Source organism: Amblyomma maculatum, chromosome 1 (assembly GCF_055883805.1).
Source record: "Amblyomma maculatum isolate TAMU_Amacu chromosome 1, ASM5588380v1, whole genome shotgun sequence".
Taxonomy (NCBI): Eukaryota; Metazoa; Arthropoda; class Arachnida; order Ixodida; family Ixodidae; genus Amblyomma; species Amblyomma maculatum.
Window position 1 is genome coordinate 222,757,149 of NC_139344.1, and position 123,867 is coordinate 222,881,015.

The 123,867-nt window shown below is 46.2% G+C and overlaps 2 protein-coding genes, 2 long non-coding RNA genes and 1 pseudogene across 4 annotated transcripts; 4 read left to right on the forward strand and 1 right to left on the reverse strand.

Annotated features, from left to right (window-relative positions):
- The first annotated feature begins 4,180 nt into the window (after nt 1-4,180).
- On the forward strand, nt 4,181-7,305 carry LOC146205705 (uncharacterized). Its single transcript, XR_014704245.1, has 2 exons — nt 4,181-4,359; nt 4,455-7,305. It is a non-coding gene; the product is annotated as an uncharacterized LOC146205705 (long non-coding RNA).
- Nucleotides 7,306-10,420: 3,115 nt separating this feature from the next.
- On the forward strand, nt 10,421-46,595 carry LOC146205706 (putative RNA polymerase II nuclear localization protein SLC7A6OS). Its single transcript, XM_084590365.1, has 7 exons — nt 10,421-10,868; nt 10,956-11,228; nt 36,290-36,471; nt 40,692-40,760; nt 43,778-43,926; nt 45,530-45,628; nt 46,216-46,595. Exons 1-7 carry the CDS (start codon nt 10,701-10,703, stop codon nt 46,239-46,241), a joined length of 966 nt encoding a protein of 321 aa, XP_084446491.1. The 5' UTR covers nt 10,421-10,700; the 3' UTR covers nt 46,242-46,595.
- Nucleotides 43,330-43,459, forward strand: LOC146205707 (U2 spliceosomal RNA; annotated as a pseudogene).
- On the reverse strand, nt 46,344-116,514 carry LOC146205708 (uncharacterized; the record flags this gene model as incomplete). Its single annotated transcript, XM_084590367.1, has 5 exons — nt 46,344-46,977; nt 49,367-49,484; nt 53,978-54,034; nt 55,944-56,084; nt 116,381-116,514. Coding segments are annotated over 5 exons (600 nt in total), but the record flags the coding sequence as incomplete, so codon positions are not given.
- LOC146205709 (uncharacterized) lies at nt 88,447-88,914 on the forward strand. Its single transcript, XR_014703215.1, has 2 exons — nt 88,447-88,574; nt 88,829-88,914. It is a non-coding gene; the product is annotated as an uncharacterized LOC146205709 (long non-coding RNA).
- Nucleotides 116,515-123,867: the final 7,353 nt, after the last annotated feature.

Consider the following 123,867-nt stretch of genomic DNA (forward strand, 5'->3'; position numbering starts at 1 on the left):
TGAGCAGGTCGCGCCCCTTGCGGTGGCGGAGAGCGTAACTCAAGGAGAAAAGTTCCCATGGTTCCCGCGGTGATTCAGAAGGCCGTAAGAAAGAGCGCGCGCCCTCTCCCTCGAGACCGGCCGTGGGCTAGCATAGGCTATTACTCTCTCAATCCCGTCTTGATACTCAACGAGGACCGCGCCAAGACCAATGCTACGGGCGTCAGTGTACACCTCGGTGTTAGCCTCTTCATCAAAGTGCGCCAGAATAGAAATTTGAAGCTCTCGCGAAGCAAAGAGAAGGCCGTCTCCTGCTCAGTGTTCCACACAAAGGGGGTCCTTTCTTGTGAGGCAAAACAGGGGTTCCGCAATGAACCGCCGATAATACGCGCACAGACCCATGAAAGCGCTAAACAGCTTTCTTGTTAGCTGGAACGGGAAACCGTGCGACGGCAACAGCCTTATCGGGATCCGGGGCGCATCCCGTCAGCGCTCACAACATGACCAAGAAGCTTGCATTCTGTATTCCCGAAGTGGCATTTCCGAGGCTTCAGCGTGAGTTCAGCAGAACGGAGGGCTTTCAAGACAGCTAGAAGGCGTTGGAGGTGTTGTTCAAATGTTTGCGAAAAAATGGCGACGTCGTCCAAGTACACAGGTCTGCCACTTGAGGCCAGTGAGCATGGTGTCCATCATCCGTTGTAATGTAGCTGGGGTAGAGCAAAATCCAAATGGGAGTACTTTGAATTTTTTCATATAGGCCATCTGGAGTGACAAATGCGGTTTTCTCAGTCTCTTTCGTCCACTTAGATTTGCCAATAGCTGCTTTTCAAATCAATAGATAAAAAATACTTAGCACGCCGCATTCTGTCCAGCTAGTCATCGATGCGCGACAACGGATATACGCGTCTTTTTTGTCATAATATGAAGGGTCCCGCATAACTCGTCCCTTGAAAATGTATTGCTGTTCCTTGTTTGTGACGAAATTTGTAGTGTTTTGTGAAAAGTGGTCGCGTTTATCACGGTTCACGCTGCATTCTGACATGATCCAAGTATACCAGGGACTATCAGACCGGAGTTCAGGCGCCGGCGTCACTGAAGATCCTCAAAAAATCGTGATCAGCTGACGAACGTGTTTATGAAATCTGCCGTGGAGAAAAGCGACGTTTGTCGCCGATGCTGCTGAGAGACGGAAGCACGTTGGCACTGCAGTGTGTGTACATATTGCTACAGGTAAGGACTTCAACGATTTCGCCATTATTCAGCGTGAATGGAAAGGCGCCGCGCTCATCGTGCGAGCCTCCGGTCGTCGCGCTTGTTGCCGCTGTTTGATAGCGCTCAGCTGTAAAACTTTTTTTTTTTCTTCGGTTTACAGTTCTTTTTTTCGTTTCCGAGGATAATATGAAGCTATTCATGGCGAGAAGGGTCATCACGATTATTTAAAAAAAAAAAAATGTTTTTTGATTAGATTTGCCTTGTGCGCGATAGTGCGTTTAAATTAACAGCGCATTTCACAGAACTAGTAAAACAATTCTTTCATGATTGATGGTGCCGCTTGCATTGCTCGGTGTCAATTTCAGTACGCAGATGTCTTGTGTTTACGTGTTATGTCGCTACGCCGACTGTCTGCGTCGTGCAAGTATGCATTTGCTTTCCTCGAGGGTGTGAGCGTGATTAGTGATGCCTTCGAAAAGCCTGCGCTCTGCGTCGCCTCTTTCGCGTGTGTATCTATGTCTAAGCTATCGGATACCATAAACTCGTTCTCTAGCGAGGTCCTCGGGAATTTTCGCTCCCGCAGGCAGTCTGTAACCGAGAAGCTTGTTAGTATAAATAACGTATTGTGTCGTATTCACACGCTGCTCGCCCGTCTGGCTTATGTCTACCTTTCGACGAAGTACTTCCAACCCAGTTACAGGGTTAAAAAAAAAAAAAAAAGCGCTAAGAAAATTGATAAAAAGGCAGACAGGAAAGTAAATGGTATCTCACCCATTACTTTTTAACTGGCCAGGTTTCAAGGGAGCATGGCACCCCTGTTGTAGGATGGGTAGCAAGAGAGTTTTTTATTTATCATTTTTTGGCACCAGCTTCTGAGTTTGAAACTTTTCTGGTTACATGATATTCGCCACGAGATCGACCTAGAGGTGGCGCCACCGTCACTCCGGTTTGATGTATGCAGACGATATTGTGCTGCTAGCTGAGAGTCTGGAAGAATTGCAAACTCTAGTTAAGTATTGCGGAGACGAAGGGGACGCTCTAGGCTTCAGTTTCAGCGCCGTTAAGTCGGGTCTGATGATTTTCAACGGCTCAACTGACCAGGGTCTTAAAATACAAGGCCTTGAAATACCTAGAGCAGCAGAATATAAATATCTGGGGGTATGGGTAAACGAAGGATTGGCATACATTGGAAAGCATGAGCAATCACTTAAGGCCAAAGGGCGAAGGAATGCCGGGATAATGAAGCAAAAGGCATTGTGGGGATACAATAGGTATGAAGTTTTGAGGGGTATTTGGAAAGGAATTATGGTGCCCGGACTTACTTTCGGAAATGCGGTTTTGTGCCTAAAATCAGAGGTACAGTCGACATTAGAAATAAATCAGAGATCCGTTGGACGATTAGCACTAGGTGCCAAGGGCAAAACTACAAATGAGGCGGTACAGGGAGATATGGGCTGGGCATCTTTCGAAGTACGGGAAGCTCAGAGTAAAATATTATGTGAGGGACGCCTGAGGAAATTGGACAGTAACAGATGGGCAGCTAAAGTATTTAAATACCTGTACCTAAAAAGCGTTGACTCACAATGGAGGAAAAGAACTAGGAAACTAACTAGTAAGTATGCTAGTAACAAGGACGGAGAAATAAAGAGCATTAAGCAACAGGTGAAAAACACAGAAGGTAAAAATTGGATAAATTCGATGGAAAAAAAACAGTGGAATTATACCGAAAGTGGAAAATGCAGATCAGGAAGGAAGATTTCTTTGATAACTCAAGAGGCAGTGCCCTACTTTTTGAAGCTAGATCAGGGTGCCTTAGAACACGCAGCTACAAAAAGAAATTTAACAATGGAGATGACGCATGTGCTGTATGTGGAAATTTCAGTGAAACAATTGACTATATTATACTCGAATGTAATGGTATCCATCCGGAAGTTGGTGCAGGCGCAATCACTGTTCCTGAAGCTCTGGGGTTTAGAGATAACAGTGGCCGGGTGAATAAATCGGCGGTGGAAACTAGCAAAAAACGACTGGAAGACTGGTGGCTTAAAAGCAGAGAAGTGACATATAATGTTAGTAATGTAGGAACAAAATTTAATAAATAGAATGGTGGTTTAATTAACCATTCTAAATCAATAATTAAGATATAGGGAGAAAAATGAGCATGATAGCTACTGCTACCACCCCATTTCAAAGGGGACGCTCCTATATTCCATCCATTCCATCCATCCATCCATAGTGTGGATCGGCAGCAGGCGGCGCTCGCAGAAACGCACGATGCGTAGGTCTGCTTCCGAGTTTACGGCGGGTTTGTTGGCGATGAAAACGTGTCTTCTACAGTATTTCTGCAATATTGCAGAAAAAATTCCAAGGATTTCGCCAATACAGCAGAAGAAGAGCGGATTTTAGGAAAACAAAGCGCGCAACCACCAGTCTTCTAGATTTACTTTGCACGTTTCTTGCGCTGTACCGCGCTCACGCGCCTAATGCTTGGGCCTGCCTAATGACAACTTTGTTTTTCTTATCGACTTTTAAACAGTTTGCGCGTGTCTCATGCGAGTGAGACCGGCGAATTCAGTGTCAAGCCCACGCAGATAGAAGGTTCGTGCTCTGACCTGCAGTACTTTAGATTGAATCGAGAAAGCCTGTTTATATATCGTACTTGACTCTATGATTAAGCAGGTTAAATGTATCGAAGTGTCTAAAGGTACGTCCGACGTATCCATTCGATTCTCGTAAAGATACGGCGGACGTCGATATACAGGCTCATGGCTATATGCACGTCGAACGCGGCCACATTCCGCTTGCTACGCGTGAATGAATCTTATCCGCTATGATATCAGCTAGCCGCGACTCTCGATGAGGTGCTACGAAGAGTGCATCCGTTCTAACATAGATCACGGTCTTCACTTAGGGTTGTGTACGGCAAGCATCGTTGTCACGCACATAGCTGCAGGCGATGCTACGTACTGCACCAGCTCCACCAGCATCGAGATACGCACATTCACGAGCAGCTTTCGCTTTGCACTAAACTATCACCTCGATCTGCCCGTAATGCGAGCGAGCTATTCCTAGCATTTACGCTGTCTTAGGTCCTGCATCGACCTCCGAAGATCTAGCGCCGGCACAACACACACACACCTCGCCGTGCAGAACATTCGGCAGTCCAAAGTATGTATGTGAAATGGCATTATGCTCGTTCCTCACATGCAGACCGAGGAAACAGGATGTTTCTAGCTAAATTCTTCGTTTAAATTCTACCTCAGAGCCATGACACAAGACATGCCGAATCTACTAGAGGCCTGCGCTGCTACTGCGGCAAGCTGCACATCGACTCGTCGAGGCGAAGACCTACTGCACCGCACCGCAAGAGTGCACAACCGGAAAGATCCGAATTCTCTGTGAACAGCAATGTTATTTGGTATTTAGGGGAAGACTAGACTAAAGTGCTTAGCCTGCATCTTTTTCTTGTCGTTGAATTTTGCGTACATGTAGTTTAAACCCCCGCATGCTCGAGGTTAGCGTGACCCGACTGAACGGCCGCGCAGCTTTGAAACGATCGGGATCGATATGCATGCGTCGCCGGACTTAGGTACGCGGTAGAAAATGTGCGCTGCAGATTTCGTTGTAGAAGCTGAATCTTGGAATTTTGCAGAGTGTGTCATGCAAGTGATCGTTGCTACAACCACGCATCCATGTTCCAACGGCTGGCCTACACCGAGGCGCATAAATGTTCAACCGTGGACGTATCAATGATCGAAGAGAGGACAAATTTTCACAATATTGGGCGCGAAATCGATAGCTACCAGTGCTTAGTGTTAGAGAAATTCTGCCTTGATAATGCGCAATTCAGTGTTTCAGCTGTGGTCAGTAGCTATAAGTTTGAACAGTTCGCCTGTCAAGTTAGCGGCGCCAGCGATGGACCGGCGGAGCGATTTTCCACGCTACACCCCTGTCTTGCTAGAAAGCCTACCTAGGCGGCGTTTGACATTCAGCTGCTTTTTGTGGGTCCCGTAATTGAAAGCAACGCCTTCAGAAACACGTTAAATGTACAAAATGTATTCTCTTCAACAGTTTCACTCCAGGCTGTCAAGGCAGGCGGAAGTTGATAAAACATTTGAGCACTCCAGTCTTTAGAAACCTGTAGAATCGCCTTCAGTTTGTAAAATTATTGGAATAGGTAACTTTCCGATCGCTGGGACATAGACCCTCATGACAGCGCTGTCACGAGAATAAGGACCACACCAGACCGAAAGCTTGTCTCATATAACATAGCTAACCAAGGTATACCTTACAGCATTGTGTTGATTTTTATGGTGCATAAGCGACTAATGCTGCCATGCACCAAGAACAAGGTTTAATGTATTTATTTTGTGTGTAATGACTAAAATGTTCTTTAGGATGTAGCTTGTTTAGGAATATTTTAGGAAACCAAAAATGCAGGAAATTTGCACGTCTCTCCTAGGATCATGCTAGGATGGAAAGAGATCTGTTGCAAAATTGTACAAAGTGTTTCCTCTTATTTTGTCGACTCTGGCGCACGTGTAAGATATGGTTTATTGTTAGTTCATCTCCATACTCCTTGCATATTGGTTTGTCCTCTTTCATAAGTATGAAGCTGTGTGTGAGGTGTGGGTATGTGTTTTGTGAAGATGAACCAAAATGGCCTCCATGTTGTGTTTTTGATTGCTGCATGATTTCCATTCCTTAATAACAGGTTTGACAAGTATAGTTTGTAGTTTATTTCAATGTTTCAAAAATCCTGCCATTTCTCTCTCACTTTTCTTTGTACAAGCTTCTTGGTATCTTCATGCAGCATATTCACCCTCTGTAATTTAGCATTGCATCAAGGTAACCTGGTTATTTCTTTTCATCACCTTTCAAGACAACTGTCCCGATTTCATAAAGTGTAGGGTTTCTGACGACAGGAACTCCTTGGAAGTCATAGAAATAAATGAGGTCTACAATCATGAGCTATCTAGGGTATGCATACACATGTCCATCGCTCAGTGGAATGGTGTCAGTACGCTGTTAGAACAGGTCTTGTGGTAACAACAACCATTGTCTGAGGTGGTCCTTTAATGGGCATTGAAATGCTATGTAACTGCAGGTACTGATAGAACTCTTGATCATGTTATATGATGCGATCCTTGCATGCATATAGGTATACATTTCAGAATCTGCAGTGCACCACTTGACCATTTGCCACCAGTTTGTGTGAAAATGTATTTTTCATGCATGTTAACCAGTATTTAGCAGATGACCCCTGTGCACAAGCCAAAAGTGCCACGAGCCAAATGTCACGAGGCCACACGACACGGCAGGAGCTGTTAAGTCAAGCTTACAAAGTTATATTTGAAATATGTTCTGGGACGTTTCAGCTCCAATTAAGAAAGGTTGAGGCTTACAGAGGTCTATGCCAGGTTGTCTATCACCTAACAGGGCAGCCTACGACCGTATGCTAATGAGTATATCTGAGATAACAGACATGAATTAAGGAATTAGTAGTTATGTTTGTAGCAAAGGGCATGTAAATTAACGGGAATCCACAGTGGGATCTGCAGACAAGAACCTTTAATGCTGGCACACCATACCCCTACAGGTGGAGATTTGGAGTCTCCCCAATTTTTTTCTGCTCAAAGCTTGTCATTTCCTTCGTTCTTCCAGATGAGGAAGATGTGAAAATGATAGCATCGAAAATTCCAGAGACCATCGTTAACAAGGATGCTGATCCCAACAGCGTAAAAAGGAACTTCAGAAAAGATGGGTGACTAGTAATGCTGGCAACAGTTGAAGCTAAGTGGAAAGGCATGAAATTGAAATGCAACATATGCAGAGATATGTTGCGAGACGACCAGTCTGTGGTGTGCGACATATGTCTCCGTTAGTTTCATCAAGTGATTGGCCAAAGCAGATGGGGCTTGTGGTTTTGTGATAAGTGCAGTGTAGTAGCATAGATGCAACCTTGCCCATTAATAATTGGAGTGGAGTAAGTGCATTGTTTTGTTTTTGTAAGATGTTCATGGTTTCCATGCAAACATTATGAGAAATTTTTTCCTAGAGAATGTTTGCTGAAATGTGAATATAATGTGCAATAAAACTAGTGTTTTCTTGCTATTTACTTTTCCTTGTATACATTAGTTCTGTGAAGAAAACCACCGGCTAGAAGGAAATGTAATGGCATGCATTTTGATACTTGGCCCCGTTGTGCTGGCTCAGTAGTTAGAGTGCTTGGCTACTGAACCGAAAGATGCAGATTTGGTTCCAGCCACAGCAGGGCCATTTCAATAGAGGCGAAACAATAGGCCGTCATGCACCGTGCAGTGTCAGTGCATGTAAAAGAACCCCAGGTGGTCGAAATTATACCGGAGCCCTCAACTATTGTGTTCCTCATAGCCGTAGTTATTTTGGAATGCTAAACCAGATATATATCACATCATACTCTGAGTAAGATGCTATTCATGGTCAGTTAATCATACACTAAATGATCAATTTTTTTCTGCATGGTACAGCAGCTGTTGTACAATTTTACTTTAGCCTTCATGAAGAATATCACACTTGCTCCACATGGCCTTCTGTTGACCCTTGATATGCGTCACAATCACACACCCGACTATGTATTTGTCTAAGGGCACCTATGCATGCAAGGAAGGGGCCGTTACTTTCCATTTGTCAGAACTGAAATGCACGATCCGCATCATTCCTGTAATTCAACTGCCTGCTATTTGAACTTTCCAGCATTGATGCAAGTTTCAAAGAACTGCAATTAGCAAATTAATCCAAGCAGGACACCATGCCAAGAACTGCTTCGGTTTCATCTTTAACAACTGTTTGAGAACTAAAATTAGCCAAATGTTGCAAAACATAGATGAGAGGTTATAAAATCTAAAAAACAATGCAGCCTACCTGTGGCATGTAGGGTTTCACATCCTAAAGTGACATATGTAGCTATGAAAAATACCGTAGTGGAGAGCTCCAGACTAATTTGACTGCCCGGGCTTTGTACTTTGCGTTGACATCTTGCAGGAAACAGAAGCATTTGCATTTCACCTGCACCAAAGTGTGACTGCCATCACTGGCATTAAACATCACGACCTTGGGGCAAGTAGCCGAACGTGCCACTAAGATGTCGCAGCGTCTACGTACATGCTATACACGTCAACCTTTCTAGCATTAAAGCTGTCACATGCATGGCAGATATTCATGTTCAGCTTTGGACTGACAAGTTTAAAAGTGTACTATTTGTTTTTGTCTAGCATGAAAAACAAAGGAAACTAAGGAAAAACGAAAAAAAAAAAATGAACATATGTTGAAAAAGCACTAGTCATTAACACATAAAGCATATTCGTTCCTTTATTAATGATAAAGTGGCCTTCAACAATAGTACAAAGCCTGAACATTTAGGAAGGTGCTGTGCCAGGCAGCTATTTTACAGAAACCTGAACCATTTCACTTGTAGTAATGCGCATCCCGGAGGTGTGGGCTGGGCATTTATTTTTCGGTCCACTCCAACATGCGAAAACTGCATCATGTGCATTCCCATTTTCCGAGTTTTGAGCTCTGTAGTGCAGGCTAACAAATTGTCGATGACTTATTTTCGTCTGATTGTTGCACAGCGCGTGTAAATAAATTACCACTGCACCTAATAAACACTGACATGCACGTGCAACATCGCCGATCATAAACGGACACACTGATGTCCGTCCGGACATCGGCGCACTCATCACAGCACTCTTCGTAGTCTCACACAGCACTCTAGTAGGCAGTAATCCGTACATCACAGCATCTCACGGCAAGCACAAACCACACCTCCAACAAACACGAATGACGCGATGCTTGGGCTAGAGACACTCCGGCGGCACCCAGCTTTTTTAGCGCCGCTTGTATACGTACTACGTAGAACTTGCAGCACCAAACCTCAATGCGAGCAGAAAGCGATGCGTTACGTGACGCATCTCATCACAGATGGAAGTGACGAAACTTTGAAGAATCAAAACTACATAACGACCGTCATAGACGTTAATCCACATGATAACGAGGACCAAATGAGCGGGCGTGCGGGCCGCGGGCTGGCCGTCAACACCGCGATTACATGCGCTTGCGCTCTGGTCGTGCTTGCCACCCTGCCGCGGTCCAACTCACGCAAACTCACGTAAACCTATCATCATGCCATCACGTAGTATAACACCCATTCTAGGCACTATTCTTGCCACTGTACTATTCTTTGTAATTTCACATTTCACGCATGCAGTATGTAGTACATACTTCTTACACCTCCGCACACCTCATACCAACTTCGATTTGGCTACATATGGCTACCATGTTGTTGCCAAGGGATCTAAAAACGTTGGTTGTTGCTACAACCACATCTGTGAATCTCGGATCCGTCCGGCTTTCCTGACGGATCCCAAGGCCCATATCGGAGAAAAATGCGTTGGGTCCGTCGGAAGAACCCTACCGATCGGGTCCGTCCGCCGTACCTCTGAAAAATATTTCCCGGATCCGTCCGTCGTATCCCGAAGAAAAACGCACCGGATCCGTCGGACGTGACCATCGATCGGGTCCGTCCGACGTACCTTTAGCCACAGCCATAATTATTTCGCATCCTTTTCCTAGCTCATTAATGTCACCTGCTATACATTCTACCATTTTTTTGTTTTCCTCTTTGGCAGTTGCTCCTGTCCACAGGTATACGGTATACAAAGCCAAGGAGTGTTTGCTCCCCTGCCACTTTTCTGCCCCTGGCGGCCAAAGTTGGAAGGCATCGTCAGCGCGGCCGGCTCCTCCCATTGAGACTCCTCCGCACGGCACACTAGCGCCTTTTGCTCCTCAGTTTCGTCGCAGACGGTTCTGGTTTCTCCGCATGCGCGGGCGCACCATGGTTAAACTTACCTCGTAGAGAAGGGGACAACAGCGCACAAGCTTTTTGCGCAGTTTCAGCGCAATGAGCCTCCGGTTGAGGCAGGAGAATTTTTCAAACGGAGGTTCGATAAGATTGCAGAACACTTTACAAAGACTACCAATGCCGGGTACGCCTGCGTACACATCCAAGAATCTGGGAGTGAAGCTAAAAGTTGCTAGGAAACTAAAGCATTAATAGTATTAAGTACAGGGGTTCTTGCTGTTTGGCCAGTTTGACAAGCGTTGGAGCTACTGGAGCGACCCGATCGGAATAAGCCAGAAGCTGGCGGGTTCGCGATCGAGCCATAGCCAAAGGCCAAAGCACTAGTCGAAGTCAAGCGCATGCCCGCGTGCCCGCGTACCGCGCGTACATGCGTACTCCGCGGTCTGCGCAAGGCCCCTTTTGTCTGCGCGGCAGTGCACGCTCGCGATCTCGAGATGTGACTGTCACGAGGTGGCTCGAACGCACCGTTGGCACCATCTTATTCGTCCTGACCGTGGTCCTGACGTGTCGTTTGAGTCCCTCAGGCAGCACTAGTGGACTGATGAATCGGAAGCAGTTGATTTCGTGAAATAGGTGCGCGACCCTTGCATTGCTCCCGAAGAAAATCATGACGACAGCGGTTAGAATCAAGAGGAAGGCTGGGGAGGTGGCACCGGATGCAATTGTGATTGCACCGAAAATTGCCCGGACGGCCATCGCAGATGAGGCAACAAGTGGAGCCGAACCGGCCGAACCAGAGTACACTTTTCACTACGTCGGCAGCTTTATGGATCCGGTAAGTGAATCAAACCTTGCCATGGTTTTCGTGTTTTTGGTATTGTGCGCTGCCCCATCACCAAATGCTTAATTTCGCTTGGCGCAGGACTCGACTGAGGCGACCGAGACGATCCTTAGAGCAAAGGAGGCGAAGCGACTCAAACGAGACCCAAAGCTACGCCCTGTGGACCTACAGTCTAAACTTCGAGAGGAGCAACGTTCAGCAGCGAAAAAAAAGAGGACCGAGACAATTTCAAAGCGCCGTGCCATAATCAAAGAGGTTCTGACTGAAGAAGTCGACGATGACACGAAAAGCCTGTTTCGATTGTACGACGTCGTCGCCGAGGACAGTGAAGGTCCTCAACCTGCAAAAGAGAGCGTGAGTTCGGTGCAACGAATTTTAATCGCTCACTAAAGCTTCCGGTCAGTTTGCGGTCTGCATTATAAGCGAAAGATTCAGGCTGAATCCGCCTTTTTCACAAGATCACTCTGCGTATGCTGCGCCACCCCTGGTTGACAACTATAGTGAACTAGAATACTTTCTAGTGGCGCGAACGACGACGTTCGGTCACGCCGTTGCTCATTGACGCCGCGAAATGGCACCACTGCAAGATCTAGTCAACTTTTCAATGCTTTCCAGGAATAGTGCGACATAGGGTGCGTTCCAATTGGCCTCGAGATAGAGCAGAGTCGCCACCTTGCTGCTCAGCGGCGAAACCTACTCAGTGTGGATGCGTTTTCGCGTCGCGTGTCAGCCCGCAGTGATTTACGCGCGCGCATGCGGCGTGTACAAGGGTGTTTTTGTTTGTTTCGCGGTTCCTGTAAACATTTGCTTACCTATATGCCTCTTGCAAAATAAATATGAACAGTCTATAACCCCACGCTTCATTAAAAAAATATATATACTTGTCCGTATCGAGTATGTCATGCTTGGAAAGGACGTCATCCATCGCGGTCTTCGGCGCTTGAGATCCTTTGACACGCAATGTCTCAAACCAAGTGGTACTGTCGTTAGCGCCGTGCCGAAGCAAAACAGGTTGCTGCCGTCAATAAAAGTTAATGCAAATGCTCAGAAATCGCATATTCCCGTTTGTTTGGAATACCGCAGCTACTAAAACATATGCCACCGCAGACTGCTTCATATAGCAGAATGCAGTTTGCACAGACCACTCTATGCCTGCTATGCCTTCTGTATGCACGATAGAGTTGTGTCAGTACTTTTCTTTCTTTTTTTGGCTTTTAAACCTCTGTCGCGGTGTCTCAATGGTAAGGGCGCTCGACTGCTGATTACGAGAACGGGGGATTCAATCACAACCGTTTCAAAAGGCGCTCCTCTGCTGTGGGATTTGACTGTACAATAAACAATCCCACGTGGCAAATGTGGTGTTAATAATGAAAAAAAAAAAAAAAAGACACCAAAACCAGCCACTGCAATCCGTCATAGCCGATGCCGCTTTCATGCTTTAAATCCGGGCCAATATGCTTTTTTTTTTGTTTTGCTGTTGAAGGCTTCTGTGCATCCGTAAAAGTGGTAGTGAGCAAATTTTGCCTTAGAGAAATGCTCGAATGTTTGGTAAACATCTTTCCTGCACATAATTGTTACAGTAAATATTACATAATACACCTAGATTAATGTACTTTACTGGTAGCCAATTATAATCATTATAATCCCTTTTCGTCCAAGTGCTGTCTTCCAAGCAAACTCGTCGTTTCTGACAAGGGGAGTAACACAGCTTCATCCGGGCTTAAATATCAGTGTTTAGTTTGGGAATAGTTACATTTTTATAGTCGCATGATAAGATGCCCTCCATTTCTTTCGAAATAGTTTTATATCCAGCACCTGTTTTGGAAGCAACCTTAATATTTTACTTCGCATAAGATTTAGTCACTGCTAAATAATTAGTGATAAAGAAATTTTCAGCCTGTAAAATTGTTTCCCAGGACATGACAGTGCCCATGCGCATGTTTATAACGATGTCTTCGCAGTGAGTAATTCGTAGCTTGCACTTTAACGTTACAGAAAATTAACCGCCGATTATTGTAAATTCTGTCAAGTGTGTAAAAGTTTTCTCACACGGTGAAATTTACTGGCATTGCAAAACAAAATAATTACACTACTAATTTACTGTTATATATTAACATCACACACATCAGAAATCCCTTATACTTTCCTCGGTTTCAGGAAATCGTTTACAGTTAGTGGCTCATGCAGTAATACACTATCACATTCTATGACAGTGGCCGCAAATAGCATCTCGGCAAATTCAATCCACTCAGCGCTGTATACGTGAACAATCAGCTTTCCTGTGCAGCGAGGTTTCCTGTATAGTGTCGGCGTGATCTCATTTTTAGGGAATACTTGTGCGTGGTTATCTGGGGGCCATAGTTGATGTGCACCCAGTCTTAAGCAACTCACCATGCAGTAAGCTGCCAGTGCTATACATTTAACCTGCTTAATCATAGAGTCAAGTACGATATATAAACAGGCTTTCTCGATTCAATCTAAAGTACTGCAAGTCAGAGCACGAACCTTGTATCTGCGTGAGCTTGACACTAAATTCGCCTGTCTCACTCGCATGTGACACGCGCAAACTGTTTAAAAGTCGATAAGAAAAATAAAGCTGTCATTAGGCAGGCGTTAGTATTAGGCGCGTGAGCGCGGTACAGCGCAAGAAACGTGCAAAGTAATTCTAGAAGACTGGTGGCTGCATGCTTTGTTTTCATAAAATCCGCGCTTCTTCTACTGCATTGGCGAAATCCTTGGCTTTTTTTTCTGCAATATTGCAGAAATACTGCAGAAGACACGTTTTCATCGCCAACAAACCCGCCGTAAACTTAGAAGCAGACCTACGCCGCGTGCGTTTCTGCAAGCGCCGCCGGCTGCCGATCCACACTACCGGAGCGACGGTGGCGCCACCTCTAGGTCGATCTCGCGGCGAATACCCCCTAGTAGACGTCTACTTAGACAGCTAGCCGGGCAGCCGCCATCTTGGGATGCGTTCCAATTCTCGCGAAGCAGTCTCGCGAAGACTGCTTCGCCTGAGGCCCGTTTCACATGCTGCGACTGCCCGAACATTTTCGGTGCAGTCGGTGACGCTGCAGTGAGATTTCGCACAGCCCTTTCACATGCAGCGAACCCGTGTGCGAATTCAGTGAGGGATACCCTCAGGGCTGCTTGATGCTTTGTAGACAATGCGTACGCAGAGCGTGTTTTATTTGTATATTTGTATATTCAGATGTATTTTTAGATTCTTAGCGATAACTCATACATATTTATGAAAACCGGCAGTCTTTCAGCACACAAAAAGCGCGTTGCTGCACCGAATGAAACCACTCGGATGTGAAAATAGGGGTGTCTCAAGGACGCGCGCACTCCCCTTCGATACTGTACGTGCCAGCCCGTTTCACGTCAACATACATCACATGACGTCACGGCGCTCCTCGGCTCCTCACTGGTCAGTCGCAGAACGACCGCGCCGACGCTGCGACTGAATTCCAACCTGTTGGAAACGCCTCGGCGGCTGGAGCGACGCTCGCTCTGCGGCTGGACCGACGAGAATCGCAGCGTCGCAGTGCAAAAATCGCATCATGTGAAACGGCCGCCGAGGCGTTTCCAACAGGTTGGAATTCAGTTGCAGCGTCTGTGCAGTTGTTCTGTGACTGACCAATGAGGAGCCGAGGAGCGTCGCGACGTCATGTGACGTACGGTGACGTGCAACGGGCTTGGCACGCTCAGTATCGAAGGAGACCGTGCGCCCCTATAAAACGCCCGTTTTCACGTCCGAGTGGTTTCATTCGGCGCAGCAACACCCTTTTTGTACGCTGAAAGACTGCACGTTTTCATAAATACGTATGAATTATCACTTAGAATCTAAAAATACATCAGAGCATATAAATCAAACACGCTCTGCGTACGCGTTTTCCACAAAACAACCCTGATGGTATCTCTCATCGAATTCGTACGCGGGTTCGCTGCATATAAAAGCGCTGTGCGAAATCGCACTGCGGCGTCACTGACTGCACCGAAAATTTTCGCTGCAGTCGCAGCATATGAAACGGGCCTAAGTCAACATCGATGCAGACTACTTTGCTGTCTAAACAACATGGCGGACAATGCGCGGTTCTCGCTGAGCGAGTCGTGCTTGCTGTGGTTGCAGTAGCTGTACGGTGGTCGTGCTCTCTGCTAACGCTGAAGTATGCATATGAACAATCTTTCAAATGTGTGTTGTTACGTCAATGTATGCGCTACCAGAGGCTAATTTACCTGCCTTTATGGTCGTGAGACTCATAGCACTGCAGATTCTTGAATCACGCTCTAAGGAATACGTGCGGTTGAGATTTTTGCTTTAGTGTTGGATGCTGTTGGCCTTTTTTTTTTCACTTGACGACGAGTTTCTTGAGTCTTGATATTATCGACGAACTGGTCGCTTTCTGGGCACCTCGCCGGGAGTCGGGACGGCTGCTGTACGGCACGCATATTTCTCACTTGCTGTAGTAGCCGTGGCAAACTCTTCCGGGCATTTTCAGATAATCTGGGAACAATGAACTTGCCTGACAATACCGACTTGCTGTGCATTGATGTTATTGTGTATATTATTAAAACGAGTTGCTGTCTTTGGTTTCAGCGCCTAGTGATTGCAGACGACAGGTGTAACGTCACAAACTTTTTCTTTTGCTGCAGCCAGTTATCACCTTTCGTCCATAATCCTTTCAAGTTTACAGTCTTTTGCATGTTTTCATGCTTACAGCTGTATGCATGAGACATCTGAGAAGTGTGTACATACACTTCAGCATCAATAATAAAAAGTAAAAACGGACTAACATTCGCTTTCGTCAAGCTGTGGTTGACCCATTGTGTCAGGCCCATTACGGTCTGCTACAAGTAATAGTCGATCTGCGTTGTGCCGATTAAACGCAATATTATTGCTGCAAAAAATCGACGAACCGTTAGAAACGTGATTTTCACCTGTATTGTCGTAAATTTTAAAGAAAGCAATAATAGTTATTCAAACGTTTTAGTTCAACATTTATGCCACGAGGTGATGCCAAGCGTAGACAGGTAGGCATGTTCCATTATGCAAACGTGTAGACGTCTACGAAGCAGTCTTGCTAGACGTCTACGAATTGGAGCGCACCCATAGTACCGATGCTCCAGTGCTCTAGAAAATTGGGCAGTGTGACGACCGGCACCGGAGGGCGGGCCGCTTTTGCGATGACAGCCACCGACGTGCAACAGGGGTGCTACGTTTGGCGCGTAGTGGCTGCGGTGATAGCGGGGGTACAGATGAGCGGCGTGGTTCTCTTTGGAGCTATTTTCACATGCTACACAATTGGTGCAATATTTAATAAAGAGGCTACTTACTCCAGGTGATTAAACTGATCCCTGCAATTCATTTAAGTCTCTATGGAGACGTCGTGCACGCTTTGGTATTCTATTGGAGCAGCGCGCGATGTTTGAATTGCTATTTGAAACTCTTTCAATGTTTCTTATTCCTGCGGACAGCCAGAAATCGTCCAGATGAGATATTTGTGCGCATTGTTTCTAATGAAGCGTGGTGTTTTGTATTCGTTCTTCTAGTAAGGAGCGCTATTAAAATACGGAAAAAAAACGGTATACATGCGAATCAAAGCTTGTGCTTTGTGAGGGCTCTTTTTGCGGATCTTATTTACGAACACCTGCCTATATTTTGCAGCTTGCGCTTATCAATACACGACTGAACGTTTATCTTAAATCATCAGTAATCTGTAATTTATCTCCTTAATTGGTGTTCTTTCTGTGCCCTAATCACCGCCTATACAAATGACAAGTACAGTGTATGAGCAAAACATATTTATTCATAACCATATAATTTCAAGCACTGCGCTGGTTACCGGAAAAAAAAAAAAAAATGAACATATACGCCACTCAAGGATTTATTTTTTGTTAGTGATTAACAAATACATATGTTGCGGACATTTGTTTACGTGCCACTCACCAAAGGATGAACCAGGTGTACAGATGCAAAGAAAAAAAAATCAAGTACAGCTAGGCCAATGCTTCAGATAAAATACGAAAAATTTAACCTTTCGCATACGAGGGAATACGTGCATAGTGGGCACTTGAGTGCGGACACTTTACTAGCATATCAAATGGTAGATGAACAGAGTTAAAAAGAAGAGCACTTATAATTCCGCGTCGTCTTTGCAAGTATGATGCTGTTCTTGGCGCACACCGACAGAAAACGCAAAAATGCGAAGATGACAAGCACCTAATACGCAAGCAATTAATATAAGGCCGAATTCAAATGCGGACTCTAATGCGGGCTTATTTTTCGAGTGTTCGGTACGAAATATGAGTAATCGAGTGGATATATACTTGCCAAAGGCGTGAACCACCAGAGTCAAATCGTTGAGTAAATTGTGATCTAGCTTGGAGCCTATGGTGCAGCTTTTGTTCCAGGTGAGAAATCGAGTGCCGGCTTCACAACCCCTCTTTCGCAGCATGTTAAGAGCTGATCGAATATCCTGCCATATAGTATAACGTTCTGACGTTATAATAATGTTCTAGCGGAAGCGAATTATGCGCATACTATAGCCTCTGCGTCCTGTCTTTTCGTCGTTTTTTTTTTTTTTTTTTTTTTCAAAGCTATTCTTTCTTTTTTTTTTTTTTTTTTTTTTTTTCATTTTATATGTGCACCAAAACAGGACTAGAACAATTTTCTGGGAGCAAAAATGAATTGCATATTACCGGTAGCTTGAGCACGCAGAATAAAAAACTACTTAGAATGAAAACATTCTCTGAAACTATTACCATCAAGCTATAACGCATTGAGATTAAATGTTTTAAGTAGGCATGCATCTCTGGGTATTTAAAGCCATTTGTTGCATGAAATTCTAGCTTATTGAAATAAAAAAGAAAAGGTTTGTCCTTTAATTAATGTGCAGTTTCACTAAGTGGTTGACTCCTAAATTTCGACAGTTTTATACCTATACGCGTTCGATTGCACGCCCGCTTGTAGCCTGTTTGTGCACTGCTTTCCTCTTCCCAGGCCTTCATTTGGTTCTTAAGCTCGGCTGTTTCCGTTTTTTTATTGCCTTTCATATATTTCCATTTTTCTTCGTTTTTAATTGCCCGCTTTCTTCTCAGTCGTACGTTTGCCGTGCTGCACAAAATTTCAACCCTTCGTTCACCTTCGCTGTCGCTCTTTTCATGGTGCCGCGTGCCTCCCACTGCCTCCCACCAACCCCTTTCTCCCTCCCTGTTAGGCTACGCATTTTTTTTTTCTTTTACAGCCTTTACCTCCTAATTCTTCTATGTCTCCAGACCCACTGTGTTCTGTTATTCAATAGCCAGTTTACCTGGTGTGGCGTTCATTTTTCATGTCCTTGCTATCTCTACCTCAAGTGGGGTAGTATACATTTAATTCAATCGAACTGCAGCACCGAATTTTCTTGTGGCTTCAGGTGACGCACTGTAGTTGGCATGGTTTGCGTGTGAAACAACGAAATATGCCATTTTGGACTGTTTTAATAATGGGTTACTGATGACCAGCTTTATTTATTCATCACACGAACGCACATATTACACGTTTTGACTTCTTCATACATCTTGTATCCACACTGCCCTCTTTTCAAAACGAGTACATTTCATGAGAATCGGGTGCTTTAGGAATTATACAGCAAGCTGTACGGCGAGTGAAGCGTGCTGTGCGAGCCGGAATTCGTATGCCCCTCTCCAAGCTGTTTTCTTCGGAACCCAACTGCCGACGGCCAAAATGGAAAATAAATTAGGTGATTGCTAACTTAACTTGCTCCGTTAACTGGCATGTTTATAAAAGGTTGACGCTAGCAGGTCGAGACGAGGCACAAGCAAAAAAGAATGTACAGTGCACGCAGTATCTGCCCCAACGCACAGCGCACATAAGCAAGCGCCTGGACGGCTGACACACCAGTTGCTGGTTGCTGGCCAGGCACAGTGCGCACACACGGGTTCTCACATATCTGTTCAGCCTCGCACGTCGCAGTAACTTTCCTTTAGCCAGTGAGGATGATTATAGTATACTGCATTATTAGGTATCTACAGGTAACTAGGAATACTCATTTTAGCTTGATATCCGCGTAGCGTTAGGAAATTTACCGATTAGAAAAGTGAGGAGCAGCTTCAGGCTGTTACATTTTTTTTTTTTTGACAAAGTGGTCACTAAAAAAAGAACCTATGTTTTTGAAACGGACCATCCAGCGATATTCTGTGGTGTCACCATTATTCTCTGTTCAATATCTGCTATAAACCATGCATTGCTATAGTAAGCCAGGTGCTAAAATCATTTCATCCCTCATGGTGTCATGCATAGCATGCATGAAGAGGGAACTGCAGTTTTGATACATGACAAGGCTTCTCCACTGCTGTTATATTTGATTGCACAGACAAAAGTCATCAATAATGAGTTGTTTTGTGAAATTATTGACAACACAAACAGTTCCTAAGAGCATCTGTTTAACTTCAGGCACTTTGAAGCTTGACGTCTCTTGTCGTTGCTCTGGTTAATACATTTTGTGAAAAAGTGCATGCGGGTAGTTAGGTAGGAAGCAGTCATTTCAGCTGCAACACAGTGACAGTGGTCAGAGCAGGTTTGCAAAGTTGACAGGTTTGCGTAGCCTGGAGCATACTGAGTGCATCCAAAATACTGTTTGCATTAATTTAGGCTGATGGAGGTTGTAAACGCGCATTCTCAAGGCCAGCCACAAACTGGTATCACTCAAAGGGTACAAAAGGCCTCTGTTGTCCTTCAAATGAGTAAAATTAGCCAAGTTTAATACCTGTGACTTATCTTTGCTGTTCAAAAGAAGATTAAAGCATTTCTCACAGGAATTCATTTCCTATATATAAAATATCTGCTATCATTTTATGCCACAATGCAGGCTGAATGGGCAGAATCAGCACTGAGCACAACTCTCTGCAGCATCAATATTGTCCACATCCAGCCTTGTCTTCATGGGCTTGACGGAAAGATATGCCGGACAACCCGGCAAGAGCGTAGGCACCGCATCAGGTGCCGTGGCGGCTTTTATGCGCTATCCGCACTTCTGTCATTGATCATATGCGCATAGTCACGCAGGATGAGATGCGGCTTGAAATGGTGCTCGCACACTACCGATGCTTCTGTGAGAGGCTTCTCCTGCCTTCACAAGCTTCGTTCTTACTTTCTACGATGTTTGTTGTGCCTTAGAGCAGGAAACAAAGATAACTATGGAGCGTCCGGATAGCCGCACTTTGGCATCTCGGAGCAAAACAGTGCGAGTTAGTCTTTCTCCTGGCAATTTCGAACTGCACATGGCACTTTTGAAGAGTTGAGATGTCTTAGTTGTTTTGATGGAAGACACAAGTGAAAATGCTAGGACAAAATCGCAAAAATGTGCAGGCAGCACGAAGCCCGAAGCCTTGACTTCCCTTTACGGGCATGCGTGCGGTCTTAGTAAACGTAACTGCAGCACCCCCAGCAGCGGTTGGTGGCGTCCGGCATGCCCGAAACGCCTGTTTCCTATCCGTTCGCGTCACTAGAAAGTATTCTAGTTCACTGTATTGACAACTAACCACCAGCTGCTAACCGTCAGCCGTGCATGCGCAGTTCTTAGCCTCCGCGATCGGTGCAGCTGGAGTAGATTTCAGGGGCCATCCGCAGTTCAAAATCGTGACAGGTGTATGCGACAGATGCCGGTAGCTGTCAAGTACACGCAAAGCCATTTTGCAGGTGGCTTCGTCTCCCAAGGCTGTTTTCAACCAGCAGCAGACAAATTTTTACAACCATTTCCCAGAGGGCGCCACATCTTGTGAAATGGCGGATTGTGACTTTCATTGATTATCTTTTGAAGAAACTAAAGGTTTAGAATGATGGCCTGTGGGGCGAGTTGGTTCATGACTTGAAAACCAGTATGGCGCAAAGACAACACAAGAAAGAAAAGGACACCACATGTGCACACTACCAACGTCCTTTTTCTTTTTTTGTATTCTTTGCGCTGGTAGTGGCTTTCAAAACTATGGGTTCAATGCTGCTGAACCAAATGCCAAGCGATAGCTGTGCTGGTATAAGATACAAGGCTAGTTTCATTGTTTTTCTTTTGCGCTGTAACGATTATATAAGGACTGAGCCTTGCGATCACTGGAGTAAACTGCCGCTGTTTATATATTAGTAAAATTGTATTGTAAATTGGTCTAGAGTAAAGGAAAGACAGTGTATGTAGCACTTCAGAGTTGACACCTGCCATGCTGTAAAGGGAGGGTGGAAGAAGGGATTAAAAAAAAAAAACTTTCTTAGTGGAGGGCTCCGGACAATGGCGGCAGCCCACCTAATTTAGCAGCTGCTGACCGCCCAATGTACATGGCCAATCAAATTGGTACCCGCTTGCACCAAGTTGGCACCGCCTTAAGAACGGCATTCATACGGAGGCTCCTTAGCTCGAACGTGGGTGCTGATGTGAGATCAGAGCAGGTTCAAAATCTCCAGGTGGTCGAAATTATTCCACGGCCCTCCACTATGGCAGCTCTTCCTCCCATCCCTTATGGCATAGTTTAGGTGTCCACCAGGAAGTGTGACAGATACTGTGCCTTTCCTTTGCACCACCCTAAGAACAGTGTTCTTATGGAGGCTTCCTTGACTGCCCTCCTCTCCACCCCAGCTGGCATGCAAGGTGTCCACAGCAGCTGGCCTGCGGCGCAGCGTACATGCCAGCTGTCGTGCTGCTATAAATACATGTAGTTCAAGGTCAAATTGCGGCGTAAAATGACATTAACGAATGTGAGCAGTAGAGCTAACACCCTAAATTCACAGGGCTCTTATCCTCCTGGCAATGCTCATTTTGCCTTTAATGTTGGTGGGACATACTATCGGGACAGAGGTATACACGATGCGCAAAACGCCGACAACGCTGCCTATCGCCAAAGCCGCACAGGGTAGGTGGGCTCGGTCGGGCACTGTGCGTGTCAGCGTCTATGTGCACGCGTCGTGTTTTCGTCTTTGGTCGTGGTTCAACAGATATAACGCTGCTGTTAACCTTTAGCAATATCCGGGAAGAATTGCTGCGTAGTTGGTTTTTCGATCACACATAAAACCTTGCCAGGAACATGTTTGTATAAGTTTCAGTGATGCTTCACGAGAACGACGGGGGCCGTGAATCGCGGTTTTTTGACGCAGAAAGCAAGCAATCGCACCGAATGACATTTGTTCAGGTTAATGTCATTTTTTAGATGCGCTGCTACACGACCAAAGCTAATGCCATTTCCAAATTGTGGCAACTGTGATTGATATGCAAATATTGGAGTGCCTTCAATATGTTGCGAAGATGAAGGCGCTGTAAACGAAAGCAGCCTTTAAATTGACATTCATGCCTTGCATACCTTTTAAAGAACCTTTTGATTAGGACTATCAATTACGAGTGAGGAATCGATTTCAAGAATTAGATCTAGAAGACAGAGAGCCCGAAGAGATGTGGACTGATGTTCGTGATATAATACAAGAAGTTGCTACTAAGGTAGTTCCAAAGCAAAAGAAATGCAAAAAAGCAAACTGGTTATCTTGAAGAGGCTTTGCAAATAGCTGAGGAAAGGAGGATGGCAAAAGTTATGGGGGAAAGAGAAAGATACAAGGTTCTCAATGCGGATTTTCAGAAAATAGCAAGGAAAGATAAGAATGCCTTTCTGAACATACAGTGCCAAGCAGTTGAGGACAACAGCCAATTAAGAAACACAAGGGCTCTGTATAAGACAGATATCAAAGGAAGCTTCTGTGCTAAGCTGGGCATGATAAAGGAAGAACGAGGCAAGGACCTCACTGAAGCCTCAGAGATAAAGAAGAGGTGGCAGGAATACACAGAAGAACTGTACAAGAAGGACCCGAATGTGCAAACCCAACATAAGACGGTTGTGATTACTGATCTCGAGCCGGGCATCCTGAAGAGTGAAGTTGAATGGGCCTTAGCCAGCCAGAACAAAGCTAGCGGAATTGATGGCATTCCAGCTGAGTTGCTTCAAAACCTCAACCATGACGCTGTTAACATTCTGCATACATTATGTCAGAAGATTTGGACAACCCTGCAGTGCCCACAGGATTGGAGGAGGTCAGTTTACATCCCCATTCCAAAGAAAGGCAGTGCCAAAGATTGTTCCAACTACCGCATGATCGCGCTTATTTCGCATGCTAGCAGGGTGATGTTGAAAATCCTCCAAGGTAGGCTGCAGCAGTATGTGGATCAGGAGCTTCCGGATGTGCAAGCTGGGTTTCGCAAGGGCAGAGGAACTAGAGACCAAATTGCCAACCTTCGCTGGATCTTGGAAAAAGCAAGAGAGTTCCAGAAACCCATCTACTTCTGCTTTTTTGATTATGCGAAAGCGTTTGACTGCGTAGATCACAGCAGATTGTGGCAAGCTCTCCAAAAGATAGGAGTTCCAATTCACCTCGTCTGTCTCCTCAGGAACCTGTATGAAGGACAAGAGGCCACAGTCAGAACTGGGCATGGTCTTACTGATTGGTTTCCGATTGAGAAAGGAGTGAGGCAAGGCTGCATACTGTCGCCCTGCCTATTTAACCTATATGCAGAGTGCATCATGAGGAAGGCCAGTCTGGACGAGTCTTCAGCTGTAGTGAAGATTGCTGGAAAACGTATCAACAACCTTAGATATGCGGATGATACCACTTTAATGGTAGAAAGTGAAGTGGAACTCAAGAGACTTCTGATGCGCGTACAAGAGAGTGAGAAGTTTGGGCTTAAACTGAACATTAAAAAAAACAAAGATCATAGCGTCTTGCCCTATCAAGTCCTGGAGCATCAAGGGACAAGAAGTGGAAGCTGTGACAGACTTTCTCTTCTTGGGCTCCAAGATTACCTCGGAAGGAGACTGCAGCCACGAAATTAGGAGACGCCTGCTTCTGGGAAAGAGAGCAATGGTTAGCCTTGACCGCCTAGTAAAGAGCAGAGACATTAGTCTGCCAACCAAGATCCGTATAACTCGTGCTATGGTCTTTCCAGTTGTGATGTATGGATGCGAGAGTTGGACTGTGAAAAAGGCTGACCGCCGAAGAATTGACGCGTTTGAATTGTGGTGCTGGCGAAGACTCATGAGAGTTCCTTGGACTGCCAGAAGATCAAATCAGTCGATATTGTCGACCATAAACCCTGACTGCTCATTGGAGGGTCAAATTCTAAAGTTAAAGCTCAGCTACTTTGGTCATCTGATGAGAAGAGAGGAGTCGCTGGAGAAAGATTTGATGTTGGGAAAGGTTGAGGGTCGTCGGAGAAGGGGTAGGCAGCGAACGCGATGGTTAGATGGCATCCTCGAGGCACTGCAGATGAAGTTATGTGATGTTAGGAAGATAGTGAGAGACCGGAAAGCGTGGCGTGACATGGTCCATAGCTAGGGTCACGAAGACTCGGACACGACTGAACGACTGAACTGATCAATTACGAAGTGAGCAGCTGCGTAGGCGGCATTTGTTTGCGAAATGATACGGAAGGTGCACACATCTGAGCTCGACTGCGAAACACGTACGAGTTTCAACCAACGTACACTTTCCGCACTAAAAAGCTAGTGTCAAGAGCAACACGTAGTCTGACGGCGATTTAATAGAACCTTCGTTTATCACCCTGCGTTTTCGCCAAATCGTTCGCTCGGCGTATTAAAGCCCGCCTAAAAATGCTCGAGCTTAGCCTTATCAAGAAAGAATACCGCGAATTCGTAACGCTTGCTACATCGGATGCTGCGAGCTTACCGCAACGACGCTGCCCGCGAAGGCGGGCCGACGACGGCGCTCTGGCCGTGTGCTAGGCCCTAGTCGTCACTATGGCTAAACGCCTAAACAGTTCCGCATAAAAGCCGTAGCTGGAAGTGCTTTGGAAATAGTAAATTTCCTATTCATAAAACTGCCTTACTATTAGTTCAATTGTCTAACAAATTGTCTTACAGTACACGGAAGGTGTAACTTCGGCGACGCCTTAGCAACGGAGCTAGAGAACGAAATTGGATGAGCTGCGTCACACCGGCGGCAGCTGCTAAAAGCAGAAATTTGCTTCTATTGCTGTTGTCACTTCTTCCGAAATCTCGTTACATAACAGCGCTCCTCAGTAAAAATATTTTTTTAAATGCCTTCCTCAAATTAAGCGCATATTATTTAAGATGAACAGAGCCTGCTTTTCTGAAGGTGGCGAAAGAAATCCGCAGTGTCAGCGACTCGGCGCCAACGGACCGCGGCAGCAGAAGCGACCTGTTCCGCCCGCGCTGAGTGTGGTGGCTACGGGTTAGCTGGCAATGATGGGTGCCAGTTTTCTTTTACGAATACTATTTAGCATATTTCACATAGATGACTAGCTACAAAATTATAGGGGCACAGTAGTATTTAATGCAGGTGGCACTTTTGTTGTTTATTTTGGGTGTATCTTCTCACCGAGTGTTTGCTGTCGACATAACACATTTCCTCGTTGATCGCATTCAGATGAGTGTCTCAAACTCATTCGGTACCTAATGTCGTTTTCATCGAATATTATTATATTTTGTCATGTAGCAGCAAACAAATATAATTTTGAACGAGCGTCATTCGATGGAAAAAGGTATAAATTTGCCGTATGGCAGGGCTGAGGTGATAACTATTTTTCAGTGTTTTCTGCTTGTCATTGCACCTTCCGTGAAAACTTCTTGCTTAAACTTGGTCGCGTCCGCTAACCGGGAAGATAAAATACGCATTAGATTTGTGAAACGCTTAACCTGACGATCTTTAGTGTGCATTGACATCGCACAGCACACGGTTGCAGTTTGCGTTTCTAATCTACCTAAACTAGGGCAGCGTGGTCGACTTGGGTCCCGATAACTCGATCCTCCTCAGTAGCCTGAGCCACTGCGGCGGGTTATTAAACAGATATTTGCCAATATGCACTTTGAAACTTGCCATGCAATTACTTTGAAGACCAGAGTCAGTGTTCCTGTTGTCTGGCAAGATTACGAAAGCAGCTGCACTTGCTATTCAGACTAAGGGCTGTAGAGCTTGCTATAAAGCGTGCTGTAACTCTGCAGTTAGGCGCGAGGGTGATACAAAGGAATGAAGATGATACTATAATAATAAAATAGGATATAAAATTTAAATCTAATATGCTCTGGGCTAACCTTTGTTGCAGCTTTTCAGATATTGCCTCTGCTGATATCTCACTCCCCCATGAAATTATCTGCCCGCTCTGCCCTTTTGACGACGGAATACTTGAAATTTATGCTGTACAGGCAGTGGTAAAGCGCAAGCAAGAAAAATCTGAACTCTTGCCACAGGAGTCCAATATGCGCTATTTTTCTGATACTAAGAATGCTGGTTGACAAGCTCGCTGGCTTTTCCTGCGGTCGCACCAGTACGAAACCGCTCACAGTTTCGACGTCGCTACCTCGTTTACTGGAGCAATATATTGCATGTAAACGAAGCAAGCGTGTACTATTAAGCAAAGAAAGAACATTGGTTCATAGGGAACCAAAGCTGGAGTTTGCTCCGCGACGCCAGCGCTCGGTTTCCAGCGGAGCGGAGAAGAACTACAAAACCTACGCGCATCCGCGCCCGCGCTGCGCGTGGCTGTCTGCGGAGTCTGCGCAGCCCGCTCGCTCGGGAGCGCGTGCTACGTTCAGCCGCGCGTGCATGCGGAGCGGGAGAAGGAGAGTGAGGACGAGGGGGGTTGGTGGCGCGTTCTCGCGCGCAAAGCCGGCGCTCTTTGCCAGTGGGATTTCTTAATTTTGCTTTTTTCTGTGCCCCGGCTGACATAGAGGCTGGCTGGAGGCATGTTTTTTATCGGTGCTTTTGAAAGCAAGAAATTATGATTAATTGATCGCCAGACATTGTTTTCAAAGAGCGCTTGTTGGCAGGCTCAGACATACATAAAAAAAAATGAACGCGAATTCGCTGCTTGAAGGCGGGAGGCAAACGACAGGTATCTTCAAGGACTTGAGGCGGCACCTCTTGATGCCTCTGTCCATGTTCACAGAATGAAGGGTCCAGCCTGCGAGTGCTCCTTCCTTTCCCTTTGTGACTGGTCACTTGAAAGGGGCCTATTCAGCTCTTTGGGGACAAACGTTTTAGGCAGTGCTGCCGGCGCCGTGGGGCCTGTTTTCGGCGCGTTTAGGATGCGTTCCCTACAAAGGCACAAAGCATGCCGCCTTACCCTTTGGTTCCTGCCGACACCGGCCAGGGGAAGTTCACTGCTGCGCGCTGCCATCCGAAATCAATGACCTAGCTACCGTTAACGGTGAGGGGTTTCTTAACGACCTGGGTCATTCCCCAGAAGCCGAGGCATGCCATTTTTTGCGGCAGTTTCCTCTCCACGAGACGAACAGCGAGGAAATGTCTGACGACTTTCCATGCAGACGGGGACATCTCTCCACGGAAATCTTTGTCTTCTTAATTCCACTGTTACGCTGCGCAATTCCTAGTTCAGTTATCTCCTATAGCGAACGCGCAGTTTTGAGCTCCCGAAGCAGGATCGCGTATGAGGATAGGATGATTGACGTAAAGTGATCGCATTAATGACGAATATCTGTTTCTTGAGGCCGACCCGGTTCCACGATGGCTGCTTCAGCACCGCCAGTTAGAGAAGTACGACACACGAACGGTACGAGATATCCCCCCCCCCCCCCCCCAAAAAAAAAAAAGAAAAAAAGAAAGGCCCACAACCATCCCATTACCGTTTCCACACAAGCTTCGCGAAAAAAGTGCGCCTTCATTATTTTCCTTCTAGTTCTTTTCTTTCTTCTTCCCCCCTCATTGTTAGAGCGCGACGGTGGCCACAATGCGGCCGGAGGAGGAGAGAAACAACCGAGCGCGCGCGCGCTAACACGTGCTGGAGAGCAGCGCGGAGCAGACGACAACATGCTTTTCTATGCGGCGGCTAGCAGACGACGCGGCCGGGCTGCGCGTAGATTGTGACGGGGTCTCCATGGAGGGCGCTGACGCACAGAGCGGCGCAGCGCCCCCTGGCCCAGGTTTTCTCCCCTATAGGTCAAGGAATGAACGACTTAGCGTGACACTCAAAATGAGCTCCACTTCGTACGCAACCTTGTTGACGCTTGTCTGCCGCAGACACTTGATGCATATGGAGGTGATGTAGTTCCAGATGGCGGTGATATCGAACACATGTCCACTGTTATAATTTATGATCCCCTTGCGCACACTGTCACCGCGGATATGCCTGTGAGACGCGCACAAGCGGCAGATCGCACGCGCGCACCACAGCACGCTTGCCGCATGAGGCCCGCCTCGGGTTCCGACGCCCGCCGCTTCGCGGCTTTCAGTGGCGCCCCTATAGGCGCTGAGCATGGCGTATACAGGAAGCGCCAAAGCAATCTAGCCACACAGGTGCTGCTTCTTCTTACTTGCACTTCATTTGGCACACATAAGAAAGGAACTTAAATTTACGTATGCTCTTATGTATTGTATGCATGCGTGTCAAATGAATTGGCAAATGCAAAGAAAAAGGAGGTGCTTCGTTATGATATATATTAAAAGCGAGCCAACAGGCACTGACACAAAGGAAAGCATAGGGTATTTTTTTATCAATGTGCAGTATTAAATCAGCATGGAGATAATTGGCTAGAAAGTAGAAACAGGACGCGAAAAGCTGAGGTCGGGGGTTCAGGCCCTCTGGTGGCATGTTGTTTTTTCAGTTATCTCTGCATTTAATACTTTACATAGAAAAAGAAAATAACATCCCCTGTGCTTTGCTTTCTGTCAGTGGCAATTGGCTCCCTTCTAATGTCATTAGCCTCTTATTTTTCCTTGTATTTGTCTGCTGATTCATTACACATATGCATACAACTGCATATGAGGGCACATATAACTTTAAGTGCCAGAAGGGTGGCCTTAAACCACTGGCTAGTACTGGAGCTGTTCGTTTTGAGTGCCATTTGCATGCCCGGGAGACTGTTGTCCCTGGTAGCATGTTTGGATGGTGAGGTCGAATGGATCATTTTAGTGATCGTATCGGAAGTTAACATTTCAAGCGCTGTTTCACGTTTGCTTGCCTCTGGCTTCCTGCATATGTGCTTTCTCCTTAGCATGACAGTCCTTTGAAGCACCCCTTATCCACCTCCCATACCGCACCTGTCACCTGTCATGTATATTTGAATGATGTTAATCCACATTTGATCCTCAGGTGGTCGAAGTTGTTCTGGAATCCTTTTTGCCCCTTTTTTCACTCTTTATCCCTTCCCTCACACGATGCTAGTTGAGGGTCTACCGAGAAGCAGTACAAATGCGGCACCTTTTCATTCCCCAAATCAATTTTTATTTTTTAGTGCACTAGCACCACAGGCCCCATTCACTTATTTTGCTGTTGTCTGTCTTTATAGCCCATTGTGCTTCATGTAAAATGAGATGGCCAATAATAATTTCTATTGTTTATTCTTAGTTTGGATCTGGCTATGGCAGGAGCTGGTAACTTGGGCCACACTTTTGAGATGGGAATCGAACAAACCAGGGCCATTGGAACCAAAATCACACTCTACTTTTATGCCATGCAACCATGTTTGTACAGCTGGGTTAAAAGGAAGATTTGCCCATGTTGGTCGGGAAATTTGGTAGTAGATTATGGCTGTATGCTAATGAGTAGTGTGGCCCGGAACTGCCTGTATCTCTGAAGCCAGCTTCCTAGCATAGTGGATCACTCTATGCTGTAACCCTCGTGTGGTAGATTGACTATATGCTAAAGAGTATGTGTGACCTGAAACCAAGGTGAAAACTTAAGTGGTTTGATTTACTGGTTTAATGTCCCAAAGTGACTTAGTCTATGAGTGATGCTGTAATGAAGGGCGATGGATTATTTTAATCACCTGGCGTTCTTTAACGTGCACTGATATTGCAAAGTATATGGGTACCTTGCGCTTAGCCTCCATTGAATTGTTGCTGCTACGGCCGAGTTCAAACCCAAGTTTTCCAATCAGTAGTCTAGTGCCATAACCACTAAGTAAACACAGCAGAACTGCTCGCATACCTAATCCATATTTGGCTTACCATGCTAAATCCGCCATCTGTATATTTTTACTTTTTTTTTTTAAATTGGGATTTTGTATCACTTTTCATTTATCTTTTCCACCCAACCCACTTTTGCTAGCTTTGGCCTCCCACTTACATGTAGTGTCCGAGCGCAGTGCTCTCAATCCCCCGAAATCATTTTCCTTGCTGTACCTGGCAGGCCAAGCTCTCCAGCAACACCCTTTAAGTATGAAAGATTAGTTGAACAGATATTAAGAAAAATGTGGTAGTTTTAATCTGGCTAAACTGAATTGTTTTGCGAGAGCCCTGTTTAGCTTTGTTTAGCTTGATGTAACTTGGTAGTAATTCACACTTACGACATATTGTTGTAAATGATGCACAAAGTATGCATTCACAGGTGAAGCTGGTGCCTAACATTCTTCAGCTTATCGCTAATAGTAGGCCACTTTGTCTGCCAGCCTATCCTGTCGCTCTTCGGGTAGTTTATCTTGGTGGTGGATGTAGATGACGTTGCTGTCTTCCTGCCCGCTGTTCACACCATTTGGTGCTGTGTACGTCATCCTCCAACAACAGCCGCAAAAGGCATTACTGCTGACTTGAAACATGCTTAATGTTTGAAACACAAAAAGCAAGTAACTTTAGTGCCCCTCCATGTCACCTGCCAACGCTATCACCTGTCAGAGGCATGCTCATGAGAACTGTGGTGTATGCTACCCATGTTGCCATGAGTGACAGATATTAAGCCCCACTTTTACCCAAGCCATACGAACATGCCTACGTGGCCTAGGGGCAGCGTGTTGGATCCAAGGGTCCTGGAAGTCTGGGTTCTGATCTCACTCTCCCATCTCAACTGTGAAGCCAGGGTTGGCATCCCCTGCAAGTTCAGCCATGACAAGTAGTTCTGTGACATCACAGTCCAGAAGTCGCTGACCAATCAGTGCTCAGTCCTGCCACAGATTTCACACGCCTCCCTTGACTTTTGCAGCTTTGGCCACGAAGTAGAGCTTTTGCTCTAAAAAAGCTATGTTGGGCACATTATATCTGCCTTTGTTTATAAAACCTTTCACTCATGTAGCATCATCAGCAGGTTCGATTGTTAACCACACCACCAATTGGCGGCACTCTGATCATGGTCGCACATGGTCACAATGAAACATTTCACAGAGAATGTGCATTCACTACTTTCATCCCTCCTTACTCTGCTTGCATGTGAAGGATCTTTTATTTGGTCAAAATGATTGCGGAGCCCCTTCCTTCACTCCCTCCTTCGTCCGACCTGTCGTGGCAGAGTTGAGGTATCCAGTGAGAAGTCTCCCAATCTCGAAGGCAGTTTTAATGTGACATTATCTGTGTCATGAAAAATCGGCACTGGTCAAGAGGGGTGACATGGCCTTCTTTGTGTGTCATGCACGTTGACCCCACCGACCAATCAGCGCTTGGCCATATTTTGTGCACCCAGCCTCTGTATTGTCATTGAGTTTTGTGTCATGTTGGCAAGTGCTGTGGCATCTGGCAGGTGACATGGCTGAGGGCTGATTTTTTGATGGTTGTGAGACTATGTGATATGGCTGAGCACAGGGTCAGTAAGTTGGATCCACAAGTTTTTATAAGTGCTTAAAGGAATTAAAACCTTGGCTATAATAACAAACCTGTAGCAGTGACATTGCTTCTGTTGCTGTCGCATTCCACTCTTAATGAATTGAGCATTTTTATCTTTCTTTTATGGGCTTGCGTGGCAATTTTGCATTTTTTCATGCGCGGGTTTACATTTGACAGGGCCATTTTGGCAGGAAAAATATTAATTTGAAAAATTGTTCAGCTTTTTAGCCTTTTCCGTCAAGCCAGCTGCCGCATTATTTTTAGTAGTAATGCATATTTTCTTATGTGTTAAATTTAGACATGAATACATACCACATTTGGGGTCTTTTTATGAAGGTATTGGTTCCAGCATTTAGCCATCTTTGCTACAGAACCGGTGTTCACAATGACCTGAAATTGGTGTTATTCAGTTTCTAGAGCTATTTTAGTAGAATTTTACAATTTTTATGCATTTGATACATGCATACAGTTTATGATGTGTTGGCAATTTTCACGAAATCGACACAACGCTGCCGTGGTGTCACAAACTAGCCTAGGAAGGATTGCCAGTGCGTGGAACCATTTGATGCCTCATCTTCAAGTGGTTTATTGGCATATTAAAATGTTATTGTCATAATTTTTATGTGGAAATAGTGGCGATTTTTATATCATTAGCATTACATTGTGGCTGTGCTGCAGTTCTATTAAAGACCTTGCCCAGTGGATTCGCACTGTGTCTGATGCTGCATAGCAAGTACTTTTGGATGACCTTATGGGAGCGTCGTGGCAAAAAGAAAGCTTTGCAGCGCCGGTTCATGCTTTTTCTTACGTCAACGAGATGGAAAAGCTGAAAAGTACTGTAATGGGACGGAAAACTAGTAAAGAGAGAACATGACCGTTGGTGATATGATGATTTTAATAATGTAAGTGGGTCTAGCGCGAGTGCTCCTGCCCACGCCACTTCCCACTTTGTCTTTCTCATCTGTAGCAGCACGGCCGCTCATTGGAGGCGCACTTGGGTGCGGCCCGTCGCGTCGCCCGGAAGAGCCGTATTGCGCCTAGTTCTCATCGCCACCGCTCCTTTGAAGAGTCCGGGCAGAGAGGTGCACGCAGCGGCCATAACTGTGCTTTCGTTTAGGCGTCCGCGGGGTCGGCGCTTGATCATTTTAGGATTTATGAGCGACATTTCACACATTATGGTGATGCCACGTGCAAGTTTGTTATTGATAAGGTGATAGCTGCATGTCATCATCACTGGGCTTTTCGAAGTCAGTCGTGGACTTCCGTTTACAACGAGAATCGAGGCAGTCGTGCGCTTCGCTGAGTGGGCACCCATTTATTTGCGTTTCAACCGCTGTAATAATGTATTACATATTACAATCTTGAAATCGGGACAAGGTTTGGGGCCATTTATTCAGCGTGCACTTTTTTAGAAAGTTACAATTCAGGATGTAGCGTTCAACATTATTGTTCAGCCTGTTCCTCCGTTTTCACTGGAAATATTATTCAAGTGGCTACCACCACTTAAACATACTAGCTAACACATACAGTTGCAAAAGAAACAACACAAAACAGCCAGTTCAACGACACTCCCGCAGGCTCAGGCAATTTTTTTTTTTGTTTTTGTTTTATTATGAAGCCACGTGATGCACAGAAGATATGCAAGCATATTTTACAAACGAAGAACTTTCCTCGAAAGAGGTTTATATTGCAAGCGTGATTTTTTTCCACTGTCAGATTGATGTTGCCTGTCCAGTTGGTCAGCAGTGGTCACATTAGTTTGGTTAGAAATGTTCTGCAGAGGTCCCGGTCTTCTCTCTCGCAAATCAACTCCAGGCATTGCACAAAATAGGGAAGAAGGGATGAAACCAACATGTTGCATAGCTTGCTGCTTCCTCTGACCTCCAGGCACTTCATCACCTTGCTAACAAAGGTGCATGGTGATTTTCAGATACCTTAGGCGTCCATCATCAAGAATTTTGATAAATCTAGGGTTTTGCAGGAATCGCAAGGCACCTAGCTGAAAACGAGTACAAACAGTTAGTAAAAGGATGGAGATTAATAAAAGAAAATTAATGGCACTATAAAGTAAGCACTTGAAGATATTTAAACTTTGGTTATATATAAATTATGAAAACAAGGGCAGGCACTGAAAACAGCCAAAATAAATAAAAATGTTTTATGCGATTTTGTAAAAATATTCGTACCTTCTCTTCACATGGACGTGCAAGGTAACCAGCCAAGAATGCAATCGGTGCTAACTCTATGTCAGCTGCTGGTTCACACCACACATGAATGAATCCAAGCTGACTTTGGAAACTCTCTCGCAGCAGACGTGATGGCAGCAGGCAAGGTACGACTTTCGTAATCTCGAATGCCAAGTTTTATAGGTTCCTAATTGCCTCAGAGTTGATAGGTGCATTTGCAGACTTTGATGCTTGCAAGATGCCAACTTGCACAAAACATGGCAAAATGTGTATAATCTCAGTTGATATTTTTTTTGTTCACTAGTGGTACCTTCAGTATTTTCTCCGAAGTAAAAACTGCAGCCCTTGTGTCAACTGTCATTCCCGCCATTGAATTGCCTTAGGCTGCTAAAAAGCGATACTACAGGATCGTTGTTGAGGGCCTGCTTTAAGACATATGAGAAGCTGAAAATAAGAAATTCGGTTAAATGCAATGCACTAGCAAGGCACACAGAAGACATTGTTGTAAGATACTTGATGTGATCAACAAGGTACTTAATTAGCGCCACTGTTCATTTGGTGTTCATGGTTGTTGCTTCATACATTTTCTTAGTTAGCCTTTGCTTCGATGTGCCTCCTTGGACCTGAATTTCTTTGATATGGCAAAGTCCAACTCTAACCAAGAGAGTCGCTTGTCATCTGCCAAATAGAATTGCTCCTCCTGATGTCTCCATGGCTTCACTGATGCGATGTTGTGCAAGGCATACCATTTTGATATCATTCTCATAAAAGTTAATGTGCGGAGCTATCTTGAAACTCGCATGCTTCAGGATGAGACTGGGTGTTGTCCAGAAGGAAATAAAGTGTAGCTATAACAAGTGGGGAAAATATATCTATTGGCCTGCGCACCTTTATTTTTTCAAGGTTGTTTGGCTCAACATGAGCCCACATGAGGATCTTAACTTGCAATGTGGGTAGTTCGGGAACACGGAGGGGACGGCTGAAGGAAGCAGGATCTTCAGTTTTGTATTCTTCCTGTAATCGTTATCTGTGAAGTGCAGTGAGCATACCAGTGGCTTGTCACTCTGCTCTCACCGGCTTCCTTTTCCGGCTGAACCCTCCCGAGATATGTTTTTGAGCCATGCTGCTCGACATTGTGAATCGCACGGGAACTCATGGTAACCGATCTTCAGATCTTTTCTTGCGTTCGTGGGGCACAGTGGCATGCAGCAGTTGCCTGGCATGGTGCTGCATACGCTTAGCACGCTGTTGACACAGGCACCGATGACACGCATGCAGAACTAGCAGAACCACGCGATTATGCTGAACAGCCAAAACGAAAACGCTCCAACAAAGCCAGCGCGCTCCTTCTGCGTAGTCTGCTCGTCCGTGCCGACGGCGCTACGTCATGGTGTGGTGGCGCCCCCATGGAGAATGACAGCAGAAACTGTAACTTCTCCCATTACGCGCTTCCCCAGCCATTGAGGCGCAACACGACGGGCCGCACCAAGTACGCCTCCATTGAGCGGCCGTGGTAGCAGTATCATTCCAGCACTTTTGCGCTGCTGGCAGCCCAGAAGGCAACTTTGAGTATAGAAACTGCGGGTCAAAGCCAGTCATAGCAATATTGGTCTCATGTTCATGACATTTTAGGGCAAGGAAAAGGTTGAGCAGCGGGGAAGATTGAGGTGACTGACTGGCGAAGGGTGAGTTTACACACTAAACCCCTTAGGGAAATCACAGTTCATATGTTTCCTGCGTAGCAGCTGAATTACTGGCATTTGAAAGCAGGAACAGAAGCCATCTGGACTATGAAATATGCATATTTAGAACAAGTGCCGTAAGAGAGCTTAAACGATGATTGGAATAAAGCGCTGATGCTGTAATTGTAGGTTGTGTTACGACGATGTGCCATTTTGTGAAGTTGTGGTTGCATCACGGCTACATTTATGATGATAGTAGTTATCACCCTAGTCGTTGGCACCAAATCCTTAATTGAGAGAAAGAGCTCTTCTCCCTGCAAACACAAGGATTACATCACCATAGGGGATGTGACTAGCTTGCTAATATGAAGTTAAAGCTTCTACTGGGCTGCTGTGGGCGTCTTGTGGGCTGCTGGCAGTAGAAAAGTTGTAATGTCTACAGACTATAGTTTATGTTCATATAGTTTATGTGCAAAAAGGCATACAGCAATGTCGCCAAGCTTTTTTCTTTTTTTGTGTGTGTGTCTGTGGGTGTGTTGCTCCCTCCATTCAAAAGTGCTTGCTACAGGCATCAGAAGGTTGCAGTGCGAACCTGTAAAGCAAGTTCTTTGTCTATGAGACCATGGATACAATGTGTCATCGATTGTGTGAAATTCGCCAAAATTTTCATCCTTTAACTACGACAATGTCTGAATGCACCAATGAAGAAGGCGCAAAGGAGCAGAGAAATGGTTTCCCAGGCACTACCGATCATTCTTACACTAGTTCGTGATGCTGCTGCAGCATAACGTCGCTTCATGAAATTTTAAATTGCATTTGCAGAAAGTAAGCATATGAATAAATAAATTTTACAGCATATCTGGCTCCTGCTGGCTGGCTGGCTGGCAGGCTGGCGAAAAAAAAAAATTAGCTGTGAAGGTTTTATTTTTGTTTTTGTGTGTGTGTGTGTGAGAGAGAGAGAGAGATGTTAAATATCAGTGATGTCTTCTCTAGGGGGTCGCAAAGAAGGAAGAAAAGAATGAAGAAAAAATAGAAGTCACATGCAACAATGTTGCAATGATTAGAGAAACCGTAAAGGGGCCTGAAGGAGCTGAAGCCCAAGGAGCAGATGATTATGTCTACGACATATACTACTCTCCTTCCCAGTATCACCTCCCACCTGACGATTTGTGCAGGTAAGTGATCCCAATCTTCTGTTATTCATTTTTCTTGGAAGATAGTGAAAGTGATGGCTATTTTAGGCACTGGCTTTATTTCATAGCACCGGTTTACTAACCTTGCTTCTCCCAGGCCCTGCCCATTGGCCTTAGCATGTTCGCTGTGCCGTGACCTAGCGGTGAGTCATGCAGAGGAGTCTAGCCATGCTGGAGCTGATGTCAATAATCTCTTACTGTGCGGCCGTGATAGGGTTCAGAAAAAATGGGAATAAACATTTTTATTTTAGTTTCACAGATGGTGGCAAATATATATAGAGAGAACAGTACTATTTCTTCTGTAACACACGAGGGCTGTCACAGTGGCTATAGTAGTTGTGAATGACGTTTGCGGTTTGAAGTACATCTGGAGCTAAAGCTGGCTGCTATCAAATGACGGCGCGGCATATGTTCAAGCTACGCGCTTGATACAAATCCGTAGAATCATAGACTCTTGCGTGATAGACGTTTCAGCGCTCAACGTATCTAGAAAAGGTGCACGGAGTTTTTCCCACTCGTGGTAATCTGGCTTGTACATTGTATCAAGGCTGGTGGCCTTCATCTTTGTAGTTGTAGTTGCCTTTTTTTTTTTTTTCGTGATGGAACGTCAAAAGTTGCATGGTGCTGCAACACTCAAGACGATAAAACCAAGCGGAGTAAGCAGATTTTCTGCCACATGTGGTAACCTAAATGCCTTGGCATCCACTTCGTATGGCAACACTTCTGCAGCGCAAAAACATATTGTCCGGACGGTGACAGCCTTGAGATCCTACTAAGAAGTTTTGAGCTGGTGAATGGTGACTCAGACTGCTGTAGCAATGGAATCTGATGAATCGGAAATGGTGATGTTGTTCATGCTCCTTTGCCTGCTGAAAGTTGGAATGTGATAATGAAGAGTTAATGTACACCTTATCGAAGCCCTCCATTGCTTGTCATCAACTCGACGAGCCAAACTTCTCTGCACATTTTTTCACTATTTTTAACTGATCATTTTGACACATGATAGTATATGAGGTAAACAGGTATAGAAAGCAGTACATAGACTCAAACGTCCTGCAGTAGTCCCGTGTGAAAAAATGGGCAGATAGACGTACAAGAAAGGAAAGTGTTCGTTTGTGTACTGATCTGCATGGGACTTGTGAAGCTTCCAATTTTGCATCGTCGCTGGGCGATGGGTGACCTTAATGGAGTAGACTGCACTCGTCAGAACATGGCCCACGGCTGTTTTCTACTACTGCTAAAGTTCTGGCGTTTTGCCAATAAGTAGGAAACCGGGCGCTCAGCAGGATCTTCTCTCTCATATACAACCCTTCACTGAAAAAATGAATCGCAATTTTTGTGGTGCGTTTAAGTCAGGCAAAGAGTTGTCGTTGGTGTGGGTGCCTTACTTTTAGGCAATGCATGCCTGGTAAAGCCCACAAGTACAGAGTCAAGCTCTACAAAGCCTCCACCAAAGAGGGCTATACATTGAGATTGCAAATATATGTCACTCTGGCACCAAAACAGGCAATGGCCTCGCCAAAGATGTTGTAGTGAACCTGATGGCTGGTTTTACTGGCTGCGGTCATCACACACTTTTTGTCAACAACTTATACACAAGCACTCCACTTTCATAACGGCTGTTGAAAGAAAATACATGGATATGTGGCACTCTCCACTCCAATCGAAGGGGGCTCTCCAAAGAAGTCACAGAAGGAAAACTTAAGAAATGGGGAAATCATCGGCCTCTAATCTCAATGTGGTATAAAGGTGCTCAAGTGGATCGACAAACATCCCATTCTTATGATGCCAACCGCTGCTGAGCATGACTGCACCCTAGTCTATGCCGGGGAAAAAATTGATGGAGGGTGAGAGAGTTATGAAACCAGGCATGGCCCTCGACTACAATGCTGTGAGAAAGGGTGTTGACTACGGTGACCAGGCGATGTCTTACTATTCCTGCCTCTGTCTGGCTGTAAAGCGCTTTGTGGCTTTAGGAAACTGACACAGTAAAAAAAGAAAAACGAGACGACGCCTTCTACATGTCTCAGGAGGTTTTGCGGCGGCAACACTGGCTAAGGCTGTGTGCCGATCGCGAAGTGAAGTGGGGACGAAGGGGCGCATGCCGGGCTGCCATCAAAAGCAAAGGTGCTCTATGCACTTCAATCGCTACTTTGCGATCGGGAGCTCTCGGTCAACAGCAGTGCGACCATTTGAATCCGGCAGTCGTGGAGACAAATAATTCGCGTCCGTAAGTGTGCGGGCTGAGTTTTTGCCTCCTCTTACATTAGCGGAAGGGGAGCAGACGGTGGCTGACTGGATCGAGTGCGGTCGGATTCCATATGTCATCGGCTGCGTCCTACATTGATAGCTATTCACGGAAAGTTCGCGCATACTCACGATGCTTGAGCGGCCGATAAGGTTACGGACGCTGCCCCGCTACATAGGCAAGCGCGGACGCGCCGGCGCGATGCCGGTATCAAGCAGCTCGTTCGTACTCGCAACGGCGGCAGCAACTCCTCCGTCATAGAGCTAGCGTGATTCGGACTGCATACTACGGGCGTTGTAGACCTCGTTCTTAGGATATTTGCCATTCTGTGCGAAAGACAGAACATACAAAAACTTCGCAGCAAGCGAGGAAGCAGACGACACCGCTGCACGCGCGACACTATTTAGCAGCGAAAAAGGTACTCATGAGCCAAGAAAATTGCTTAGTAGTTGTTAACAGGAAGTTTCTAAGAATATTTCAGTCTATTATTCACTAGTTTGCATTACTATGTAATTATTAGATTTAGTTCATGCTTAACACCACTTTGGTACAAGTATTTCATACCAGAAAAAGCCACATGCTCGTGGTGGACACGCCTACGATCTGGCGCCATCGCTGATTGGCCGCTGTCTTTCCCGTCCTCGCTGTGAGGTGGCGCCCGCTGTCTTGCCGATGTCAAATTGACGTCATCTTGAAAGAGAACGGTTCACGAAAGGAACCTTTGCTGGATACGGCCCCATATTACTAAATCTTTTTGCTTGGATTTTGACTGAAGCTGCAAATCTATATTGCAGCCACACTTTGAATTGACACACGCACAAGAACTAGTAGGTAGGTAGTGAAGGAAGCAGTCAACAGTTTCTGAATATGAACAATATATTGGAAATGTTTCTGCCCAGCAAACGAAAGGGAAGTTGGAGGTCTGAGAGTAAAAATGACATTTGGCACATGCAGCAGAATGTAACTCTCAGCCGCACTTTGTTCTCGCGAGAAGCAGAGCTCTTGCAGATAGCAGAAGCATCATTGCTTCTCAAGGGCAATCGTAGAACTGTAGGAAGGCACATGCACAATCGTGATGACTCAATATGAAGTGGACAGCACAGTTAAAAATGTAAATTCCCCTGGTGCAGTAACATATAATGATTCATTGATCACTCTGAATTTTCGTTACATTCTGTCCACTGGAATAGATTGTTTGATGATGCAACTGTGGTGTTCAAGCATCCGCAAGAACAAGTGACTGGAGTATTGCCTCATTATCGGTCGTACGTCCTTGTAGCAAAACTAGTCACGCTGAAAATATTGTATAATTACCATGTTATTTTATTTGTACCCACTCCTGCAATGTCTTGCATCTGAGAAAGCAGTATATGTAAAATAAATAATGTACAATGCCGTTATAATGATTGTGTATTTGAGTTATCTAACAGACCATTTTGAACGGAATTTTCATGAAGGGTAGCCTAACGTAAATATGACTACGTAGCTATTGTCCACATGGGTACCCACTGCCTTCTCATATCTATGATCGGTGTTTTGCTGTTGCCCCCTCATGTTTCTGTCGCGCTGCAGACATGCCCGAAAGAATAGGAAATAATAGATTCTTTCATAATACGGCCCTAGCTTTGATAATACGGCACGTTGATAAGCAATTCAAGCGTTGAGTGCAATCTCCGGATAAGCACAACAAAGTACGAATTAGTGTCATTTTCACCATCTTTCAGTAGGTTGCAGAAACAATCTCAGAAGTGTGGCCCACCAGTGTGTCACGTCCCACTCGAGGGCAGCAGCACGTGACCACCAGTGGGTCATGATGCGCATGGATCGGATCATGGATCGGATTTTTGTCTGGATTCGGTTCATCAAGTGGGGTAACGCGATAAACGTGTTAATAGGGCATTCTTTGGGAGGTATGATCCTTTAACTCGAATGGATTCTGCTTCATTTTTTCTAGGCCAGACGACTTGTATAAGGTGGTCATGTCATGGAATTGGGAGCAAGCCAGCAACCTTGGACAACCATGGTAATCTTTTAAGGCGAAAGCCTTTCTTGCCTTATGGTCAAAATCTCGCATGCATGATCTGTTCTTGTATAGCATTCCTGCCATCTCTATGGCAACGTAGGGGGCGCAAGGACGAGTTACGTTGCATTGTGCCGCCAATCCCACACTTAGAATAGACACACTCCAAGGAATACCATGTGACAGGTGCAGCAGTGTATCATCCAATCTTACATTTGCAAGAGCACTGCAGCGAATGCATGCCAATAATATTAATACTAATAATAATAGTAATAATAATTGGTTGTCAGGGTGCTGTAGTGGAGGGCTGTGGAGTAATTTCGACCACCTGGGGATCTTTAACATGCACTGACATTGCACAGCACACAGATACCTCTTAGTTTCGCTTCCATCAAAATGCAGCTGTCATGGTTAAGAAAAGGAAAGACAATTTCCACTGTGCGGCACCAGCCCTGGCCTTGCTAGCAAAAGCTATACAAAGGGCGCGCGATGTACTGTGTGCAGCAGCAGCACTCAGGCTTTTGTATTTCTCCAGTGCACTTTCTGCAGTGCTCTCGCAATTTTTTTACGCTCACTACTGGTTGGGTTAATGCATTCGAATTTGAAAATTATGCACTAGCTAGTAAACAGACTAATTAAATGTTGAGGCTGTTAGTACTGTTAGTACATCTGACTAGAATAGGGGTGAGAGCAGAAGACATTGGCAGTGTATTTTGTTATGGTTGCTACCATGACCAAAGTTCAAATGTGCGAATTCAGCCTAGTAAATCTGTCTTTACATTTCGCTCCAGCTGACCTCTTTCAAAGTGTGAAACTTTTTAGTGAACCACTTTCAAAGTGTTTTAGTGAACCATATCACCTTGCTGCTAATTGGTTATCAGTTTGCGACAAGTTGGTGTGGTCAACAGGACCTACAATTTCCTTGCCATGCTTGCACTGAGTATGGCAGTGACTGTGAAGATTTAAAATTATGCTTGAGAGATATTGTGCGAAATTCGTGCATGGTTTGATGAGATGCACTGTGCAGGGTGTTTCTGCATTTTCTCCTCTGCTTGCTTGCTTGCTTACAGTGCATTTATGCTGAGAATGTGCTGAGCAGTGGCTGGCATATTGTTGGCAAAAAGGTGCGGCTTAAGTTATGTTTTCACACATATCCTTGTTGCATTAAATTGTTGTGGTTTCATACAGATTGAACCCCAGCAGCAATGTGAAAGGGCAGGGTTCTGTTGGTCAATAATTTCTTTCATCGAATATTCTTAGCTATGGGAACATTCAGGCTTTGCGGTGACAATCAAAAACTGATGGTCATGTGAAAGGTGTGGCAGTTTAGTTCATCAGTTCATCTTTATTGGAATCCAGTGAGCAATAGCCCCAGTTCAGTACAGAGCATTTTGCTGCACCTATGGACATATCTTACGAGTACTTTGCTTACTGTATCAGTGATTGTGCATCACCTGATCACTTACTGGCATGCATGTTGTGAGTGATCCCTCCCTGCTCACTACTCCTGCATCTAATTTAGATTTTGTGTCATGTTTTCTTTGTAATGGTGTATAAGAGATTACAATACATGAAAGACTGCATTGCGTTCGCTTATCGTCGCTATATAAATCATAATTGAACTTTCTCGTCCCGCGTATGGTGGTGCAGTGGTTACAGCGCTCAACTGCTGTGCCCAAGGATATGGGCATTTGTTTTCACTATAGACTTTGAACCAAGCTGTCTTCAGCTGTTAGTTACATATGAGCATACGTGACATACCTGAATACTCGTTTTTGCTTTGCCATAAAAAAAAAAGGTTATTTCCTTTCTCCTGTCTGTTTGTCTGTGCATGGTATGGTATAGGTACTACTACCACGGTCTTTTTTGTGACTCACCAGATTCGTCTCTTCCTCTTTTACCATTAACATTCGTCTACCATCTCGTCATAAAGCTGCTCGTGCATTTTTATGACCTCGTCCTGCAGTGGTGGTGATTGTTAACTATGTTCCATGCATACCATGATGCCAAGAAGTGAAAGGAAGTTAAAATACCTGCTAAGTTAGGGTCATGATGTGGACATTTGACATACTCTATCATGTACTCTTAAAAACATTGGAGGAAGGGAATTTTCCTTGTGAAGGCTCCTTTATCGAATGGGTGAGAGGATACACCTTGAATGACACATGGTGGAAAGAAGGGTGTTGGTACCGCTTGAATGTGATGAATGTAACTTTGCTGTTAGAGACCGTGCATAGCAGCTCTTGGCGCAGAGCATATTTTGACCAGAGGGGTGTTCAGGGCCCTGCAACACTACATCTGTATAGTTTTCATTCACTGCGGTGGCTCAGGGATTAGCATGCTTTACTTCTGAGGCTAGTCAACCCAGGTTTAATCCCGACGAAACAAAGCGGTAGCTGTGTATCAATGGAGCCAAAGTGGAAGGTGCCTGTGCACTTTGTGGTGTCAGTGCACATTAAGCAACCTCGGGTACCTTCCACTATGGCATCCCTCATAGCCCGAGTTGCTTTGGAATGTTAAATTCCATACAGCAGACCAAACCTAATCACCTGCCACTGCTGCAGGTCTCTGTATATGTTTCTGTGCTTCTACAACTGGTTAAGATCAAAGTGTAGTATCTTTTCTTAACAGCTTATTATCTGTTATGGGTTCTAACTGTACCCATGATATTAAACTGATTTTTGTAGCGCGGCGGAGCGTTCAGGGCTTACCAGACGATTTGGTAAGTGATGGTCAGTGCTAATATGTACCGATTGGCTGAAAGATGGTGGCGGCCTGTCGCCAAGGCCCACTCAGCAGGAACTGTGGAGCCCATGTTGGCCTTGCCACTGGCAAGACATGTCCGTGGAGCACCCATTTAGGAGCATGGTACAACTGCAGTGATGCACGTCAGGCTGCTTAGTGCAGAGCTATGCTGATCAGCACTATTTACAAGATAATTGGTAGTGGGACTAGAGCAACATTGTTTTATCAAAACATTTAATGGCACTTTTTTTTTTTTTTTTTCTGATTTCATCAAGCCTGTTAGATCAAGCGGAGGCAGAGGTATTTGGTGTAGAAGAGCCAGATGATGACTCGGACTGTGGTCTTGAAGTTCGTGATGACGAGAGTGACAGTAACGACGAAGACAATTGGAGAAACGACTACCCTGATGAAGTCTCCGAAGGACGTGAGTTGATGTGTTTCTATAAGGGGTGTATTCTCCGGCAATCATTTTCTTGGGGAACTTTTCTTCCGTGTGTGATGTGTTGTGCATGGTGTGCCATTTCGCTATGGCCCTTTATGTATGACCCATTGATGGCACTATTAAAATATGCCAAAAGACACTTTTGGTAGTAGGCACTGAATATGATTAGCACTAAATATAGCATTAAAATGCTTATTTGCTTTTGTTTGATGGGCTGTGGGGATAAAACAGTTGGTAATGTTGATGGAGTCAGTATTAGGATCCATACAGCCCTTTTGAGCAGCTTCAGTGTATAAGACTTCAATATTATTTTCGGGCACAATGCTTATGCTTAATCCTGCATTCAAGGACCATTAAAGTTCATTGACATAAGCATTAATCTCATGTATTCCTAAAGGAAAAAAGAATGGCTTTCTCCTTTTTTTTTGCAAATCACAGTGGCTTGAAAATTTTAATACCTGAGTAACGCCCGTAAAGAAAGTGTTGGAACATGAGAGTCTTAAAATAATGACGTGAAAAGAGTATGCCAAGAGTATTGTTGGGACAGGCAGTTTTCTTGATGTGTCTGGTAACACTCTGCATGCATACATTACAAATCTGAGAGAACCTGCGCAAGCCAATCGCACAACTTATTATAGCATAATTAAAGTAGCACTTCATGCTTGCTGCTCTGAACCTTCAGTTGATAAATGCTCTGCTGATCATGTTATTCACATGCACTGATTGCAGGGCAGCAGAGGTAATTTTCATCGGGATCGGATTTTATCTTACAGTTATGATTTGAATGTCTTAAACCTTCATGCTGATTTTTGCCTGTCCATAGCATCCACACAGCTGCACATCTATATTGTACCGCACCTGTACTTATCCTCTGCACAGGTGTGCCAGTGCTCATGTGGGGATGCTATGCATCGTGAAGTGAACAAGCGTTTTTCATGCATTAGCACTACGGCACATGTGTCCACCTCTCCAGTGCAAGTCTACGATTACTTGGATAGCAGGAGCACCCCTGTATTGCATATGTAGATTATAGCCTTGAAAGATAGCTTCAGTACCTTTCAATATATGAGCAGCTTCACTTGCCATCACTTTGGACCACTCGGCCATCACCACAGCCTTTCAGCGTGCATAAACACTGCCAGCCTCTCATGCTGTACTTCAGATATTGTCGTCATCAACTTTTATACAGGTTGCAAATTTTAATGCTAAATGCCTCAAATTACATTTTACCAGTATCATAACTATGATCCTCGCCAGCTACTTTCCACATTTTTGATTGCATGTGAGGCTTTTATCACTTTCTTATTTGCTACCAACAGAATTTTTGATTAACCTACATCACTGGCTTCATCATTAGCTCTGTTATTATTTTGGCTTCTCTAGCTGTTTTGTGTATACGAAGCCTGCAAACTTAAGTGGGCGCACCTCTGGGAACCTTATGATAAAAATGTACCTCTTGCCTATGAGCAGTCTTCTTAGTGTTCCTTGTGCATGTTCCCACCATTATTTTTAGTTTCATTAGGTGCATTTAAAATGGCAATATTCCTCTACATGAATGCAATTCCATTTCATTTACTTTCTACAGAGGGGCGTTCACGCTACAGAGACCTTTACAGTGACTTTTACGAGGACGAAGATATGGCATATGTGAGTGGCCAATTCAACATCATGGATTTGGAGTCAGGTGAGTACTGCTCGCATTGTACTGCTCCCGACTGACCTATTGTTGCATAGCAATCTGGAAGTCTCCTTGCTTCACTTCATTGCATTGCAAGTACTAATTAGTAGATTGAAATGCCAAAAAGGTTAAATAGAAGCTAGTTCAATACAGAAGCTTTTGAAGTTTAATTTCTCGTGTTAGTTTTCATGCGGGTGATAATCTGGCACTTTGTGCACTTGAAGGAAATGAGTAAAATTAGTCAAGATTGACTGTTGGTCCACACCATCTCTAGCATAAACCTACAAAACTGTGCGCTAGTTCTGGTTTTAAATCCATTTGATAATTAAAATATATGTACACTGACAAGTAAAAGTTTGCTTGTATCAGTAATAGGGTGCCACATTCTGATCAGAGACCACTCTCCCCAAAAATGGCACCTATATATGCTATATATATAAAAAAAAATACATGGTCTGCAGATAGCACTTTACTAACCTTGCAGTTGCCTTGCAACATATTGTCAAGTACTGCGTACTGACCTGTCTGATGTTAAGTTTCATGGACTTATGACATGAGTATTGCCTACAGAACTGCATGTCTTTAATTTGCAGGTGCTGTCCCACAGGAAGAAGACTAATGCTGGGCTTTTTTTTTTTTTTTTTTGCATTGCTTTTTTTTTCTGAAGGGCTTTTTTTTTCTTTTGACAGGTTGAAGACTAAAGCACGTAGCTATGCATTGCTTTTTTTTTTTTTCTCTGCAGTTTTATTTTTGACAAGTTGATGGCTTCTCGCTAGCTATGCATTCTTTCATTTTTGTTTTTTTCTGGAAGTGTATTTTTGGCAGGCTGTCCTGTTCAGAAATTTTGTGTGTGTGTTGTGTAAGATATATTTATGTTACGAACTTTCATTTCCATCACTGCTTGGTGCAGAAGTGACAATCGAACCATCAATAAAGTCTTTATTAGTGGCTGTGATAAGAATTGTCAGCAAAAGCAAGATCACTATTTGATGATGGGCAGGTAAATAAATAAGCTTGACTCATGTGTTTTATGTTGCTTTGCACAACACGATCTCACATTCTACAATGTGGGTAATGTGCACAGTTCTGCCTTGCGCTTCTTTGGAGAGTCTTCCTTCGTGTCGATTGGGCACACACATACACGGTGTAACTTGAAAGCACTGTGGAGGCTGGAGGATTGAATAAATAAGCTGCACTGCACACTTTTAGACATAACCACTCGCTTGAAGACTGGCCACAGCAACTTCATATGGAGGTGGCTCCAAATCAGCAGGGTCTTTCTTGACAACTGCATCATAAGTTGGAGGTGGCCCGCTTGGTATGATCTGAGTCGGCTGCACTGCGACGGTTGTTACCTGTTGAGATAATATGATACTTGAATAAGTTGGAGTACTCCAGAGGTGCATCTGACACATCTTGGTGCAGATGTAATGCAAAAATGCTTGTCTTAGTTAAACCGGCTTCCAGCTCTCGCTGCTGTGCTCTTCAGAACTTATAGATCAAGGTATTTTGTTATACAGTCAAACCCTGGTACCTGATATATACTGACTCTAAGGAGATTGTGAAATAGTGCATATACAATTGAGCCCACTTATAATGAACCAAACAGCCATGCAGGTTGCATTGGTTGTATCAGAAGTTCGTATTAAGTGGAATTGCCTTATAATAGCCCCCCAAAAAATAGAAGAGATTTTTTTTTACATACATAGTCCATAGTGCACTTCCGTCTTTCGATGCAGATATTATCAAATCATTTTAGGGACACTAATGGTGGATTCCAATCGCAGGACTGGAGCGCTTCCAGAGGAACTTTTTCTGCTCTTTTCAGAGCAGTTGTATTCCAAACGCAGATCCAGAACACGGGTCGCGTCTTTCAAACTGAGATGGGGAGCAATTGCCGAGCCAAGGTCACTTCTTCAAGCAGTCAAAACTGCTCCCCCGATATCGGCGGAGCTGGCCGGAAGTTTTCGTGACGTATTCCTTCAGCGGCGCTCTCGATTTCCGCCCGCTTGTAGTCTAAGTCGCGCAGGCTTCATCCTCTGTGCTTTTTAGCAGACAATCAGTACTTGCCGCCGCTTTGGATGCAAATTCTCGTCACGAACTAGTGCTCTCTCTTGGGGACAGGAGATTGGAGAGCAGCCTCATCTCAAAGAGTGACTGCAAAACTGTCTTTATGTGCTTCAATTTTGTAAACTCCAAGCCATTCAATTACTGGTAGCCTTCGGGCAGCTGAAAACGGCGCAATGCGTCTGTTTTATTCGAAAAAGTGCTAAAGAACTGTTGCCGTGTGCACCCGCATCTGGCTGAGCGACCTTGAACGAAACGATCGCGTGGACGATGTTAACATCTGGAGAACCAACGGGAACAACTTAGATCTGTTACAGGTTTGAAAACAGACGATACGGCAGGTACATGAAGTGCAGACAAGCCCAAGGAATGACAGGTTTTTCCTCAGTCAGTTTGTGAGCGCTACCTACTTGCTCCGGCCGGAGCACGAGTCTTCTAAAGGCAGAGTCTGAACGCATGCTCTCCACTGGATTCGGTCGCTCTGTTGCGGAGTGTGTGGAACGCTCTTGCTCTGTGATTGGAATTCACCATATATACAGGTAGTAAGTAAGGGGCGGGAGTGTATTAAGGAAGCTGGCATACTCTCTTTGGTATCACGCTGGCAAGAAGTAAACATGTATTATAGTGCCACCTCATTCATTGTAAGTGGTGCAGCCATGGTTGTTCATTTTATCTGAAATGCAGCGTCACTGCTCTAACAAATATTTTCAAGATAGCTTCACACTCTTTTGTAATAAGGAAAAATTCATTATAACTGCACTGTTATGAGTGGGCTTACTGTATTCGTATTTTGATATATAAAAGATTTCAGCAAATCATCTTATCTGTGACCTACAAGCAAGAATACATTACACCTATCGCTAGTGATGCTCTTCTTGCAGCAACTTGCTGCCCACCTCCTAACTTCACATTGGTAGGCCTAACCTGATTCACATTGAAGCTGCAGCTGATGGTTCTTAGGATCTAGCCACTGCCTGTCATTAGGTTCTACGTCAACACTACGAAGCGCTCAAAATCGCAAAGGACCGCAACCGCAATAAACATTTGTTGAAAGTGCGCTATTGTCTTGTCCCCTCCTCTTCCTTTGTGATTTTGAGCGCTTCGCAGTGTTGACGATGAACCAACACGCCCAATCATTTTCCCTTCTGATTAGGTTCTAGTATGCTACAATTGGAATAATCGCTCATTAAAATTAACAGCTGGGCTCTGCAATGCCAGCGAAGTGAGCAAAGCATGCCAGCCGAGGCCTGCCACTAGGCTTTAGTTAGGTTGGCTTCTCTAAATGACAGCAATGTGGCATGAAAGGAGAGTACAAGATATCATAGGGTGACCGCGGACACACCCCACCACCTTTCACAGCGCTAGTGCTGCCAGCGCCGAAGGTCTCTCAGCCGGTCTTTGTGATGCTAGAACAGTGCGCGGTTAGAAGGGTCACTTGCTGGGGTATGGCATGCAGTCCGAAATATCAAGTTGCCAGCGAAGTGATAATTCATTATATTCTGTGTGACATTCATACTTTAGCACCGGATTTTCAAGGGGATCATTTGTGTTTGATATAGCCAATAATTTTAACTAAGATTTTAGTCTATCTGGGCTTCACTTGTACGTTTTTGCTCATGAAAATCCACCAGATAAAAATATGCAAGTGGCTATAGCCGTGAATGCCCTTTCACTCACTTGTGCATGGTGGGTCGCTGATGCATGGTCCAGAGGTGCGAAGGCATTCTCTCTCATTTTGCGTTGGCAGCAGTAGCACAGCAGGAACAGTAGAAATGTGCTTCCACCAAACATGGCCCTGCATCATACGTGAATGTCAAGCCGTTCTGTTAGGGCAAGTAATACACATCAATGTTATCGGGACAGGTGGTTTTAGCACTAGTCATAACAGAAGGTGCAGATTCAGCAGGCAAATCATGAAATTTGGGTTACCATCATGGCTGTTGCTCCTGTAGCGCATAAATAAGTTTTAAACTCTCCACGGCCACTGCTGAATCAGTTTATTCATTCACTTTACCCATTAAACCCCTCACAGAGGTATAAGGGGTGAGGGTTTAATGGACAATACATGGCAACCAAATTGAGATCAATAAAACGAACGAGACTAAATGCGTAAAACATGTATGCCAAAAAAAAAAAGATGACATCACTGGATTCCCCCGTCACTGCAAATGAGGTCTTGAAATTCTGTGTTCATTTTTGTGAAAATGTCTGGTTGCAACTGTACCATGGCAAGTGAATGAGTTTGCATTATGTGGTAGGCTGCAAGTTTTTTTTTTTTTTTTTTTTTAAGATAACCTTATGGAAGAAGAATATGGCAAGAAACAGTCTCAAAATGACACCTGAAGAAGTTTATGGAGAAGTGGTAATTAAGCACAATTACAAGTGTATGATCAGTTTTTTTTTAAATTCGGCACGTCCTTTTAAAGCTGCTACATTGTTAAAGCAGGCAGTTGGAAGAACAATTGAGCACAGCATTGTAAGGATGTGATGTTAATTGGGTAGACTAAGTCACGGTCTCAAATACCTGTGGCATATTTAAACTTTAGGCCAGATTAGTGTGGTTTGACAGTTGTATGGGTGCATGTTTAAAGTAGTTTAGAAAAAAAGCGCATGGTTAGCGGGTGCTAAAGCAGTGCGGTCACAGTAGAACCCCACTACAGTAAGCTCAGATACAGTAACAACTTTGATATTTTAAAGTGAAACTGAAGCCCCAGTTGATCTTCCATAGACGACTGTATATTTTTCCCCTCTTATAATAAAGGCATTTTGGGTAAAAATTGGTTATAGTAAAGTGCATCTCTGTGCATTACCTATGATCTCTGTGAATTTTTTATTTTTTTTACCGGCAGGCTTAACAGCACTCTCAGGAAGCAAGCTTTAGGTAGGCCTTGGCGCTGCGAGGGAAAGCATGCAACGCGTAGGGGATAAAAAAAAAAAAAAAAAACTGACGATGCGCCCACATATAGTTCAAAGTTCATTGCATGATTTTATTAATAGAAGTAGTGAGAGTCTGACTAATCAGTAAAATAAATCAGCCAGGGTGAACAAAATGAGTTTGCTACATCGATGTCTGATTGAAGAAAGCCATTGTTACTAGAAATCTTGTGGGGTATATTCACGAGTAAATAATTGAACCCGAGTCTCTACATAAGCTGCATAGATCATTAGTATAGATTGTAAAAACTATCGGAACAACCAGACCAAGCAAAGTGTACCTTAGGATACAAAAGTGACAAGGTGAATAGAAGAGTGTTTTAGAATTGCAGTGAGGTTAATTATAGACTAGAGAAAATCCCCAATTCACTCTAGAGTGACAGAAGGAATATAACTCTGTTTTTATAAAAGCTTGTGTAAGGAGCTCGGTTACGGTGGCTAGATGAGTAGGTGTGCCATGTGGAGTAGTTCACTGCTTCGCTTGATTATATATAGCTTGATGATTACAAAATGGGCGCTGTGACCACTCCCCTATCGCTGCAATGCATGTTGTCTGCTACTTGGCTGCTCTCATAATAAGCTTGTAAATTCTTACATACACGTTGCTTTTAACCGAAGTAAAGTTTATTAGCCACTAATTACTGAAATTTACACACTGTGATTGGTAGTTGTAGTAGTAGTATGTGGTTATTTTATTGTATATCCAAAAGGAAGGAAAAAGTGTTTGCCAGCCCCGGTATCTGTTGTCTGAAGCACCTGAACTGTGGCGGCAGAAATACAGGGATAGTGAGGAAGCGATAGAAAGGACAGGGTAGGTAAAAATAAAGGTAAATATATGCACTATGGCACAATGTACAGTAGTTTGCTAGAGGCCCGCCCGCAAATGTCTTAGGTCATTGAGCACTTTGCACATGCACAGCTCAGTGCAGAAGCACAAAGGTCCATGTAAAGAGGTACGATCCGCACGCATGCTGTGTCCATGTCGCCGTTACAATGCACGCAGGCGGCAGACTACAAAATTGATGGCCAACGTGGGGCGATCGGCCATTATCATCCAAGATAGCACACGCGGAGCATTTGGTCACAGCGTGCACTATCTGGCAAGGTGAAACAGGCGGGACATCAAGCCCGCCTGTTCGAATTGACACAGGCTCACATGTTTTCGCGCGCAGACGTGCACACTGCCTGGCGGCCACAGCAGCACAGCTACGCTGTCCGGGATTACCCCCTGCGCTCTGTAAGCTGCTAGCAACTCCCGGCGTGGTTCGACTAGCGCGGTGCAGTGCAGTAGAAGATGTCAGTTTTGAGAACAGAAAGTGAAAACGACGCTTTCATATCATCTGCTAACGCGTTGATGCACGGTCAGCTGCGCTGAGAATAGCGGTACTTCTTGTTATTTTTTGTTTGATGGCAGTCAGGTTCATGTGAAATGGATTTTGGAGACAGTTCAGTGTAAAGACAAGCTTTAGATGATTCCGGACAGTATAACAGCTCCTAAACTAGCGAAAACTACTAGGGATATCGCTTAATTGCTTTGCGCCGAACTGCAAGTACAGCAATACATGCACTGGTCTTCCTTGAGTACTTGACTCTAAATGGGATTCAGATATACCTTATGATGGCGAGACTGTCTCAAGATGTTTTGGACAGGTTGTTTGGAGTCCAGCATCACATGTTTTGACAGCAAATGATCATATGACGCCCATCCAGTGCCTATCAACGCGGTGGAATTAATGAATGTGGCAAAGACTCCCAGGTCTGGCAACATGCCTACTGACAACATGCACTTTACTCTGTCGGCAACGTAAAGAAGCACGTGTTGAGATGGCAGAGGCAGGTGGATGGCCTAATGGAAGTTGGGAACCTATAAGCAGCGCACTAAGTATTGAGTGCAATATGAATTCGACCAGTACCATGGCAGCAGAAAAGAGTGACATGAAGCTCATTTTCTACGTTGATGGTTACGTCGACAAGAAGTCCGTCAGTAAAACAAAATCTGCAACTTTCTCAGATATTGACTCCGTTGGGCCAATCCCTTCCCTACGAGTCATCGTGCACTGAAAACCCAAGTGAATATCTGAGGGTCTGCATTTCCATCTGACACTCTCAGAAATGCGCTCTTTCAAGCTTCACTGCGAATGTGGTGCAAAAAGAAAATTGTTTCTTCTTTTCTGCAGCTGAAATCTCCAGGCCTAGCAAGATAGCATCATAAAGTTTTGTGCCAACGTAAGCCTCGCCCACTCCTTATCAAGGAAAAAAGAATTTAACCTGGCTGCCAAGAGCACAAAATGCTACTCACAAAAAAGACAGGTGTTTTAAAGCTGGAGTGAAGTGAATAATTTCCTTTTTTTTTTTTTGCTTTTATAACTTTTTGCGATTAGTTCTTTTAGTGCACAAAATACATCATACTGCTCAACGAGTCTGCAACTTTAACCTTGAGATATCTAACCAGCAATCGACTGCACTAGCATGCCTAAAGGGCCTTGTTCCCCTGGATGGAAAGTCAACTGTGCATTTTGGCATCCTCGCATGCTGCACATGCCAGTGTGCTAAAAGCTAATAATCGGTGACAGTCATTGTCTGCTAGTTCATATCTGCTCACAGCTATCGTGCTGTAACTGCAGGTTTGTTACCTTAAAGCTTGTGTTTTTCTTTCATTAGAGTGAGCAGTCACTACAGTTTTATGGTTACAAAAAAAAAATTGTTTAATGGAAATCTGTGACAAAAAGCTCTGCTAGGCACACTCAAGGTGGACTGGTAAAATAAAATCTGAATGTATGAGTTTTTTACATGTCTGTAATGCACATAATGTGTCTCTGAATTTGCAATTTCTGAAGTCCTTTGTTTTTTTTTCATATTCATTGAATAGTTTAGTATTACCTTCTTATTTGCCAGTAAGTTCCGTAAAGTATGCAATTCCTCTGAGGTATGCTGTAATGCAAAGTGACTGCTCATTGCTGGTGTTACAACTAAGGCATCAGTATTTATAATATTGTTGTAGTTCTGTTTACAGTTTAATAGACAACATTGTGATACTGTAGCCACAGGCTGCTCCTTTCGGATGCATGCTAAAGTGTCCCATGGACAGAACTGCTTTGGTTTTGTTTAGTTTTGGAGAGTTTAACATCCTAAAAAAACATCACTTAAGCTGGATTCCATAGTGGAGGACTGCAGAAATTTCCACCTCTTGGGGTTCTTTCACATACACTGGCATGGCACAATACATACGCGCTTTGCGTCTCGCCTCCATTGAAATGTGGCTGCCACAGCCGGGATCAAACGGCTGAATCAGCAGTCTAGCCTTCCCACTTAACCACTGTAGCAGAGTGCAATAAAAATCCATGTGTTACTTACATGAACATGATGACTGATAATGTGTTGTTTTGCTCCATTATGGTTGCCAAGGTTTGACTGAAACAGAAGAAAGAGGTGCACATTAGCCATCACTTCTTGGCAGTAACATGTCGCTGATCATTTTTGTAGTTTTAATGCTTTTATCATGCTGACCACAGCTACTTTCCTGCTTTGTCATTCTCTGCGGATGCCTGCCTACCTACTATTTTTTTTTATTTTTCTGTTATATGGCAAACGGGCAGATGTGAGCTCTGCACAATGTATTGCAAAAACCTGTTCTCGGCAACGCACAACATTGTGCTATCACAATCCTTTCATATATTATTCAGAAGAGCAGAGAGATGGAAGAAGGGTTTCAATCATCTGTTATTTACTGGTGACCAATGAGGTTGTTGAGGTGGCTTGCAGGAACAGCTTGACATCATCGGCATGTTAATGCATTTGAGGAAGTTTTAAATTCTTCAGAATATTAGCTGTCTGATTTGTTGCTGTGCTTTTGCATACTACTATAAATTTGATTTTCACAGCATTGTTCAGCACTTGGGAATGAATTTTCATATGTATATATGCTTGTCAAGTTAAAAAGGGGCTGCTTCAGCATTATATATAGTACTAGCTAGCTAACCATAAAGACAACATTTCAATAGTGTTTCACTTGATACCAAGTGGAGAGGACTTTCTTTGGCATATTCAGCTTATTGCACAGTCTTTAGCAAGCATCTCAATGCCATTGCACATAATCTTTGTTCAGCAGCTGGGCTCCCAAAGCCAGTTATGAAACTACTGTCCTTGCTTTTAACTTCATTTGCAAAATGCTTTAATTCTGTTTATCTCTGGTTTATTCAAAACATTACAGAACTGAATACAGATGTTAGTTCTAAAGGAAACGGATCTAAAGCCGGACTGTACAAGGAAGTTCATATTCAAAAATGACTCACTTTAGACAATTATTAAGTATATTACTACAAAGAAACGAATTCTGAACTGAGCTGGTGCTAACCTTTTCCAACATAAAAAGACTATGTAATTGTGTGGCACTCACGTTGACGTTTAAGGGGAAGATGTGAGCTTCCCTTGCTCATGCATTCTGGATGGCTTGTAATGTGTCCTTGGGAATTAAGCACCTTTAAGTGCTATTTGAATATGCAGCCGAGATGTATGCTAGATGTACTCCTGTTGCATGTTGTAGCATAGCATCATTTATGTATCATGGAGCTATCATGAGCGTATATGTATCATGAAATTCTGCAAGCCAGCTCTAATAGCCGGCTTCCCATCTGGTAGTGGTAGAGTTTCATCAAACAGCAAGTGCTTGCCACTTTCCCCTTACTTAACTAGCCACACAGAGAGAGAAAACTTTATCGTCGGGAGTAGTCTTACTGGGTCTTAGTGGAAGAGCCAAGTGGCCGTTAGCTGGTGGCTTGCGGCGCCCAACTATGTTCCTCAAGCTGGGGGGGGGGGGAGGGGGGGTGTTCCCCTCCCCCTGAAGTCAGAAATTTTGTTAGAAAATCGACTGAATCCCTTCCTTTTTTTAATGCAAAAGTTAATACATGGTCTCAATGGCTCCGCCTCCTCCAGGAGCAACCTGTAAATCTGCTCTTGCCGAGGAAACCTGAAATTAATGCTTCAAGTAGAACAGATGCTGGGGTGGCAGCTTGCGCACCTGGCAGCTGAATGTCCCAACAGATTACTTACTTGAGGCGCGGCAACAGGTTTTTGCGCCACACGTAATGACCTCGTGCTTCATGACGTAAATTGTCGGTCGAACTTTGCTCTGACGTACAGCGCCAATGTACATTACAGCGCCGATGTACAGCGCTCAAAACGTAAGCGACGAGAGAACAGAAAGTGCCTTTCTCACTGTCTATTGTGCGCATGTTTGCAAGGAGTGCAATATGGAGTGATGCTTGTGCAACTGTCGCGCGCGAGACCATACACTAAAGGGCGTTACGAGGGACGCACATACTGTGACCAGCTGGCACGGGGAGCAGTCTCTGCAGCGCGTGTCAGTAGCAGCAGCAGCGCCGGCTCGGTGGCTCCAGCCAAGTGTCCCCGCGTGTCCGCCTCATGCTGCCAGTGGATGCCAGCGCTCGACCAGGTGCCCGCTCTGCAGTTTAAGGAAACGGTATCTTCAGCCTGGGCTGGCTGGCGACGGAGGGAGCACGCGCTAGAGCCATCGTCACAGTCTTTTCGTCTCGTCAAAGGAGAGGGGGGCAAACACCTTTTACAACTTCTCGGCGCGCTTTACGAGTGCTTATCATGACCTCCTGGCACGTGAGAAAAGGCGACAGAAACGTGAGCTGCAGGAATCGGTGATAAACAGGCCGGCAAGGTACCCGGCTCGCGACAGCTGTCGCCGGGTATTGCGAACTGGAAGAAACGCCTACTAACCGTTTGGGTGCTTTGAGTTTTTGCACCATCCCCGTTTCGAAGCTTGGAGCCTTGTGCCGGAGCACATGCATGTTATCGACGAGGCGCCGAAAGGCACATCTTTGGAGGGGCGTTTCGAAAGAGGATGGCTAAAACTTTGCCAGACGAACCACCTCGGTGGTGATCACTGTTACAGTGAACGCAGGAACACCTGGTTTTTGTGGGCTTTAAGTGTGCCTCGATGCATGCGACCCCCTCCGCCGCTCCGTTGAGGGTGGGGAAAAGGTCGGTGCCGCCTGTACCCTACCCGTCGATTCCAATTTTTATCGGCCGCAAGACAAGGAAGACATGCTGGGGTGTTTCGTGCCTACCTGCACAAATCGCTACCGGAATGGTTGAAGAAGGCTGTGATACAGAGAAGGCTCCTGTGGATTATGGGAGTTAAAGGTGACAAGTGGCAGTCGACCAACAGTTCGCGCCTATGTATTGTATTTCGTTTCTTTGCTGTTTTGCCCCATATAGTTACGTGCATACCTTTAAATTAAAACCCAACGTGTGTCCTAAAAACGGCGTTAGCGATTTCGTAAGCATTAATTTCCACTTCATGCATGATATACCGCGGGTACGATCGTTTATGCCAGCATACATACGGAATCGTGTGTCGTGCTTAAAATTCTTAGCCAACGTATAGCTCAGGACGCCCAGTTGGGGACATGATTCACATATTTAGTGTGAAGTTGCAAGGAAGAACCTTGCTCTGAACAAGCACATGAAATACAAGCGTACGTTGTAGTCTCACCCGGACCTTTATGCTAACCCTCTTCCGCTCGTAATCTGTTTCAGATTAAAATGGATGTGAAAGCAAACCAATCAGTGTCGTTACTTAGCAACTTTTAGCAGAAGTTCTGAAGAAAATGGGTAATTGCGCCAAGGCTAGCAACAAATTAATCAAGTCCAAGATATCACAAATACTCACAAAATCACAAGATATCACAAGTACTTGAAAGTCGCAGATACTCATCTATAGTATCGTTCGTGTGTGCACTCCCGATGAATAACTGCGACAAAATAAGCAGCCATAGAGGTCCATGACTTCGTAAGGGTATGAAATTTTATTTGCCTCATCTGCCTTCTGTTTTGTTGATACGTTTCGCTCTGAGAGCAAAGTGCGCAGACATACTGTTTGAGATTTCATATAAATCAATTACCAAGTTTGAAAAAGAAAGCTCATCTTTACTTGCCGTGTATATATATATATATATATATATATATATATATATATATATATATATATATATATATATATATATATATATATATATATATACTGCAAGTAACGACGTGGTTTGTTTTTCAAATTTGCCAGTTTTAATTGTTTTATATGAAACCTCGATCAAACAGTATGTCTGCGCACTGCGTTGCAAAAATTCAGAACTGATAATTTATGCTTTGCAGGAAAAAACATTGACGTGTATAGAAACGCAACGAGTGTTGAAATATACCTAATATTGCCACACTTTCTTATCCACACGCTTTTCACAAAAATAAATATATCCTAGAGAAAGATGCCTGAGATATCACAATGAAATTTTGATAAGACTAATCATTTTAACTAAGCTGTAACACAGGTGCAGAGAAAACATTAACTGTGGAATTAATTATGCGCCATTGTTGGATCGCTGCCTCCTGTGGGCACAACGGATTAGCGCGGGAAGTCGGGGAAAGTATGGGGCTACCAGCCTAGCTCTTCTTTGTTCTCGTAGCATGAGTGGACGCAGGTGCTGCGCAGACAGGAGGGCGTCGCGAGGCACCTGGCGAAGCACGCAAAGCCATTTAGGATGACACACGTTACGAGCTGAGTGACAGTCAGTGACGTGGTGAACACCAGCTTGCACGCGCCGTCTCAACCCCGCAGTCGCAGGTGATACACACATTCACGCGGGCACCCGATGGAATGCGGTGGCGAGCGCCTAACAATAGCACTGCACTCGTGACGACAGGCAAGCCGTGGCAGGACCGCTGACAGCTCTTTTCTCCCCCCCCCCCCCCTTTTTTTTTGTACACCAGGTTGAGCACGCTGTCTCGACCTCGCAGTCGCAGGTGAGACGCTCGTTCACGCAAGCGCCCGATGGAATGCGGTGGCGAGCACTAACAAATGCGATTCACTCGTGACGACAGCCGAGCTGTGCCAGAACCACTGACCACTCTTTTCTTTTTCCTTTTTTTTTGTAGCAACGGTACTCATTGACATGAACGTTGCAACAGCTAGGTTTACCGATTTACCACGGAATGTAGGAAGGACGAGACCCTAGGAATTTTGATTTTCTTTTTTTTTCAGTAAGAGAAGGGGAGCTGAATGTCGGAACCAACCAATCAGGTTGATGTTTGTGGTGATTGGACGTTATGGAAATTAGGGCTGGATCTCAGAGGGTAAAACCGAGCCCGAGGGCCCAGTCCAGCGTTCTGCGATAGGTTTAGATGCTCTGCATCTTCGGCTATGTCGAGGTGGGAATATTTCCCTGTTAGCCAGTTCCACCTTGTATCTCTGTTGTACATGTAAATATTTACTGTGTATATAAATATTCAGTTATTCTTCGCGCAACCTCCTGTACTCAAGTCTTCACAACATACAGTCTCCGACTGTGCGCCTCTGGCGCAAAGAATCTCCGCTGCAGCACGTATACCGTCTCTTACGGCGCACCCCGGGTGCAAAGGAACATTACTGGCGCAGTCTGATATGATTGTCTCTACTGGCCAAGTAGAAGACAAGGAAGGCAGCGGAAGTAGGAGTGAAGACTACAGCAAGTCAAGGCATCGACTACCTGGATGGACCAGGTGCAGGCAGAAGAAGCAGCAGCAAAGGAAACCAGGAGAGGTAGCAGCAAGGACCAGAAGAACGGACCAGAGACGCGGGACTGCAGCCGGTTAGGAAGCGCAGCGCGTCTGTCAGCAACTGGACTACGCAAGTAGGCAGCAACGCACCCAAGGCCCGAGGCGAGCGGCAGCGCATCGCAGGCTCCACTGAAGGTGGCGGCGGACATCGACACTGGAGAGCGTGCAAAGGGGATCAACACATCGAAACCGTGATTTTTTCCTGGTCCCATTGTTCGTGCCTCTGTCTGCATTCGAGCCGGTAGGGCAGTTTTAAGGGTGCGTGGGCCCGCATGGATGTTCTCATTTGAAACCTCGGTAGAGGAAATGAACTAGAAATGGATAAAAGACTAATTTTGGAACAGGCGCGGTTAAAGGAGCTGCAGGCAGAATCGCAGTCTAAATTGAGCGCTCATTTTTGGGGGCAGTATGCTCGATTTGGACCGCGCGATTGAAACTGCAATAGCGGAGCGCCATGAAGCTGATCAGAAGATCGCTATGGCAACACGGGGGATGAGGGCAGTGGGCGCATAGAGCCACTATAGTTACACCACCAGAGCCGGAAAACAATTGCTTATTAAGCAGTGAAGTAACGGTGGACAACCAGTCGGTTAACAGTAGCATCTGTTTGTCGGGCAAAGCTACAGAACGGACTTGAAGCGAGGCTAGGCTTCCGGCAGGGCGCTAAAACAGTGCAGCTTTACCGCCGCTCCGGGAGGCCAGCAACGAAAACGAGCAGCCCAGCTTTGATTGCCCAAGAGTAATCGAGACAATCGATTGCAAAGTGTCTGATGACAGACAGCTGTCAATTATTGACTTGCTCCTTGAGTGAGGATGTCATTATGGCTTCCCCAGCGTCAAAAGATCGAAAGGAAAGCGGCCAGGCATCGGCAAAAAGCGAGTCAGGTTCCTATGAAACGGATTCTGCGGTGCCGCAAAAGCAGCCTCAGGCAAGCTCCGAGAAGGAGCGGTTCGGACAGCGAGAACCTAGTACGGAGAACCGACGCGACCTTGTGGAGCTAGCGAGAGGTGGAAATACCTCGCAGTTGCAACGGCACACTGCGCCTAGCATATTGCATGAAGTGCCCTGTACTACTGTTTTTAGCAGGAGCTCCCCTTTCGAGGCTACGAATGGAGACCGTCAGTAGGACAGAATGTAGAGAGCGCCGTGCAATTTTCATACGCACCCTACGAAAGCCTGACTGCGTCGTCCGAGGATAAATCATTGTCGCTAGACAGTATTGAGTCAGGAGACAGGACGGCAGCTCCTGAAGTCTCAATGTTCGGTGTAACCACGGAGCCGACAAACGCCTGTCAGGCGGGGCACGGCGTTCAGATTGTTTGTGGCGAAGGGAATGAGGCGAAATGTTCCCAGTGAGGTAAAGTGTCAGTGGACAGGTGGATGGCTCACGCATTGCAGGCACGCGTGAGGTACCGTATTGTTCAGTATGCCAGACTCAGCGTCGCACGGGTTTGGTTAACTCGTGCAAAGGAAGTGAGCAGGGCAAGGTACAAGACGCACTGCCGCGGCGTAACGGGCAGAGCGTACCCTCGGGAGCATCACATGTTGAGTGTTTAGGCCCTTGTGATATCCAGGAGGTATTCGACCCCGGGGAACACCAGCGGTTGAGTTTTCACTCTGTTGTGACTGTGGCCCAAGACAATCGCACGCCGGCTCGAGCGCACACAGCGGCAGGGGGTGCGACCGGGGAGACTCAGGTTGGCGTACACGGACGAAACACTGTCGCTAATGAGTGCTGCAGCCTTGCAAGTGTGCGTGTATGTGTGGGTGTTCGCGAGGATAATCAGGGTGTGCGCGAACCCGAGAACTGATGCCTACGCATGAACTTGAACTTTGTGTGAGGCGCAACTTGTGCACGCAAACTTTGTGTTTGTGTGAGTGATCACTCTTGATTTTTGCTTTCTGTGTTGCTTTTTATGCCTGTGTGCATGGTGTTTTGTTTGTTGTTGTGGTGCCCCTGCAATATCTGGTTATTGTTCGCCCGGATGCAGTGTTGCGGTCGCATTCGACCAGTAGTGCATACATCTGAAGAGGCGCTAGGCTTCATCGGTTCCTTGAATGAATGAATTCTAAACGGCGTCATTGGGCCCCATGTAGAATCTTAGAAGGGGCGTGTAAGGGACCGATGGGCACTACGGATTAGTGCGGGAAGTCAGGGAAAGTATGTGGCTACCAGCCCAGCTTCTTTGTTCTCGTAGCATGAGTGGACGCAGGTGGTGCGCAGACAGGAGGGCGTCGCGAGGCACCTGGCGAAGCACGCAAAGCCATTTAGGATGACACACGTTACGAGCTGAGTGACAGCCAGTGACGTGGTGAACACCAGCTTGCACGCGCAGTTTCAATCCCGCAGTCGCAGGTGATACACACATTCACGCGGTCACCCGATGGAATGCGGTGGCGAGCGCCTAGCAATAGCGCTGCACTCGTGACGACAGGTGAGCCGTGGCAGGACCGCTGACTGCTCTTTTGTTTTTCCTTTTTTTTTTTTGTACACCGGATTGAGCGCGCTGTCTCGACCTCGCAGTCGCAGGTGAGACGTTCGTTCACGCAAGCGCCCGATGAAATGTGCTGGCGAGCACTAACAAAAGCGGTTCGCTCGTGACGACAGCCGAGCTGTGTCAGAACCACTGACCACTCTTTTCTTTTTCCTTTTTTTTGTAGCAACGGTACTCATTGACACGAACGTTTGCAACGGCCACGTGAACGGCCAGGTGTACCGCGGAATGTAGGAAGGACGTGACCCTAGGAAGTTTGCTTTTCCTTTTCTTTTTTTTTTTTTTTTTTTTCAGTAAGATAGAGGGTTTAGTTCTTTTAAAGTTCAAGGGGGAGCTGGACGTCGGAACCAACCAATCAGGTTGATGTTTGTGGTGATTGGACGTTGTGGAAATTAGGGCTGGACCTCAGGGGGTAAAACCGAGCCCGAGGGCCCAGTGCGGCGTTCTGGGCTAGGTTTAGATGCTCTGCATCTTCGGCTATGCCGAGTTGGGAATTTTCCCTGTTAGCCAATTTCACCTTGTATCTCTGTTGTACATGTAAATAAATACTGTGTATATAAATATTCAGTTATTCTTCTCTCAAGCTCCTGCACTCAAGTCTTCGCTACATACCGTCTCCGACGGGGGCGCCTCTGGCTCAAGGAACCTCCGCTGCTACTTGTATACCGTCTCTGACGGCGCACCCCCTGGTGCAAAAGAATTTTACTCCTTCGAAGCACCGAACATAAAAAAAACATCTTAACATTTCTAGGCAATTGCAGTAACGTTATACTTTAGAATGCGACTTTATTTTAATTTCAAGACTGCAACGTTAAAGGTTACATTCATGTTCAAACTAAACATTTATCTAATATTGTGTTCTAGATGCAGTTATACAAGTACGCACACAAACGCGCCTTGCGAGTTTCTGTGAAATCGCTGAAATTGCACCCACAAGCCGCGATTATTTAAAATTGTAGTATTTATTTCACGTAATTCTGCGCGGACGGTTGACTGCTTTAATCTGAGACGCTGGCCGCGTAGGTAGAAGAGTGCGTGACGTCACACGTCTCGTAGCGATCTGCTACCGCTGTACTGCGGTGGAATCGCTTCGGCTATTGCGCCTGCGGGTTCCGATTTGGCGGCCGACTGAAGCAGAAATCAACTGTACCATATTTGAACTTAGTAATTGTTACGCTTATAGTGTACCGGTAAAAGAATTAGACTCCTTACGATCAGCAATGTTTGTTTTTTTCCCCTTAAGCATCGTCTGCATCAGCTTTGATGTCAACCCTATCCCCAAAGGTGCCAAGCGGCGCAAGACGCGAGTCCTGACACGCCGATCTGTTCCTATGAAATATGGAGAGTACGCGCGCACTCCCACGGAGCGGCATGTAGAGGCGCGATTCACTTTTCAACGTCTGGCGCGAAGTGACGCTCACGAGCGCGTGCACCTCGTGAGAAGTTGCACTCGCGTCGAGCTGCTAGTATCCTGGCGGGACGTGCATCACAGTAGGAAGCGCGCCGCTAAATTGGGCACACTGTGTGCACGTTTCTGGGCTACTGAGAAGCTCATCTGTTGTCATATTTTATATATCGAATTATCGATATATCAAACTATTTCGCGATCCTTTGAGTTCGACATACCCGCGGGACCGACTGTATAGGGTATACCAGCTGATTGTAACCAAGGTTTTAAAGCAGCATACCAGTCCAATGAAGATCCAGGTGCTGCAAACTGCGTGGCCTAGCCTGCACTACTTTTCCTCAAACTTCATTTCATTAATAAATACTAATTAGCCAAATTTTTAATCAATGGCTTCAGGAACAAGGTGTCAATACAAATGTTTTTAGATCGTCTTGAAAAACACTTGGCTGAAATGTTTGCTCGAAGTGACCGTTTACATTAGGAGGTTTTTTTTTTTTTTTTTTTTTTTTTTTTTTTTTTTTAACCAGTAACTCGCGAATAATAAATGTTACAGTCGATTTGCATAGCTACCCAAAGGCGAACTAGATGCGCTATAGCATTGCTTACCCCCGCTACTTTTCTCAGCACCACCACATCTCGAATAGTGGAAGGGCTAAAAAAGGCCATCGAAGCGCAAGGAAGTGCGCATAAGCTGCTTCAAGATGCGGCGACCGGCGCGGAGCCGAGGTCTAGGGAAGGGCGCGCGTACACCTCTGTTGTCCGTGAAGGCTGAAGGGTGAGCGACGCGAAAGGGGCACGTGCTTGCACAATACCGCCCGGTGACGGCTGCAACTGTGATACTCTATACTCTCTGACGCGGCTGCTCCGCCTCCTCATTGGCTATGCCGCTTGACGCGCGTCGCCGCCTTCTCTTTCGCGCTTCAAGTTCACGGAGAGAGAGAGAGAGAGAGCAGCCTCGGACAGACATAGACTAAATGCGTCATTGCGGCTAGTAGCTGTGCCCGTTAAAAGTGCTTCCGCGTATCTGCGGTCGAGACACGTCAAGTTGAAGAACAAGGTTAGCTTTTCTCTGTAGCGTTTTCTCTGGTGGGGATTTACAAGCGCATTCATCGAGATATGAGCGTGACAGCCTTTTCAGGGCCCAGAAATGAAAGCCACGCAAGTCCAATATGCGTTTCCCTTAGTCCCTGAAGCTTCGCTTCATGTATATTTTATGAACATTTCTTAATTCCCTAACCTCTGTCCTCCCACTAATGATCGGGCGAGAGAGGAGAGCGCAGAAGGTATTTGGAGCTTTTCACTATACGCCGTCGATCCCTCATAGCCTGAGCCGCAAACCAAACCAGAAGGTGTTTGGGCGCTCGAGTTGATCAACCTGTCATTGTTGTCTTATGCTATCGCATGTACGGCTCCACCAAAGGCTGCGATTTTTTTCCTCCTCCTGTCTGAGAATTTTCTGCGCTGGTGGGCAGCTGGTAAAATTCTGTTGTCCGTAAGTATGCTAGTCTCCGCGGTTTCCACGAAAACCCACAGCGCGCAGCTGGCGTTATGAGGAGGCAGAGAGGTACAACAACTGGCTACTAGGAAAGGTGGACACTCGAAGCACGTCGCGAGGGAAGGAATGGGTGAGGTGTAAGTGGTGGAGGAGCAAAGATCTCTCAATCCTAAGACGGAAGAAAAGAACCGCTTTGGGCTACCGCTGCATGACCGCACAAACGCCAATCGCGATTTGCGAATCTCCATGAAGTAGCACGCGTCGCCGGTCGCATATCGCTCTATTGGCAACACCCCCCCCCCCCCCACCACACACACACACAGTGCGCGCAGCCCTCCTGTGCGGCCCGCAGGAATGACGGAACCACTGTCGAACAGCTTAGTCGCTGTACGCGCAGGGCTCCGGCGTTGCCATGCAGAGAGTATACGCGGGCGTGCACTCGTTTGGGACAGAGCACGCGCGGTCTTCACAGCTAAGCCCGCAGTAACGCTCTCCGAATCCACGAAGCAGCTAGATAGCGACCAGTCAAAACTCAAGATCTCAATTCAGATTGCCCAATGAAACACGCATTCCGTTTCGCGCAGCTAGCAAACTTGCTCTATGTCGCCGATTTGAACACGCTATTAAAACGCGCTCCTGAAGATTATCTAGCACACCGGAGAGCAATGCCAACTGTGAATCACGCTGCGCTGTGACGTGCTTACAGCGTTTCTGCGATGCCCGTATACCGAGTTTGGCGAGTTGTAAGTTTGGCGGACTTATGCCAAGTCCAGGTTCAAGGGGAAATGAAAGCAGGAGGCGTGAAACTGTAGAAAGTGCAGCGAGAAATGGTCTGTTCTCTACCCCCCTTTTTTCCCCCTATACGTGCCACACTGCGCCGTTCCGCGCTTGAGAGATGAACATCGACCCAATGGCCCACGTTGCGGTACGGGGAATTTTTCATTCATCCGGACCCTTCACTGCGGCATACATACTTCACATCACAGTGAGCTGCCCCTCACACTCTGGTATGTTGTTCCGTTCTGCTTGTTTCGTAGAGCATTTAGATGGGAAGGGATGCGGATTAGTATGTGTGTGTGTGTGTGTGTGTGTGTGTGTGTGTGTGTGTGTGTGTGTGTGTGTGTGTGTGTGTGTGTGTGTGCGTGCGTGCGTGCGTGTGTGTGCGTGCGTGCGTGTGTGTGTGTGTGTGTGTGTGTGTGTGTGTGTGTGTGTGTGTGTGTGTGTGTGTGTGTGTGTGTGTGTGTGTGTGTGTGTGTGTGTGTGTGTGTGTGTGTGTGTGTGTGTGTGTGTGTGTGTGTGTGTGTGTGTGTGTGTGTGTTGTGAGGGCGGTGCCAGAACTTTCACCTGTACATACGCGGCGGCGTCATCATCCACCGGTGTTCGCAAGACCACGTGTAGCGTTCCAGATTCTGGCTGGAATAAAGAAGTTTTGTTCGAGCGGTAGCTCACAAGTGGTGGAGGTGCTGGGAATCGATCCCAGTACCTTTCGCCACACACACACACACACACACACACACACACACACACACACACACACACACACACACACACACACACACACACACACACACACACACACACACACACACACACACACACACACACACACACACACACACACACACACACACACACACACACACACACACACACACACACACACACACACACACACACACACATATATATATATATATATATATATATATATATATATATATCTCGGTTGAAAAATATTATGAAATCGTGCCAAAGGACAAAATATTCTTTAATTCTGTCGTACTGTGCAACATTATGTAGTTCTGTAATTTTCTTTTCTGTAGTACTCTTGTGTTGTAACTACAGAAAATTGTGATGCTACTGCAGAAATTTCTTTTGTCACAACCAGAAGTGGGCATTTGACCTCGAAAAACTTGACCTCACCTCGACCCCTAAGCAACTTTGGAGACCTCACTCAATCTCAACCTCATCCATTGAGGTTGAGATTGAGTGGCCACTCGCGACCCACTAAACCTGACCTCAAACTAATATCGTGAGGTTGAGGTCAGGCGCTCGACCTAAAGAACAACAACAAAAAAAAAAACAACAACGAAAACAAAAACAAAGAAGAATAAGAAATACATTACTAATTTAATTAAACTTACCAAACATGCATTCGTCGGTAATCCTGTGATACAGAGAAGCCAAATAACTATGTTTTGTGAAGGCCGTAACTGGCTGCGAATTTTATACAGCACGAAAGATAAAAGTAAAAACAAAACTCCCGAACTTTATGCCCAACGGCGCGGTAAACTGCAATAAATTTGTCCTCCGCCCCCTTTGCGGCCAGTCTCATTCTAAGACCCACAAGCTGTGCGTAACGGCACATGCTGCTGACCCTCGAGATGATCACGACGATGACGATAATTGCGCATCTTTTTGAACCCCAGAAAAAAAAAATAGTCGGGAAGTTTTTTTTTTCTTTTTTAACGTTAATTGTACACCCTTGCGCAAACGTGAAGAGACGACCACGCATTTTGAAAAAAACTGCAGACCAACTTTTTCTGACTGTGAAGCGGTTATTTCTAAGTTATGCAGGGCAGCCTCACTAATATGATTGTCATCTTGACAAAGCAAATTATTCAGGTGCATCATTTTATACGGAAAGATAACTGCGGCAGTTTGCATGGTCTCCCCACTTCGCAGGGGTGTACATTAGCCAACGACTAAAGGCATTAAATGGGGGTAAAAAAGAAAACAAAAACAAAACAAGGATACTTTCTGAAAAATATGATTTTGTTGATGTTGTAGGGGCTCAACAGTACAAGCCCCTCGCAGTTTACGCTGCTTCTCCAGGCGGCATTGGTCGTAACTTGGAGAAAATTCTGGGAATTCCTCGACAACTCAGGGATCCTGTGGAGCATTGCAAGAATGAGATCTAGATTGTCGTCTTTGAACATCATGCCTTTGTTCACAAAACAGGGGTCAGGACAACTGGGCCAGTACGTGAAGCGCGCTGCCCTTCACCAACACATACTGGCCCGTCAAATTTCACCAGAGCGAAATATTTGTCCGGGTCCCGTCTGAGCGTCAAATAAAAATTCGTCCGAACAGAATTACGGGTATTACTTTGTCAGCCAGCACGAACTCCGCGTCAGAAGGGGCGCTCCTCTGAATAAGCCGCGGGAACTACAAAAACCTGGACCTGACAACATCAACCTCGCTTAATGATGAATGAACCTCACTCAACCTCAAATTCACGCGAATGGTTGACGTCCTATTTCCTGACCTCACTCAAATCAAATTGAGCTGTCGCTGACCTCACCATGACCTAGATCTCATGAGGTTGCCCACCTCCGGTCACAACAGGTTCATTGTCATAAGCGACACAAATTCTATTGTGACAACATAAAATTTGCTTTAGCTTTTACTGACTAAGTTATGCAAGCAATAACATGTAATCACATAAAGTAAACCATTTTTGCTGCGCAAGTATGGAACAATGATATTTGCTTGCCTTGACTGCAGTTTTTATTGTGTTGCGTATCGGATGGCGCGACACGCATGACACGGCTTGGGAGAGCGCAGCGGAGCTGGGCCATGGGCGTCCGATCCACTTAAGAATGCAGCGGCAAACACGCCTCAAAGCAGGCCCTGCAACCAACGGTGTCTATACCGATTGCCATAACGTCGCTGTCAATCCATCAGAATGGTATCGCAAGTGACTGGTAGGTGTCTCCTAGAAATGGGACAAACAGTTGATCCCATAGGCTGGAGAGCCTCGCACCTGCGGCTGAATTTCTGAGTTGCGCCAGAATACTATATATATGGACGGGGAGAAAAAAACAGGAAGGACGCGTGGTGGGAGGCAGGAGACGTCGAAAGTAGTCGGGGCGCATGCTCTTACCGAGAAAGCTGCCCTTGCTTGTCGGCAGGGCTTCGCGTCCGCGTGTTACATACGTCTCACTTGTTTACAACCACAATTCGGAACGAATAATGTAAAGATAAGCAGTCATGCATTCATGAGCCGGAGAAAGATGGAGTGTCACTTGCTATTTTTTCGTTCTTTCTTTTTGACGAAAACGCGAGTTGAATTGTGTGTGTAGGAAAACCATGGGAATGGCGCCTCTCCTTCCCGAAGCCTCGGCTACCTCAAAGCACTGCCATTGGGCACGTCCGGACGTTGCACCTGGTAGAGAGCGTCTTCTTATTATGAGATGGCGAAACGTCCAGATGTCTATAGACGTCATGCAAAAGTCCCAAAACACGCAGCCGTACCCTTCGCTAGATTCCAGCGGAGGAGTCTTGTCCGTAAACATACCGCGCGGCACGCGGCCTTCAGTTTTTGCTGACGCACATGCTCGGGCTGGCAGCATCCCGCGAGAGCTATTGCAAACCTGGCCTAGCACGATCTTGCGAATCTCTTGGTGACAAGTGTATGGCGTTGCGAATAAGCCACGCGGCCTTTTGAGTCAAGGATAAAACAGCGGCTAACACCAAAGCACCGTCAGCACCGTTACATTGGCTACATCGTTTCGCTGCCACGCTTCGCGGGTTTCCATATAGGTTGGGGAAGGAGTCGATTTTACGTAACTCGGCGGTTCGCAAGAAAGGCACAGGCGCAACAGACATTTTGACTACACAGACGAAAGGTGCGATGTTATGTGCGAGGGCTTTAGAGAAGAATCGCCGAGAGATGTTTTTTTTTTTTTTTTTTTTTTTTATATATAAGAAAACGGCGGCAGGGTTAGGAAAACGCGAGAGTTGGGCTTTTGAGGCGAACAATTACCGCGCGACTACAGGTTCAATGAGACTGTACAAAACGAAACTGCACATATGATCTACGTGCGGCGCCTAGTTAGTCCAGCTATCAACACTCATCGAAGGCACTCGGTAGTTTGGGGTTGCCCCCTCCTCCTCCTCACCCCACCTCGCAAAAAAAAAAAAAAAAAAAATTGAAAGATAGCCCGCACATCTAACAACTGATCGCAGACAGCGGGAACTTTGATTCGTCTTGCAAAGCATCGACGCGATGTCAGACAGTTTTTCATGCATTTAAGTGGTCAGCGGATATTCTGAACAATGATCATATAGTAAGACGTCAGTGGCTGATTGAAACAGACTGCGGGCGATGGAATGCGGCAGACGCGAAGAACTGCAACGCCCGCACGCACCTCACAAGCCTCACTTGGCGCTTGACACTACCCGCTGTCTCAGCGAACACCAGCGGAAGCACTTCGGAGCGAAGAAATGGCGCAAAAGAGTTCAGGGGAACAAAGCGCGGTGCATCAAGGAGAAAATACCAAACAGGAGGTGGGGATGAGACAGAATTTGATGTACGCTTACGTGAGGGAGGGTAGCGCAGCCGCGTTCATAGAAGGGGAATCGAGGCCGACGGTGTTTCTATCACGCAGCCACCACATGAACTGGCCGCGAAAGGAGGCTTGCACGTACGGAGCGGCGATTGAACTGCTTCGGCGCTACCCGGTAGATCCCCTCCTCGAGATGCCAGCCTTGCGTGCGACGGTGTAAGTCGATTACGCGCCGAAGGAGAAATAAACACAAGAACACACGCGGCCTACTCGCGTCGGCCGGCGAAACCTCATTAAAGCGATGACTCAGAGAGAAGGTCGCGCTTCGAACGGACACCGCGGCAGACCGGATTTTGAGGCGCGCGTCGGCGGTGGGCAAGCCGGATCCAGCCGTCAAGCGTTGTGCGGCAGTGGCACTCACGTCAATGGCAGCGCCGCTCGCGGACAGCGCTCTGACGCGGGCGGAGGTCGGGAGGTCGGTCGCGTGTCGTGCTGGGTTTTGCCCGAGTATCCACAGATGACAGGCTTTGCACGATGAAAAATGCGCTGATCTGGGACGCACGAGCGGCTCTGTTTCAGAAGCCCCTTTCGACTAGTCGCGCGACACCTCGACCTGCTCGGAGGCGGCCATCGAAGAACGGCGGCCGTTCACGGACAGTTCCACGGGGAACACAAAAATACACCTGAAAATACACCTGTACGAAAATACATCCCACGAAAGACGCGCAGCCTTACGACCCGAACGTTGCTTTTGCTGTCGTCGCGTGTAGCACATTGGGTGGCTATGAGCCTGCCTGCAGCGTGGTGACAGGCGGCGTCAGAAACAAATAAAAGCCACATCGTTATGCAGAAGGATAACGTTCTAGTATGTGATGCACATCGCAATTCGTAGGGATGCTGATTACTACTCGCTTTTGCCCTCTGCGCGGAAGCGTGGGCGGAATAAGTGTTCCCGGTTGATCGTGCGGCATTTTCCGATACACGATAGCGGCGGCCATGCAACAACGCCGCGACAGGGGGTGATGAAAATCGCCCGGTGCTACCCACATGGCGCACCATACTCGCAATCTGTGTAGTTCTGTCAATGACGTTCCCTTACGTTGTCCTCACTACTTGCTGCAATCGCTCGCAGCGGCGGTGCGATTTTTGACGTGGCTGTAGCAATTTTCGCAGCTAAATTTTGAAGCATTGAACAACTATTGCTCTCGTTACCTGTAGGTAGATTGAGTACTGTTGTGACTACAAGCATATAGTAACTCTACGCCGACTGCACTCTTCCACGCGCCTTCGCTACAGCATGGCCATCACAATGTGTCACCGTCAGGTGGTTCCCATTAGGCGGCACCCAGCGCAGCAGAACGACGGCAATGCAGCCCAGCCTTGGAAGTATCGCTCAATGCCTAACGCTCCGCACGGAGGAAAGCTGTCAATCACCCACTCTCCCCTCCTTCGGCGTCGTGTGTTCCGCAGATGTTCTCCTTCGGACGGCTCTGGGACCAAGGCACTGAACCAACACTTCCTAAACTGGACTGAACCACCCTTGGGTCATCGGCTTCTAATTGACGAAAAGTCAGCGTGTTTTGGGTCAATTGCGAGCCAACTTGCGGGCGAGGAGGTGGCCTGAGGAGAGGAGGCTGTCGGGAGATATGTCCCAGCGACTCGATGAAGAGATGGGCGTCGGGAAAGAATGCCAGACCTCGGTCACCCGAGAAAGCGAGCGTCATTGACCCATCCCAAAGACGACGCCCAAGACCAAGTCCCTAAGGTCGGCCGAAAAAAGGCAGGGGATTCCTAAGGAACTTCCTGAACGGCTCCCAGCAGCCGTCTCAGCTCTGAGTTCGTTGGCTTTTGTAACCCTGCAATGCTTTAAATATGTGAACACAGTTTTCCCTTGATAATCCTATTACCCGTCTCCGGCCCACTTTCCTTCCTCAAAGCCCCGCGACGGGGGTACAGTGGTTCAGATGCCTGACTACTGTGCCGGAGTACCCGGGTTTGATCCTAATCGATCCCGACCGTCGGCGGCTGCGTTTCGATGGAGGCGAAACGGAGTGGCGTCCGTGTGCTGTGCGATGTCTGTGCACGTGAAATAACCCCAGGTGGTCGAAATTACTCCGTAGCCCTCCACTATGGCGTCTCTGCAAGCCTGAGTCGCTTTTGGACGTTAAACCCCACAAACCTTTCCTTCCTCAAACGGTGCAGCGGCGATGGCCCTGTACCCGATGCCTGGTGCAACCGGTGCAGCGGCGATGACCTTGTACCCGATTGCCTGGTGTAACACGCTACTATAATGACTCGTAACACTACTGTTAAACAGCAGCATACACAGGAAGACATGAGCAGCCTGAACAGCAATAGCGCCCCACGCGCCCCTTCTCGAGCTTTACTGCAAAACTCTCAAATTTGATATTGCTACATCTGTCTTTCCATCAAGGAAGGTTGCACTAGTCCCTAAGTCTTGAGGGCAGAATGATTCGTCGGCCACTTCTGGTTTGTGGGCGTGGCGGCTCTTGTTCTCGCTCGCTGGCTTTGATCCCAGACCCTCCGAGAAAGGGCTTGTTTCCTGATCTTCAGGAATGTAATCAGACTTCTCTTCCTGGCATGTCACCTGGCGACTGACTACCTCTTGTTTGCTGGGGAACCGAGTGAAAAGGGTTGCTGACCTGTTGCAACGACGGTGTCTCCAAGAACGATCTTGGATTTTCTGTTTTGCGCACAATTTGTCTAATTGTGCCGGTGACTGACCGAGGCCAATATACCAATGGGCAGCTCCTTGCGGCTACTTCGTGCTGCTAATTGCATCCTTGTACCTGTCTCCGTTTCTCTTCTTTGTCTCATCTCTGAAAGTCACCGCGGTTGGACATTGTTGGAATCTTGGGAAGGCAACGCGGAAAGCGTATTGCGTATGTTGACGTGCCATTAGCAGTCGATCTGGACTGAACCGCAGGGGCCTTGAGTAGTCCTGTGGATAGATATTGCATGGTCATGACCTTCAGTTTTCTTTGAAGGGCCCCTGAAACGGAACGTGCGGTAATAATCTAATGCAATAAAACCATAGAGGTGGTCCTTGAAAGTATTCGAGTCAACGCTTGAAAATTTAAATGTTTTGAGCGGAAACTATAATTTACAAAGTTTTTTAAATATTACTCCTGACCACAGCTCGAAACCGATTAGGGGGACCGCTACCAGCGCGCTCCCTTCCCGATGACGTCACTGGGACTTGCTGGTTGCGCCCACACGTTGGATGCTCACAAGTGACGCGGGTGGGACGGGGGCGTGGTGCGGCGCCGGTGCGATTTGTCCACTTTTTCTCCCTCATCAGCGCCAACGCGAGCTGAGTTGAGGGGGGAAACGAGGAGAATCAATTTTCGATCGCCGATATGTTCTATGCCTCTCCATTAATTTTCGGATAGTGCGCGCTGCTTGTGATGTTGAGTACGCCGAATTTGGTCTTAATTCTTCCAAATTATGGGACCTGAACTGTGATTCATTGTCTGGCCTGAAGACCTCTGGTATTCCGTAGTGGGCAGAGACTTCAAATGACTCGCGACCGTTTCTGATGTTGTCACGTCAGACAGACTTCGATGTATCCGGAGTAGTAGTCCATCACTACGAGGTAGTGCCGCCTCCCATTCAACTCGAACAGATCAGCAGCCAATCGTAGGGGTTCTCCTTTGGGGGTGCACTGCTGGATGCGCTTTCTGCAGTCAGCAACCACTTCTTGTACCTGACTGTTCAGTCCCGGCCACATTTTGGTTTGTTTTCTGCACTTTGACGCTCCTAGGTCTCCTGCGTGTAGCTGTGACAGTACCTTTTCCCTCAGACTCTGAGATGACTAGCCGGTTGTCCTTAACCACGAGGCCGTTTTGAACTGAAAGGCTGTCCTTTTCCCTGAAGTGAAAAAATTATTTCAAGAGGGATATTGGTCTTGCTGGGGCTGCCTTCAGTGATTTGCAACATGCAACTCTTGTAGCTTGCAACATGTCGTACCCTTGCGTGTTGCCTACCACTTCCAGGTTAATTTCCTGTAGCTTGCAGGGAATTGGTTACTAGCTGAACAATAGGCCTCTACCTCCTTTTTCATACTGTGAAGGGGCTCTACTGGGAACCGCGGCGTGGTATCTGCCTTCCACAACTCTTTTCCAGGCACGTGCTCTATGGTGTAGTTGAAGCGCTTCAGTCTTAGTCTAAACCTCTTGATTCGCACAGCAATGACATTCGACTCACGGCTTCTCAAGAGCGAAATAAGGGGTCTGTGATCCGTTTGCGCGTGGAACTTTCTTCCTGTGAGAAACTTTTCGATACCTTCGGGAGCCCACATCGCAGCATATGCCTCCTTTTCTATTTTCGCGTACCTGACCTGCGTCTCGGTGAGTGCTTTCAAACGCCAGAGTGCATCCTCCCCTGTCAATCTTTTTGCAACAGCACAGCCCCCAAGCCATATGACGGAGCATTCGCCGATACCACCAACTATTGCACGGGGTCATACAGTGTTAGGATTGTCGCTTCTTTGATGTCTTGTTTCACTTGCTTGAATACCTTTCCCTGCAGCATGCCCCAATTTCATTCCGTATTCTTGCGAATGTGTCCCTGGTGGGCATCAGCGCCTCCAACAAGTTGGGCATAAATTGTCCAATTTGATTTGCCTTGCCGAAAAACTGGCGAACTTTAGTAACACTGGCTGGTGCTCGGAAGTCTACTGCTTTTGCCCCTTTAGAGTCATGCCGAATGCTGTCTGCACTCAGAATGTGACCTAAGGAATTCACCGAAGTTTTCAGAAACTCACACTTGCCGTTAAGCGTGATTCCCGCAGCCTTGAGCTTCATCAGGACCTCTTCCAGCCTTTCTGTCCTGTTTTGAAAGGTCTTCCCCTGTGATGAAGATGCCATATATATGACACAACACTTCCGGTTTCCCTTCCAGCACATGCAGCTATGAGTTTCAACTCAGCTTCACCTGCAAGGACCCGGGTTTCACATCCAGCTTCAAGAAATATTTTGCTCCTAAAAGGCGCCCTAAAGTTTCCTCCAAAGATGAAAAACGAGCTTCTTCCTCTAGATGTCCTGGTCTAGACTTGGCAACAAATTCTAACTTTCTAACTTGGTTTAGGGGTTACCGCCATAGCCGAACACCAGAAAGTTGGCTGATACTGTCTTTCCCCATTTCTTTCAACTGTTTTTCGACCTCGTCAAGGAAGGTTGCGGGCACTCTGCAGGATGTATATTCACCGAAACCGGGCTTGTACCCGACTTGTGCTCAATGGTGTATTCTCCCTTCATTATCTCAAGCACATAGAACAGTTATGGGAACGTTTTGTGTCTTGCTCCAAGACCTTCCATAACTGACTGCAAAAGCTGCACTATATAAGTTCCACATTTGCTCGTCGACGTAGCAGAGACTCTTCCAAACTCTTCACCACAAGCATCTCGTCTCTGGTGACTTCCTTTTCATATCCAAGCGTAGCTTCCAGCTTTCTCAACCCCTTCAGTAGTTATCCACTGGCCCCATGCATAGTTTCACTTTAGAATGCCAACGGCAGCCAATAACGTTTCTGCAACTCTTGTTGGTACAGCATTGAAATCTGCTCTAGCACCTATTTTGAAGCCTACCGGCTTTCCGTTGACGTTCAGCTCTTTTCTCCATGCTGACACCTTTTTGGCCACATTTAGAGCACCGAGTGTCCGTGACTCGCCTACCGCCTCTTCACGGCCTGTGGCTTCCCGCAACTGTTTTCTACGGCACGTCTGGTAATGGCGTCTCTTTCCGCAGGAGTGGCACTTGGACGGGGATGCTGGAGAGCTGCCCTTTCGTGAAGTTCTGGCCAGCCGCACTTATCTCTCAGTGCCGACTTTTGGCGTCTTGCCCTCTTCTGGAGCGTCGTCGACGCCGTAGTTTCCCTTTCTCGAATGATTCCGCAGGGCGTCGACGGACAGTTACTCGCCTCTGTCTTCAGGGTGCACAATTACAGCCTTTTGCATCCGTGCAGCTTCCCGCTGCCTTGCTTTCAGAACAGCTGTCTCCAATGTGGGATCTGGGTCGCTCTGTAACGTCTCGGACAACTTTACATCCAACAGGCCAAACACTAGGCGATCGCGCACCAGTACCCCTTCAAAGTTTCGCATCCACAGTTCACTACCAGTTGGTGAAGGGCCATCAAGAACACCTCCACAGTCTCACTAGCTTCTTGCTTGCATTGACGAAACTTCGCCCGCTCGTAGATGACGTTTCTGACGATAGAGTGACGAGATGACGATAGAGTGATTCTGAATTACTTCAATCATCTTGTCGAAGTCTACCTTCTTCGCCTCCGACAACGAGACGCTGCGAGAATATCCCCGGCCTCTCCTCACAGTATCCAACTCAGCTGCCCTGTCTTCCTTGATTAGCCCCGGGACTGGCCTGTATCTCTTGAAGCGTTGCACCAGTCTATCCACTCTTCTGCACACTGGAAGCCGAGCTGCGTCGGAGGCGCGAAACCGAAGCTGGCTCGTTGTTCTCGATGCTGTTCTCCTGTCGCCATTTTGTCTACACCGAAGCTCTTGATCGTGCGTTCGTTTCCTTATATTTCGTTGCAGCCTTCCTCTTCAGTTTTACGGTTCGTTTTCGTTTTCGCTGTATAGTTTCGACAGTAGCTCGTAATTACACCGCTTCTGACACCACGTCGGAGTACTGTTAAGAAGCAGCAGCAGAGAAAGACATTGTTACGGTTTATGAAAAGGGGCCCAAAAGAAACCAACGCATTTTACTGTCATTTAATATGGAAGCAAAAATGCTCCAGATTGCTGCCACCACGGTGCAAAAACTTCTTTGTAGCGGTCAGGGTGTCTCAAACCACGATATTTCAACAAGTTTGAAATTTTTCACCATGCTGCCGAGCACCGCTTCTCGCGGGATTCGTTCAGCCGCTTGCATATATTATAGGAACCAGCCTTTATGTCTGCATCGGCCGTCTTTTGTGTGTGTGTGTGTGTGTGTGTGTGTGTGTGTGTGTGTGTGTGTGTGTGTGTGTGTGTGTGTGTGTGTGTGTGTGTGTGTGTGTGTGTGTGTGTGCGCGCGCGCGCGTGCGTGTGTGTGTGTGTGTGTGCGCGTGTGTGCGCGTGTGTGCGCGTGTGTGCGCGCGCGTGTGTGTGCGTGTGCGTGCGCGTGCGTGCGTGTGTGTGTGTGTGTGTGTGTGTGTGTGTGTGTGTGTGTGTGTGTGTGTGTGTGTGTGTGTGTGTGTGTGTGTGTGTGTGTGTGTGTGTGTGTTTGCGAGAAACCGCATGCAGAGCGTTCTATCCACCACTGATTTCATTTCCCGCGAACGGGGGGGCCAGAGGGGAAGGTCACTGGGGAGGGAACAGGAGGCTTGAAATTCATAAAAAGAAATGAAAATCAAATTTTGGTGTCTCAACATTACGCAGATCAGTTCTACAGGCAGTCGCGCTTTCCGACTGCTTATGCCGGTAGCGATCTTTGTGGAAACTGTGCAGAAACCCAGGGACCGTGAGTTGGCAAAAGAAGGTGTGTGATTCAAGGAAGACTCAGCAGTGCCCTGGGCCATGTGCAGGAGCAACTTTTTACGGTGCGACTTTGGCGTAACGTAAAGCACACGCTATAAATGTGTTCTCCCATCTCTAGGGGGAATTGAAAAGGGCCATGCTATTTTTGTTTTTATTATCTTGGGCAACGATTTAAATTGCACCATTTGGGCTACGTCACCGGTGCGTATACGTCCGCATTGATCATACTCGCCTGCACGTCTACGATTCTTGAAGCCTTCGTTTTTCTGACATACAACACACTGACAAGGTATATGTACAATGGTAGCGAAGGTTCCATAGGCTCCCATTGGTCCAAAAAATGGCGGCTCATGGGCACCGCCATATTGGGGGGCAACTACGTATGAGTGACGTTGATGACGTCACGCATACGTATGTTTTTAGCGCGAATTTTAAAGTGGTCTTTTTAAAGAACCCGCCTTTTCAAGCCGGCATCTCATGAAGGTTGCCTTTCAGTGCGCACCAACCTTTTCCAGTCAAATGTGCTCGAGTTCCTGCTAGTTATGGCCTTGGTAATGTGCAATTCGGAACCCAATGAAAGTTACTGGCAAAGAAGGCAGCATAGAAAGGCAGCAACACTTTCAGACGCTGGCTTATCTTGGCTGGCTAAGAATGCAATCATGCATGATTCGTAGGGGAAACCTTTGTGGAAATACTGGTGCTACTACTTTTGAGTACAAGGTATGATGCACAAAGCACAGGCTCAAGTGCACAGTTTGCAATACAGTGTACGGCAAGTATGGTTTTCATATTCATGCTTTATTACAGCAACCAAACAAATACAGTGATAAAGCACACCAACAAAAAATACACGTCACAGGCAGCTCAAGCAGTAGTTTCTTTAAGCTGGCTATTCATCTTAATGGTCACAGTGCGGATAGAAAAAAGCCCTGCAGTTCCACGAACGTTGCCAGGTAGGAAATTGAAAAGCATAGAAGACAGTGCTGCTTCAATTGAGGCAAACATGACATGACATAAGTAGGCGCATCAACACGGGTCGCAGCTTTTTTGACGACAGATACGCAGACGGTTCGAAGTGCTTGAAAAAAAACCCCGCAAGTCTCGCAGCTGCCATGGTGTCTTCTTCTCCAGGCTGACGTTGTGGTAGCACCCACGCTCACGCTCGGCACCTGGACGTGATGCAACGTGCACGTTATTCACAATTGCGCCGTAAGGAATACTGCATACTCCAAACGCCAATGCGTCATTATTCCTGTCAATGCTAACTGCAGTACATTATATTTCCATTATATCTGAACTATGGTAGTAAATGCTCGCCCCAAGCTCTCAGCGCCTAAGAGTGCGGTTACGTACGCTCGTCCTCATGGCATGCGGGTAGCTATACTTTTCTATGGTTAAGATTGACGAGAATGAAGTGCGTTTAAAGTTACCCTAACGGTCATGCATATGCAGGATAGCAATAAGAAGACAGGCAGTAACTCCTGAGTGAATTCAGTTAAAGCACCCTCAAGGCCGCGCATATACACGTGGCTGAATTTTGATACTACCAGTTGCGAGGGTCAAATTGGCTTCGCGGTGTTGGAAAACTATACAGTGTTGTGCTCAGACTTGTCAGGCAGCACAATTGGTTTTAAATTGGCCTTCCGGTCAGTGGCATGCGCGTGGTTGCTCCTGAGAGCCCGGTATCAAGTTAACGCTGGTGATAGCCGGCTGCATGAAACTCACCATAAATCAGACAAATGGTGGGCCTGGGGGGCCTCCTTCGCACAGCTCAGCACTTAAAGTGTGTGCCCTGTAGTGTATTACATAAATATCACCGAAAAAAAATGAAGCCACGTGCGCACGAACTGGTTACAGAAACAGAAGAAACAGCCCAACGAAAGCATTCGGAGCATACCTAGAGCAGACGCCTTGTAGCAGACGACACTGACAACAGCTCACCTGTGAAAGTCCAGCGGGAAGCGGTGTAGCTTGACACCGACGCCACTGTCCATGCTGTCGCAATGTGCCACGGCGCATCGTTTCTTCACACGCCGCAAGCTCATCTTGAAATAAAGCGCTAAGCGCTTCAAAAGAACAGCGCGAAGCGTGCAAAGACGGAAAAAGACTTCGCACTAGCCGCACGTCGAAGGAAACGACAAAAACCGAGAAAACTGCCGCAGCGGTGCGGCGGGGTGCAAATTTTACAAAACGGTGACAGAGACGCGACGCGCAAGGACGACGAAAACTTCGCAAAAGGTGCATTTCGAGACTGGCGATAAGAAACCGCTTCGTGAGCTCCCGCGGCCACTGTGGCTGGGTGCCGAAACAAGGCCTGCAAAGTCAAGCTGCAAATGCACCGCACACTCATCAACAGGGGGCGTAACAAGAACGTTGCAAAAAATTAAAAATGGGGAGTAATATTTTGCTAAAATAGTTTACCTATTTTATAAAACGTGGCATTAAAATGTGTATTTTTTTTATGTTGTTTTGTAGCGTTTTTATTTGTGCTTTTGAATTTCATTATCTAAGTGTTTTGGCCCCCCCCAAAGTGGCTGTGCTGCTGTCGCGCTGGACCGTTTTTGGGCCCAGCCTTCGCTACCATTGTACATATACCTTGACACTGATTCCACATGTACAAATGCTGCGCGTAGAAAAAGAAAAGAGAGGCCAGCAAAGTTATTGCGGTTTGTCATCAGCGCATCTGTGTTGGGCGCGTAGGGCGTTCTTGGGCGCCCAGGCAAACTCTGCATTCGGCACGCCTGCGCGAACAAAGCTGCTTTTCCCGCCATAAACGCGCGCTCCATGCATACTTGATATAGCCCATGCTTGATACTGCCCGATACTTCAGCGCCTAACCATATAATTTGCACGCGTGCGTGCGTTCTTGTGTGTGCGCTGGGAGGGGAGTGGTCTTGAAGTATACTAATGTCGGTCTTCACGGGGTTACAGTGGAACACCAAAAGTAGGTATCCTAGGTATGAGGCTTCCAGGACCGAACTGCGCAAGCCGGGCTTGCGACCCAGGCACGCGCCACTCGACGACGGATACGCCGACGAGATCCGAGGAAAACTCAGCGGGAAGCAGGATGGTCGCAATCTTTGGCGTCTTGTGGAAGGCGAGGTACGGCCCGTAATTGGAGGGTGTAGGAGGCGCCTTTATACAGCGTCTTGCCGGAGAAGAAAGTGGCTGGAAGACCCTATAGGTCAGGATGCACAAAGATATGCCGGTCAGATGGTCAAGGTGGGTATGGGCGCAGGTGCTGAATGCACTGCTGAAGACGTTGGAGGTGCTGTAGAGACGGTAACGAGGGAGCTGAAGGAAAGAACAAGTCTCCGGGGGGCCATAAGGGTGCATCGAAGACGAATTCGGAGCAGCCCAGTTCGCGACGAAGTACGGCGCGTAGGCCTCGAAGTACCATAGGAAAGTGGTCGACATAGTGCTCCCATGCGCTCAGTGAGCGCAGCCTTGAGCTGGCGATGAAACCATTCGACTGTGCCGTTGGCCACTTCATTTAAGCGTTTGTTGCGTTTTCTGGGATGGCTGGGATGTTACAAAACTAGTTTTGTAACACGCGTGGTCAAGAAACGTTGCGCAGCTTTAAGGTTCCCCAGCGGTTCCCTGACGGATTGATATGCATTGCATTTGAGTCTGCCTGCAACATTAGGTGCCGACACGTATTCAATTGTTTACAATATGCGGTTTTTTAGCGGCGTTTGTTTCCTGGCTGTTCATGCTTTCGAAGTGAAATATTTTTAGCGCATGTCTACAGTTTTTAGACGTTAAACTCACTTTTGGAAAGAAACAGCTAGACTTGCTGGATGTACAATACAAGGTCGAAAAAAAAAAATCTGCTGTGGTATGATTCCGCTCGCTCTAAAACTGAAGAGGTCAATAGCAAACATATGCCTTCCATTAGCACTAAACGCATCCTGCACTCATACGGTAGAGAACAGTTTCTGTAAGCAGATTGAGAGACTAAGAAAAGCAGGCTATCCGCAGCAGGTCATTGTGTCAATTACTATAAAAAAAAAAAAAAAAAAAAACAGCGCGAACAAACTGGGACGAAAGGAACAAACCACAGGAACAAGCGCTGACTCTCAACTAAAGTCTAATCACAGGAAACACGCTTATATAACGTTTATATGTAACGCTTATACACGTCTCAGAGAACATCTAAACTCATTAGAGTCTAATCGCTCCACTAATCTAGTTGATCATTGCCGTGAGTGTCAATACTGTTTTCCGTCCTTGCATTTTACTGACATTTTGTACAAACACCCCGACCAGTTGACCAGGGAAATCATCTAGGCGTATAATATGGTTAAGAAAGAAAGATTGTGTGTCAGCAAGCGTGACTGTGAGGTTGCATACCTGGATATCACATAGTAACACGTGCGTTCTGGTTTTGGTGTTCTATTGTTTCTTTTTCCTTATATAAGCGTGTTTCCTGTGATTAAACTTTAGTTGAGAGTCAGCGCTTGTTCCTGTGGTTTCTTCCTTTCGTCCCCGTTTGTTTGCGCTGTTTTTTTTTTTTTTTTTGATAATGTATCGCCAACTTGCCCGCTTAACTATCCTGTCAATTACTGAGAACTTGCTGCAGAAAGTAAAGGGGCTGAAGAAAACGCCCGAGCAGAAAAATGAAGTGGCGCCGACAGTAGTGCCTTATGGGCACTGAATGTCGCACAACCTGAAAAAAGTGGCAAATAAGCACAAAGTACCGGTTGTATTCTCAGCCCTCCTGAAGCTTGCGAAACTATGGTCCCTCATAATGGATGCAAAAGAAAATAATTTTGGATTCGGGAAACGCCATGCTAATTCCTACGTGAAGTGTGCCCGCGGGGTTGTATATGAAATTTCACTTTCTTACGGTAAAGCATATATATATATATATATATATAGGACAAACGAGAAAATGTGTTAATGAGAGGGCACGGCAACACGAACTATCAGTTAAGAACGATGCGAGCATACATCTGCCAAAACATTTAAAAAAAGATGAAACTTAAGCTCACCAAAATAAATATATTAGGAAGAAGTCGTGACACTCTGGCACACGCATGGCTAGAAGCGTTTTACATCAGAAAAAAGTGTGATATCCGTATCAGCGATACTTCTGTGTGCCTGAAGGGGAAATAACTTTTCTTGGCGACACGTGTGTGAGATTACAAGCCTGTGATATGACGAAGGATTACAGAAGTGTATTTTTGATACGCGCTTTCTCCTTGAATAAACAGATGAAAGTTAGCGCTGCTCTGGTCACCCTTATGTGTTGCGCTAGAAATATTCCACTTTGAAAATATATACGGTTTGTTTCGGTGATGCAGCCGAAAAAGCTAACATTACTTGTATCACTTGCTTAAAAAAAAAAAAAAATCGACAATGGGAGAACCACGGGGCCGCTATGCTAATATATTTGAAAGGTGTTTTTTTTTTTTTTTTTCGAAGTGAGCTAAATTCAGGGACTGAAACTAAGTCAATTCTTTTTTTTTTTTTCAATGGAAATATGATTTTATAGATCTTACTTTTGCAAAAGCTTTGTGAACGAAAGGCGTCCAGTGAAGCCCAAAAATTCTGCGCGCAAATCCTATATTAAACAGAAAATGAGCTAGATCCTGCTCATGTTTGGATCGAAATGAGCCAAATCTACATGCCTTTGAGAACCTTCTTTCTCAGTCTCGAAGGTCAAACTGTTTGAGCGTTATTTCATTGATTCCTTCACCAGCGCTGCTATCTTACCGACTGCCAAGGATATGAAGACATTAGTGGAAGATCTAAACACAGAAGACGACGGTAGCAATGGGATCATTACCCCGCCGCATATGAATCAGGGATGTGTGTCTGCTACAGAGAACGTTAAAGCGCTCAGGTGGCCGTGTTGGAGTGGCTTTCTCAAATAACGAAAGCGAAATATCCGAGGCAGGAAGGAAAGAATACTAACCGTCGCCTCGTTATTTTTGCGCGCACGTCTACCATTTCGCGACTACTCGTGGATTTGTAATGGTACAACCAAGTAAAATAATTCCTGATTCCACATATTTTAGCTAGTTTACGTCTCCGCTTCCGAATCGTGAACGATAGAAGACTCACGTCAGTGCTTGACCTGCTATTAACTTTACTTGCTCGCGTTAAAGCACACCAGCGCTGCTGATTGCACACAATTTTCTCATTGTTTTTTTTTTTTATTCTATTTATATTGTTATCATAACTGGGCATTATTTTCGTAAGTGCGATGTCAGGGCACGTTATAGAATCGCAGGTGGGCTACCCCGCCGGGGTGGTGCAGTGGTTAAGGCGCTCGACTACTGTTCCCAAGGACGCGGGATCGAATTCCGACCTCGGCGGCCGCTTTTACATGGAGGCGAAAAGCAAGGCGCCCGTGTGCTGCGCGATGTCAGTGCACGTTAAAGAATCCCAGGTGGTCGAAATTTCTAGAGTCCTCCACTACGACGTCTCTCATAGCCTGAGTCGCTTTGGGACGTTAAAACCCCACAAACCAAAGTAGGTGGTCGAAATTTCAGTTCTCCACTGCGTCATCTTTCATAGCCCAAGTCGCTTTAGGACGTTAAACCCCACAAACCAAACGAAACCAATCATAAGTAGAGTTTAAAAAGGCTCTAGAAAAACTTTTTCAACAAAATGCGATCCAATCTGGACTTTAAAATCGAAGAATCGCAGCTGATAGAGTCTAAATTATCTGCGTAAAATTTTCATTAAACTTGGTGTAAGTATGTATATATAAAAAACGAGTATTTCTTCTGATTGCGCTGGTAGCAATCTTTTGCGCATTTCTCAGTCTGCGTTTTGGTGGGCTTGGCTTATTTAAAAAGAAAAATGTATTTCTTTTAATTTTTTTTTTGGGGGGGGGGGGAGGGGGGGGAGAGCACGTTGATACAGATAAGTGCCGATTCCAACATACATACCATCCTCTGAGATTATGTGGCTGGCGACCCCTCGCTTCTCTTGGAAGAAGGCAGCAGAGCAGGTAACAACACAACGTGTGACCAACTAGCTCAACGTTCGACTCTATTATTGACCCCTCGCTGTTTCACCGAAAACGGATATCTATATGAACCCCTATGTCAGGCTACTGCCGTTGTCCAATTCCGCTCGCAGGCTGTGACGATGACGGCAGGAACAATGCATGTACGCGCACCCGCGATACGGCGGCACTAGCAGTCAGGGCCGCGTGCGCACTGCGCAACGTGACATAAGTGGTGTGACTGTTTGTACCGGGCCCGGAGAAAGAAAGCTATGCGCGTAAAAAATGCGTGTGCCCCGTGGCAGTTACGTGGTGCGAAAAAAAAAAAGAAAGAAAAAAGAAAAACAAAAACGCCATATCACCGCATGGCAGCGGAGGCAGTACTGCAGAAAAGTAAAACGCGCGCCATCTGCGCAACCTCCATGGCCCATGCAAATGGGAGGCGTGTATACGCGCGCCAGGCTCAAAGGCAGCCGGCCATCTTCGGAGCCAAGGCCTGCACGCGCCATCCATATGTATACACGGGCTGGGGAAACGTTGCACGTCTCCTGTAAACACACCGCGAACGAACCTTCGCACAAACATACGCAGACCGGCGGATTTGTGGTCACAGGCTTGAGCGCCCACGCTAATTTCTGAGCAGCCATTCGCAGATCGCGCGCGTGCAGTGCATCCGTTCTACGCCCGCAACAGAAAAATATGTCAAGTGGGAGGGGCAGATAATCGCACATAGTAGCTGACACCTCTGCAAAAAGCTTCAAGCGTTACTACGATTTGAGCTCCTTTATCTCCTAGTCCTTTTATCTGTATGGGAATGCACCTGCTCAACATGGGCAATTTACCTCGTGCGTTGCCGTGAGAACGGGCAGCGCCGGGTCTGAACTTTGGGGCCCGGGCCGTGCCCGGGTTTGAAGCCGCGGACTAGGGAGTGGCTCGGGCCTCGGGCCCGCCCCGGGCCTCAGAGAGAGGCCCGTGTAGTGCTACAATGGCTGCTCTATGAGTGTATAGCACTATACATGGTATACCAGCGCAAATGGACAAGGAACAAAGAACAGTAGGCAGTGGGAACGCTGGCGTTATTTATTTCATCCCTTAGAAAATTTTCTATAATGAAACCATGTATAACTTCGCCCAAAGCTATCGACTAGCCTAACTGTCCGCTCCCATACTTCATGTCATACTAATTCTTCTGTAAGCCTTTGTTGCACAAAGCGTATAGCGACATGGTTCTTCGCAGTCAAATTGTTGCGACAGATGACAATGTCGCAAAACGTTACCAATTCAGAACTTCTGTAGGCGACACAGACTCTTAACGTTCTTCCGAATCGAGAGCAAGAAAGAGAGAAATGTTGTGTGAATGATTTCACAGCAAAAGGAGCAAGCAGCTCAAAAAGCTCTGCACTCACTAGCCCTAGATACAAGACGCGCGAAAACGATCGAAAGCAGCGGAAATGTCGCAGTCAATCCGCGGATTGCAGGCTGCTCCACTTATGCAATATGTAACAGCAAGAATGCACGTTTCACCTGCGCCCATATATACAAAGCGTGCGGCCGAAGCGAAAATGTCCCATTCTTGTCCCGAACGCTCTCGAAGCTCGTCGTTGCCGTGCATGACTTCTCAGCCACAGGTGCATCGCGCCCTTCGGCAAACCTGATGTGCAATTTTTGCGCAATTTCCGCGTCGTTGCGAAAACAGTGCTAAGACGAAATGCATGGGCGTCGTAACAGTAGTACAGGAACCGATTGTGAAGCACGCTTGGCTGTGCGCTGTCTGTGCGGTGGCGTATAAAGAAATAAAAGAAAAGCCTAGATTTTTTTTGTCTGCTCTTGTTTCGCGATGAGGCGTGTCTCATTAACGGGCAGCTGCGGCCGGGAGAGGTGAGGCCAGCCGTGGTACGAGAGCGTGTTACAACGATTTGATTCACCCTTATCGCGCTTTTACGTGCCGCGTCGATCGACGCATCCTGCAGATAACGATGGCAAGTGGTGGCGCTTTCAGGAGCTGGCTTGATATAGGAAAAAGAATGGGAGGGTCGGAAGCGGTAATGGAATGCCGCGAGCTACTCGTCCGACGAGTTCCGGCGATGACGAAACTGTGCCTCAAAACAAAGAGACGAGAGGAAAACCATTTAGAGAAAAGCCTTCCATATACCACCTCACTTCGCTAAGCGACCGCGAAGGTTTTTCTTTTCTTTTCTTCTTCCTCTCTCGTAAAACTTGTATTTTGAAGACACGTGTGGGCGCAAAGCAGCCTGCTTGCGCGACAGTCGCTAACGGAGCTTTTACGCATGCGTTCACGAAAGCGCTGCCGGAGAAATAAGTCTTACGGAATAAAAAATGGTTCGTTTATAAAACTTACGTTACATTTGCAGGTGAGTCAACCTTGCAGTGCCCAACGTATACCGCTTGTTTTGCACAAACTGTATACTTACTGCCGTGTTTTCACGTTTGCCAGTAAGTTTCTATGAAGCCAGTCCTCAGTTTATTGTACAAAACGCGCACTTATAAACGCATTTGTTGAATGGAGCAGTTCTGGTGCAATCGGTTGAACAGTTTCAGCAGAGGCTGGCAAACAGTTTTCATGCGTGCAGTGTTTGCGAAACGTCGATTTCCCACTATCTTAACAACCCTTAAGGGCTAAACAGTAGTGTAAATAAATAAATAGTTACCACAGCAAAGTACCAGCTATCATAGGTGCGAAAGGCGCGCCTTATAGCTCACTGCCGAAATTCCTCTTGCGAGTGAACCAATAAAGTTTCAGCAGGCATTCTCCTGCTCATCGCGCCTTCTGGAATTACTTTAAATTTACGTTCTTACTAATCCCGTAGGATAGGGAAGATTTGCGCGCTGTTTTATAACTTTTAATAACTTGAAGTGATTAAAAACTTGATAAGTTTGAAATTATGCAGTTTTTTTTTTTTTTTTTCATGTCTCTATTGGTTTTTCATTTTCTGACATTTTTTAATGCAGGGGCCGCAAATTTCGAATGCTCAGAACTGTCACACAACGGTTTACGCTGTGTTCAGAACTATATGATTATAGAAATAAATATAATAATCTGAATTCTTATTCTGATTCTGATTATAATCAGAATTATAATCAGAATCAGAACAGAATTAAATGATTATAGGCAACCTGCACTGCCTAGGTGGCGCTACAATTGCTCCACAGCGCGCCTCAAAAATGCTGCTGTTGGCCGCTTGGTTCGCGATAAACGATCGAGCATATTCGGCAGAATTATTGATACGCGGTGACAGATAACGTCCTTGGCCAGGCGCTCTCGACGTAACCCAGTTATCTGACACATGCCATGCAAAGCTTCGACAGAGCGTGCATTCTGATTCTGACACAGCGAACTTCATTCCTGCCACCGAGTTAACAGCCTGCCTCAAAAGAAAACGGATCACGCGAGCACTGGGCAAAGTTCATCTCAGCACGCTTCGCTGCAGCGGAAGCGTATGCATACAGCGAGCGTCCGGCGGACCCATAGTGCGTTTTTTTTTTTTTTTTCTCCACTTGATTTCAACTCGGAAGAATGACTAGACTTTTTTTTTTTCTTTTTTTTTTTTTTTTTTAAACCTTGAGGTCCATCTATGGCTAGGACGCCCTGTATATCGCCGGCACAGTAAAAACGTCGCCGGAAAATACGGCCATGGAGTAAACGTCCCCGAAAGAAAAGCCCCCATGTGCGAAGGTAAAAATGTCCCCAAATGGGTGCCATCAAACGTACTGTAACATCAAGCTTCGCCTCGTCGGATTCCTGGATTATTAGTGATGAACTGATTTTACTTTACACCTTCTATTGTTTCAGCTTGAACCTAGTTTGTATTTCGTTTCACCGTTCTTTATTTTATTTATTTTTTTAGTTTCTACGTCCTACAATGAAGGAGTAGACTGCGCTGCCCCATGACGTGCTGCAGTATTTTATGGTACAGCGCCTTTACCCGTCAGATTTAAAGTGACCAAATGGCAAAACATCATATACTGATGCGGGGCGTTCATAACAAATGTAATGGAAAGCCACAGAAAGGGTTGACGCCCATAACCAGAACAACTGCGAGGTTCTTCTAGTGTCTTCTGCGTTGGGTGATTGTCGAAAACCACCAGTTTGACAAGGCGATTTGTACGCTTCGTAATAAGTATTATTATTCAGCTGATGAGACCTGTGTTATTGTGTGCTTAAAGGTTGGTTGGTTGGTTTGTGGGGTTTAACGTCCCAAAGCAACTCAGGCTATGAGAGACGCCGTAGTGGAGGACTCCGGAAATTTCGACCACCTGGGGTTCTTTAACGTGCACTGACATCGCACAGCACACGGGCACCTTGCTTTTCGCCTCCATCGAAAAGCTGCCGCCGAGGCCGGGATTCGATCCCGCGTCCTTGGGAACAGTAGTCGAGCGCCGTAACCACTGCGCCACCCCGGCGGGGTGTGTGCTTAAAGAGCTGAGGAACTGGGAACCATGCTTTTTTTTTTTTCTTTTCTTTTTTTTTTTTCTTTTTTTTTTTTTTTTTTTTTTTTGCGAAGTGAGTCCCAGAACAATTCATTCTTGTGACACATTTTCGCCTTGGGGACGTTTTTTCCTAGGGGCCGCTTTCTCGGGGGCCTTTTCTTCCGGGGACGTTTTTTCCGGGGCCATTTTCTTTCGGGTACATTTTCACCTACACCCGCGAAACTGCGCTTTATTCATCGGTGCTCATCAGGGGCGACTTTAATGATTCATCCAGAGATTTATCGTTCGCACGCATCGTGCCGAAGGATTTGGTCTTTGGCTACCCGTGCATTCTGCTTCACCGCAAGAGTAAGCAGTGCCTTCCGGGGTTCGTGCTTGTTTTTCAAACACATAACCACGGAGAGCAGCGATAAATTCTTGCATCAAGCAATAAATGCACTTTGGCAAACAAATACAGCGCGGCCGTATCAAGTTCAAGTTCATTCCTTTCCTACAAGGAGGAGCCGGCGCTAAAAGCAGCTTGACTAAAAGTCCCGACTCCTTGAGATAGCGGCAGTACAGAAGGAAGACGAGGGTCACACTTCACACTATCATAGATAGGTGATAGATACTGAGCCCTTAGGCTAAGCGCGAACGCCAAGAAACCACACAAGAAGCAAACACACACGTAGTGAAAGCAACTAGAATATGCGCAGTATAGATGTCACATAACAATCAACAAAATATTTCATGCCAGCCTCTTTCATATACAGAACTTGTCACGGCAGTAGTCACGGATTATATGTTTTGAATTGCTGGTAATATCAAAATTGTCATGGTTTAATTTGTTTAGCAAGACGGGAAGGTTGTAACTTAAGGATTGTTTCATAGAGTCAGTTCTTGGTGTTGGGGTGATCCAAGTTTCTCTGTGTTTCGTGTTACGGCGGCTGATGTTTTCTCCGAGTTGTCCAAGTACAGTGAAGGGATTACCACGTTGTTATGAATGGTATTTATAGCATATGAGAAGCCTAAGCATAATGCAAAGATTAGAAGGATATCATACTTTATAAATATATTTCTTGAGGGGAAAAGATGGTGGCACATTCGCTATAGACCGGACAGCTCTTTTCTGCAGCAAATGCAATCCATGAAGATTTGTTACCCTGCTGTGCCCCAAACCAAGCTGCAGTATTCAACATGAGTTTGTACTAACGCGATGTAGAGCAACATCTTTACCTTTACTGGAAAAATATATCTAAAGCGCGCAAGTATACCTAGAGCTGAGGAAACTTTCAAACAAATGCGTTCTATGTGCGCATCCCAAGTTAGATTGGTTGGAAAGATAACCCCCAGCGTTTTTACAGAAATAGCAAGCTCTATTTGTTCGCTATTTAATACTATTTTCAGAGGTGTAGATATTTTCTTTCCCTTCAGGAGTTATAACAAAATTTGTGTTTTTGTCGGATTTATGAGCAGAGAGTTTGCATCTGCCCATGAGGGCAGTTGATTAAGTGCATCAATTGTTTTGCGTTAAACGTCGGCTTCTGGGTGAGGCGGAGTTGGTGGGTAATTCCGTCCGGCTGCCGACACTTCCGGGAGCTTCACTGCCTATTGTATTGAGAGAATACAGCTTTTCAGGTTCTATTGGTCGCTATCAAACCTGCTTCGTCTCCGCGCAGAAGGGATGAAATGCACTTTACTTTCTATTCAAGCCCGCTGTAGGGCATATATTTTGCGTTGTGGACGGTGCCGAAACGAAAAAAAAAAAAAAAAAAAGGGGGGGGGGGGAAGGGGGGCTTGTAGATTTATCACAGTTAATCCTGAGCCTCCAGTGGAGTCTCGGATGGAGGACACCACTCACATTCCGTCGTTCAAATATTTGTACAAATAAACTTCTGCTCCCTCGGCTTCAGGCGAAAATCTGCGAATTTTTCTCCCACAAATTTTGCACTGGCTGCGGGGAAAGGATTCAGTTCCCCGAGAAGGAACTGAATGGCTTTCGCGGCGTTTTGTCCTAGACATGCGTCGGCAGTATACGGGTGTTCAACCCGGTACGTGTCAGCATGAGCTGTACAACGTCCAAACCGCTGGTGTGCCACCGGATGCCGCTGTACGGAACACCACTGCGAAGACGTGGAAAGGCTGCGTCTGCGAGCTCTCTCACACTGTGCCCCTGGCTGAGCGTTCAGCGTTGCTGTAAGTTTGTTGTGGCGAGAGATGATCCGCGCCTATCTTCGAGGAGCCCCAGCCGCTTGCTTCATGTTTTAGATAAGCCGCCGCACAAACTGATCCGGCTTATCCGCGCAACTTGAACAGAATCAATTTGTCGAGGAGGGGCCAGACATGCAGTTCTGGGCGCCGGCCGTTGGCAGCCTGTCACGATATGCAAAGTCGGGAGCTGTTGCTTCTTGTTTGTGCCTTCCTCCATGTATCCCGCTGCTGAATGGGTCGCGGGAAATGTGCTTGTAAATGGAAGTTTAAGAAATATTGCAACTGCAGAGAGCTTCGTCGCATGCATGTAATAACGCGGCGCTGTCCTACTTCCGCAGATTTTTTTTTTTTTTTTCATTATTTAGCAGCAGCAAGAATAAAATTAAACCAAAATCAGGCATGTGACCGATTTGCCGCGCTGCCGATTCAAGTCTTGTGTAGCAGAGTCCCAATCATCATAAAGTTAGCCGTAAATTCATCGTCTGTGAAGGCATGCCGACGGATGCGCCTTTGCGCTACAGCTCATTATAAGCCACTGCGAAGACGCACCCAAGAGCTCGTTCAGAGTACTGACATGCAAGGTACGACTTACGCATGCACACGGAGTTGTTTGCAAGAAAAGCTGCCAGAAACGCCAATGCTCGCCACCCGATAGCCTGCACTGTGCACCACAATTGTAAGCGTGGTGACCTCTGACAGTTCATCGCAAATCGTAGGTAATACCCGGAAAAAATATAATAATAAGACCGCGAATAGACGCTGTCTCAAAGAATCGCAGTAAACAATATGTGACTTCCCGGATGGGCTCAATTCCTTAGTACAAAAAATTCGAGGACACTTTGGCGACTAAAGTGATGCAGCACTCAGGCAAAGCTGCATTCTGCTACGCGACTGTTGCGCATGTAGCGATGAATACTGCTACGAGCAAATCGAGCGACTACTCTTTCACATTCTGCGAGTGCATTTATTCAGTGAAATATGCTTGGAAGCGACGAGATCGCCTTGTATATTCGCAGTTGTTCTACGTTTATTGTTGTGGGGTTGATTTTACCGGGTGCGCAACATTAATTAGTAATTAAGTAATTAACTACGTAAATGACACTAATTAACCATTAATAATTAATCACAATTAGTAATTAACTAGTAATTAGTGATAATTAATTGGACATTTATTATTAATGGGTGTTTAATCAGTAATCAATTATTATTACTCATTAATTACAGGGTCTTGAATATTTGGGGGCTGGGATTTAAAAAATTCCTATGCAAAATCTACTACCCCATTCGAGCTGAAATAACGTTCACAAAGTAGCAAAATATAGTCTACGTTATCTGATAAGTGATTCAAAATCGGCACTTGCCTAGATTTCCCGAAATCGAGAAAAAACTGCTCTCGGTGGCGTGCACAATTTTCGCAGAAGAGAGTCAATAAGCTATTTTGACATGATACGTCATCTGTCGAGCAGTAAGACAAGCTCCATCCCGGCCGTTGGCGTGCTTGCTTCGCTGCCCGACAGATGACGCACCATGTCAAAATAGCTTTTCGATTCTCTTCTACGAAAATTGTGCACGCCTCCGAGAGCAGTTTTTTCTCGATTTCGGAAAATCTAGGAAAGTGCCGATGTTGAATCACTTATCAGATAACGTAGACGATATTTTGCTACTTTGTGAACGTTATTTCAGCTCGAATGGTGTAGTAGATTTTGCATAGGAATTTTTTAAATCCCAGCTCCCAAATATTCAAGACCCTGTAGTAATTGATCATTGATTGGCATATGGCCACATACGGCATGCATTTGCGCTACTGTGATGGTGTTCTGTGATTGGTCGAGACCTCCATGACGTCATCCCGTCTCGACCAATCAGAGTCGTCGCAAAAGCGTGACACTTTTGTTGACGACAAGGATGAGGCAATAAAGGCTTTCGCCTTAATAAACTGCGTTAAAGAAAGGTGAGGATTTTCAGTAAGGCTGCGAAAATAAGCTAAAAGCCCCTTATCAATAAGTCACTGCGCAAGGATTCCAGTGTTTATCAGGAATTCTGCACGACACACAGCAAGCGCGTCGGACGTATCCCCACAACACAGCAGAATCATAACGCGGTCAGCTTACTATTAATCTTGCTACAATCCGTCGTTTATTGCGGCCATCGCGACTAAACACCATGCACTGCTGGACACTTGCATAGCGCCATCTTCGTTCTGAAGAGGCTCATCCACTCTAGTAAAGCCTTTGATTAGGCGTGGAGTCCAAGCATGCTTGCTCGAACGGCGAGAGTGGTCAAATTAAGGCCGCAGCTTCACTAAGTTTACTTTCCGCTTTTAGAGCGCAGATCTTGATCGTTAAGGGGTTGAGCGGCGGCGTCGGCCTCGTAACTGACTAAGTGAACGAACACAGAGAAGGATAAAAAAGACCGAACGCGGAGCACAGCGGAGGATTAAGCGGTTTGATATTGTACTCCGCCACCGTTAATGCTGCATTGTAAGATCAAGCCAGGACCTCTCAAACTGTCTATGCGGCTTTTTCCCTGGCTGTCCTCGCAACACCAGTGGCGGAAATAAACCTTCAAACCAAACCGCATGAGGCGACAATTCTTGGCGATCCGTCGTGCGACGCCGTCGCCAAAACCTCTCGTTGCCGCTGGTGACCACCGCACGGAGCGACGGAATTCGGCGACAGAGAAGCGCGTTTTCAGCGTTGCATTGTTACCGCCGCCTCGTCATTCGGTGAAGGGGAGTACAGTAACGCTATATCCTGTTTATGAAGTACGCTAAAACACTGATGAAATGTCTTGTAACGCATCGCGTTAAAAAAGAAAAAGAAAAAGAAAGGTCACAACGCAGCAGTGGGCTACCACACTGCGATGCAGACTTGCATTACAAGCAGTGACTTTCTCCTGCTCCTTTCAAAGATTAACAATGCCTAGACACACTAACCTTTTTGTTTTCTTACTACCCTATTAAGCTTTTACTGAATTGTCTCGGTGCGCTCGTATATGCACGGATCAGACGAAGCGAGCGCCTGCAGGTTCTTCGTTCAAACCGGACTATAGGAAAACAAACTTCACTTGGAAAAAAAGCCAGAACGGAAGTTGAGTAGCCCAAAGCCTTCAGCGATTGGCTGCCTCGCGAGCTGCTTCCGGGCGACAGGCGAAATTTGCTAAAAACCCAGAACCTGAGCGACAGCGACGAGGGGCAATGCTTTGGCGGCCCTCAGCTCACCGCGCGTGTCGCCGCGAATCGTCGCTTGATGCGGTTAGCGCTTTAATCTACGAAAGAGAAGAGGGCGCGAGGGAGAAAGCGAAGGAGGACGGTACGACGTGGGTAGGCAATTGTGGCGTCGCTCTCCGTCTGCGGGTCTGTGGCGGCTGTTGCAAAACGTGTTGGCCCAGCAGGCGTTAAACTGTAGAATTTAGGGCTTGGCCAAAACGGAACCCAAGCGCCGCCGCCGTTCGGCAGTGCATGTTTCGTATATGCGATCGCCTGTGGCTAAGCTATAGTACCCCAACATTACCGAGCATCATAATCGTCCTGTGATTTTTCCGGTAGCGCCTGCCAATCTGCCGTGTACTGTGTGGCCCAATTCCTGGAACGAGCCATGCCACAGAAACAAGATTGATTAGCAATGGCTATATTCAATCGATAAGATTGCACACGCCTTCTGTCGACAACTCTTGTTTCTGTACTCGTCCCGTGGACAATCCTTTCCATACTGTATGACACAAGCTCTTTTGTCCTGCTTTGCCGCGTCCTCGCCCCTCAACATTACCTCCACACGTGCACCGTGGTCGGAGCCTGTGGGTAGCGAGGGGCCCGCTCACAGGCGTGGAAATTTGCAAAATGCGCAAACTCTTGCCTCTCACTCCAGTGCTCCCCAGAAGAACATGCAGCCATGGCAAGAAGACACCCCGGACAACAAGTGCCGTCTTGCCGTCGAAACCTTTCAGTGCGTACGTGCTGTGCCCTAAGACAGTGCACAGAAGATGGCACATCAGGATAGCAATCTCCTATGATGCTAACTGGCTTTCGTTTTTGAAAAGGACTTAAAGGCAACGAAGGGTAGAAGTCAGGTACGCTTTTGAGTTCACAATACTATAATGCGCACCGCCTTTAGAGGACGTCGCGAACAGTATTTAGGTTTTCGGGAAATAGACGTGGTGGTCGGACCGGCATGCATCGCTGCGTCGTGAGCTGCGCATCTGTTTTGGACATTTCCAAGTAAGCTCGAAATCTTTCACCAAAGGTTCCCGGCAGTCACTGCACGAAAAACAAGAACGCGATAAAAATTGGCGCTTCGCTCGGTCATGACGTCACGCACAGATTGTCTGTAGGGGAGGGAATTAGGGAAGGGGCGATTTCAAGTGACCCACATAAACAGGTGTCACTAATGGAGCAGAGGAGGGGGCTCCGTTTACAGTGACGTGACCGCGAAACCGTCAGCCGGGGTATAAAGCTCACGTGCCCCTGCCCAGGGTGTACTGGCGGGAGGTCGCGCGGAGGTTTTTTCGGAAGGTTCTTGGCTGGACGCCTTTTATCGCCATGTTACATGGCAGTAAATAAATAAATTCCCAGTTAGACAAATAGAAAACAAAAAAGTCCTCATGACGACGCCAGCGATAAGAAGGCCAAGCAGGGTCTTTCTGGGAGCCCTATCAGAGACGCCCAAGATGACCTCAACGAACCCGTGATTGGTAAGAAGCGCTGAAAAGCGGAGGCGGCGTGGCGCTTATTGCCAGCTCTCATTTTGTCTTTGGGAGAGCGGGCTTGCGTCGCTTTTTGAAACAAAATTCAAAGAACGGTACGCAGGACGGTATAAATTGACAAAGACACATCGCTAAAATGATTTCAGAAGAATCTACTTAAGATTTATTTTTTTTTAGAAGAAATCAGTTACCAAATTCATAGCGACGTGTTCTTGTCCGTTTCTTCCGTCCTGTGTACCGCTCGTGCGCTCTGTTTAGAGGAGTTAAGCTTCAACTGTTCACCAGACAAGCTTCCACCAGGTTTCCTGGGCTCGGGCGACTTGTATATACGTCTGCATCTTGTTGCCAGGCTTGCCTATAGCGTTACTAAATGCACCCTGTTTTCGTACAGCTGCTACTCCAGTCGGCAGTCAAACTGAGTCTTCGAGTGTCTTTTGCCGCAGTTCCCATGGGTGCTTGCAGCTGGCACCACATCTTCAGCCTGACTACACCCACTGCGAGGCAAATGTTTTCCATATACCTACAATTAACCCGGTCATGTGCCAGCTGCATTCATTCGATCCGCGCAAACAATTCCTAAGCTCATCCGCCCACCTGTCTGCTGCATTTGCATGCTTTTCTTTTCTTCGAGTCCTGTGAGTTACCCTTAACAACTATTGGAATTATGTTACCTTTCCATTACATATCCTGCCAATGCCCATTTAGTTCTCGATTTCGGTTATATCATTCATTTGAGTTTTTTTTTTTTTTTTTTTTTTTTTTTTTTTTTTTTTTTCGTGACGCACTCTGCTCTCATTAAGGTTACATGCTTGTTTTTTTTATTTTCGTTTTTTTTTTTTTTTTTTTTTTTTTGCATAGATTTTTGCGCTGTCCTCTGTTAGGCTGAACCCCTTTCACTAGCCTCCACGTTTCCACCCCACAAGTGAGTGCCGGTGAAATCCTTGCTTTTCTACTTAGCTGAGTTTCGGGGTCCGGATCAGCTGTTAGTACCTGCCCTTAGTGGATGTATTACTTTAACTCTTCGAGTGCCTCTCTACATATTGTAAACAGCTGTTCCATTCCGCAACTGTTGTGTAAGAGTCGGGTTCTCTGCATAATCATTTTTAGACCCACTCTTGTGTTTTGTATATGTAGGAATCATGCTTTGCAGTTCGCCACACGTGTAACTCAGCAATGCAATACGATCAGGGAGTCGATCGTATTATTCGTTAATTGCGTCTCTCTGCCTTACACCCTTCTTTATTGTGATTTTATTGATTTCTATATAGAGGGAAGTGGTAGCCAGTGCAGCCGCTTTATACTTTCTTCTGTCTTCTTATACCTTTGCGGGGACCGCATACCGTCTTTCATAAGGCCGCATCGTTGCGAAAAGGCTCCCTCGACCGTAATGGGGCTCACATTGTTTCTATTTTATTTTATGCTCTATTCTGTCTGCGGCACAGATTCAAGAAAGTTTAAAATACCTAACACATGCGCGAACAACGAGAGATCGAACAAAATGAAAAGCGGCGAAAAGGAAGAGGATGGGCTTCATGCATATCGTGTATCCGGCGTATTCTACTCAATAAATGATTTAGTCCGCAGCAGCCGCCTTTTTCTTTTTATTTGGTCACGCGCTGTACTCATTTCCGCTCAATAGTAACACATGTAGCAGCGGCACTAACCTAGCAGTGTACGCTACTGAAGAGCACATACCTGCTATTTCTAGAATGAAAGTTTATCGCCACTGGCATTGTTATAACGTTTTCGCAAGTTCCGTTTACATGCTTTTTTTTTTTTTTTTTTTTTTTTTTACATGTGTACGCCGAACTGGAGGCGGTATTGTACAGCTGTTCGCGTTTTTGCAGGAACAGCGCCTAGCGCATTCTCCATGCAGTGCTGGATGGGGATCAGCTGCGCGGTACGGCATGAATCGAACGTCAACAGCATCAGTCGCGGTGATGATGCTCGACGCTGGAAAGTTGAACTAGGCGATTCGCAGTTCACATCGGTGATCTGAGGGAGCACGACGCTATGAGACGGTGGACGGAAGATGATTTTTTTCTACGAGGAGATCAGCATCGCATAGGCAAGTGGGCCTGAAGAGAAGACTTCTCGATGGAGGTGGTTGTAAACGGACTTCCTCACCGACCACGGTGGAGGAAGGGAAATCTCATTCTGCACTTGCACATGAGAGGCCGGAACGTGCCCCTCGCCACGGGAGAAGGAATGCGCAAACTGAGTATGGTTGCCATGGGGACAACTCGGCTACTGTGTATGGTGACGCGCCGTATGCCGCTGTTCTGTGAAGTGATTTTGTGCCAGCTTGTCTTGGCGGTTTAACGGGTTGGCAGCAGTCATGGACAGTATCGAAGATACATGTATCTTCGATACTATCTTTATATACATTTTATGTATCGGTATTAGGTATCGTGTGCTGAAAATCAAAGTATCGGACTACCGGTATTGAAAATACATTTTTAAAGTATCGTGTATTTTGAAGACACTCGATACTACAGAAAACTTCAAATATTGAAACCGCTGTGAGACTTCGGGTTGACGGCGCTCGCTCAGACGGTATACAGACCCTGAGACACGGCTGGTAGTACAGCCTCAAGTTCCCTACAAATGGCCCGACCCCTCAGCTTCAACCACATTTCCAGATTCTCTTTCTTTAAAACTGAAGCAGGCAACGGTAAGTAAGAGCTCTTGAGATGCTTTGCTTTTGAGTACCGAGTGCATAGCACGAAGCTATGCACGAAGGCGAAAAAAAAAAAAAAAAAGCTGCTAAGCCTTTAACAGACACACAGAGAGATATGAGCAAAGCGGAAACGCAAGGCAAACACGCAGTATAGGGAGCCAGCACACTGTTGTACCCGCTCTTAATTCCCACCCTTTGCCATCCGATTTTGCCAAGCAGTGCCCTCGGTGTGCTGTCGGACGCAGTAACCTATGCACAATCCAAAACCCCTGGGCTCCGCGTACCGGCTCTGCTAGGCGGCAAGAACACAAGCTTGTAAGCTAAATAATGTTCAGCCATTTTATTCTAGCTTTTAACAATATGCAGAGCTTCAAAAGTTTGCTTTGGTTTGGTTTCTGGGGTTTAAGGTCCCAAAGCAACTCAGGCTTCAAAAGTTTGTTGTCGCACTAATGGCAATATAACTGCTCAGTTCCCCAAACGCACGCAGGTTGCACCTTTGTATTTGTATGTATATAGCTAAGTGCTCACGGGTCGGTTTGCATGAAGAGCATTAGTTTAAAGAAATATTTCGCTAAGCTGCTTGTGGAAGCAATCGCTTAACTGTAACCATGACTTCAATTAAATGTGAAGTTCTGACAAGGACAGCCGCCCAAACAGTAAATCCGTGCTGTATTCATTAAGCCCTTTCGGAAAGCTTGCGCTATAGGAATGTTCTAAGGATTCCAGAAAGCATGTTATAATTTCCTAATGCTACTAATCGTATTACCACCTTTATTATGTTAGAATTTCAGTGATGTATCGAAGTATCGACGATACAGTACCGAGTATCTGTATCAAAACTCGATTTCGATCCTGTATCTTGTATCGGCATCGGAAATACAATTTTTTAGGGTATCGAGTATCTGTATCGAAGATACTTTTTGGAAGTATCTTTCCCAGCCCTGTTTGGCAGTTGTCCTGGCGGGTGCTTATAAGTGAAAGTGGGACCTCCAACGAGCGGCATACAAAGCGTCAAAGACGTGCGATGAACCGGACAACAACGCTTCCGGAGAGTGCGTCAGCGACAGACGGAAGATTCTCCTCTCGAGGCGGAAAACAAGTAGAAGCATGAGAGAGTAAAGAACTACTAAGAAAGGTTGACGTTGAGAGTTGAGTCGTCTTTATCGACTGGAGCAGACTCCAAAAGCCTACTCGCGGAAGAGGAAAAAATGGACAGGGATATCACATTTAGAGGTTAATGCCTGCCTCACGTGCAAACTTCCAGAGGACCCACGCTGCTGTCGACAGTTGTGTGGGTTGCTCCCAAGCGTCGTTGCTCGGTGTAGATCAATAACTGAATTTGGTAATTATCATTGAGGTGTTTTCTCTCATGTCATAGAACCATGCAGGGCAGTCCCTCAACATGGCTCTACCGTTGGGCGGAGTCATATGCCTCGTCTTCTGCCTAGTATGCGGGAAGCTCGGGCTGCCCGAGTCCCTTACAGCGGGGTAGCCCAGGAGGCAGGGAGTTAGTACTGACTGTGCACCCGAAGGCACGCCATCTTGTCTGGCCAGGGCGGCTCATTCAGTTTGGGCCGGACCAGTGTGCCGGGACGGAGAGTTTTTTCATCGCTTACGATCCTATTCACCAACGCTTGCGGGGATATAAACAATGGTGTGTCGTGCAAAGTGGAAGGACAGTCTAAATCTACGCATCCATTTGGCCCAACGATCGCCTGTCACGTCTTTTTGACGAAAGGTGGGCGATATCAGTGTGTGCAAGGGTATGTGTAGGGTGCCTGTTGAACAAAAATAATAATAAAAAACCGGCGCTGTCATGACGACAACTGCGCACAAACGTAATGTAAGGTGGAACAATTGTCCTAATCATTATGATCAGAGGTATAATGTCCGGAGGCTGAAGAGAACCGGAACGTATAGAGGGCTTTCCTTTTACGCTGGCGCGCCGCAACTCAACAGAAACGACCGCGCATCTGGGCATACGTATGCGCGACACGCCAAGACGAGAAAAGAGTATACGCGTCGCAGTGCAGACGCATGGACGTGACGGTGAACGAACAGCTGCAGGCGCAAATCTCAACCACCATGTCAGTCCGTGTGGTCTTTTATAGTGAAGAAAGCCAAAAACGTAATCACGGTAATGCCTGTTGATGAACCAGTAAAACATCGATTTTGAGTATGCTCGCGTCGATGCGAACTTGAGTAGAGGCTGACGCGACAAAGTTAGCTGAAACCGGCGACGTGGTCCGCAACGTAGCGAGCTGCGACAAAGCCTCCTCTTGAGTGGGGTTAAATGTAAAAGGGACGTCTCCTGGAGGTGTTCAGTTTAGCGAGACAATGCGAAAAAAGGTCGCCAAAGCTACGAGAATCTTCGTATGGCGAATAAGGAAGTCTTTGATGGCGTGGATTTTATCGAGGTACTGTTGGACTGAAGACAAGCCGACCGGATGGCCGAGAATGGCGAGCCGCGTTGGCGCACTAAACGTTTTTTGTTTAAAAAAAAACGTTCTGGCGGCTTGCCCGCCAAAACTTTTCTTTTCTGCTATGTTTTATGTTTTTAGATTGTGATTTCACAGGTATATTTCTGTTTACAACTAACAAAGCTAAGGTTATATTGACCGAAAGTATCTATGGTATGTTTTCCGGTTTTACTTTTCCGTCAGTTCACAGGTTGGGCTGATGGCAGCTAAAAAAAAATCACACATTTTCCGTCGTTCAACAGCATTTTTAAGGCGAAAATCTGTAGGCTTAGGCAACACGCGATGACACTCAAAAAATTATCTTTGCAGCAGCCATTGTCTAGCCACCGAAAAGGCCAGTAGGACGACGCCATGCGCAACAGACACCACTATTTCTTTTGGCATCAAGCCATCCGTATCATTTCTTCATGACCATGAACTAGGCCCTTGGTGAAATTCATAATTTAATCGTTCTTTTAATGCCGAAGCTAATCCTTTCTCTGCATTATGACTTTGGAACCAGCTTTCTACTGACATCAAACATACAGCGTCTTTTATTACATTTAGCCGTAAACTACATTCTTATATGGCCTTATACCGCAGTGTTGTATACACGTTACAGAAAATAAGTAATCGATTACAATTACAATTACTCCTGCTGAAATGTAAATCATTACTGTCGTCAATTACAGCCCCAGAAAAGTAACTGAAGATTACAGTGGAGTAATCGATTACTCGAATTATAATGCTAAACTAAGATGTTGGCGACAATATCATTACTTACAACATCTTAGTTTTTACAGCAGTGTACACCGAAGGTTGTGTGTTGCATAAAAATATTAGTACTACGGGTGTTAAATTCTGGCTAAATAATGATTTCACTCAGGTAATAATATGAAGTGACCAATGGCAAGTTTGTGCTAATTATGATAAAAGTGTTCATGCGTAGAACGCAGAAAAAGAAGCCTCTCCTCTTTAAGTGTGTGTGTGTGTGTGTGTGCGTGTGTGCGTGTGTGCGTGCGTGCATGTTTGTGTTAACTATGCTGTAAACAATAAAATACTCTCTGGAGTTTGGTTTGGTTTGTGGGGTTTAACATCCCAAAGCGACTCAAGCTATGAGAGACGCCGTAGTGGAGGACTCCGGAAATTTCGACCACCTGGTGTTCTTTAACGGGCACTGACATTGCACAGCACACGGACGCCTCTTCGTTTCGCCTTCATCGAAACGCAGCCGCCGGCGGTCGGGTTCGAACCCGGGTACTGTACGACACAGTAGTCTGCCATCTTAACCACTGCGCCACAGTGTGAATGCATACTTACAAGTACTTTGTCTTTCGGATCTGAGATAACCTCTCCTGGACAATGCACGTTGACAACGTCGTATGCTATATTTCCCTACGCAAACTATTTTTCCCCCGACATGCTCTGAAGCTCTTATCTCTGTACGTTCACGTTCATATAACATCATTATTCGCCCCATGTTAGAATATGCGGTGATAATCTGGGATCATTTCACTCACTCTAACAGTGCTAAGACAGAGCTCAAAAGAAAACAGTGGGGTTTATCTATAACTCATATAGCAATGCATCTATCACTGATCTTCTTAATCAAATAGTTTGCTTCCAGACTCTCACAGGTGCCGCATCTCGAAATTTATTTATTTTTTTTTCAATTAATCAAAGATAAAAAAATAATGACACATCCAATATTTTATTGTTCTCCTCCAGGTATAACACGAGACAACGGTATTATTTTATAGCAAGAATATTGCATGCATGAATTAATAAATAAGCCCTCCTTTTTCCCTAGGACGATTACAGACTAGATTAATCTTACTAACATTGCAGTAACAAAAACTACGCTAAAGATGCTTAAAAGAATAATAATAATTGGTTCACAGGAAGGGAAAGGCGCAGTATCTGTCACACCTGCTCTGTGGACACCTCAACCGCGCCATAAGGGAAGGGAGAAAGGTGGGAGTGAAAGTGGAAAGAGAGAAAGAGGAGCCATAGTGGAGGGCTACGGAGTAATTTCGACTACCTGGGGATCTTTAACGTGCGCTGACATCGCACAGCACACGGACGCCTCTCTGTTTCGCCTCCATCGAAACGCAGCCGCCGTGGTCGGGTTCGAACCCGGGAACTCCGGCACAGTAGTCGGGCGTCTTACCACTGCACCACACCGGCGGGGCAATGCTTAAAAAGTGCGTTTAATTTTTTCACATCTTTTCTACCGCTACAAACATGTGTTTGGTTTGTAATTGTGCAGTTGCGTTCTTCACATTTAAGATCTTCCTTTTGTTGTTTCAGCGTTCATGTACTTCGATTCCCACCCTACTAAGGTATTGTGATATATCGCAGTATCAATAAGTGAAAATCTGACAGCACTGCAGATGCTGCGTTGAAAAAATGCGAAAGCCTGAGCGTTGCTGCCAGGGTTCGTGCAGGTGGTTCTGGCTCGTGCCGCATAGTGGAAATTTCCCTTCCTTGGCGCGCATTCGCTGCACTGTTCCTGTAAATGTCGGATTGGGCGGTACACCGTCGCTCATGTCGCATGGCGTTCTTTGGTGCGTGTTCGTTGCAGCGCTCTTGAAACTGTGGGATTGACAGTACGCCGCCGCTCCTGTCGCGTGGCGTTCTCAAAGCCACGGGACATTCTCGTGCAGCTTGACTGTTGTGTGACCTTGTCACGCGACACTTACCGTAACGTGACATTTGCGACTCATGACTCAGCACTTTTTATGGCCCACAAGTGATGACTATGACTCGTGACTTATGTATGTCTTAACGCAAACCCTGAACCATGCCTTTAGACATTAGTGCTAGATCATAACTCATGACTTAAGCTACTCTGACTCACACTACAATGACAATGACATGACATACCGTTTATGCACCACACGTCATACACATTCAGGCATGACCATTAATTGCACCATCTGATGAGTTCTTATTACGCGTTACATTTTCCTTCCACTTTTCTGTGTCCACTTTTTTATGTCCTCAACGAAGCGCCGCGATTCTTTGTTGGCTTTGTGAAAAGAGCGTTGAAAAGCTGAAAAAAAAAAAAAAATTGTTCATAGCTGTTTTCTTGAGAACATCAGGCGCGGATTCTGGTGTGGAATAATAAATCATGATAAGTCAGGTACAATTTTTCGGCCAAAAACTAGTGGACGTTTTGTCGTCGGCCTTCGACGGCAGGGTTGCTGACGTCGTCTACCACGGTATGCATGGTCAGGCAGTCATACACACCGTCGTGCGGCCGAACAATTTGACGCAATCACATTGTGATGGAAGCTTCGCCCCTGTTGCCTCTTTTTTTGTTTTTTGCAATGTAATTAATTACCGACATCATATTACAGAAGAAACGTAATTGAATTGCTCGAAACGGGACTGTTTGAAAAAGTAATGAATAAAATTACAAAGTTACACAAAAATATAATTAATTACAAGCAGTCAATTAGACACATCTCTTCCTCACCGGAATAACGTGTGTTATTCGTGACTTGCTTTCTTTATTTTTGTTCATAATGATTTCGCTGTCATTTCACTGTAAACTGCTGCTGTTTTTACGATTACATTTGAATTCTTACAAATACAGAAAGGAGTTCACGATACAGCTTCTGCTCTGGGACCTCCATTCTTGTTATCTTCTTATTATCCTCCTTTTTGTCACGCAGTTTTTATCATGTGGGACTTCAGGTGGGCGAGAAGGTCAGAAAGTTGCACATCTGGTCTATGATGAAATGCAAAATAGATGATTAGGCGTTCTTTTCGAAGTTCATCACGTTCGCAGAGACCTGCCAAAAACCGAAGCGAAGATCGGCAGTTTTATGATGAATATACATGTAATTGCGCCTACCGTCGTGACGATATTTAATGATTCAACACTTTCTTCTTTACGGTGACAGAGAAATAGACAGCGCGAACGTTTTAATACTAGGGCTTTTTTTTTTTTTCTTAACCTACACCAGCGTAGAAAATCTCCTATACCTCCAATGGTTTTTAGCTACACCAGTGTAGTTGGTGTAGGTTAAAAAAATGGTCCCACTGTTGCCCTAAATGTTCTGCAGAAAGCCCAGCGTGGGCGTTGCGAGAGAAAAATCACGAGCGGCATATGCCTATATGGCAGGTGGTAGCTGGCACCGTGCGCTGATTGGGCGGTGGGTTGTGTGACGTCACAAGAGACCACGAAACATGGCCGAATAGGCAGGCACTGCCAACTCGGGCAACCCCTGTGAGATGGGAGTCGAACCCTCTGGGACCCTTGCATCCAGAGTCAGATACGCAGCACTACGCTCAGACACGTTCCTACGGCTTTATTGAAGCGGGGCTGTAGTTTTCATTTATTTAAGAAATGCTGCAGACATACCAAGCCCAAGCAGGAGAGGTTGGCACAATCAATGCTATACAGCCCCCCCCCCCCCCCTTCCCAACAACAACAACAACAAAAAAAGAAAAGAAATCGCACAATGGTGCATTGACAATACAACGAAAAGTCAACGCACGACACAATAATCACACTTCATTTGGTGGGCGATGAAAACGGCGAATTAATCGGCAGGACGTTCCAGTCTGCAATCGTCCGTGAAAAAAAAAAAAAAATCTATACATATTAGCTCGCGGAAACACATATGAGATAAGGCAAGAACTCTGTGCTTACTGCGACAGGGTCTGGTCGCAATAAGCACGAAAAGGCTCCAGGTAATGGCAAACACAGAGTGGCTACCCTCCTCACTCGCCCCTCTCTCCATTTTCTGCTCCACGACTGCACCTCCTCATAGCGCTGCATCCACACAAGTAGCTAGCTCAATGCTCTTCAGCGCCGGACTTTTTTTTTTTTTTTTTACTTTTGAAGCTGTTGAGAGACTCCCTCATTCGGCAAATACGTCATGACAGCTTTGCCAAACGAGGTAGAGAAAGATTGATTTTCACGCCGGGTAATTAACACCGGGAGGCTGTCCCCGCAACGGAGGGCGCTGAATTAACTGAGGCCACCTCGGACTCATTAAAGTGCGCCTATGTTTAATTACACAGGCGCTATCAAATTTATCCATCGGAATAACGTATCCGCGCTGCCAGATGTAATCTTTCAGACGATGTTTCTATATTTTTAACACATTGCACGCTTTCTATTTTTTATTTAATTCTGCGTGGAATACGTTCGAAATACAGCTATCGAGCAGGAATTCGAATTCCTGCATGCGTACTAAGGGCGACAACGTGTACATACCAGATTGGGTCACGACATTGAGATTTATAGCCGCCTATTTTTTGTATAAGCTGAGCAGCAGCTGCTTTAGCAAGCCACCCATGAAGCTGTAGTCTGGGCTTATCACTGGCGCCATTCAAAGCCTCCAAGCAACGCATACAATGGGGCAAGACAGACAGCCAGCGGGCAGCTGCGCGGTGTCTCAAGAATCACGAGGAGAACAGCGGTTCCGTGCACCTCACCGTGTACGGGAGCGTCTGGCACGATCTTTCGTGACAGGCCAACGAAAATGTGGGCGCCTATTATTGCGACCGTGCAAACGGCAGGCCCGAAACACGTGACGTCACCGGGAGTAGCGTGCCACACCCTGCACGGTGCACGCTTCACGCGGTTGTGCCAGCGTCCACCAGAAAAAAAAAAAAAAAGTCCGTTTTTCGTAACGATTGCTTCTACTTCGAGCCACCGGTGACCTACGATGTCGCCTCCGGCTTTGCATTTTCGGACTGACATTTACAACCTAGTCCTTGCGCAAAAAAAAAAAAAAAAAAAAGTGATAAACGCGTAACCCGAGATTGACATTGACTTTGGTTGACAGCGCAATGCCTGCGGTCGCAGCTTGAGCACGCGCATACGTCACAAATCGCGTGACTGGAATCGCGACAAGCCGCCTCTCAGTGAACGGGACTTTTCTTTGCTCGCTCGTATGCAAGAAATTGTTTCAGGTGACCGCAGTCAGTCTTGTTACTTTGTCGGAGAGATTATAATTAACTGCGGCTGAATGGGACCGTCGGCAGAGCGGCGGCAGCAAAAGAGCATGCAAGTGCGCCAGAAGTGTCCTTCATCGCACTCTTCTTGATGCATATTGCAGATCAGAGTTTTAATTATGCGACGTTCTCACGCTGCGAAACAAAAACGCGGTGGAAAGGCTGAATGACATTATACGCCGTATATCATTCCCCCTAGACTAGTCAGTCACACCACATATTGGGGCTTAAGAATAAAAATAAGTGCTGACTGGCGATTAGAATGAAGACCTCGTTTGAGGTAACATTCAGGGCAGCCTGAAAAGACACAAAGGAAGTTGAAAAATTTACCATGTTTCGTTTAGTTTATGGTCCTTGAGAATGTTGAACCTAGTAGTTAAATAAACAGCCCTGCAGGATTGTTCTGGCACCTCTGCGCTTAATATCTCGTCATTCATCACAGATGTCGAAATGGCTGTCGACCGGTAGCGCGTCGCCTCACGCATGGGGGTCGAGTATACATGCCGAGCACAGTGCGAGGGTTTCTTTGTGTCCCGGGTGCGGTTTGCGTATCCCCTGCGGTCACATTTCTTTTATTTCCTATTTTCTTTCCCTTTGTGGCCACGTGTGGAGTACTTCCCGCGGTGCGAGGAGCGGGTTATTTTTGTCTCGCTTGATAACACACTGAGCAGTACATGTTCTCTGACATCCTGTTGTCCCTATCTCTACATCTGGGTGCATATCTTATGCTCTTACGCTTAACATTAATAAACACGAAGCTACAACATGTACTGATACAGGACTATAGTTGGTGTATTACTGCGGCGCTACACGAAGCCAACAGAAGAGCCCAACAAAGTTGGACATTTCGACCCAATGTATAACGCTTCCCCGCTTAGAGGGAGGCTTGTGTTTGCTCCCAGGACTTATCAGCACCATCTTTGCGGCCGACACCACGCCCGGCACCACCATCCGCAGTCACAGCACAAGAAATCCGTCTGGCGACGTGCAGTATGCGCTCGGGCGAGAGGACGCAATGTGCGTCGTGCCAAGCACTTAAAGGTATTAGACACGGTATACGCTCTTAGCTGCCTTTCTGGGAAACCTTAGCCGAGCATCGATCCTATGTTTCGATGAATTTGGTGTCGGAATCAATACTAAATATGAAGCCGAAGCTTTCGTCACACGCGTTCACTTACAGGAGCAAGAAAAACACCAGCGCCGTCGGGTATGGACAGTTTTTGCTGGTCGCGATTCGTTATAACCGATAATGTTTGATAGTCGTAGTTGAAAGGAGGGCAATTAGCAAGGTAATAATTGTTAAGGGTATGCAACCCCCCCCCCCCCCCCTCCCTTTCCCCTCCAAAGAATCAGAGAATCCCAAACCACGTGGCAATGTCTACCAGCAACCGGTTTCAAAAGGGGCGGTCCACCCAACCACTATGCTGAAGATTGCGTGACAACAGATATGCGCTACTTTGCGAATGTAATATATTCGGAATGTAATATATTCGGACGCTACTGCATATCAACTGACCCCTCTGAAATGCCCCTGGCCTTGAGAGTAATAATAAATAAATAAATAAATAAATAAATAAATAAATAAATAAATAAATAAATAAATAAATAAATAAATAAATAAATAAATAAATAAATAAATAAATAAATAAATAAATAAATAAATAAATAAATAAATAAATAAATAAATAAATAAATAAATAAATAAATAAATAAACTGACAACCAGAGATTTACAGATCCTCTATAATATATGTGGAGACTTAACTTATGCACGAATAAGTCAGGCTTGACGATATTCAACGATGGCACTGATCAGATGCTTACTCTCCATCGGGCGAGCAGCATGACAAGATACACGTATTTCCGAAGGAACGCATTTCATGCTTTGCTATGAACATAGCAAAGCATGAACAGACTAATAAGGCGATGAGATGTGCCGATAGGAAAGCATAGAACATTATGGGAGCACAACAGTTATGAAGTACTAAGAGGTATTTGGAAAGAAATCATAGTTCCAGATTTTGTTCGAGAATTCGTTTTTGTGTCTAAGGGAGTCAGGTCTAGAATTAAAGTAGAAATCTGTTGGCAGACTGCAGTTAAGCGCTCACGGCAGAACCACAAATGATGCAGTATACAGAGAGATAGTCTGGGCGTCGTTAACTGCGCTGGCAAATCGTAGTAAGGACGCCTGACCAAACAGGACAAAAACAGAGGGCGGCTAATGCGCTTCAAACGCCTGACAAATAAGGCGGACGAGGTGGGTTAATTTAATGAAAAGTCTCTCTGGACCTGCACAGAAAATGGAAAAGTCAAATCAGGCAGGAAATGTTCTATAATGACTTAAGAGGCAGCACCGTGCTGTTTGAAGCGAGATCAAGGTGTCTGAAAACGTGAAGCTATAAGAAACTGATGACCAGGACGACGATACGTGTGCTGGTGGCGAATCTATAAAAACAATCGATTTTATTAGGACCTGGCAGTACCCACCCTTAGTCGATACAGCCCCAGTCACGCTTCCTGATGTCCTAGGGTTTAGAAATAACAATGGTAATCTGAATGAATCTGCGGCAGGTTTTAATAAAAATGACTGGAATATAGGCGGATTAAAAGCGAGGCAGGGACATAAAGATACACAATCAGAGTTCAGAATTGGAATTGAGTAAGAGTGACCAGAATTTGTCTGCCTTTTAAAAGGAAGAAATGAATTGTACAGATCGGTTAGTGGAGTGTAAAGCGAAGAAAAGCGAGTGTGGTGGTACCTGTTTCAAAGGGTACGCTCTGAAAATCCGAGGTAAAGCCCCGTGATTATAAAGGGCTTTAGCCGCTGGCAGGATGTGCGTCGAAGAAAAGCGCTCGCCTGATCGTCATCGACAAAATGGTATTTTGCGGGACTGTTCCGGCTTTTTTTATCTTTTTTTATCTTTTTTTTTTTTGATGTTCTTATATCGTAGCTGGATTGCAAGTGTATCTGTTTCGGTGCAAGCGTTGCCGGTAGAACCGAGCAGCGAGAACGGCAAGACGTTGCTACAGTGTGAAGGACAGCGCGCGGTTCCAGCGCTCTGCACAAGTTCGAAGACTGTGAACCCTGGAGTGCGTTTTTTCTCGAAATAATGAACAATTTGAAAACAAAAATCGTGAAAGAAAAATTTAAGCTTTGCGGAAATGCGACCCCATACTTTCACGACTAAAACGATCCGTACGTATAAAACCATTACAATCGACGCCGCTACTGCTAAATAGTAACACTAGCTTAACTACACCGCTTTCGACAAAGTTGCTGAACAGACTGCCGTTTACGCGCCTGGAGGTGCCGAACAAAACGCGCACGGGACGCACATTACGAGTCCGAGCGGAGTAAACGCCTAAGCGGCACGTCCACTCGGTCAGTGACGGTGCGCCCTAATACGCGCAACATGGGGAAGCGCCGCCGAGTTCCCGCATTGTGAACGTACGTATCGATCGCACGGCACTATACCTGTGTGGAGCAGTGCCTAAATCGAGCCGTGGCCTGGGTCCTGCACCCGAGCCAGGGGTCGTTAAACCCACGAACTCGCGGGTTCCGCCCTCACCCAGAGGTCGAGAGCGACCAGCGTGCTTCCCATTGTACAGCGAACGACTGGTGCTTCAGACTGCGGGCGAATGTCCGGGCGGCATGCTTCGATGTATGCAGGAAGCCAAAATAACGCCGTGCAGTTCAATGACGGGTAAGACATAGGCGGCTCCCGCGTTCCAAATGAGAGTCATAAGCATATGCCTACGCCAACAGCGTGTGCCTTCACCGGAGATGGTATTTAGATGTCTCATTCGACGGCTGTCCCACTGAGCTTGGTTACGGGCTCCAAACCTGCTAGCGGAGTGTACTTACTATCAAAGCCTTTGACGCAAACATGAACCTTATAGAAGGCAAGGGGGATATGCCTTAAGCCCGGGAATACATGCGACGTTTTTGTACCATGCACGGTGTTCGCGCGTCGAAAAGCGCCGACGCGACGCCCAGCCGTAGTTCATGAATGGCAAAATGACTTTTGCAAAGGAATTAAATTATATTATTAATTACTTTGCTGAAAATGGCAGGAATGTAATTAAATTTTGTTACTAATTACCACTCCGAAAAGGTAATTAAATTACATTACAATTACTTTTGCCGAGTAATTCAATTACTTTTAAATTACTTTTTAGTTTTCATCTATGCAAAAACTAAGTAAAGCGAGCAAATAAAACAATTTCTCTCCAGACGCAACACACACACTTTGTTTCGTCTTCCCGCCAAATTCTGCCCCTGACAATTAATTCTCTCGCTCTTTCCTAAGCACGTGTCACAAAAATATGGTAACGGCAACAAAACAAAAACAGAAGCAAGTTTGAACGTCGCTGGCTCAGAGCTGTCTCCGCCGTTTGAACTCCCCAAAGAAGATAGGCTATTTACTGTTTCCCATATCCCAAGAACCGACCTTGGCACCTTGTGCTCAGGCTCAGTAGTATAGTAATGCTCACGCCATGGACCCTTCCGCTCGTCTACCCCCCCCCCCCCCCCCCCCCCCTTTTCTCTCTCTTTCTCTCTAGTTCCGTGGTGGCACAGGCATCACCGAGTCCTGGCCGACGCAACAGGGAGTGTCACTGTGCACTCTTAACTAGTTTTGAACTCCTACCCTCTTGCCCCACCTGCCCGTCCGCCAGCCCCTTGACGCCTTACCTCCTGCTGCTGCTGGGGGAATGGTTGCAACTACACATAGGATAGCCGCACTAAGTGGCCCGGCTACACAGGACACAGGAGGACTCAGACTCAGAGTTCTGCGTTTCATTTCTTTGTCCCGCCTCCTTTTGCCAGTCTGTTACACTGGCCCAGGCTTGCCTCACGCCGTTTCTTCTATCGCGGCACTCTACAGTAATGTCTATTGAAAGAGAAGTGATGCCCTTTAGTAAAAGTAATTTCGAAAGGAATTGATTACTTTTGCAGCAAAATTACTGCCCAAAAGTGATTCACTACATTACTGAATTACCAGACTGGAAAAGTAATTCATTACATTAAAAATGACCGGAAAAAGTAATTAAATTACAGTAATTTTATTACTATAAATCAATTACTGTCATGTATGCCGGAGATACTTGGAGCGACGTCGCGGCGAGCTCCGCCACGTATCCCTCGATGCGAAATTAAATGTGATCAGCGAGTGGAAATAACCGCAGAGCGAGGTACGTGAGAGCAGCGACGCTGTCCCTTTTGTTATAATCGCGAAAGGGCTCAGTTCGACGCTATAATGTGCTAAATGTAGAAAGCGTACATAGGCCGCACAATCGATTTGCATGCTCGAACGAATGGAGACGCATACCTCGTATTGCCCGCTCAGCTGCGGATACCTGCAAATACCAGCGGTTGTCAACCAGCATATTTTGTGGAGTTAGGTTGATTGGAGGTAAGTGAGGCAATCCGACAATGACCGCGGTTGATTGGATGTGGAAAATGACAGGTCTGGAGCAGCGATGAAAAGTATAGCGCGTAATGGGCAGTCTCAGGGACGCGGCTCGATTGGCAACTCCGATCTTCGATGTGCTGCAATACGAGCCAGATCTGGTTCGAAGACGCTCTTAGTTCACTAGTGTAATTAACGACATTGCATAAGTTTTCTCTGAGGGCTTTGAGAGCTGTGGGGCATTCTTCGAGCGTGGATAGCTACGCTACGGCCGACGAGCGCTTCCATCGAGTTATCCCATAGCAGTGCTTACATCTTCGACACGGGGCGTGCAGGAGTGGACATGTGACCGGGAATTCGTTTGTTTTCTTTAAATTTTGTCGCAGAGCGTATTAGCGCAAATAAAATCAGATATACATAATTATGATTCTAATCGAAGGGCTTCACACGGTACAAATTACCGCAGTAAAACTTTTTGTTGGGCTAGTTGGTCCATAATGATTAGAAAAACTTCAGCGCAAATAAAATAGCCCGAAGGCGAAAAGAAGAAGGGACAGGAAAGAGCGCTGACTGACAACTAATTTTTATTGAGCAAGAACGTGCGCAATAAATACGAGAGTGGTGGCAGAACAGTCAGATGCAGTCAAACGTCACATGGTGTAAAGGGCCTTAAAAGCGCTCTTTCCTGTCCCTTCTTTTCGCCTTCGGGCTATTTCATTTGCGCTGAAGTTTTTCTAATCAAATTACCGCAACTGGAGACTGACTCAGAGTGACTCGTAGTGGGGTGGAGGGTGGATCTTCAATAGGCGGCGGTATTCAAGAAAGGAGGCTTCTGTGCAGTGACCAAGCGCTACTGTTGGAATCTCAAATCCTTGTCACCGGATGTGAACGCGCCATCACTGTGATACAAGAGCACCATTAGTTACAGTAAACGGAAGCTTGAGCCTTGAATAAGCTTGCAACGAAATAATAAAGGAAAAAAAAAAAAAAACTTTCGTCGAGTATACGTCGCCTTTCTTCCCGCACAACTTTCCCCTCCTCGCATAGATTTATTTTGATCGTTGGATCGACAAGCGTTGCCATGACCACCGGTCAGATTCTATAGCGAAGTAAACGCGAACCGTCATTACCTGTTCCGGTAACTTGATGGTGGAGCTTCAGTAAACGCACCCCCACTCCTGCCTGTCTGTAGTTACAGCGCGGGCAGGTCCGGGAAAACATCTTTCAATCAAAAGCGCGACGCATTATTTTACCCCTTCTTCGAGAGTATCCGCATATCTGTCACCGGATCTAAAAAGAGCCTTGCTTGTCGTACGACACTGTTTGCAAGGTGGCCTCGTGTCGGCCGTACTAACACCCAATAGCAAAATAGAAGTGTTGCAAAATGGCCTCTAAAAACAAACACGTGCACGGGTACTCGCCCACGCCAGCTCAAGTATGACCCATTTGCAAGGAAGTATCGCGCATTTAAGAGGGAGAACATCAATGTCTGCGCTATCTCTTTGTAATATAAGAACATTCCGGCGCGAACACAGACGGGGCGGAAGGCGCCCCCTTTGCCCTTGCATTCTTTGTGCGCCGCGGGATAAGGACGCTCACGTTGCAGCGCATGGTGAATCCTGCGCCGTGCTCCCCTCGGTAGCGCGGACGCTGTTGCGGCTGCTTCTACGCGTGTGCGCGCCCATGCAAGAAAAAAACAAACCAAGAAACAAAGTATAGCGCTTTAATGGAAATTCCCGTGGCGAAGCGCGCTTAAAGCATAAAAACTAATCCGGTGTCGAGTTTCAGTCTTGGTGCGTAAACATTCGAGACAAACAGAAATAATTATCCTTACTTCCGGGTAAACCTGGAAATTTCAACGGGAGCTTGCGTTTCGCCTTGCGCCGACGAGGTGAACAACGAGAGCCGGTGAATTTTGAAACAAAATTTGGACCCGGTAGTTAGAGTTCTGTGCTTTCTGATGGATCGATACAGCGCTCGAACTTAGGAGAGCGCCGCGCACACCAGGAAACGAAGCTAATAATATGTAATTTCAGTTTACCACGATGGGGCGCCATCCTGATGCATCGAGTATTTCCTCTATTTTGTTTTATTTTCACAGTGAGTTGCTTGGTGTTGCTTTCTTTCTTAATCATTGCCTAGTTTCAATGCGAAAGCAGTACTAGCCCTTCAGGCGAAAATCGGCTTGCATGTGTCTGTCTGGCTCTCCGCAAGTTAGAAATACCCACAAGCGTGATTTGGTTTGGTCTATAGGGCCTAACGTCCCAAATCGACTCAGGCTGTGAGAGACGCCGTAGTGGAGGGCTCCGGAAATTTAGACCACCTGAGGTCTCTTAACGTGCGCCGACAACGTACAGCAGCGTCATTCGAAAAGCGACCGGGATCCGAACCCGCGTCCTCGGGCGCAGCAGTCGAGCACCCTAACCACTGCGCAACCGCGGTGAGGCTCTGACAGGGGGTGTTGGCAGGTGACATGGTCAGACACTGATTGATTCGCGGTTTCTGTGATGTCACGAGATGTCTCGAGACAAGAGCTACTAACTCGGGCAGCTGTTGAGATCGAAATCGAACCCTAGGATTCTGATTTTGCTGCTATCATATAGGAGTTATTCAACAGACGTCACAGTCGCCATTTTGTGGCATAGAACACAGCTTCAGCAGGGCAAGCCAGAGCAGATAACGATAAGCGACCATGACGTAACTGCATACTCCCTATAGTCTACGTAAACGCATTAATACGACTTGGTTAAAGCGAAGATTTACCTCTATGTCGCTCCTTTCGTGGCTGCAGCGAGCTGCCAAGTTCGGCAACACACATCGGGGTCCTCTTCACAGGCATGTCATTGGCAAGTGACATGGCCGGGCACTGACTGTTCGGACGTGGCATGACTCGGCAGTTTACAAGGTATCGAAAATCTAACAGTCATAGGCATGATTTATAGTTGTTACGCAACGTAACACGACTCAAAACTTTACAAAGTACCATAATGCAAAGTAATGCTTTCGAACTCTCATTTGCCGAAATTCGTTTACACCACCTCGCTTCGTGCAGGTGAGCAATACCGATACGAGAAATAAGGAGGAAAGGCAGGGAGGTTAACCAGTAACAGTAACCGGTTTGCTACCCTGCACTGGGGGAAGGGGGTGAGTGGATATAAAAGTTGTGAGACAAGTTATGAAAAGGCATGCTTGTCACGGCCAAGTCTCTCTCAACACGCTCAAGCGACAGCTTGAGTAGCAGGGGCCTGGAATAAATTAGTGCTTCTTCTGCTCCTCGTGGACTTGCCGCTCAGCGAAGATTTCCAGCGCGCGATCTTTCAAATATTATTATTCTCTATGTGTAGATCTATTCGAAATAAATGCGCGCGAGACTTGGAGCAGGGAACGACGGCAGAATAAGACGTCGGGTGTGCGTGCTGCAAACTCTCGGCATACAAAAGTTTACTGACAGTGGAAACGTGCCTAAGCGAAGGTTCTCAGACCGGTCACCGTTGCGGCAATTAACTGCGCACTGGTATGTCAACAGCCCCGCAATTGTGTAGCCGGCTACTTTCAGAGCAACGAAACAGTAAAGAAAAACAAAGGCGAAGCATACGACCTTGGCAGATAATGAACGATGAGCTTTCCCGCAAGTGTAGGCACCCTTTATGCGGTGTCGAACCCGCGACCAGCCCTGTAAGTCCAGGACGCATATCTTTTCGCAGCTAGGTTAGCGAATCGACTGCAGATGTTGTCAGTCGGTGATATCGCGCGTCTGCTCATACCAAACTCTCCGATTCAGCGTATAATGATATATGTTGACGCGGATGTTAGCTTGCCTTGTATCGCGTTTTTGCCTTTGCACTTTCCCCTCGATACTGGGGCAGGGAGTGCAGCAGCACAAACGCATTTACACCATGAGTTGCTGTATACTGGCTGATATAACACGCGAATTAAAAAACAAACAAACAAAAAAACAGCCACGAGCACGTCGGAGCTAGCACGCGCGCGTGCTGTCCGAGTGCTCACCGCTGGATACCGCGATAAAGAAAGGATATCGGAAACGCAGGAAGCTGGACGTGGCCTCCGTCCCTTCCGTGACGGGCGCACGACGCGGAAGCCGCATCTTATCTGCGCCGATACTCACTGCGCGCGATTGACGGACAGCGGAGACGATGGCAGCAGTCGACTTCCGACGAGCGCCTTGAACGGGGCGGCGTGCGGTGCGACTGACGTACTGACGGCAGCTGCGCGCCGGTACCTTTCGCTGAGCGGCAGAGTTTAGCCGAACATCCTGCGCCGCGTGCGCGGCACGTGTTGTCTTTCGCGCTCCCTCCAAAGGGCGCCGCCGCCGGCGCACCTGACCGAGACCGACGCCCCCTAGCGCGCACCGGGCGACCAATAGAGCGGAGGGCGCCAAGCACGACCGCTGCTCGTGGGGCTAGAACCTGCGGCAGTGAATTTCTAGAGCGTTCCGTAGTTTCCTTTTTACGACTCTTTATCTTATCGCAAGCCCACCACCGGGACCCAGCTCGTGATGGTGGTATGGTGACTAAATTGCCGCGTCTGTCGACTGCCGCCTCTTGTTCCCTCCTTTCGGCCCCAATTGTGTTTGCCGCGCTAATTGCGTGCGTGCGAACCTCTCCCACTAGGCGCCCTATACTGTGATAAACGCGGTGCTGGGCGATACTAGTCGCGGAGGGGGCAGTGATCTGGAACGTAGCACTGCAACGATTCGAGAACGGAGGTGCTGAGCGGATGCAAATATGTTCTACATGTCAACAGTAACTATAGGCGACCAAGAAACGTCGCACACGGCGGAAGTGGGTTATTAGGCTTCTCTTGCAATTCGAAAAAGAAAAAAAAAAAAAAAAGGTTAGGTTTAGTTTGGTTTTTAGGTTTGACTCCTCAAAGCTAAACGAAGTTTGAGGGGCGCTTTACCCAAAGCGACTCACGCTATGAGGGACGTCGTAATGGAGGGCTCCGAAAGTTTAGACCACCTGGGGTTCTTTAACGTGCACTGACATCACACAGCACAGGGACATCGCTTCGTTCAGCTAATGCATGGGCTGGGTAATATTTTGACTTCCCTGAAACCGCTATTTTTGTCCGTCCGTGCACTCGCGTTCACCTGTGCAAGGGTCAGTCTACCCCTGCTCTGCACCTGCATGCGCTTGTCCTGCGTACGGACGCTGAACACCGTAAATACCGCACTCGTACAGATTGCTGTAACTAATGGTTTTCAACCGGAGCCCACCTTATCGTGACTGGGCCATGCTCAGTTCAATGAGAATCAACGTAACTTATAAGCGTATATTGCAGCCCCGAAGTATACGTGGGCCTCTCGGAGAGCTTCGTTACGGGAAGCGAAACGAGAAGGCGTACCTATACTGAGTAAAGCAACACGACGCTGCATTTAATGAGACTGGGTACTCCAGGCAGAGCACCGATTAGCCTGCAAGCTTTTCCCACACTCCGAGAGATCGGCAGGTGTGCTAGCTGTAGCGCAGGTTAAAGTGCAGGGAAAACGTTGACCACCGAAAGCTGGTCGTCTTCAGTAGTTCGTAGATATGAGAGAAGAATTCTGCATGCCTGAGCAGAAAATCGTGAAGAGAGTTTTTAATGATGCTCAGAATTATTTAAAAGGGCCTAGAACACTTTTTAAAAACAATAAGTAATGACCTTAATGCTTATAGATTATATATAGCTGCTTTCCGTACAGTGAAGCAACTACCTTGCTCAGGAATTGTTCTCCATTTCGTGCGCCTCTACACATTTCCGCTCCCCTTTATCCTCCTGCTGTGTTCTGATTCTCATGTTACGACAGAGAAGCCCTGTTGCTGCGCGCCAGTGCGTCTATTGTCTTCAAGAACGTGTGACGCATGAGCCCAGTGCATGCAGCCGCGATAGAATTAACAGAGAAGACCTCGTATTCCGCGAGGAAAAATTTCTGATCGCTGGTAGCTTCAACTATGCAGATAGCAATCGAAAAATAAATTCCATAGGGGATTCCAAAATATGGGTGGTCTTTCATACTTCGCGTGTTTTCGGATCAACTGTGTTTTAATTTCAGATGCAACCGGAAATTAAAAGGTGGGTACAAAAAAAAAAAAAAAGGAAGAAAGAAAATCTCTCAGCAGCAAAGTTCTCTACCACAGGGTAAGTTTTAACATTCTTGGAATCATTTTGTAGCGGTATTAACACGGACACGGACTTTGTGTCCGTGTTTTTACCGCTATACAAAATGATTCCAACAAGAAATTACCAACTAGCCCAACTTGAAGTTTTAACGAAGTTTTTAACCTTCCTTGTGTCAGGGTTGGGCGTACTCATCAAAAAAAGAGTTGTAGTAATCTTTTGAAGGAGTGAACACTCGTCTCACATTTCCATTTTCACCATTTGCCGCATTCCTGGCAAATCGGAGCGATCGATGAATGGATGGAATATAGGAGCGTTCCCTTTGAAACGGGGTGGTAGCAGTAGCTATCATGCTCATTTTCCCCCCTATATCTTAATTATTGTTTTAGATTAGTTAACTATATCATCATTCTATTTATTAATTTTTTGTTTCTACATTGCTAAAAATTATGTCACTTTTCTGCTTTTGAGCCACCAATCTTCCAGTCGTTTTTTGCTAGCTTCCACCGCAGGTTTATTCACCCGGCCATTGGTATCTCTAAACCCCAGAGCTTCAGGAAGAGTGACTGCGCCTGCATCGACTTCCGGATGGATACCCTTACAGCGAACTTGCCAGGAATAGCGGACTTGGCCGAGCTAGGCTGCTCGTTAGATGTCGTTTTTGGCTCATGCATGACGAGTCCAGCTCGTTGTGAGTTTTGTGACATCCGATTACTGTTTGAGACGAGTAGGGCTTGTGTCTAAGGCGTTTTAACAGAGATGCTGTTCAAGTCGGAGGTTTTTCCGGGGATCATGCGCAGCCGCATGTGTTCGCAATAATGACGTCACCCACGACTCTATCACCCACGGACGCCTGACGACCCCTCTCGGAGCGGTGGACTACAACTATTACAGCCACAGACGCCTTCGGGGGCGTGACGTAACCACGTGGTATACAATAAAAGGAGCATGTCGATCGTGTCGAGCTGGTACACCGACATCATACTGATTTCGTCGACCATGACGCGCTTTATGTTATTGAATGCGGTCCTGAAGGTGTTGAGCTCTCCTTGCCAAAGCCCGTCGTCGTTGGAAGTTGATTCGATAGAGGCTTGAAGGCGGCGTGTATGGTCGTTTTGGCCACCGTAGCTTTGCCCGTGGTGGCGCAAATGCTAACTTCAACACGAATGAATGATGGTACTGAAATAAACAGTTGTACGTACTTATGACTGAGTATTCGTTGATCGGGGGGGGGGGGGGGGGGGGGGGGGGGCTATCGATGACAACAAATGGAAATGACGAGTCTCGAAGTGTAATCACGGATAACATAGTCGAACCAAACGTAAACAGCATCGCTGTGTCATCAGTCTTACACGAGAGTGTAATCTGCCCTAATTTTTTTTTTTTTTTTACATGTAGAGAGATTGCTTCAGTGTATGTTCGTTATTCAGTGACGTTAGGGAGAACTTTTAAAACAACAACATGAATTTTAATTTTCCAAACTGCACTCACTATGACACTGGTCGGAGAGCGTCTCAATGAACAACCGCACTGCTCCGGAAACGCTGAGTGTCTCACACTTGAAGGGAGCACGCGCACGAGCATCCCTCTCGCGCGCCACCCACCACACAACACACGCGCACACAGCCGTACCCCGCGGTGAAGAATGGGTGATTCTAGTCCGTGTACGTCCATTCCCCGTTGTCAGTGGGATGGCCTAAATGACGTGCTGTGAAGACTGCAGTAGCGGAGGCGGCACCCGGAATATTCAACAGTGTAGCCTGAACGGATAAACCAATTGTCACTACACATATTGAGATGACGAAGCGTGAGTGCGGCGATGTGACCGACTGGAGTCATACTGGAGACTATAATTTGTTCTGTTTTTCAAAAGAGGACGACGGTAGCGAGGACCTTGCTAACAGTGAAACATATATGGGGAACATGAAGTGGAATGCGAAAGCATACAAGGGCGTCTAGCGTTGACTTTGGTTGACTTGTTATGTGGATTTTGAATTGTAAAGTTGGCCCTGACTTGAATTAGGGCTATGACTGATGTCGCGTCATTATGGAATCTCATTAAGGCATTATAGCCAATTAATCATGACTGGATTCGGTATTGCCTTGTTATGTGGATTCTGGATTAGATTTTTGGCTACGACTTGGATTCGGGCTATGACTAATGTTGCTAGTCATTATTCAATTTCATTAAGGCCTTATAGCCAAGTAACCATGACTGGATTCGGTAATTTTGCCTTTTTTGGCTTGTCATGTGGATTGTGTTAGATGGGCTTTGGATCTCTCTTTTGGCCACGCATTCTGCGTACAGTCACTTCCTGTGAACGTCACTGATGAGCCAAGAAATGCTTTCGCATTAAAAGAAGGAAGCACTGTACTAGGGGATATGCTGCTTGTAAAAGGAAACGCGCACCTGGTCCAGTTGGTGCGTGTAATTCCGTGCTTTATGCACTGGAACACTTGTGAAAGCCTTGGATAGGAAGAGTTGAGCGATTTTGTGAGTTTGACAAACATTTCGTAACATTTATAAGTATTGTTTGGAAGTTCTTCCAATCGCATTTCCACGCAGCACAAATAAGCGTACTAAATATCGCTATATGGCAGAAAAACATTTCTTATGGCGTTTTTATGCTTTAAACCAACCAAAACACCATTTCCTTAAATAAAGAGGTTACGGAGGATACGAGGAACTTTCTAAGAATGTGAAGGCGAATGTTTAGTTGGGCGTTTCGTTATCCTTTTTCCGTCTTTTACCCACAATTTGTGATATCCAACTCTCCCATTACACATTTCAATGACCACAACATATATTTTCCACAATTATTTCACGAATGCGCGTATGATGACCGGCATTTTGAGCTGTTCTAGCGTATTCCGACGTTGCGTACCTCTTCGGTTTTCTCCGCCCGCGGCCCGGTGCGTCGTCGCCCGTAGTGATGTGGAATTAAGCTCCGAGTCCATGCAGGGACGTATACAAGTTTGGCGAGTGTGCGACCGCAGTTTCCAGAACGTTTTACTGCCGCCGCCGTTAACATTTTCATCCTCCTCAGCGCCGCTGTTGCCTTTTCCTTAACGCTCTCCGGCGCCGCCGCTATTTCCCTGAACTCTTCTGGCTCGTTCACACTTGAGCATTCGGCGGCGCGAGCGAAATCCGCTGCCGCCGACATGCTCCTTCGTTCACACTTTTGAGCCAACACATCGCCGCCGTCGCCACTTTGACTGCGAGCTCCCGTTAACCCTGACCTGACCGCTCGACTGCAGCTACGTACACCACGAAGAAAAAACGCATTATAATTCAATTGTTCACTAAATCATGGCACATTTGATCCACGTAATGTGGCGACAAGACATTCAACGTGCTGTTTGCAGGCATTGTAAACAAAAGGGACATACTTGCCGCTCATACCAAGGAGATCTTATTCCAAATGTCATCCTTCAACACATTGCTTTTGTGTTCGGGGTGACTCTTGTCGAAAGCATTTCGACTGTGGCCGTCCCTTTGTGAGCCGATGGTCGATTGCGAGTACGCTGTTGCCATGTTCACCCCTGAGGGATTGCTATCCGGTTGACGCCGCGGGCCGTGCTGACTCAACTTCCTCGCCTTTCTATTGGCTGACGGAAGGAATTCGGCGGAAAAAATCCGGCGACAAGAATCGACCCCGGATCGAAATGGCTTTCCGCCGAGATTTCCGGCGGATTCTCTGCCGCGGCAGCGGATTTCGCTCGCTTTTTCCGCCGAATGGTCAAGTGTGAACTCTGTCGTTCTTGCTCGAATCCTCCTCCGGCGCTGCTATTTCTCTTTCCCGATGCGCTTCGTTTCAGGGCGTAAGCTGTACTGCTACCATTTTCCAAGGTCATTTATCTGGACAAGTTAGCTACTGAGCATGTGCCAGTTTCATCACCGCCTCGCCACAGCTGCACCGCGCGCTCGCTTCTTCGGCTCACCGCTGGCCGAACGGCGAGTTACGTCAGCCTCGCAATCACGTGATCACCAGCTGCGTATCTTGTATGCTTCCTCGAACCGCTGCCAGATCGGAGCTTTGTCGCTCGCCCGTGCTACTTGCCCTGGTCCGAACCCGCGTTATGCGACCCAAGCTCGCGCTATATGTACAATACCCACCATACTTCTGAGTTCAATCCTAGAGCAGTAAAGTTCGAAACGCTTAACATGCAATGCGAGAGGTCCAGCCCAGCGATAAGCGATCGTTTCCGCATAGTAGCTCATAATGAGTGAGGAGACAGGTGACTTCTAGATACATATTGTGCACCTTCCGGAGCAGTTTCATGGCGTACGTTGAAGGTTTTTTTTTTTTCATGAAGCGCTGGATACGCTATACGTAATTCGTGACTCGAAAAAAACCGACCCCACTGCACTGGCTGTCATGTTGTGTATTCATATAAAGATACGTTGCAATGTGAATTATTTCTTGCTGCGTTTCATGAATAATCGTGAAGGTATAGGGCATTCGGCCGCAGTATTTCTCTCGAGTCGTATAATGTCACGCGTTCGTGCATTCTTTTTGCTCAGTAAAGCTAGGAGCTGATTCATCACATGTGCGGTCTAAACCGTGCTATCATAGGTTATACCACTGCAGGAATGCATGCGTGCTCGGCCGTGTTCTGTTGGCATGCACAAAGTACAGATTGTGACGAAACTTAATTTTAATCGCGCGTATGGCGTTCTAGTCACACAGGGCAGCGAGTAACGGCATGTGGTTACTGATGATTTCATACTGGTTACATCTACCCGTCTTGCAAATATGTAATCAACACAGGATGCACTTCTGGATGTGGCATGATGTGGGTTATTCACTACTGTGAGCCCGAGTAGCTCACGCATGAACACTGGAAACCACTATGACGAATTGATTCATCATGATCATCAGCCTGGCTATACCCACTTGTATACACGATGTTGTATACAGTGTTATATACACGTTACAGAAAATAAGCAACCGATTACAAATACAATTACTCCTGCTGAAATGTAAATCATTACTGTCGTCAATTACAGCCCGAGAAAAGTAACTGAAGATTACAGTGGAGTAATCGATTACTCGAATTTTAATGCCATAAGACAAACTCACTATTACTGCAATCAAGTAGTGCGGTTTGCTTGAAAATTTTTCAGCACTGTTAATATTCAACAGTTACTTTCCAAAATATTCGTCGCTAATTTCACAACGTTGCCTCTTGAAGACATCGGCCACTACACTGAACACTCTCTCAAGGTAGTTTAACCAAAATGATGCTCGTTACATTTTATGAGCCGTATACAGGTCATCTAAGCCCTCCGTGGAACTGCTGCTATAATTAGATAATTACATATATGGCGCCCTAATGAGATAATTAGGGCCCCATATAAAACAGAATTATAGGCTAGTCTTGACTCATCATCATCATCAGCTTGACTATACCCACTGCAGGACGAAGGCCTCTCCCATATTCTTCGCATTAACCCGGTTCTGTGCTAGCTGCATCCACTTGACCCCTGCGAAC

Excerpts from the sequence above, each read along its gene's own strand:
- LOC146205706 (XM_084590365.1), top strand. The coding sequence starts at position 10,701 with ATGACGACAGCGGTTAGAATCAAGAGGAAGGCTGGGGAGGTGGCACCG. Across the intron at positions 10,869-10,955 it reads TCGGCAGCTTTATGGATCCG|GACTCGACTGAGGCGACCGA; the intron begins GTAAGTGAATCA and ends CGCTTGGCGCAG. Across the intron at positions 36,472-40,691 it reads CCACCTGACGATTTGTGCAG|GCCAGACGACTTGTATAAGG; the intron begins GTAAGTGATCCC and ends CATTTTTTCTAG.